The sequence below is a fragment of the Lactuca virosa genome, chromosome 8, assembly GCF_052849685.1.
Source record: "Lactuca virosa cultivar CGN04683 chromosome 8, Lactuca_virosa_CGN04683_v6, whole genome shotgun sequence".
Taxonomy (NCBI): Eukaryota; Viridiplantae; Streptophyta; class Magnoliopsida; order Asterales; family Asteraceae; genus Lactuca; species Lactuca virosa.
This window is the reverse complement of record NC_136433.1, coordinates 189,749,351-189,893,529: the sequence shown is the minus strand read 5'-3', so window position 1 is coordinate 189,893,529 and position 144,179 is coordinate 189,749,351. Positions and strand designations below refer to the sequence as shown.

At 38.7% G+C, this 144,179-nt stretch overlaps 1 pseudogene; it reads right to left on the bottom strand.

The window, feature by feature from the left end:
* Nucleotides 1–69,716: 69,716 nt before the first annotated feature.
* On the bottom strand, nucleotides 69,717–134,912 carry LOC145131146 (UPF0481 protein At3g47200-like; annotated as a pseudogene).
* Nucleotides 134,913–144,179: the final 9,267 nt, after the last annotated feature.

Here is a 144,179-nt window from a genome sequence, read left to right as displayed (position 1 = left end):
TAGTCCAGTGGACTTTGCCAGGGTTCCCCTGATATTTGCTGACCATGCCCAAAGAAAAGGTCACATCAGGGTGAGTACAAGTCATAGCATACATGATCGAGCGAACAGCGGAAGCATATGGTAATCGACTCATATCAGCTATCTCAGCCTCTGTACTCGGACTCTGAGTCTTACTCATTCTGGCATTGTGCTGGATCGGTAAGTCACCTTTCTTGGAATTCTGCATGTTGAACCTTTTCAACACCTTGTCCAAGTAAGTGCTTTGACTAAGTCCAATTAGTCTCTTACTCCTGTCTCTCAATATCCTTATCCCTAGGATATAGGCAGCTTCTCTAAGGTCCTTCATAGCCAAACATTTCCCAAGCCAGGACTTAACCTCCTGCAAGGTTGGAATGTCATTTCCTATGAGTAGTATGTCATCCACATACAGTACGAAAAGGCTAACTATACACCCACTAGCTCTGACATATACACAGGACTCATCCTCGCTTCTCGAAAAACCAAACTCTTTGACTTTCTCATCAGAACAAAGATTCCAACAGCGAGATGCTTGTTTCAATCCATAAATGGATTTCTCAAGCTTACACAATTTATTAGGGTGCTTTGCATTGACAAATCCCTCTAGCTGATTCATGTAGACATCCTCAGCCAACATTCCATTAAGGAAAGCGGTTTTGACATCCATTTGCCATATTTCATAGTCATGAATTGTAGCAATGGCCAACATAACTCTAATAGACTTAATCTTTGCTACTGGCGAGAAGGTTTCATCATAGTCAACTCCCGGAGTTTGAGTGAAGCCCTTCGCGACGAGTCGCGCCTTGTGAGTGTGTACCTTCCCATCCATGTCGGACTTCTTCTTGAAGATCCATTTGCACCCGACTGTCTTACGACCCGGTACATTGTCAACCAAGTTCCAAACTTGATTGTCATACATGGATTGAATCTCGCTGTCCATAGCCTCTTTCCATTTAGCAGAGTCGGAGCCTGCCATGGCTTCCCTATAGTTGTTAGGTTCATCCAGATTTACCAGTGTACTATCATTGATCAATGTATCACCTTCGGCAGTAATATGGAAACCATAATAATGCTCAGGTGGATTCCTAACTCTAGTGGAACGTCTCAGAGGTATGGTCTCGTCAGTTGATTCCACATGAGTTTCCTCCACAGGTTGATTGCTAGTGTTTGAGGTTCCTTCACCGCTTGACTCTTAAAGCTCTTCAAGGTCAATTTACCTCCCACTGTTTCCTTGGCTTATGAATTCTCTCTCATGAAAGACTCCTCTCCTTGACACAAAAACCACATTCTCACTGGGTCTGTAGAAGAGGTAACCAAAGGATTTATGTGGGTAGCCGATGAAAATACATTGCTCACTTCGAGGTTCGAGCATATCGTGAGTCTCGCGCCTCACGAAAGCCTCACAACCCCAAATCTTGATGTGGTCTAAAGTGGGTAATTTCCCAGTCCACATCTCGTGAGGTGTTTTGGCAACCTTCTTGCTAGGGACTATATTAAGGATATGGGCGGCACTCTCTAAGGCATACCCCCAAAATGAGATTGGTAACGAAGCTTGACTCATCATGGAACGAACCATGTCCAACAAGATTCGATTGCGCCTCTCAACCACACCATTCAGCTGTGGTGTCCTGGGAGGTGTCAATTGTGAAACAATTCCTCATTCCTTAAGATAGTCAAGAAACTCTGTGCTAAGATACTCACTACCTCGATCAGATCGAAGCATCTTAATGTTCCTGCACAGCTGATTCTCCACTTCCTGTTTAAACTCTTTGAACTTTTCAAAGGTTTCTGATTTATCCTTGATTACGTAGATATAACCATATCTACTATAATCATAAGTAAAAGTCATATAGAAGCGGTTAGCATCCCTTGTGGCGGTTTTGAAAGGTCCACATACATCTGTGTGTATGAGATCCAACAAACCCTCACCCCTTGCACAAGTACCAGTGAAGGGTGACTTTGCTATTTTTCCAAGTAAACAAGACTCGCAACTATCATCCGACTTTAAGTCAAATGATTCCAAAACTCCAGACTTATGGAGTTGTCCTATGCGCTTCTTGTTGACATATCTAAGACGACAATGCCACAAGGATGCCTTATCCAAACTAGTGGAAGAATCAATATGCAATACATTATTTCCTATGTTATCTACAACATTCACAACTTCATATACACCATTGCAAGGTAATGGTTTAAAATAAAACACATCATTATAAAAAATATTAATATCACCACATTTATTATCAAATGAAAAACTATAACCTTGTTTGTACAAGCCATGAAAAGAAATAATATTTCTCGCCATTTCAGACGAGTAACAACATTTACTCAAATCAAATATTAACCCACTACTTAGCAATAAAGAGTAAACTCCAATCTTGGTGACAGGTGATGCTTTCCTATTCCTCATGATTAAGTTTATCTTCCCGTGCTCCACTTCCTCACTTCTTCTTAGCCCCTGCAAATCAGAACAAATGTGAATTCCACACCCTGTATCAAGGACCCAAGAATTAGTATGTGGTGAGTTATTAGACAATATAGTGTAAATACCTGCAAAGGAGGGCTTGATCTTACCATCCTTTATATTCTGCAAGTACTTGAGGCAGCTTCTCTTCCAGTGCCCCTTTCCTAACAATAGAAGCATTGTGCTTCTTTTGGGTTGGAAGATGGAGTTGCAGAACCACCTTTGGTTCCACTTGAAGAGGAGCCTTCAAGAGACTTTCCCTTGGTACCCTTCGAAGGGGTCTTCCTCTTTTCCCCTTTTCATTGCCCGATTTACAGAACAGGGGCAGTGGTAGGAGTAGAAACAACATTTTTCCCTTTGAGGTTGCTTTCAGCAGTCCTCAAAAGTCCCTGAAGCTTGCTCAAGTTGACCTTCTCCTTATTCATATGATAGGTCATGCGGAACTGATCATAACAGGGAGGTAAGGAGTGCAGTATGATGTCAATAGCTAGCTCGTCATCAAAGTTCACATTCAGTTTGAGCAGACGGTCCACAAATCTTTTCATTTTTTGTAGGTGGCCCGTGATGGACTCTCCATCCTTCATCTTAGTTGTTATCATGGAGGCGATTATTTCATACCTCTCTTAACGTGCACTCTGATGGTACCTTTCCATCAGATCCTGGTGCATCTCAAAAGGATAGAAGTCCTCATAGGACTTTTGGAGTTCAGGTGCCATAGTGGCAAGCATGATGCAAGCTACCTTGGTGGCATCTTTCTCATGTGCCCTAAAATCAGCAACCTTCTGCGGAGTAGCAGATGACTCATCAAGTTCCTTCAGCTCCTTGTAGAGGACATATTCCTTGTCCTTGTAACGTGTGACCATCCTGATGTTCCTGATCCAATCATTAAAGTTTGAACCGTCAAAGATGACTCTCCTACAAAGATTCATGAGAGAGAAGGAGCCGGTAGGGTTTGAGCCCGAAGCATTGTTGGAAGACATCTAAAAGAAGAAAGACAAAGTATAAATTAGATAAAGAATCCTTAACAAGACACGCAAATGTAATATTAAGGCTAGGACCCAACACAATACTTTATAAATTGGAAGAGGGATGCCGTAATCCAAGCTATAAAATATTTGAAGGTAGGTGAATGACGATTCACCAATTTCCACCATGAAAAACAAAATAAGTTATTAAGTTTTAATGAAATTAAATTCCTAGATTCTTTTGAGATTCATTGAAATTTTCAATGACATGTTTAAATCTCGATTGTGCCCTCTCAAGTTTGTGACTGGGATGCCGAGGATCACAAACAAGGTGTGAATAACCATGCAAATTAACTTGGTACCCTTAATTTTATCACCTAATCGATGTGTCGGTTAACCACACGCGCTCCACCAATCTATGATAAACATTAAGTTACCCTTTGCCACGCTTACTAGTCCATGTTACTGTGCCGGTTAACCACACACACTCCACTAACGACTTGGTAAGGTACAAAGTGTAATTTCATGGGCTAGCACCAAATTCACATTTTCCTAAGTAACTAAGATTGGGAATTTATAAAAGGTTTAGTTACTTTATATTTATCATTATACTTTTAATGAGAATTATAGTCATTGTCCCACCCGTTCGGCTAACGACCCTCCACCAGTCAAGGAAGCGGTGGGTGAGAGTGGACACCCATTAAGCTGCCATTTTATAGGCAACAACCTTATACCCCCTTATAGACCGACTTCGTGAATGAGGCCTACTAACGGTGGGATTGACTTGATCTTATATATATATATATATATATATATATATATATATATATATATATATATATATATATATATATATATATATATATATATATATATATATATATATATTAACTTATAATATTATGAAGTATAAGGGTTGAATTTTAAGCTTTTAAAACTCTAGGGTTTGGAATTAAAGTGTGTGTGAGACTTTACAAATTCCAAGACTTTTGGAATTCCATAACTTGGGGACAAGTTATGGAGTCCATTAATTGACATTTATATCAAGAATTACACTAACAAACAATTAGCAAATAATTCCTATGATCTACTATAACTCATAAGCATGAACATTCATATCAACAAATTTCAAGAATCATATAAACATATATAAAACTTGAAACTTTGATAAATATCATTGAAATTGGATTAGCATAATCATTACCACATCAAAAACAGATTTTACAAGTCCAAAACAGTTTAGGGTAATGATTCTAGTCCAATTCCAGCAACAAAACTCGAAAATATGCACACAGGGCCTCCTACTCGTCGGGTGCATGAACCTACTCGACAAGTAGGATGAACTTTCCCTTGGACTCGTCGAGTCCCCCCATGGACTCGGCGAGTCCACTGAACAGTGAGCACAATTTCGACTTTTTCTAGCAATTTGCATCAAGTATAATGAAAACAAGCCTAGGCCCTGATACTACTGATGGGTTTTGAGCATTCTAACACTCCTATGGTGTACATGAAACCCTATAAACCTTGGATCTATGTTTTCTCTAATATACATGCAAATTTTATTTTTTGAAGGTTCACATTCTAACTAGCATATTATGGGGTACTTGTAACATAAAATCTAGTAGAATGACATACCTTTTTCTTGTGGTTGATTGCTTGGAGTTTTGAGAGCCTAGCACCAATAATGTGGTTGCCTCAAGTGGAATCACAAATCACCACACAACTTGGAAAACTTGAGAGAATAGTAATGTACACTAGAAATCAGCCCACCAATAATGTGCCAAAAAACCTCTTTATATAGTATGGTAGATTAGGGTTACATCCATGTAAACCCTAATACCCATGACCTTTCATTTCCATAGGATCCATGGGTTAAAAGCTCCATGGACTATCCATGGACTTCCATGCAAGCTTAGCCCATCCTAAATGAACATTGGCCCATTCTATATATACGAGAGTCCATATCTAATTAGTTTCCTTTTGATCACTAAATTAATTCCAAATTAATTCTTGATCAATACTAATTAAATAATATGATTTCATATTAATATATTATAGCTTATAATATATTAGTAAATCATAAATATACTACTCTCAAAAGACTATCCATACAAATTGTTCTGGTGAAGTGCAACCCAAATGGACCATGCTGGATCGGGTCAAGTACATACCAAATATAGTTATGGACTTAGACACTTTATCCAACAGTTTCAACTGCCGCGATACGTAGGCTATCACCCGTCCTCTCTGCATGAGGACCGCTCCCAGTCCTATGATGGATACATCACAGAATACTACAAAATCCTCAACTACCTCCGGGAGAGTCAATACTGGAGCCTGGCATAGTCGCTGTCTGAGGATCTCAAACGCCCTCTGCTGCTTGGGGCCCTACTGGAAATCCACCTTTTCCTCGTTAGATGAGTGAGGGTTACTAAAATCTTGGAGAAATCCTGTATGAATCTCCGGTAATACCCTGCCAATCCGAAGAAGCTCCTGATATCCGAGGGAGATTTCGGAACCTCCCACTGCATAACCGCCTCGATTTTGGCCGGATCAACCAAAATCCCCTCCTGATCAACCAAAATCCCCTCCTATTTCATATTATTACATTGCAGGTTATTACTTGTGGTAGACTTCTATTATAAACTCCTTAAAGAATACATGTTCAACTAGTGTAAATTAGTTCAAGGGCATTCGACTCATAATCACTAAAGAAGTCTTACCACCATTTTCATCTTTATAGACTTTATAGCTAAAAGATGCCGCCACGTAGATCGAATAGACGTTCAACCAACGATCCACCAATAGTTACAACTCCGCCACCGCCTCCACAATTCGATCATGTAGTTTTCCAAGCTACAGTAAGCGCGACTGTCACATCAGCCCTAACCCAAGTCAACAATAGTGGCACCAGTGGAGGTGGAACTGGTACCAACTCACATCATGAAGATAGCCACAGACACCCTAGGGAGTGTTCCTACAAGGATTTTACCAAATGTAAACCCAATAACTTTAATGGGAGTGGAGGAATCATTTCTCTATTGCAATGGTTCGAGAAAACAGAGTCAATCTTTGAGATCTGCTCCTGCCCTGAAGGGAGCAAAGTGAAATTTCCTGCTTGCACTTTCTCTGATAGGGCCCTCACATAGTGGAATGGCCATGTCAAGTTACTTACACTCATAGTGGCTAACTCATTGGGCTAGGAGAATTTAAAAACACTGATGACAGGGGAGTACTGCCTGAGGGGCGAGGTACAGAAGCTGGAGGAGGAACTTTGGAGCCTTACCATGAAAGGCTCCGACATAGTAGCCTACACTACTAGGTTTAGTGACCTAGCAGCTTTATGTCCCAGAATGGTTCCCACAGAAAGTAAGAAGATTGAGAGGTATATCTAGGGACTGTTACCTCCATTTCAGGGGAATGTATTGTTTTCAAACCCTTCTACATTCGATAGCGCCAAACGCTTGGCTTAGAGACTCATTGACCATGGAGTCCACCAACACGTAACATCCCCTATCCCTGAACAAGCCAAGGCGAATGGCAACAAAAGAAAGTTTTGGAACAGAAAGAAGAACCAAAAGGCACAGAACCCCGACAAGAAATAGCAGATAGTGGCTGTTCATGCTGCAACAACTCCTCCTACCCCTGCCCCAGCAAAGCAATATTCTGGAAACCTGCCGAAGTGCATCAAGTGCAATTTCCATCATCACGGACCCTGCTGGGAGATGAACTGTGTTAACTGCAATAGGAAAGGGCACACTTCCCGTTTCTGTAAAGCACCGGCAAAACCAATCACCCAGGTCCCTGGTATAGGAATGAGCCAGACCTGCTACGGGTGAGGTGAAACTGGTAACTTCAAGAGGAACTACCCAAAGGCAGCCACAAACCTTCGAATCATCTCGTGCGTCCAAGCCCAGAAGTGCTTACGAAAGGAATACCATGCGTTCTTAGCTCACGTGGTAGACATGAGTTGAGAAGTGAAAGACATAAAGAGCATTCATGAAGTCCGTGATTCTCCCGACATCTTTCCCGAAGATGTCCCTGGAGTACCCCCAGAACGCCAAGTCGAGTTCAGAATCGACTTAAACCCTAGAGTTACTCCTGTAGCCAAATCGCCTTATCGTCTAGCACCAGTAGAGATGTAGGAACTATCCAGTCAACTAAACGAACTACTCAGCAAGGGATTCATCAGACCGAGCTTCTCACCCTGGGGAGCACCGGTTTTGTTCGTGAATAAAAATGATGGATCGTTCCGTATGTGCATCGATTATTGCGAGCTAAACAAACTAATCATTAAGAACTGATACCGTGTACCACGTATAGACGAATTGTTCGACCAACTTCAAGGAGCAAGCTACTTTTCAAAGATTGACTTAAGATCCGGGTATCACCAGTAAAGATGTTCCCAAAACAGCCTTCCGAACTCGTTATGGTCACTACGAGTTTGTAGTGATGCCCTTCGGATTAACCAATGCATCCTCAGTGTTTATGGAATTAATGAACAGGGTGTGTCGTCCTTATTTAGACAAATTGGTGATAGTTTTCATAGATGGCATACTTATCTACGCACGCAGTAAGGAGGAACATAGTCAGCACTTACGACAGGTCTTGGAAACATTACGAGCAGAAAAACTGTATGCGAAGTTCTCAAAGTGCGAGTTTTGGATTCGGAGAGTGGAATTTCTCGGGCACGTGGTCAACGAAGAGGGAATTCACGTGGACCTTTCCAAAATCAAAGCAATTGAGAACTGGTTAGCACCAAGAACACCTACGAAAGTCTGTCAATTCTTAGGCCTTGTTGGCTACTATCGCAGGTTCATACAGAACTTCTCTAGGATCGCTAAACCACTTACCACCCTAACTCAAAATGGTGTGATTTACAGCTGGGGAGAGAAAAAAGAAGATGTGTTCCAAACTCTAAAATAATCCCTATGCAGCGCACCGATATTGACTCTTCCTGAAGGGATAGAAGATTCCGTAGTATACTGTGATGCGTCCAATCAAGGGCTAGGGTGTGTTCTTATGCAACAGGGAAAGGTTATCGCCTATGCCTCAAGACAGCTTAAGACACACGAAATCAACTACACTACTCACGATCTTGAGCTTGGAGCGGTAGTATTTTCTCTAAAGATCTGGAGACACTACCTGTATGGTACGAAGAACACTATTTCCACGGACCATAAAATCCTTCAACACATATTCGACCAGAAAGAGATCAACATGAGACAACAATGATGGGTATAACTACTAAACGACTACGAATGCGAAATTTGTTATCATCCCAACAAAGCCAATGTAGTAGCTGATGCCCTTAGTCGAAAAGAGTACTCAGGTCGTAGAGTCAAAGCACTGACCATGACCATCCATTCCCATATTTCTACACAAACTAAAGAGGCTCATCAGGAAGCCTTGAAACCCGAGAATGTGATAGGTGAAGATTTGAGGGGAATGGACAAGAACATAGAATGCATGGGTGACGGAGTTCATTATCTCATGAACCGGATCTGGAAACTGAGGTTTGGTGGATTCAGAGATGTTGTCATGAACGAAGCTCACAAGACACGATACTCCATTCATCCAGGTTCAGAGAAGATGTATCTGGACCTCAAGAAGTTATATTGGTCATCAAAAATGAAAGCAGAGATTGCTACCTTCATGGTCAAGTATCTGACTTGTGCCAAGGTTAAGGTAGAATACCAAAAGGCCTCAGGTTTACTACAACAACCAGGAATACCTGATTGGAAGTGGGAGCGGATTACAATGGATTTCATAACCAAGTTACCCAAGAAAACGGGTGGCCTCAATACCATTTGGGTGATTGTTGAGAGGTTAACCAAATCCGCACACTTCCTACCAATTAAAGAGACTGACAAAATGGAGAAACTGACCAGAACATACATTAGAGAGATTATACGTCTACATGGTATGCCCATATCTATTATCTCTGATAGAGACAGTAGATTCACCCAAAGGTTTTGGAAGTCACTACAAAAATCCCTAAGGACTAGGCTGGACATGAGTACAGCCTACAATCCACAAACCGATGGGGAAAGTGAGAGAACGATTCAAACATTAGAAGATATGTTGAGAGCTTGTGTGATCGACTTTGTTAAGGCATTGGATACCCATTCGCCATTGGTCGAATTCTCATACAACAACAGCTACCATACCAGTATCAAGGTTGCCCCATTCGAAGCCCTCTATGGCCAAAAGTGCAGATCACCTCTGTGTTGGGCTGAAGTGGGTGATACACAACTAGCTAAAGGGCAAGTCCCTAATAGCACACTCACTGGTCCATAAATCATCAGGGAAACGACTGAGAAAATTTTTCAAATTCGAGAACGATTGAAAGCCTCTAGGGACAGACAGAAGAGCTACGCAGACAAAAGACGAAAACCCTTGGAATTCCAGGTTGGTGACCGCGTGCTATTGAAGGTTTCACCCTGGAAGGGCATGATACGCTTCGGAAAGCGTGGAAAACTGAATCCAAGGTACATTAGGCCTTTCGAGATTATCACTAGAATCGGCCCAGTAGCTTACAAACTCAAACCACCACAAGAAACAACATACACCCTACCTTCCACGTATCTAATCTAAAGAAGTGTCTATCCGACGAGACTATTGTGATCCCACTCGATGAAATCGAGATAAACGAGAGCCTCAACTTCGTGGAAGAACCAATAGAAATCCTAGATAGGGAAGTCGAAAGAACCAAACAAAGTCGTATACCCATAGTGAAGGTTCGCTGGAATGCCACGCGGGGACCTGAATTCACTTGGGAGCGGGAATATCAAATGAAACAAAAATACCCACACCTTTTTCCCTAGTCCATGTGTATCACTTTAGACTTAATTTTGGGACAAAATTCCCTTTAACAGGGGGATGATGTGACAACCCGTTATTTTTATGTCTATAAAAGTCAACCAAAGTCAACAAAAGTCAAAACTTGTTAAATAAAAGTCAAACTAGTTGAGTTATTTATTTAATAGAAGCTTATCTAATGTTTTAATATATATAAACCTTTTAAATTGTTCAACTCTGACCTGATGGTACCCAGACCTCAGGTCTATCTTGGAGAACCAAGATGCTCCCTTCAACTGATCGAAAAGATCATCTATCCTCGGGAGTGGATAACGGTTCTTCATCGTTAACTTGTTCAACTCCCGGTAGTAAATGCATACCCGGTGTGATCCATCCTTCTTCCTGACGAAGAGCATTGGCACTCCCCACGGAGAACTGATAGGACGAATGAACTGCTTGCCCAGCAGTTCCTGCAGCTATGATGACAGCTCCTGCATCTCAGGTGGTGCCAATCGGTATGGTGCATTGGCGATAGGGGCTACACCTAGCACTAGATCGATCCTAAACTTGACCTGCCCCTCCGAAGGCACTCCGGGTAATTCTTCTGGAAAAATGTCAGCGAACTCCCCTGACTTGCCCAACAGTTCAGTACAAAAATAACAACTTATAAACTATAATAGGTATAATTTATGAATTAATTCGCACTATTTTCTAGTTCAAAGATACATTACATGAACAATTACATAAGTTTAATTATTTTTCACTACAAGTATACTTCTCATTTACAAAGAACAAGACAACAAACACACTATACCTAAACAAGTTAATAGTAGAATGTAAGCCACTACTTCATGGTACCTACTAGAGTACATGCTATAAGTCCTAATTTTATAACCTGAGTCTCCTGGACGGAGAGCATGAATTTGTGTATAGATCTATACGGGACTGACAATTCCGCACCTCGACTGTTAGCTACAGTTGGACCGAAAGGTCTAGGGGTGACAAATGTCATAACATTCTGACGCCTGAAGAACGTTAGTTCAGTGGTTTTATTTTAAGTAATAAGACTACACATTATTATTTTCCAGTACATGTAAACAACAGTGTTCATACAAGTACAATACATTATTTTTCTAGCAAAGAAAGCATACATTGATGGAAAACATACACTTACACTATTTCAGAGTACAATAACATACAAACATTTTGGTCTTAAGGCCTAAGACTACAATTCATTTATTATAGAAAATATTGGATTTTCTAGAGACACACAATAACATTTTCATGAAACAAAGACAGATTTCTAATACTAAATACTTATGAACTCACCAACTTAAATGTTGATACTCTCTTTTCAAAATAACTTGTATTCTCAGGGAACTAGTAGATAGGTACACTCACACAGGTTTTTGAGAAGACGGAGCATATTGAAGGCTCGTCTTTTATTTTCCTATATATTTTGGTGTCACACAATTAATATTAAAAACACAAATGTAATAACTATATTTTCAATACTATGGATGTTGTTGCTTGTTTTACTATTACTCATTGTTATGATACTGTACATGACGTCATCCGCCCCCGAACGTTTCCACCGTGCAGGTTTGGAGGTGTGACATATTGGTATTAGAGGATTGTTTATAGTGAACTAAGTATATCAACCCATAAAATATATACAACTATAAACACAATGGGATAAAAATACTCTGACCCAGAGTTATACTTTTAGAATATATTAATATTTTTATAAAAGTATACATACATACTACATACTAGATCAGTATTATAACCAAGACAAAACAAAAGTATTATGATTGGTGAATAGTACGAGTAGGCCTTAGCATATATAATTAGGTTTGGGATGAATATAGCATGATCAACTATATCTATTCGAGAGGTGATTAGCATATGCCTATGAATGGTCGTGGTGTTGCAACAAGTCTAAAACTTACCAACTCTATATACAAAGGAGCTCTAGAATCAAACATACAATTAAAATACTATAGGAGTATTTTAGACACTATAAATAACTTATTCGAAAACTAAAAGACTCTTACTGGTAGGTCTATAATTACTAAGTGTATACGTTTAGGTTATATATAATTGATATGTTATAGACTTAGAATTTATGATTTTCGCTCTACTTCCTGTTCCTTGTTTGGTTGTGGTCTTAGAGTAGGATCACTTATTCGAAGGTCTATTCGATCTTAGTTATATATAACTGGTATGCACTACGTAATTATAGAAGGACCCGATAAGGATCACCTCCATAAAAATTTATTTTTAACAGAAATGTGTTATAAATCTCATAGATTTATTAATAGCTCTTACACCCCTATTCTCGCATATATATCATGGCTGGATTTCATCTGTCGGGAGACCCGTACTTTCCCAATTAGGGGAACGGAGGATGGCTCGAAGAGGAACCGAAAGATGACCATGTGACTCCAATAGAAGAAGACTTCGAAGAAGAGGAAGAAGAGGAAAATCAGGAAGAATCTGACTCAGAACCAGAACTCTATGACCCACCTCAAGTTGCCCAAAATCCCAATCCCTAACAGAACTTCCATGGCCCGAAACCTCAGTGGGCTGTAAACTTAGAGAGGTGGAGTCATGAACAAGGTTAACACCTTCCCTATAATGGGGACCGAAGCTTCTACAACCTTGATGAGGGAGGCTCAGCAGACAAAGCCCTTCCAGTAGTAGTACGTCGAGTTGCTCTTAAAGATGAGCAAGCAATAGCAACCATCAACCGAGTCATGGATGCTGGTGTAACTACTGTAGTCAACACAGTTCGCCTCCGCCATCTGTCACACCCCAAAACCGGAACGGCGGAAACGTTCAGGGGTGGAGGACGTCATGTAAAGTATCATAACAGTGCAAAGTAGTAAACAAGCAACAACATCACCCATTGCATTAAAAGTAAAGTTTTAATACATGAGTGTTCTTTCATAGTAATAAGACACCAAAATATGTATTCAAAATAAAAGACGAGTCTTGTCTGTGCTCCGTCTTCTCAAAACCTGGTCATCGTACCTGTCTACTGGTGACCTGAGAATACAAGTTATTTTGAAAAAGAGTAGATCAACATAAAGCTGGTGAATTCATAAGTATTATGGTGTCATTGATTTGAAAAGCTGTTATGAAAGACTTGTAAATATTTGATGAAACATTTAGTATAAGTGTGAAAACCCTAGAAAATCCCATATTTCCTACTAGTATAAAAAGTAGTCTTCTACCAAGACCCGAATGCTTGAAGGTTGCCTTTCTGTATAAATGAAATTTTTTCCCATGTGCGACTATTATTAAAAATATATAGTCTACCTCATCGTTTATGTGAATGTGTCACAAAATAAAAGTAAAAGGGAAATTATATAATCATTTAAGTATTATCATTTGGTACTAGGATAAACACGGCAAAGTAATTGCCGAATAGTATTAACCGTAGACATCCGTCGAAGTGCATTTTCCCTCTGTAGCTAACAGCTGGGTGTAGAATGGTTAGTCCCGTACATATATAATAGTATCTACACATATAATATGTAATAGTATCTCATCATATAGTATCTATGTAACAGAATCCATGTAAAAGTATCCATGTAATGATATCCAGGTAATAGTATCTCTTCATATTGCATGTACTGTATTAGTATAGACTCATGAATGAACTGACTCTTGTGTAATTCCTTGTAATAGGAATAGTAGTTTGTATCCCCTAAACTATACCTATAATAGTTTACTGGAATGTAAATTAAATGTCGAAGTAGGTTTATACACCCTTGCTACACAAGAGTGTTGGAACTGAAGAAAGAATGAAAGCTCTCATATCAATACATATGTATATGAAACATAAGTGTATAGATATGGTTTTTAACAATAAGTTGAAAGAGGTTTTGTAAAGCATTTAAGAGTTTTGAACAATAAATGAATAAGACTTGATGTCATTTTATAAAACATTTCAAAAGTAATTCATTTGATAACAAAGTATAAATTAACTGAAAACCATTGTATTTAACACATTCTGAAGTATGTGAAAATCAGTTGGTTGAAAACACAGTTATAAATCACATGTGATTGATTCTATAACTTCCTGTTTTCTACTTGTATTCCCCCCCCCATGAAAGCATTTAAAATCATTTAAAAGATTGATTAAGGGGTATGAACTCACCTGTAGTGAGTGGTTTGGATGAACGGAGTGTATAGGATGCTAAGTGTCAAGTGAAGACTTGAGCATACACACAGATCCTATTTAACATATAATAACACATATATGTATCCAATTAGTCATTTAACAACTAATTTACCAAGTTAAGACACCCTAGGACATGGAAAACACTTTGATTCAAGTGCTAGAAGTACCAAGGCTTGCACCTAAGGGTTGTATAGCCACTTAAAGGAGTTTTCGGTCAAAATGGTTTTCGGTCCAAATGGTTTTCGGTCCAAAAGGTGACCGAAAACCCATGGTCTGTGATGCATAAGGTGATTTCCAAGGGCCTTCAACAATCAATTAAGTGTTCTAGACTCAATACTAAGTATTAGGAAAGGCTTAAAGTCATTTTGCACCTTTTATAAGGGTTTTCGGTCTAAGGAGATGCACTAGACCGAAAACGCCTTTTGTTCTTGGATAAATGACGTTTTCAAGGCCCTAAATCAAGTATCCTTACTAGATAACAAGTATAGGAGATAGATACTTACAATATGGAAGCAAAGAAGGGTGTTTTCGGCCCAAAACACTAGTGTGTGTTCTTGGTGTTCTTGGTGAAACTTGAAGATCTAACCTTTTGGAATGATTTCACGGATGGAAGTGTGTTAAATCACTAGATTAAGTAATACATCAACTTATTAGGGCTAGAAACACTTAAAAGTTGAAGATCTTGAAGAATTGTTGGATGATACTTGAGAGAAAATTTGATTTTGGATCTTGAAAATGTGAAAAGTGGTAAAATATGACTAAGTGTCATATTTATACCCCCTTTTAGGGTTTACGGCTGTAAACACCTTTGTTTAGGCCGTAAACTCCAAACTCTTGGAGTTTTGGGACATTATTGTTGCACAATAAACCCTAGGGCATCCTCTCTCCTACTATCTCTTGAAGTACTAATCTTAAAATACTCAAACTTATTCCAAAAAGCTTGAAAATTAGCAGAAGCAGTTTTGACTCCTATTGAAGTGAATGGTTGTACAAAATAGAAATTTCGGGTTGTCACACCATCTGAACGAAGACCAGGAGATAACCAGGAATCACATCGAAATCCTGCAGAGGGAACTAACAGCAAACAGCGCCGAGGTTAGATCGAGAATGCCAAGTAACATTAGAAAGGCGTGTGTTTGAAACAGAACGCCAACTGGCTGAATCCAGGGTTGAAACTAGTACGAAGCAGAACCAAACACCTTGTGAGTAGGGCATACTCTACTCACTCTTTCGGATATAGGTTAAGTCTACGTATATACACTATTGTTATTTTTCATGTTTATCGTTCGACCTCGAGATTTCATTTTCGATAGGTCGGTATACTGTCGAAGTTTCTAGTTAAGTTGGTATGTTGTAGACCTACTTCAAGGTCAAATTTTCCGAATTCTATGCATCTAATATACCAATGGAATTGACATGCATATGATTCTCTTTGAAAAATTATTATCATATTTCATATTATTACATTGCAGGTTATTACTTGTGGTAGACTTCTCTTATAAACTCCTTAAAGAATACATGATGAATTAGTGTAAATTAGTTCAAGGGCATTCGACTCATAATCACTAAAGAAGTCTTACCACCATTTTCATCTTTATAAACTTTATAGCTAAAAGATGTCGTCACGTAGATCGAATAGACGTTCCAATAACGATCCACCAATAGTTACAACTCCGCCACCGCCTCCACAATTCGATCATGTAGTTTTCCAAGCTGCAGTAAGTGCGGCTGTGACAGCAGCCCTAACCCAAGTCAACAATAGTGGCACCAGTGGACGTGGAACTGGTATCAACTCGCATCATGGAGATAGCCACAGACACCCTAGGGAGTGTTCCTAAAAGGATTTTACCAAATGTAAACCCAAGAACTTTAGTGGGAGTGGAGGAATCATTTCTCTATTGCAATGGTTCGAGAAAACAGAGTCAATCTTTGAGATCTGCTCCTACCCTGAAGGGAGCAAAGTGAAATTTCCTGCCTGCACTTTCTCTGATAGGGCCCTCACATGGTGGAATGGCCATGTAAAGTAACTTACACTCATAGCGGCTAACTCATTGGGCTGGGAGAATTTAAAAACACTGATGACATGGGAGTACTGCCCGAGGGGCGAGGTACAGAAGCTGGACGAGTGTTGAATCATAAAAGTGACTCTCTTGAACTTCAGTTACCGCAGCCCACAAGGATCCGCAGTCAAGGTTTCATCAGCAGCCTTACCCGAAGTCATCATCAACCGCAGTCACACTTAGTTACTAGATTACTTTACTTTGTCTAATTTTATAGTAATACTATATATTGTCCAGTATGCCTTGCATGGCTACTCTTAGAGACGTAATCTAGTGTGACTCTTGAGACTCTATAAATAGAGCTCATTCTCACTTATTCAATACAACTCTTGATGCTATCATTTCTATCTCTCTATCTGTTTACGCATCTCTCCTTACTCTCCAAATTCAGTAGAACATAACTGAATACAATCTCTCTTCGGAGCAAGTCTCTTGTGACTTAATCACTAAGTCTGATCTCATTCACTAACTTGGTCTGAATGCATTCCTCGTTACGAATCAACTTATGTGTATACTTGATATAACAATTGTTGTCATTTACATTTATTTACTTTTCCGCAACTGACTTTCTAACCTTCTAACTCTAACTTATTAATATTATTGTTGAGCTTTTAGATCCTTCGAGATAAATTATTCCGCAATTATACTTGTTCTAATGTTTGTTCAAGTGTATCTCAAAGTTTTTCTCTCAACAATTGGTATCAGAGCCATAGTGGTTGCTTTTTGAAAAACATAACTCTGATTTTCAAAGGGCCTTCTATACCACTGAAGCTCATTTCTTAAAAAAAACTTTAAAAAAAAACTTTAAACAAAAAACAAGGAAATATGGCACAATCGTTATCTCTGAATGTCTCCAACAGTGTTGGTGGGTCTAATCGAGCCCCAATATTGGTAGCAAATGAATATCATCACTGGTCTCAGAGAATGGAAAGATACTTAAGGAGACTTGGTAGATATGTATGGCGATCAGTAGAAGAAGGACCACATGTCCCAGTTCTTACACCAGTCCAAACTAATGACGCTACTGCCAGACTAGGAGGAGGTCAACCAGTCATGAACCGTCCCACCAAGGATGATCTCGATAAAATGGAAAATGATGTTGTTGCTTTTTATGAAATCTCTTGTGGAGTTGCTCCTGACAATTTTGATATTATCATAAATTGTAAATCAGCAAAAGAGATTTGACAAGTTCTCAAGAATTTGTACAAAGGCACAGAACAAGCACAAGATAAGAAACTTACAACCGCACTCAATGAGTTCAACAATTTCAAAGCTCATACTGGCAAAACTTTGGAAGACTCCTTCAAAAGGTTCAACCTAATAGTCACCAAGTTATCCAATACGGGCACCATCCGTAGTAACCATGAAACAAATCTTCAATTTCTTAATGGTTTGGGAAGACATTGGACTACTGCTAAGATGATAGTCCAAGGAGATAGAAAAATTCATTTATTGTCTCTCTAGAAGCTCTACGGAGAACTGCAAGCACAAGAATCCACCGTACTCAAAGACTATGCTGACTTCGGAGGACCACTTGCTCTCATAGCACAAGCTCCACATAATCAATCCTACTCTCCCTCGTATGACACTCCTCAGCAGTCATACGAAGCTGACTCAGAGTATGATGATGAAGAAGAATTTCAGAAGGCTATTGCTCTAGTTAGCCAACAGTTCAATCAAATACCACCTCCTTCCTTTCGCAAGAATCAGCAGTTCAACAAACCTATATTCAACCGTAACTTCAACCCACAAAATAACCATTCTCGTTATCCCAAAAGTTCTCATCCACCACCGCAATCTCAAAATACTCAACCAAAGGAGGCACCGCAGTCTACTCAAACCACTGACTCCGGTACTCCCTCAGAAGACAAAACTGATGTTGTGATTTGTCACAAATGCAACAAAGAGAATCATTTTGCAAGAGATTATAAGGACAATGTAGTGAAAGACAGAGCATTCTACCTTAGAATGGCTCAAGAGTAGGAAGATAAGGAAAAGGCAAGGACATACGTAGCCCATGTCAAAAAAGACCACCAAGTTTGGTCATCTGGAGATGAAGAAGAAACCATCAGCAGTATCAAAGGAAAGGGCAAAATCTGCATGCTGGCAACTGCGGATGACGATGGGTCTTCAAAGCTGGAAAAGAATTACTGCTACATGGCTAGGGATGGAACTCTAAGCATCGTCGAACAGGTAAAACTCATGATCCAAACTCTAAACTATAACATGCATGACTGTCAACCCTTCATAGATAATCTTAATGACACGTGTGCTGCCGTCCTTACAGATTATAACAAAGCCTTAGATGAGAAGAACATTGCGTCCCAAGAGATGTTCCATGTGAGAGGACGATTGGATAACAAAAGACTCAAAATGGCTATGTTAGAAAAGGACTTAGAGTTAGAAAAATATGCAAGAATGTTGAGTGAAACACAATTAGAGTTAGCTTTGAACAAGAGAGATTTAGCTCAGAGTGAAATTGTACGCTTAAATCTTTTAATCGAAAAATTGTTCAATGAAAGTGAAGCTATTGAAAATTTGGTAAATAATGGAACCGTGGACAATACATACAATTGGGGTTGGTCAAATGGATATCCTACCGCAATGGATTCCTCACCCCGGTTTAACAAAAATCGACTGTATGTCCCTCCGGACCGAGAATTTCATTTCCCAGTCAATGACAAGACTTTTCCCGAAGACATCAGAACACACTTCGGTAGACTTCACAATCTAAGCAATAATTGTGTCATTGAGGAAATTGTGCCTGAGGTTTCGGGTCACACATGTGATCAAATTCCTATCTGTGGCACAATCTACCCAAATTCTCAAACCTCATTCGTAGTTGATGAAGAAATTGTCATTGAAGGCCCCGAAGTCTCGAAAGACTTCCCATCTCTGCCCTCAGACCACAGTGTCTCACACTATAGTCAAAAGTCCCACAAAAGTTCCACTGAAGTCCCAACTCAGACCTACTCTGCGGTAGTCAAATCATCTTTACCACAATCCTCAATAAAAAGTTATGTGACTCTCCCACCAATTCATCATGAATTACCCATAGAGAACTTTGAAGTAGGTCAATGCTCTCAAAACCCTGAATTTTCAAGTTCGGATGACTCAAGCCCTCGTTTTCATAAATTTTCAAAGGTGTCCAGGAAACCGCAGCTGAACACCATTGACTGCGGTTCCCCAAAAACCTTAGCTAAAAAGGCTTTCAAAGAAGAAATTCGATCCCGAGGCACAAATAGACAAAACTTTTCGAAAAACAAAAGGCATATCATATTTCCGCAGTCTAAGAATCCAGAAAAAGTTGTTTTCTCACACTACTTTTCAAAACACTCTCCCATCAAAAAAACATGAAAAAAGGAATGTACAGTTTCATCAGTCATTCCAAACTCTTCTGACACAACCCAAACGAAAGAAAGGTCTTTTCGAAGCAATGGCTTTCAAATCTATTCCTCAGATGATCCAAAATGGAAGGGTATTTTACCCACTCCAACACTTTTAAAATCACATCAGAACTTTACCAAGTGGAAGGGTATTTTACCAAAACCAATAAAAAGGTCGCAAAGATCTACACGTGCTAAACCTTTTCAAAAACAAACTTTTCAGAAGTCCAACAGCACAAATGTCAGATATTACCGACCTCGGACCGGTCACAAGCCCAACTCATCCTTTAGACCGTTGACCAAACAAGGTGTCAGAGCTAAAGACAAAATCTCAACCTGTCAATGTCAGTGTAGTTGCCAAAATGGCTCATCCTATGTCAAATCTAGTTGGATTCACAAACCTCGTAATTTTTCAAAAAGACACAACACTCCAAAATCTCACAAACACCCAGGACTAGGATTAAACATTGACACGAAACCCGTCCCTGCAACCTCGGTTCATGCACCAATCAGAAATTCACCTTTTGTCCTAGGCTCCAAACTAGTTTGGATGCCTAAACTAACCGTGTAATTTTCAGGCCTTGTGCAAGGAGGAACAAGAAGATGAATGGTTAATTGACAGTGCCTGCTCTTTGCACATGACCTGAAGGTTAGAATACCTTATGGATTTCAGGCCAATTTGTAACGGTGGAAATGTTACATTCGGCAACAATGCGAATGGGATAATCCGAGGTTATGGTGTTCTTACAACATGAAACTTCTCTATTCAAAAGGTTGCTTATGTAGAAAGCCTTAAACACAATCTCATCAGTGTTGGCCAACTATGTAAGGCAGGCTATCGAGTTGAATTTGATGATCAATTTTGCTATGTAATGACAAGTGATAGGAACACATGTCTGATCAAGTCCCGATCCGAAGGTACTATGTATCCTCTGGATGTCTCTCTGATCATAGGCAAACTGCAGTTATGCTTCCTATCAAAAGCAGTATCCGAAGTCAGCTGGCTATAGCACCGCAAGCTAGCTCATCTCAACTTCAGATACATCAACAATTTGTTCACTGGAGAACTAGTTAGAGGACTCCCTATTATCAAGTTCAACAATGATACTCTCTGTCCTGCATGTGAATGTGGAAAGCAATCCAAAGCAAGTCACCCCATGGTGATTGACTCTTCAATTTCTGAACCACTGGAGCTCTTGCACATTGATCTTTGCGGTCCATCCACCGTAGCCAGCCTCCATCACAAGAAATACATACTGGTTATAGTAGATGATTACACACGCGTCACATGGGTCTTCTTTCTTAGACTCAAGTCAGAAACACCGCAGATTCTCATTAACTTCATCAAGGAGATAGAACTCCAGATCAAGCTGCCAGTTCGATGCATCTGAAGTGATAATGGAACCAAGTTTACTAATCATCTCCTAAATAGTTTCTCGGTTTCTAAGGGTATCACTCACAACTTCTCCGCTCCCTACACCCGCAACAAAATGGGGTAGTAGAGCGAAGGAACCGCACTCTAGTAGAAGCAGACAGATCCATGCTCAACTTCGCACGCCTTCCTCTCTACTTCTGGGCCGAAGCAGTGGCCACCGCATGCTTTGTGCAGAATCAAATTATTGTATGCAAGCGACTCAGCAAAACACCATATGAGGGCCTTAACAATCGCAAGCCAAATTTCCGCTTCTTTCACATCTTTGGGTGTAGATGTTTTGTGATTAACAACAAAGATCATCTTAACAAGTTTGCACCAAAGTCTGATGAAGGCATCTTCCTTGGCTATTCCACTAACAAAGTTGCTTATGGGGTTCTCATTAGACGGACAAGGCTAATCATTGAAAGCTTCGATGTGAAATTTGATGACTATCACATCCGCAACACCGCTCCATCAACTGAAACCACAACAATCCTAGAAAGTGATATTCCTGCCTCTTCGGGTCCATTAAACCTAGTTGAAGTCAACTATGACGATCTCTTCGACCCGGTCAAAACAACCAAATTATCCAAAGTTCTTGTGTCTCATGAAGCTCAACAGTAGCATGCTGATGTATCTGGTCCATCTCTATCCGAAGTAGCATCTCTCAATACTTCTACCTTGCCGGTTGAGGGGGAAAGCTCTACTCCGGATCAGGCAACAACCATCGAGGTTCCAATACTTAATGAAGTTCAAGTTCCTAACCTCAGAGAATCATTACCATCCAACGTTTCTTCCGACTCTGATGATGAAAACATAGAGAACATTGACACAAGAACAGACTCAAGAATTATCACTCTCCCATCCGCAATCTAGGGGGAATCTTCTAAGGGTTAAGGAGAACTTCCTTCTGCAATCCAGGGGGAACATGCACCATCTGCCCAAGAAAACTTTAATCCCACCTTCCCAGTTCAAGATAATTTAGCAGGATGTTCTCAAGTCCAGGGGGAACTGCCATCTCCAACCGCAGAGTCTTCTGATATCGAAGACATTCCCTCTACCGCAGCTGCTGATTATCTGCCACCCCGTCTACACGTATGGACGAAGGACCACCCACCAGGACAAATCATTGGCAACCCATCCGCAGGTATCCAGACTCGATCTTCCTAGGACTTATCTGATCATTATCATTACACAGCATTTATGTCCTCGGTCGAGCCCCGAACGATCAAAGAAGCATTACTAGAACCCGACTGGAAATCCGCAATGCAAGAAGAGCTAGAAGAATTCAAAAGAAACAAAGTATGGCAGCTCGTCCCGAAGCCGCAAGGTCATACCATTGTTCGTACTAGATGGGTGTTAAAAAACAAACTGGATGAATCTGGTGCGGTAGTCAGAAACAAGGCAAGGCTAATTGCAAAGGGTTATAGTCAACTTGAAGGTATTGACTATGATGAAACGTATGCTCCGGTGGCACGAATGAAAGCCATCCGAATCTTCTTAGCATACGCAGCCCACAAGAACATCAATGTACACCAAATGGATGTAAAGAGTGCCTTTCTCAATGGGGAATTAAAAGAAGAGGTCTATCTTCAGCAACCTCTAGGCTTTGAAAGTATTGAATTCCCAGACCATTGCTATAAACGTGAAAAAGCAGTCTACGGTCTGAAGCAAGCCCCAAGAGCATGGTAAGAGACTCTCTCTGAATTTCTTGTCTCGTCCGGATACAAAAGAGGAGTGATTGAGCCCACTCTATTTAGAAAATCAAATGGTGATCATCTCATGCTTGTACAAATATATGTGGATGATATCATTTTCGGATCAATTGATCAAAAAATAGTGAATGAATTCGCTAAGCTCATGACCAACAAGTTTCAAATAAGCATGAATAGAGAGATCAACTTCTTTCTAGGACTTCAAGTGAAACACGTTCCGCAAGGGATATTCATTCATCAGGAGAAATACACCACTGAACTGTTAAAGAAATATTCTATGGACAACTGCTCTTCGGCGAAGGTCCCCATGGCCTTCGGATGCAAGATATCTGCTGACCCCTTGGGCGAATCAGTGGATCACAAGACTTATAGAGGTATCATTGGTTCAGTGATGTACCTCACCGCAAGCCGACCAGACATTGTTTTTGCAACAGGTGTATGCACATGGTACCAGGCTGACCCAAAAGTGTCACACATGACCGCAGCCAAACAAATCCTACGATACCTGAAAGGAAGCAAGTCTCTTGGATTATGGTACCCCGCAGGCAATGACTTCAGCCTTCAAGCATTCACAGACGCGGATCATGCCGGATGCAGACTAGATCGAAAAAGCACCTCAGGTGGATGTCAATTTCTGGGCGGAAGACTCGTCAGCTGGTCATCTAGAAAACAAAGTTGTGTATCTCTGTCTACCGCAGAAGCTGAATATGTGACCGCAGCCAGCTGTTGTTCACAAGTCCTATGGATGAAAACACAACTTATGGACTACGGATACAGAATGTTGCGGATACCAATTTACTGTGACTCTGAAAGTGCTATAGCTATTTCATACAATCCAATTCAGCACTCCAAGACAAAACATATTGAACTACGGTATCACTTCATCAAAGACCACATCCTGAAAGGTAACATTGAACTCATCTTTGTCCATACTCATGAAGAGATTGTTGATGTGTTCACAAAGGCACTTGACTCTACAAAGCTCAACTATTTCTTACAAATGTTAGGAATGATGAATCCGGACCCACAATTATTTTTGAACTGAAAGGTACCGCAGACCATCCCTGGTCTCTGTTGCGGTCCTAACTGAAGTTACTTATGATAGATGGTTTTGGTATATCCTGTGTACCGCAGTCTATGTACCGCAACCATCTATCATATTTATCTCTCAATGGTCCTTATGTTTGTTATTACTAATTTTTGTTCAAGTGTTCTCATCAGTTCTTCCACTGCAGGCATACAATTGATCCATCCGCAATGACAATTGATCCATCTGCAATGAAGTCTCAATCCGCAATCACATTGATAATTTCTCAACTGTTTCATTAATTCTTGATTCATGTTGTGCTATTTAATGATCCTTCATTAAATAAGAAAATCATTAACAAAAAACATTCTTTGAGTAACTGTCTCATTCTTCTTTTGAAAAAACCTTGTGTCAGACCTATTTTAGGTATGATGACAAAAAGAGCGTTTACCCATAAACTAATCCTTTTAACCTGTCCCTTCATATTTCACCACCACGTCTAATCCGTTACAACTTCTCTTTTGTACAACGGATTAACTCCACCCTCACCACACGATCACAGACGTGATGTTTTACGTCTGACACTTCATTAATTGCAACCCTTTTTTAGTTAATCTCAAAATACTTTAAACCTTTTCATAATCTGTGGCTGAGATTTCATCTTCCAAATCGCAAAAAAAACCCCAAACGTTTTTACCTTATTTACTTTCACCCAGGATAAAAATAATTACCGTTCAAATCCATTCCTATCTCCATATTTCTTACACTCTGTTTCTACAACCTTTCTTATTCTCTTAACAATGGTGAAATCAGGCATCTCGAAGAAAATCTCCAAGGCTTCTGCCTCTGCAAACCCAATTGGGTCTGATTCTGAAACAAGAAATCAAATGCCTTCGATTGCTTCAAGCAATTTTAGGGCTGTGTTCGAAGAGCATTCCTCCTACAATGGTCCGATCAAGATAATGATCAAGTTCTTGACCAATCACCCTCTGTTTGTCCCCTTTGATGCATTCACCGACGTAGTTCCTCTTTCAACCTTGTTCAAGTGTGCATTCTCTGCTTACAGACCACTCGAGAACCCTCAAGAGGTGCATCTGAACTTACTGAACGATTCTTTGGTTATTCTGAACAAAGAAAAGTTTGTCAACGCCATTAATCTGCTGGTTCATCCTTCAACCAAGATTTTCACTCCAAGTATGGCCGACATTCTCTCAGCTCTCTACCAAATGGGTTACCAGAAAAAGATCAAAGGAATTGGCGAATTCAAGAAGAATCAACTGCCTGCGGTGTGGCAATTCGTTTGTCACTTCGTCATCCGCAGCCTGTCAGGCCGGACCACAGGCACTTACAATATGGGTCTCAAGCTTTTGGAATTGGTATGGAGCATTTTCACTGGCTACGACGTCAACTACGGTCAGATCTTGTGGGATGATTTCCTGTAGTACATTCCCAAAGAGAGCCCAAGATAAAAACCCTACCGAACTCACATTTTCAAGGTTCTGGTCTCTGTGCATCTCAGATCTTCATGCGGATGCAGGAATTAGCATGGGCAACGACACCAATCTCTTCATCACCAAAGACCTCAAAAGGTACAATCCCTCCAAAGATCAATCTATCTTCGGACCTATAAGACGACTACCAGTTCACATTCTGACATCATATGGACTTGAAACCCCTGATGTCACAGAACATATAGAGGCTACGGAAGGTATTAGCCCATACCTTTCTACCCCGCCTCTACAAGCCACAACCGCACTTACCATTCCTGGTAATACCGCAGTCCCATCTTCCACTACTCTCTCCAATATTTCACAAAGACGAAAGAAGTTAGCCTTAGCCCATCAAGGCCCCCGCAATTTCTCCAAGTAACAAAGAACCCCAAAGACAGATGCTCCCAAACCAACTGAACCCTCAAGGAAACGCAAAATCACCCATACTGTACCCTCAAATGACGAATCCTCTAAAAGTGATTCTGACGAGGATGCACAACCCATAGCTATCCTTAAGAAAAGGAAAACCGATCTTACTGGCCAAATGCGTGACCAGACTGATACCTCAGCCTCTCAAAAGGCTCTGGTAGTCCTTGGGGTGGCCGCAAACCCATTCAACACCACAATCGAATACCACTCAGACTCAGAAAGTGAGTCTGTTTCACCGCATCGTGGAGACTCACCCCCAGTTCACTCCCAAGAGGATGACCCTGGTTCTCGCCCTAAGGTCTCCAGTGCTTCCCGACTTCATTTTTTTTCTCCTGAGGAGTTGAACTCCATCCTCTTGTCAGTAACCCAAACACTGCAAACACCTTCCCAACCGTAGGGCACTTCTTCCGCCCTTGCCAGAACTGAGCCCAGGCCAGACTTGACTACGAGTCAAGGAGACCGAGGAAGCTTAGGAAATCCTACTCTGCTTACATCTATTCCAGGTGGTTTAGGCACGGTGAGCACTAATGTGCAAGGATCCGTGAACCCGGAGGACACTTCGGTCCGATTCCAAGGATTTGATGGAGATGAATCTAATGATTCATGGTTACATTACACTCATGTGTCTGAGGCCGACATCAAGAAATATGCCGCTTTCCGTAGGGCATTCCAAGCAAGGAAGGATCAGCAAATCAAGCAACTTCAGCAAAAACAACATGAGATCCAATCTGTAGCCAAGTATTGGGCGAACGCAATCAACAATGCCAACACCGTAAGCACCATCCTGAAAGTACAAGATTGGATGACCGAAATGGCTGAGACGATCCGCAAGGCTCAGTCCACTCATGGTGGTGAAGGTACATCCAAGGTCCCTCCAGTTCAAACTCCAACTCCTACTGTCAGAGATTCACAAGAAGACGGAACTGCAATCGAAGTTAGCTCTGCTCCTACCTTCGGATTCGACAATTTTGATCTCAATGAGGTAAATCTACCTCACCCTTCTGATGATGATTTAATGATGTTTGATGAAGAAGAAGAATCTAGTGGCTCTCACCATTCGACCTCCAAGCCCAAAGAGAAAAAGAAGAAGAAGAAGAATGGGGTGACTAGAAAAGAATTTATGAGTCTGCAAGCCAAAGTCGACCAGATCCTAGCTACGGTCAAGCGCACTCAACCGCAACATGAAGACTTGCCAGGACCGCAGTCACTGATTGAGCGAATCGAACGATTGGAAACTCGTGAACGACTGGCTGCTGAGCGCATTTCCCTACAAGTTGAAATGGGAATTCGATCTCTCGCCACAAGTAGACAAGCTGATCACAAGCAGTTCATGGCTGCTGCGGAGCACCTCATCTCTGAGGTATCCGCAATCAAGGCAGACTTACAAACTGCCATTGTGGATCAATCTACTCACTCCCAAAAGCTGATAGCAGAGACCCACACTGCTTATGAGTCCACCATATCAGTCCTCCAATCTACCATCAACAGACTCCAACGCTCTCTCTCTTCAAATTTTCATGGCCCGAATATTCTTCAACTGACAAAGGAGATTCATCGACTACTCTTCAACACTTCCATCCCAGATAAGCAGCAACTGGCTTATGTTTTTAAAGCCCAATTCCAGGAGGTATGTGCCAAAGTTGATGGTCTCAAACAATGGCTTGAGGAAGCCCCGGTGTTGCATTCCTCAAGAGGGGGAAGTGATGAAGACCATCACTCGAACAAAGTCTCTCACCAAAGGAGCCCCCTCCCCCCCCATCATAACCACAGAAATTCCCTCACCGCAACCATCTCCTCATCAAACACCACCGCATCAAACACCACCACATCAGTCTCCACCGTAACACAAAATCACTCAAGAAAGTTCCTCTGAGCGACCTGATACTCCTCCCCACTTCAAAAATCTTGCATCCAATATGTCATCCGAACACTCCAACGACTCTCCCACAACAAAACAGAAGAAAGCAGATTGGAAAGCAGCCAAGTTTGCTGAACTCATCTGGAGAGAGAACAGACTCGACATCACCTTGGATGAATCTTAAATCAACTCTTGGATCAATCCCCAACGAAGACTGTTGTATGATGACTACAAACCTTACCTTACTTATGTTGAACCCCCTTCTGATTGCTACTGGGATGTTCCAATCTCCCCAAATGCTAAATACTTCACTGTATTTGAGCAGTTCGACCGTAGCCTGCCCGATCACAAAAGACTGCCTATGGAATTCGAAAGACTTAACTGTTTTTATCCCAAACATGCTTCTTCCGTAGAGAAAATCTGGTCTAATGATAGACCATCCGCAATCAAGAACTTTAAGCCCCTAAAATTCATGAAATCTGACTTCATTCAGTACACGCTTACTAGAAGGAATCAGGACTATGTCCGCACCCAAGCTGACTTCCCATGTATGAATCCAGAAGAAGTCTTCCTGATAGCAAAGGTGTTCAAAACCAAAAGCAAGAAGTATCCGAAGATGAAGATATCATTTGAAAGGGAAAGCACGTTTCTGAGGGAAACTGTCTGTGACTTTGCAAAAATCGACGCAGACATCTACCCCACAATTGCTAAAAAGTTCGATCTACCACCACTTGATTCTGCACCGATGCCTACCGAAGGTTATCAAGAGAGATCCTTAGGTGCAACAAACTTCCCTGAACTCGGAGTCATTTTCAAAAGGAAGGTCGATAAAATGAAATACTTCATTCCTATGACTGCCATGAATCGCCTCAAAAGGAAGCAACTTGAAATTTGTCGAACCGCAGTTGAAAGATCAAAGCACACGACTGCCGAAGTCAAGTTTGAAATTTTAAGAAGGATCACCTGGTTGGAAAACACCAGGAAATTTTGGTGGATACTGATCAAGTTTCTAAAACTTGACAACTGAAGAAAAATTAAAGAGGTCACTTAGGGGGAAATTGTTGAATCATGAAAAGTGACTCTCTTGAACTTTAGCTACCGCAACCCACAAGGATCCACGGTTATGGTTTCATCAGCAGCCTTACCCGAAGTCATCATCAACCGCAGTCACACTTAGTTACTAGATTACTTTACTTTGTCTACTTTTATAGTAATACTCTCTATTGTCCAGTATCCTTGCATGGCTACTCTTAGAGACATAATCTAGTGTAACTCTTGAGACTCTATAAATAAAGCTCATTCTCACTTATTCAAAACAACTCTTGATGCTATCATTTCTATCTCTCTATCTGTTTACGCATCTCTCCTTACTCTCCAAATTCACTAGAACATAACTGAATACAATCTCTCTTCGGAGCAAGTCTCTTGTGACTTAATCACTAAGTCTAATCTCACTCACTAACTTGGTCTGAATGCATTCCTCGTTATGAATCAACTTATGTGTATACATGATATAACAATTGTTGTCATTTACATTTCTTTACTTTTCCCAACTGACTTTCTAACCTTCTAACTCTAACTTATTAATATTATTGTTGAGCTTTTAGATCCTTCGAGATAAACTATTCCGCAATTATACTTGTTCTAACGTTTGTTTAAGTGTATCTCAAAGTTTTTCTCTCAACAAGGAGGAACTTTGGAGCCTTACCATGACAGGCTCCGACATAGTAGCCTATACTACTAGGTTTAGTGACCTAGCAGCTTTATGTCCCTGAATGGTTCCAACAGAAAGTAAGAAGATTGAGAGGTATATCTAGGGACTGTTACCTCCATTCCAGGGGAATGTATTGTCTTCAAACCCTTCTACATTCGATAACGCCAAACGCTTGGCTCAGAGACTCATTGACCATGGAGTCCACCAACAGGCACAGAACCCCGACAAGAAATAGCAGATAGTGGTTGTTCATGCTGCAACAACTCCTCCTACCCCTGCCCCAGCAAAGCAATATTCTGGAAACCTGCCGAAGTGCAGCAAGTGCAATTTCCATCACCACGGCCCTACCGGGAGATGAACTATGTTAACTGCAATAGGAAAGGGCACACTGCCCGTTTTTGTAAAGGACAGGCAAAACCAATCACCCATGTCCCTGGTATAGGAGTGAGCCAGACCTGCTACGGGTGCGGTGAAACTGGTCACTTCAAGAGGAACTGCCCAAAGGCAGCCACAAACCTTCGAATCATTTCGTGCGTCCAAGCCCAGAAGTGCTTACGAAAGGAATACCATGCGTTCTTAGCTCACATGGTAGACAGGAGTCGAGAAGTGAAAGACATAAAGAGCATTCATGAAGTCCGTGATTCTCCCGACATCTTTCTAGAAGATGTCCCTGGAGTACCCCCACAACGCCAAGTCGAGTTCAGAATCGACTTAAACCCTGGAGTTACTCATGTAGCCAAATCGCCTTATCGTCTAGCACCAGTAGAGATGCATGAACTATCCAGTCAAATAAACGAACTACTCAACAAGGGATTCATCAGACCGAGCTTCTCACCCTGGGGAGCACCGGTTTTGTTCGTGAAGAAAAAGGATGGATTGTTCTGTGTGTGCATCGATTATCGCGAGCTAAACAAACTAACCATTAAGAACCGATACCCTCTTCCACGTATAGACGACTTGTTCGACCAACTTCAAGGAGCAAGCTACTTTTCAAAGATTAACTTAAGATCCGGGTATCACCAGTAAAGATGTTCCCAAAATAGCCTTCCGAACTCGTTATGGTCACTACGAGTTTGTAGTGATGCCCTTCGGATTAACCAATGCATCCTCAGTATTTATGGAATTAGTGAACAAGGTGTGCCGTCCTTATTTAGACAAATTTGTGATAGTATTCATAGATGACATACTTATCTACTCACGCAGTAAGGAGGAACATGGTCAGCACTTACGACAGGTCTTGGAAACATTACGAGCAGAAAAACTGTATGCGAAGTTCTCAAAGTGCGAGTTTTGGATTCGGAGAATAGAATTTATCGGGCACGTGGTCAGCGAAGAGGGAATTCACGTGGACCTTTCCAAAATCAAAGCAATTGAGAACTGGTCAGCACCAAGAACACCTACGAAGATCTGTCAATTGTTAGGCCTTGCTGGCTACTATCGCAGGTTCATACAGAACTTCTCTAGGATCGCTAAACCACTTACCACCCTGACTCAAAAGGGTGTGATTTACAGTTGGGGTGAGAAAAAAGAAGATGTGTTCCAAACGCTAAAACAAGCCCTATGCAGCGCACCGATATTGTCTCTTCCTGAAGGGATAAAAGATTTCGTAGTATACTGCGATGCGTCCAATCAAGGGCTAGGCTGTGTTCTTATGCAACAGGGAAAGGTTATCATCTATGCCCCAAGATAGCTTAAAACACACGAAATCAACTACACTACTCACGATCTTGAGCTTGGAGCGGTAGTATTTTCTCTGAAGATCTAGAGACACTACCTATATGGTACGAAGAGCACTATTTCCACAGACCATAAAATCCTTCAACACATATTCGACCAGAAAGAGATCAACATGAGACAACAATGATGGGTAGAACTACTAAATGACTACGAATGCGAAATTTGTTATCATCCCAGCAAAGCCAATGTAGTAGCCGATGCCCTTAGTTGAAAAGAGTACTCAGGTCGTAGAGTCAAAGCACTGACCATGACCATCCATTCCCATATGTCTACACAAATTAAAGAGGCTCAGAAGGAAGCCTTGAAACCCGAGAATGTGATAGGTGAAGATTTCAGGGGAATGGACAAGAACATAGAATGCATGGGTGACGGAGTTCATTATCTCATGAACCGGATCTGGACACTGAGTTTTGGTGGATTCAGAGATGTTGTCATGAACGAAGCTCACAAGACACGATACTCCGTTCATCCAGGTTCAGAGAAGATATATCTGGACCTCACGAAGTTATATTGGTGGTCAAACATGAAAGCAGAGATTGCTACCTTCGTAGTCAAGTATCTGACTTGTGCCAAGGTTAAGGTAGAATACCAAAAGGCCTCAGGTTTACTACAACAACCAGGAATACCTGATTGGAAGTGGGAGCGGATTACAATGGATTTCATAACCAAGTTACCCAAGAAAACGGGTGGCCTCAATACCATTTGGGTGATCGTTGAGAGGTTAACCAAATGTCACACCCCAAAACCGGAACGACGGAATCGTTCGGGGGTGGAGGACGTCATGTATAGTATCACAACAATACAAAGTAGTAAACAAGCAACAACATCATCCATTGCATTAATAAAATAATATAATACAAGTGTATTCTGTCAAGTTGAATAGACACCAAAAATATGAATCAAAATAAAAGATGAGTCTTGAACGAGCTCCATCTTCTCAAAACTGGCACCGGTACCTGTCTATTGGTGACCTGAGAATACAAGTTATTTTGAAAGAGTTTATCAGCTTTTAAAGCTGGTGAGATCATAAGTATTTTAGTGTCATTGTTTGTATGTAAACGTTTGTAAGTATGAGATGTATAAGTTTGTAAAAGTTTGTAATTGTTTGAACTCTCCTAGAAAACCCTATGTTTCCTACTAAAAGTAGCCTTCTACCAAGGCATCTAGTGTCTGTGTATGTGTCTCTTGTAAGAGTATGTATTTTCCCAAATCTGACTATCATTAACCAAAAATATAGTTTTACATTACTGTTCATTGTATGAAGTTCACAAAGTGAATGCAATGGGAAAATGAAATAGTATTGTAGTGTTTTATTAAGTAACTACTGCTGTACTAACTACCTTAAACCAATTGTTATTTAAAGTACCATGTGATGGGCCTGTACCCTGCTAACGACTATAAACACGACGATGTAAGACATCGGAAGAAATGACGTTTGGCACCCGTAGACTTGCAAGTCCCACTGTAGCGAGCAGCAAGGTGTAGGATAGTCAATCCAGTATAGATCTATACACAAACTCAAACGCTCCCCACTTAAGGAGATTCTGGATACAAAAAGGGCCATGACAGGTGATGTCATGCCCCGTTACGTGGCTCACATAACTGTAGTAATGTTCTAGTATATGTATGTGCTAGCTGTATTGTGTGTTCTCTCCCTATCTAGCATGTATGTATGTTCTCTCTGTATGGTATTGTATGTTATCTTTGTATGGTATTGTATGTTCTCTCTGTATGGTATTGTATGTTCTCTCTGTATGGTATTGTTTGTTTCTCATCATAGTATTCTCTATTTGTATGTTATTGACTCATGTATGAACTGACTCTTTGTATGTTTCACTGTTCTAGTAATAGTATTAGTATCTCCCTAAACTATACCTATTATAGCTTACTAGTAATGTTGTTTGTGTACACACATGTTAGTATACCTTTGCTACCCAAAGGTATTGAATAGAAAGAAGTAACCTTTTATATCTATATACATATACATAATATGTAACTAGGATTCAAACGACCTTCGGACAAATAACGTGGATACCCTAAGTCCACAACCAAACAAGGAACAGGAAGTAAGGTGAGCTATCAGTCCTAAGTCCTTTCAATCCTCCTTATATAACTATATTTATATAGATACACATTTAACATAATATCAGTTTAAAAGGGTTTAATAAAAGTATTTGACATGTAAAAGGGTTTAATAAAATAGTTTGAAGTAGTTTGTTTGATAACACAGTTTGAAAAGTAAGAAATCCACTTGTTTGGTAGTTATTATCCACATGTGATTGATATAATAACTACAATAGTTCAACTTGTATTCCCCCCCATAAAATCATTTAAAATCATTTAAAAGGTTGATTAAGGGGTATGAAGTCACCTGTATTGAGTAACTCGAATGAAAGATCGATATGGGATTGTTGGGTGTCAATTGGAGTCTTGAGCACAAACGAATCCTATTTAACATATAATTTCACATATATGAATATACTTAATGTATATAACCACTAAAGGTGATAGGGACACGCCTTAGGGACATAAAAACACTTAGAATTAAGTGTTACCACCATATATGATTGTATATAAGGGGTATTTGGCTATACAAGGATGTGTATGGTCTAGTATGCACAATATTTGTGTGTGTGCGGCCAGGGTGTGCGGCCAAGGTGTGTGTGCGGCCACACACTCCCTATGGAATGTGCCAAAACGTATTTTAAGGCTTTAGGACTCATCTAGGAAGGTTTCCTACTTCATGCTTTAGCCTTATATGGAGTTCATTGCCATTTTTGGACCTAAAAATGGTGTGTGCGGCTACACTTGGTGTGTGCGGCTACACTTGGTGTGTGCGGCCATAGACATGGTGTGTGCGGCCGTACACACTTGAAGATCATATGAAATGGCGTTTTTCATGCATAAATTCAAGGGTCCTTAGCTTATAACAAGCTATTGCAAGTGTATACCCGATTTAGAGGCTTAAAAGTGTAGTTAAAGCCTCAACATGTAGTGTGTGTTCTTGGTGTTCTAACACCAAATAGGTGTTTTCATGGAACAAATCAAGGAAAAGGCTAGTTAAGGTCATGTATTAGCTACTCAAAGGATGAATCACTCACTTGATTGAAGATTGAAGTGAAACTTTGGATGATACTTGAGAGGATTTCGAGTTCTAGTCTTGAAGAAGTGAAAAAGTGTTCAAAAATGACAAGTGTTGAATATATATGGGAGAGTGTGCGGTTGGGATGGGTGTGTGGACGCACACTCTTATGTGTGGCCGTACACACAAGTGTGTGGCCGCACACTCCATATGTTGGAGTGTTTGGCTCATTTTCAAGGTGATACACTCACAAAACTCATCCCACGACTCATACCTTGATTATACTAGGTTTTAAACACTCTATTTGACGCTAAATAGTGCTAGAAAATAGCAAAAACGAGTCTACCGTTCATTGATTTGAATAAGTGTATAAGATAAAAATTTCGGATTGTCACATCATCCCCCCGTTAGAGAGAATTTCGTCCCGAAATTAGAGTTTAAGCAATTAAGTTATTACAAATAACTAAGTAAAAAGATGAGGATATTTTAGCTTAATCTGATCCTCTCGCTCCCTAGTGAATTCAGGTCCTCGCTGGGCGTTCCAGCGAACCTTCACTATCGGGATACGACTTTGTTTCGTTTGCTTGACCTCTCGGTCCATGATCTCTACAGGTTCTTCCACGAAGTTGAAGCTCTCGTTGATCTCGATCTCGTCGAGTGGGATTACAAGAGTCTCGTCGGACAGACACTTTTTCAAGTTCAAGACGTGAAAAGTAGAATGTACGTTACTGAGTTCGCGTGGTAAGTTAAGTTTGTAAGCTACAGGGCCGATTCTCGCGAGAATCTCTAAAGTCCCTATGTACCTTGGATTTAGCTTTCCACGCGTTCCAAAGCGTATTAAGCCCTTCCAGAGTGAGACCTTCAATAGAACACGGTCGCCCACCTGGAATTCCAACGGTTTCCTTCGTTTATCTGTGTAGCTTTTCTGTCGGTCTCTAGAGGCTTTCAATCGTTCACGAATGTGAACAATCTTCTCTGTCGTTTCCCAAATGATCTCCGGACCAGTGAGAGTGCTATCGGGAACTCATCCTTTAGCTAACTGGGTATCACCCACCTCAGCCCAGCACAGAGGGGATCTGCACTTTCGGCCATAGAGGGCCTCGAATGGAGCAGCCTTTATCCTCGCGTGATAACTGTTGTTGTAGGAAAATTCGACAAGGGGTAAATAAGTATCCCATGCTTTCCCAAAGTCGATGACACAGGCTCGCAACATATCTTGCAAGGTTTGGATAGTCCTCTCACTTTGTCTGTCGGTCTGTGGATGGTAGGCTGTACTCATGTCCAGCCTAGTTCCTAGGGAGCTTTGTAGTGACTGCCAGAACCTCGAAGTGAAGCTACTATCTCTGTCCGAGATAATGGATATGGGAACACCGTGCAGTCGTATAATATCCTGAATGTAGGTTCTTGTAAGCTTCTCCATCTTGTCTGTTTCTTTGATAGGCAGGAAGTGTGCGGACTTGGTCAATCTGTCGACGATGACCCATATGGTATCAAGTCCACCCGTTGTCTTCGGCAACTTGGTTATGAAGTACATCGTGATCCGCTCCCACTTCCATTCAGGTATCTGTGGTTGTTGTAGAAGACCTGCGGGTTTTTGGTATTCGACCTTGACCTTGGCGCAAGTAAGGCATTCACTCACGAAGGTAGCAATCTCTGCTTTCATGTTAGGCCACCAGTATTGCTTTTTAAGATCCAGCTACATCTTATCTGAACCTGGGTGGACGGAATAACGAGTGTTGTGCGCCTCTGTCATGACCAAGTCTCTGAAACCACCGTGTTTCAGTGTCCATATCCGATCCATGAAATATAAGGCTCCGCCACATTTGACTTCTAAGTTCTTATCCATCCCTCTCAGGGATTCACTCGCCACATTTTCAGGTTTCAAAGCGTCAAGATGAGCCTCCTTAATTTACGTGGACAAGTGTGAATGGATAGTCATAGTCAATGATTTGACTCTACGACCACTACGTTGGCTTTACCCGGATGATAACCTTTGTAAGTATGAGATGTATAAGTTTGTAAAAGTTTGTAATTGTTTGAACTCTCCTAGAAAACCCTATGTTTCCTACTAAAAGTAGCCTTCTACCAAGGCATCTAGTGTCTCTGTGTGTGTCTCTTGTAAGAGTTTGTATTTTCCCAAATCTGACTATCATTAACCAAAAATTTAGTTTTTACATTACTGTTCATTGTATGAAGTTCACAAAGTGAATGCAATGGGAAAATGAAATAGTATTGTAGTGTTGTATTAAGTAACTACTGTTGTACTAACTACCTTAAACCAATTGTTATTTAAAGTACCATGTGATCGGCATGTACCCTGGTACCGACTATAAACACGACGATGTAAGACGTTGGAAGAAATGACGTTTGGCACCCGTAGACTTGCAAGTCCCACTGTAGCGAGCAGCAAGATGTAGGATAGTCAATCCAGTATAGATCTATACACAAACTCAAACGCTCCCCACTTAAGGAGATTCTGGATACAAAACGGGCCATGATAGGTGATGTCATGCCCCGTTACGTGGCTCACATAACTGTAGTAATGTTCTAGTATATGTATGTACTAGCTGTATTGTGTGTTCTCTCCCTATCTAGCATGTATGTATGTTCTCTCTGTATGGTATTGTATGTTATCTTTGTATGGTATTGTATGTTCTCTCTGTATGGTATTGTATGTTCTCTCTGTATGGTATTGTTTGTTTCTCATCATAGTATTCTCTATCTGTATGTTATTGACTCATGTATGAACTGACTCTTTGTATGTTTCACTGTTCTAGTAATAGTATTAGTATCTCCCTAAACTATCTGTATGTTAGCTTACTAGTAATGTTGTTTGTGTACGAACATGTTAGTGTACCTTTGCTACCCAAAGGTATTGAATAGAAAGAAGTAACCTTTTATATCTATATACATATACATAATATATAACTCGGATTCAAACGACCTTCGGACAAATAACCTGGATACCCTAAGTCCACAACCAAACAAGGAACGGGAAGTAAGGTGAGCTATCAGTCCTAAGTCCTTTCAATCCTACTTATATAACTATATTTATATATATATATATACACATTTAACATAATATCAGTTTAAAAGGGTTTAATAAAAGTATTTGACATGTAAAAGGGTTTAATAAAACAGTTTGAAGTAGTTTGTTTGATAACACAGTTTGAAAAGTAAGAAATCCACTTGTTTGGTAGTTATTAATCCCATGTGATTGATATAATAATTATAATAGTTCAACTTGTATTCCCCCCCATAAAAGCATTTAAAACCATTTAAAAGGTTGATTAAGGGTATGAACTCACCTGTAGTGAGTAACTCGAATGAAAGATCGATATAGGATTGTTGGGTGTCAATTGGAGTCTTGAGCACAAACGAATCCTATTTAACATATAATTTCACATATATGAATATACTTAATGTATATAACCACTAAAGGTGATAGGGACACGCCTTAGGGACATAAAAACACTTAGAATTAAGTGTTACCACCATATATGATTGTATATAAGGGGTATTTGGCTATACAAGGGAGTGTATGGTCTAGTATGCACAATATTTGTGTCTGTGCGGCCAGGGTGTGCGGACAGGGTGTGTGTGCGGCCGCACACTCCCTATGGAATGTGCCAAAACATATTTTAAGGCTTTAGGACTCATCTAGGAAGGTTTCCTACTTCATGCTTTAGCCTTATATGGAGTTCATTGCCATTTTTGGACCTAAAAATGGTGTGTGCGGCTAGACTTGGTGTGTGCGGCCGTAGACATGGTGTGTGCGGCCGTACACACTTGAAGATCATATGAAATGGCGTTTTTCATGCATAAATTCAAGGGTCCTTAGCTTATAAAAAGCTATTGCAAGTGTATACCCGATTTAGAGGCTTAAAAGTGTAGTTAAAGCCTCAACATGTAGTGTGTGTTCTTGGTGTTCTAACACCAAATAGGTGTTTTCATGGAACAAATCAAGGAAAAGGCTAGTTAAGGTCATGTATTAGCTACTCAAAGGATGAATCACTCACTTGATTGAAGATTGAAGTGAAACTTTGGATGATACTTGAGAGGATTTCGAGTTCTAGTCTTGAAGAAGTGAAAAAGTGTTCAAATATGACAAGTGTTGAATGTGTATGGGAGAGTGTGCGGTTGGGATGGGTGTGTGGCCGCACACTCTTCTGTGTGGCCGTACACACAAGTGTGTGGCCGCACACTCCATATGTTGGAGTGTTTGGCTCATTTTCAAGGTGATACACTCACAAAACTCATCCCACGACTCATACCTTGATTATACTAGGTTTTAAACACTCTATTGGACGCTAAATAGTGCTAGAAAATAGCAAAAACTAGCCTAACCTTCATTGATTTGAATAAGTGTATAAGATAAAAATTTCGGATTGTCACACTAAATCCGCACACTTCCTACCAATTAAAGAGACTGACAAAATGGAGAAACTGACCATAACATACATTAGAGAGATTATACGTCTACATGGTGTGCCCATATCTATTATCTCCGATAGAGGCAATAGATTCAACCAAAGGTTCTAGAAGTCACTAAAAAATACCTAAGGACTAGGCTGGACATGAGTACAGCCTACCATCCACAAATCGATGGGCAAAGTGAGAGAACAATTCAAACATTAGAAGATATGTTGAGAGCTTGTGTAATTGACTTTGTTAAGGCATGGGATACCCATTCTCCATTGGTCGAATTCTCATATAATAACAACTACCATACCAGTATCAAGGTTGCCTCATTCGAAGCCCTCTATGGCCGAAAGTGCAGATCACCTCTGTATTGGGCTAAAGTGGGTGATACGCAACTAGCTAAAGGGCAAGTCCCTGACAACACTCTCACTGGTCCAGAAATCATCAGGGAAACGACTGAGAAAATTGTTCAATTTCGAGAACGTTTGAAAGCCTCTAGGGACAAACAGAAGAGCTACGCAGACAAAAGACGAAAACCCTTGGAATTCCAGGTTGGTGACCGCGTGCTATTGAAGGTCTCACCCTGGAAGGGCATGATACGCTTCGGAAAGTGTGGAAAACTGAATCCAAGGTACATTGGGCCTTTCGAGATTATCGCTAAAATCGGCCTCGTAACTTATAAACTCAAACCACCACAAGAAACAACGTACACCCTACCTTCCACATAACTAATCTAAAGAAGTGTTTATCCGACGAGACTCTTGTGATCCCACTCGATGAAATCGAGATAAACGAGAGCCTCAACTTCGTGGAAGAACCAGTAAAAATCCTAGATAGGGAAGTCAAAAGAACCAAACAAAGTCGTATACCCATAGTGAAGGTTCGCTGGAATGCCACGCGGGGACCTGAATTCACTTGGGAGCGGGAATATCAAATGAAACAAAAATACCCAAACCTTTTTCCCTAGTCCATGTGTATCACTTTAGACTTAATTTCGGGACAAAATTCCCTTTAACAGGGGGATGATGTGGCAACCCGTTTTTTTATGTTTGTAAAAGTCAACCAAATTCAACAAAAGTCAAAACTTGTTAAATAAAAGTAAAACTAGTTGAGTTATTTATTTAATAGAAACTTATCTAATGTTTTAATATATCTAAACCTTTTAAATTGTTCAACTCTGACCTGATGGTACCCAGACCTCAGGTCTATCTTGGAGAACCAAGATGCTACCTTCAACTGATCGAAAAGATCATCTATCCTCGGGAGTGGATAACGGTTCTTCACCGTCAACTTGTTCAACTCCCGGTAGTCAATGCACACCCGGTGTGATCTATCCTTCTTCCTGACGAAGAGCATTGGCGCTCCCCACGGAGAACTGCTAGGATGAATTAACTTCTTGCCCAGCAGTTTCTGCAGCTGTGATGACAGCTCCTGCATCTCTGGTCATGCCAATCGGTACGGTTCCTTGACGATAGGGGCCGCACCTAGCACTAGATCGATCCTAAACTTGACCTGCCTCTCCGGTCGATCCTAAACTTGACCTGCAACTCTGGTCGTGCCAATCAGCGAACTCCCTGGCTACTGGAACCTCTGAAACCGGGGTCTGATCCCTGACCTGCGTATCCACCATATATGCTAGATAACCCGCACACCCGTGCTGAATGTACTGCGGAGCCCTTGTAGCTGAGCAAAACCGTTGACCCTCGCAGTCGATCATGACACCAAAGGGACTAAGCCAGTCCATACCCACATTCACACATACGTCCCCAATGGGAATCATAATCAAGTCTATCGGTAAAGATACCCCGAAGATCTCCAATACATTACCCCGATAGACCAACGAAGCAGAAAGCCCATGTTCGTTGGCGATAGAGACTCGCAACAGACAGTATAGCTCTCCTACTGGCAAACCGAAATCCCTACTAAATGTATGTGAGACAAACGACCGAATCGCCCCTAATTGGAATAACACCAAAGTAGGTAAGGAGTTCACTAAGAATGTACCTAACATGGTACAACATATATAAGAACAAAAGAAATATAGTCAGTAAGATAAAGGATAGAAACATACCAGCAACCACGTCTGGTGTTGCCTTAGCCTCCTCTGCTGTAAGCTAGAAAGCGTGTCCCTAGGCCCTCAGGGCGCTGCTCTACCCTGACCCCCATCAGTGATCCTCAGTGTAGTTGGTGCTGGAACCTGAGCCGGACTGGTAGCGAGCTGTGGACAGTTGGTCTTAACATGACCAACCTGATGATAGTGGTAGTAGATCCTCATATCCTGAACTGGGGCTGTCTGGTGAAAATCCCTCGCAAAATGTCCCTCCTTTCCGCAGTTGCGGCACACACTGCTCGATCTACAAACCCCCTAGTAACCATTCCTGCACTTGCCACGAGTGCAGCCGTGCTGTCGTCCTGACTTGGAATCAGCGGTCTTAGACCGCTTTGGTGCCGGTTGTGACTGCGCCAGGGCCTGCCTCTGCTCTCTTAGATGTAACTCAATCTGAAGCTCCCGCCTAGCGACCTCCTGTAAATCCAGCAACGTATCACAACGTTGGGTAGCAACAATATGAAGGATGTCAGTCTTGAGCATACTCAGATAACGTGTCATCTGAGCCTGCTCGGAAGCAAACTTCGGGCAGAACATCGCCCTCTTAGTGAATATACGGGTGATCTCCATCACCATCTCAGCATCCTGTCTCAACTCCAAGAACTCTTGAGCTAACCGCTCCCGCTCGACCCATGGAATGTAGAGAGTGCGGAACATATCCCTGAACTACTCCCAAGTAACCGCAACTCTCTTATCATCAGTGTAAGACCCAGTCATCAACCTCCACCAGTTCTTTGCCCCGGACCTTAGCAGGTTCAGGGTACATCTGACCTTCTGGTCAGTAGTACATGAATATGTGATTAAACAGCCCTCCATATCAGATATCCACCTCATGGATTTGATGGGGTCCTGAGTCCCATCAAAAGTCAGGGGCTTCGTGTTATCGAAGTCCCGGTACTGGAATGCCCGACTGGCTCCTCCCCCTTCCGTTGTTACAGCTGCTGAAGCTGCTGCGACATCCGTCTTTGTGAGGGCTGCGTAACGCTCATCAAAATACTCCATCATGGCGGTCTTTATAGACCCAAAGATCTCCGAAAACTGAGCCCGGAACATCGCAACAACCTCGTCATGTAGGATCTCCCGAATCATGGTGTCCATCTCGTCTGGCCCCATATAGCCGATAGTCTCGGGCACTGTTGGTGCCTCTTGTCTGCCACCTTCTGATCCCGACCCGGATCCAGTCACAAATCGTCAAGTAACCACCATGCTGAAAATATACCAGGAAGATAACAGATATTCAATATAATAATTCGGGAACCAACTCCCAACAAAACCCTATGGGTTGTGACTTCCTTGCTATGCGTATGGGTCCTATGCTTTCAGTAGTACGGGCCCATACTACCTTCCACACCTACCCATATTTGTCTCAAGTATCATCACAATGCCCTAACACTATATATAAGCATGGCGTGTACTCAATCATCACTCTTAGAGGAAACCTACATATCTCATAACTGGCGGACTGACCCCCAAATAACTCACCCATCCATGAAACTTCCACCAACCCTACAACACTAGTGTATGCTAGCCATACATAACTCTGGATCCTATAGACTTTCGAATACCTGTTCCTACCCTAAGCCCTTCATCAAACAAGAATAGGAAATAAGGCCAAACCAAATATTCTCAGGCTATAAGATCTTAATTATGTACAACCGTGATGCATATGCTAAGCAACTACAGTAATGATGTCAATTGCATATAAGGAAAAACCATAGGCTATCAGGCATCATTTAATATGTAAGGTATTTTGGAGTCTACTTACTGGATCCGGTTGATCGTACACTTGCATCCTCCTTTAGTATTATGAAAACCATTTGAAAAATCATTTTCAAATCTTGTCCTCAGTTTGAGATTGGATACACACGAGTGTTTCCTCCAATTCACTCAAACCAAGGCTCTGATACCAACTTGTAATATCCATAAAATTCAAGCCAATATAAAACTTTTTAAAACATTTAAAACCATTAAGTTATTACAAATTGTTTTCAAAATAGTTAAACATCAGAGTATCCTCAGAATCAAATCATGAAAATAAAAGGAAGTGCACGATCACGCCTTCGCCTAGCCGCGATCATCAGAAGTACTTGAAACATAATCACCAACTGTAAGCCCGAAGCTTAGTGAGTTCCCCCAAAATACCAATGCCATACAGATATAACCATATCATATAAACAATATGCATAATGAGCCATCAGCCTGAATGGACCGCCTCACAGGCCATCAGTCTATCTAGACCGCTTTCCGAGCCATCGGCACGTCTGGACCGCCTCGCGGGCCTTCAGCCTATCCGGACCACTCACCGGGCCTTCGATCTGACTAGTATGCCCTCCCGGGTCTGCAGTCTATCCGGTCCGCCCTGGGTATGTTGGCCTAAGCACAAAGCATGTCCGCCTCAACCCAACCCCCAATCAAGAAACATGTGCACATAAATATCATATGCTAGCTAGCATGTACAGATAGTCATACAGATCTAACAGATCACTAAAATGGCAACAATCCTATAACCATGATACCGATCTAACCGATCACTAACATAGAAACCATCCTATAACAAGGATACCGATCTAACAGATCATTAACATAGCATAATCCTATTACCAGGATACCGATCTAACAGATCACTAACATGTGACAACCCGTTATTTTTATGTCTGTAAAAGTCAACCAAAGTCAACAAAAGTCAGAACATGTTAAATAAAAGTCAAACTTGTTGAGTTATTTATTTAATAGAAGCTTATCTAATGTTTTAATATATCTAAACCTTTTAAATTGATAAGTGTTGTAAAATGATAATCCAAATGCGAGGACGGAAAACCCTTGCATAAGTCCAAAACCTCGCACCGAAAACCCTTTCCGGACGCAAACCTGCGAGACTACTTCTTCGGAACGCAAACGAGTTCTCAGCCATAAACATGCGAAGAGAAAACCTGTTCTCGGCCGAAAACCCTTTTTCTCGGATAGAATTCCTGACCAAAAACCCCTAAATTCTATCCTTTGGCACACATTTCGAAGTGGAATTGCGGTGTTCAATGTAAACATCACATCAGTTTTCATCCCTATTTATAAGTGAAACCAAAAACAATACTTCATTCTTACACTTGTTGGCCGAAAACACTTTTCTTTCCCTCTCAAGAACACAATCGAAAACACCCTCCTCTCTCTCAAGTACCATCCGAAAACACCTTCCAATCTTCATATCTTGGTCCGAAAACACCCATATTTCATTTCTTAGACTCTTTCTTTGTAAGTAATTCTTACATAATTCGTTAGTCTATAGCATATTTACTATTATTTCCATTAATTATATATGTATTATGCGTTAAAAACTATTAGGATACGGGTATTCGTACGGGTTCTAACTCGAAGATCATCACTACTACATCATATCTTCAGTCGAAACGCTCACATAAGGTGAGTTCATACCCCTATGTTTTACCATTTTGAAATGCTTTTAGGGGGAGAATACAAGCCAAACAAAAACTGTTTGTGTTAATACTTAAATACGGTTACAAATCATTTCAAGATATTTAATGTTTTTATAAACTTATCAAACCATTTTAAACTGATTTTTAATTACTTAAACTATCATTTTATCAAAATATATATATATATATATATATATATATATATATATATATATATATATATATATATATATGATTTAACAGGCTTAGTACCAGTGTTTCTGCCTTAAATCTTGTTCCTTGTTTGGTTGTGGGCTTAGGATATGAATGATGGTCTGACGGTCTTTTAAATTAGACTTATACATGCAACATATATATGTATATTAACCGTTTTGTAACATACCTAGCAAAAAGGGTATTTCCTTAATCATTTTCAGTACAAAATTAATAACAACTTATAAACTATATTAGGTATAGTTTATGAATTAATTCTCACTATTTTGTAGTTCAAAGATACATTACATGAACAATTACATAAGTTTAATTAATTTTCACTGCGAGTATACTTTTCATTTACAAAGAACAATAGAACAAACACACACAATATGTAAACAAGTTAATACTAGAATGTGAGCCACTACTTCATGGTACCTACTAGAGTACATGCTATAAGTCCTAATTTTATAACCAGAGTCTCTTGGAGGGAGAGCGTGAATTTGTTTATAAATCTATACGGCACTGACACTCCCGCACCTCGACTGTTAGCTACAGTTGGACGGGCAGGTCTAGGGGTGACAGATATTATAACATTCCGACGCCTGAAGAACGTCGTGTAGGCCACTAGTCAGTTCAGTATGGTTATAATCTCAGTCATATTAAACATTAACTTAACATTTTAGTTTACCGAACAACATCACTTTAGTGGTTTTATTTTAAGTAATAAGACTACACATTATTATTTTCCAGTACATGTAAACAACAGTGTTCATACAAGTACAGTACACTATTTTTCTAGCAAAGAAAGCATACATTGATGGAAAACATACACTTACACTATTTCAGAGTACAATAACATACAACCACTTTGGTCTTAAGGCCTAAGACTACATTTCATTTATTATAGAAAATATTAGATTTTCTGGAGAAACACACTAACATTTTCATGAAACAAAGACAAATTTCTAATACTAAATGCTTATGAACTGACCAACTTAAATGTTGATACTCTCTTTTCAAAAATATCTTGTATTCTCAGGGAACTAGTAGACAGGTGCACTCACACAGGTTTTTGAGAAGACGGAGCATATTCAAGACTCGTCTTTTATTTTGCTATACATTTTGGTGTCACACAATTAAAATTAAGAACACAAATGTAATAACTATATTTTCAATACTATGGATGTTGTTGCTTGTTTTACTATTACTTATTGTTATGACACTGTACATGATGTCATCTACCCCTGAACGTTTCCGCGGTTCAGATTTGGGGGTGTGACATAACATATCAACCATCCTATAACCAAGATACAACTCATAAAGAGCCGGCCTTGGTGCCTTAGACCATGTTCATATAGTGAGAACAACTCACCTCACGATTTAGAACTGTAGTGATAAGATAAAACTCATGAATCACAGTCACAAAGTCAACCGCCTATAACCACCATTGGGCCAAGTCCATCAGAATCCCAAATTACCAAAATACCCTCAAAAGTCAACTGGTCAACCCTTGGTGAAAGTCAGAGTCAACGGTCAAAGTCAATAGTCCATCTTAACCCAACTCGTCGAGTGCAGCTAGCAACTCATCGAGTTGCTTAAGAACTCAGTAAATCATAAAAACCCTAAGTGACTCACCGAGTTTCCAGACAACTCGTCGAGTCCATATAGGGTCCAAATTTTGGAAAACCCTAACCAAATCATCAAGTCTTCTTACTGACTCGCCGAGTTCATGTCGAACCAATACATGCAATCTTCATCCGACTTGTTGAGTCGATCATGCGACTCGTCGAGTCCCTTCAGTCCATTTCTCATCCAAACGTTTTTATGCTACCCCAAAGTTCCATATTGCAGATCTATCCTCCTAGGGCATGGTTTCCACGTAAAGTTGCAAACTTTACGTACATGCATGGTCCTAAATGCCAAAACAAATCTAAAGGAAAGGTTTAACCCAAAGAGAAGGGCCAATGCTTGCTAAATCTGATAACTTTATGACTATAGGGACCCAGAGGGGTGCATATCTGAAGTTACAACTTCAGATCATGCCCAATACCCGAAATGACTCACAAATATGCTAAAAATGGCCCTAAACCTATGCAGGAATAGATCTAGCTAAAGATAAGCCAAAGTAACCACTTGTTACCTTCCAGATGATGCCAAGATGATGTAGATTCAGATCCACAAGCTTCTCTTTGCTCCAAGCTGCTTAAACTTCAAGCCTTCTTCACAACATGTACCAAAAGCACTCTTTAAGTCTCACAAACACTCAAGAACAAGCTTAGACTAATTAGGGTTGCTTATGTCCGTTAAAAAGTGGTAAGGGGGCTGGAGGAAAGGACTTAAGGTCCTTTAAATAGGGTGCAAACCCTAAAAATTAGGGTTTCCATGCACAACCCCTACTCGTCGAGTCGGTGCTCTCCGACTCATCGAGTATGATTCATAAACCATGTGGGCCAACAAGGTTCGACATGACGAGTTGGGGCCTCCAACTCGTCGAGTGCCCTCAGTAAAATGAATATAAAGCTTTTGAACCTAATCACATTAGAATTTGGTAATCATTAATATAATGATCCATTGCACTTGCCATGAAATCAACCATAGGAATAAGTGAATTGAATCTGAACAAAAGTCTCTTTTATCTTATTGAATCTAGTTGATTTTCATTCTCCTTTAGTTGTTAACTGTCTTTTGTTTAAGTGTTTATTGATTGTTTAAGTTTCTAGTCTTGCAAAACTAGAGAAAAACCTCTCTTTATTACTTGTTTTATTTAGATAACATTAGTATTTATTTTAATTGTTTACCGTTCCCTGTGTTCGATACCCTACTTACCTGAAGTAAACTACTAATCGATAGGTACACTGCCTTTTGTGTGTTTGTATTTGTGTTTAAGTTAGTAGGATTAAAACTAGTACATTATACACATATCACCCCTCATCACCAGCAAGATGAAAGACGAAGAGTCTGTCAGCAGCCACGTGCAACGAATGCAACGATACGTGGAATGCTTGTTGAAGCTTTATATGAACTTTGATGAGGAATTGGCTATTGATATAGTCTTCCACTCATTGCCCAGTTGTTATGATCAGTTAATCATGACTTATCATCTAAAAAACAAAAGACCACATTGGCTCAACTTCAGAACCTGCTGCGAACAACCAAAAGTGGACTAAAGGGAAAAATTGTTGCCTCCACTCCTGCTGTTGCTGCTCCTGTCTTGACCATTGGGCAAGGAAAAGGGAAGAAGAGGAAAGGTCCTCCCAAACAGAATTGGAAGGGAAAGTTCCAAGTCGGGTCATCTAGCAATGGACCCAAAGGCAAGTCCAGTTCTGACGCTCCCCCTGAATCTGATCCCAAAGAAGCTGTTTGCTTCTACTACCATGACAAAGGGCATTGGAAATGAAGCTGCCCGAAATACTTGCAAGATATTAAGGATGACAAAGTGAAACCAACGTTGGCAGGTATTTACACTATCTTATATAACAATTCATCACATTCTCATTCTTGGTTCCTTGGTACAAGATGTTGTTTCCACATTTGTTCTTATTTTCAGGGGCTAAGAATAAGTGAGTATGTGGAGCATGGGAGAATGAACTTGATCATGGGCAATAGACGATCGTCACCTGTTACCAAGATTGTAGTTTATAACTTAGTGCTTAGTAGTGGGTTGTGTTTAGATTTGAATAATTGTTGCTACTCATCAGAGATGACACTAAACATCATTTCATTTCATGCTTTATATAGACAAGGTTTTAGATATCTTTTCAAAATGAGAGTGGATCTATTTATGCTTATAAAAATGGTGTATTTTATTTTGAAGCATTACCTTGTGATGGTGTGTATGAAATTGTGATGTTTGTAGAGAATTTAGGTAATAGTGTTTTAAAAAGTTATTCGTCTAATGGTTTAGACAAAGCATGCTTGTGGCATTGTCGACTTGGACATGTCAACAAGAAATGCATCGCCCAACTCCAAAAGGATGGAGTGTTGGAATCGTTTGACTTAAGGTCATATGGTACATGCAAGTCTTGTTTACTTGGAAATATGACAAAATCACATTTCAATGGTTCTTATGAAAGAGGTGAAGGATTGTTGGATCTCATACACACAGATGCGTGTGGGCCCTTAAGATCCACTACAAGGGATGCAAATTCTATTCTATGTGACTTTTACTGATGATTATAGCATATATGGCTACATCTACTTAATCAATCATAAGTCAAAAACCTTTGAAAAATTCAAAGAGTTCAAAAAAGAAGTCGGGAATCTATTAGGGAGGAAGATCAAGATGCTCAGATCCGATAGAGGTGGTGGAGTATCTTAGTATCGAATTCCACGATTACCTCAAGAAATGTGGAATAGTTTCACAATTGATACCTCCTAGGACACCACAACTTAATGGTGTGGCTGAGAGGCGTAATCGAACCTTGTTGGACATGGTTTGTTCCATGATGAGTTGAGCTTCACGTCCAATCTCATTCTGGGGGTATGCCTTAGAAACTGCCACCCATATTCTTAATCTTGTCCCAACAGAGAAGGTTGCCAAAACACCTCACGAGATGTGGACATGGAACATTCCCTCGTTAGCACATATCAAGGTTTGGGTTGTGAAGCTTTCGTTAGACGAAAGGCTAACGACAAGCTTGAACCTCTAAGTGAGAGATGTATTTTCATCGGCTACCCACAAAAGTCCTTTGGATATTTGTTCTACAGACCTAGTGACAACATGGTCTTTGTTGCACAAAGGGGAGTCTTTCGCGAGAGAGAGCTCATATCCAAAGAGGACAGTGGGAGTACAATTGATCTTGAACAAAATCAAGAGTCAAATGATGAAGGAACCTCTAATGCTAGCTCTCAACTTGAGGAAGAAATTCCAGTTGAACCAATTGATGAGTCATTACCTCTCAGGCGTTCCAGCAGAGTTAGAATTACACCTGAGTTTTATGGTTTCCATATAACTACAGATGGTTAATACGTTTATCAGTGATAGTACACTCGTAAATTTGGATGAACCTTCTAACTACAAGGAAGCAATGGCAGGCGCTAAGTCTGCCAAATGGAAAGAGGCGATAGACAACGAGATCAAGTCTATGTATGACAGCCAAGTTTAGAATTTGGTTGAGAATGCACCAGGTCACAAGACAGTTGGGTGCAAATGGATCTTCAAGAAGAAGACCGACATGGATGGAAAGGTGCACACTTTCAAAGCTCGACTGGTTGCGAAGGGCTTTACTTAAACCCCAAGGGTTGAAAATGATGAGATCTTATCACCAGTAGCCAAGATTATTTCTATTAGGGTAATGCTAGCCACAGATGTGTTTCATGACTATTAAATTTGGCAGATGGATGTGAAAACCACTTTCCTTAATGGGAAGTTGGTTGAGGATGTTTACATGAGTTATCCAGAGGGTTTCGTGGATGCTAAGTACCCTAATAGAGTGCATAAGCTTGAGAAATCAATGTAAGGATTGAAACAAGCTTCTCGCAGATGGAATCTTTGATTTGATGAGAAAGTTAAAGAGTTTGGCTTCTCTAGAAGTGAAGATGAATCTTCTGTATATGTCAAAGCTAGTGAGAGTATAGTAACCTTCATGGTATTGTATGTTGATGACATAATTCTTATAGGAAACGACATTCCAACCTTGCAAGAGGTTAAATCTTGGCTTAGAAAGTGTTTCACTATGAAGGATATGGGAGAGGTTGCTTATATTCTGGCAATAAGGATTTTGAGATATAGGAGTAAAAGAAAAATTGGACTTAGTCAAAGTATGTATTTAGATAAGGTGCTAAAGCGTTTTAGCATGGAGAATTCCAAGAAAGGAGAGTTACATATCCAAAGTAATACCAAGCTGAGTAAGACGCAGAGTCCGAGTATTAATGCAGAGATACCAGAAATGATTTGAATTCCTTATGCTTCCGTCGTTGGATCGATCATGTATGCTATGACATGTACTCACCCCGGCTTGGCTTTTGCTTTGAGCATGGTTAGTCAATTTTTAGGGAAATTCGGGTAGAGCTCATTGGATAGCGTTCAAAAACATTCTCAAGTATCTGCGAAGAACCAAGGATTGGGACCTTGTGCTTGGTGGCAGTGATAACTTGAGAGTTACTGGGTATAGTGACGCCAACTTTCAGACAGACCGAGACAACTTCCGTTCTCAATCTGGCTGGGTGTTTACCCTTAATGGAGGAGTCGTGACTTGGAAAAGTTCCAAACAGGAGACCATGGATGATTCTACCTATGAATCAAAATACATAGTTGCAAGCGAAGCATCGAAGGAGGCTACATGGTTTAAGAACTTCATCGGAGACCTTAGAGTTGTGCCATCCATAAAGGACCCAATGGAGATTTTCTGTGATAATGAAGGAGCGGTTGCCTTGACAAAGGAACCAAGAGATCATGGAAGATCAAGACATATTGACAGAAAATACCATTTTATCATATATAGAGTAGAAGAAGGACACATCGTCGTAAAGAGGGTATCACCACAAGAGAATCTCTCATATCCCCTTACAATGGGTCTGAGTAGGATTAAGCACATTCAACATGTAAGGAGCATTATTCTGAAGGATGATATTAGTTTTAGTAATTAGATAGATCTTTCGAAACTTGTAACAAAATAAATGTAATTGACATTTGATGATTAAATAATGGAGATTTATTTATGAGTATTTTTTGTTTTCTTTTTTCAATTGTTTATTATTGTGTTTCATTTGCATGTTTTACTTCCCGAATAATTAGATTATTCAAATATCCACAGTCAATCATACTTTTGGGAGTAAGTAGTGAATTAAGACTATCATGAATTGGACTGTATATTGTCTAAGGGTTTAAACATAGCAATAGTTTGGTGCAGTGTTCATGAGTACTTTTGAAATTGAGATTTAAGTATTGGATTAACCCACGCTCAAAGAATTACTTCATGGAATTTATTACGAGTACTTCTGAGACGATAATATCTTATAATCTTTATGCGGAGATATATGAGTTTCTGTTTACGAGTTGGTTGTGCATTAATGATACGTAAACGCATCAGTAACTTGATGCTATAAAACGTATTGTTATGCGTGATTTGATGAGTAAATAGTACAAGCATATAACCAAAGTTTATATGTTCTTTTTTCCCTAACAGGAAAAGCGATATCTTGGGCCCCTCGATGATTTGGTGTTCACTTATAGTGTCGGGCCCAAGCATGACTAAATTGATGTGTTGTTCGATTAGTAATTCTTTGTCATTCCAAATCAGAAGTCGGGAAACAAACTGCTGGATAATGAGGATGATTTTATTCCATGTCATTTTTCCACATGATATCTTGCAGAACGGAGGATTATATTATCACTTATCTTAGGACACTTAACTAACTAGGTCAGAGTTCGACAGCGGCTTTGAGATATACAATTTGCTAATCAATTTTTGAAGTTATACTTGCAACTATAGTTATTAGATTTATCCAAGTAGGAGACTATTGGATTAGGCGTCTAAGCCCATAACTATAATTGGTATATACTTGAATTGATAGTAACAAAGTCCTTTTGGGTTGCCGTCATAGTAGCAACTAGACATGATGACTTTTGGAGAGAGAGATTGCATTTATTAATTTGATTAATAAATTGAAATAAATGATTTATTAATGTATTATGGAAATAATATATTAATTAGAAATCATATTATTTAATTAATATTTAGTTAGAAATTAAGTGGAATTAATTTCAAGATTAGAAGAATTAATTAAAAGTGTAGGGACTAAAGTGCAATTGTTCAATAGTTGAGAAAGAGGTTCCAGAACCTTCCTAGAAGGCAGAGGACGGTTTTACAAAGGATAATTAGGGTTTATATTGATGGGTTTTGAGCACTACAACAATCTTATGGGCTACATGCAAACCCTAAAGCTTTGGATCTAGTTTGTCTAATGAACATGCAATAATCATCCAAATCTCCTAAACCCTAGATCTAGCATATGATAATCAATATTAACATAAGAATAGGATTTAGATCTTACCTTGATTTTTATGTAGCAATATCAATCTCAAATCCTCTTGTTCTTGACTTCTGAAAGCTTAGTGCCTCAAATGTTGCACCTCTAATGGAGTCACAAACACCATAAGCAACAAGATGAACAAGGAGAGAGGGAGGAGGCACCAAAAACGTGCTAGGATTTATCTTAGAAGGTTGGACACGTTTTTGGGAGCCTTAGGGGTCTTTATATACTTGTGTGGGTTGCTAGGGTTTCAGGTGAAACCCTAATTCTGTGCTTAGGCCTTAAGCAACCCATGGAGTCCCTCTAGAAAGCCCTTGGACGAAAATCATATGGGCTTCCCATAAATTTCGTCCAATTCCCTTTCCATTAGGAATCCATAGCCCAATTTGCAACTATCATATAATTACAATATTAGTCCCCTTTATTTAATTAATATCTTTTTGCCACAAAATTAATTCATAATTAATTCTTGACTAATATTAATTAAACAATATGATTTCTCTTTTAATATATTATTCATATAATATATTAATAAATCATAATTAATCCTCTTTCTTCTTAGTTCATCCTATCAGTTGTTGTGGTCAAGGCAACCCAAAAGGACCATGCTCACAATGGGGTCAAGTACATACCAAAATAGTTATGGGCTTAGACACCTAATCCAACAGTCTCCCACTTGGATAAGTCTAATAACTATTTTGCATATGACTTCAGAACCCGATCAGCAATCGTAGCTTTCAAAAGACGCTTCCAACTCTGATCTTATCAGTAAAGTGTCCTTTAGATAAGGGATCATATATTCCTCCATTCTAGATATCGTATGAACTGAGACATTGATTTTAATCATACTCTCTGTTCATGTGTTGTTTCCCGATTTCCGATTTATGACGACTGACAACAGACTACAATTGAACACATCAACTTAGTCCTGGATTGGCGAAGCGCTTAGGCGTGTCATCACTAAATCATCGAGGGGCCCACAAATATCGCTTTTATCCCACATTGGGTAAAAGGAACGGATAAACTTCGACTCAAATGCTCGCTTGTACTTACTCATCAAATCACATACAACAATATGCTTTATAACACCAAGTTACTGGTGTGTTTACATATTATCAATGTGCAACCGACTTGTAAATTACAACTCACATGTCTCGGTTTTAAGAATATAGGATATTATCGTCTCACTAATCACTTGTGATAAAATCCATGAAGTGATTCAAGTGAGCGTGGGTTTAATCCAATGCTCAAATCTTAATTCATAAGCACTCATGAACATTGTAGCAAACTTTTGCTATGTCTAATACACTTTAGACGGTCTACAAACCAATTCACGACAGTCTAGCTTCAATACCTACTTCCAAAGTATTTATCGACTGTGGATGGCTTAAATAATTATATTATTCGGGAAGTCAAAACATGCAAAGTGAAACACAAGAATAATCGAATCCAATATGGCCTCAAACTTGTGAGTATAAATAAAACACCTTTTGTTTAGTTACCATATTGATTACACATTATTCATTGTATAATGTTTCGGATTAATCAACTTATTAATTGAATTATAACAATTATTGTCCCATGCTCCAAGCATGTACACTATTTTTACCTATGGTTCATACTTTGTGAAATAGATCAACTGAACACATTTCCATCGATACTCATTTCACAACTCCTAATCATTATCATAAGTGTAAGAATACCCAATTCTTCCCACTACTAGAATATGTTAGATTCTAACATTTTATGCAACGATCCATTCGTAATGCTACAACACAAAGTCACCAAAACTCGGCCAATGGAATTACAAAGTGCTCTATTATGAAGTCTCACATTCAAATTACATTCCTTTGAACATCCTTCTTGCATAAAAGTTTCTAATCTAGACATAGATTCTTAACGTCCAACTCCCAATATGGAAACATTTCCATATTTGCCATATGACAACTCATTCTTAATAGAGTCTTATCTATTCATAATAACGTCAATATGTTCCATTCAATACTTTACTTCCAACTGCGCACAAGGGACCAATCCTTAGCGAACCTCATATTGTCCTTGACAGTTGTTTAATCAATTTAGTTAAATCTGGTTCTGATCCTTTTCCTTCTTAATGCCCTAAGCATTTGGAAAATCAGAACGGTCAGATATTATAGCATATGCAATCGATCTTATACCCAAAGCGTATGGGACGCAATTCATAATGTCTTACATAAAGACATGATATTCTACCAGTCTCCTGCTATAATATTTCTATTTGTCATATTCTCATAATTTTGATTATGAAGAGGGGTGTCGTAATCATAACCAAATTTTGAGATAACAATTATCCTTTCCATAAATAGAATTTCCTTACGTTGAACCATTTCAACATAACATTCAAATATATTTGACTAAATTTGACTAAATGAAGTATAATATTCTCTCACTTAATTATAGCAAAACAACCTTTCAACCCCTGCAACTTTGCAAAGTGAAACTTTTGTTTTCTATAATTAATATTGCTAACCTGCAATACTTAGAATAATCATGGTCCCACTAACATGATGATTATTTCCTTAGCAGCATAACACTTATGCTCCCACTAGCTTTGACATGTATTCAGAAAACAGTTGGACTTCTAGAAATCAATACTTATTGACTTTCTTAACCAATGTTCATATTTCCAATATGAAACGCTTCGATAAACTTTTATCTAAGCTTCTCAAACTCATACACCTTTCCTTAGATAGCTCACATGTATGTCTAAGCTAATGCAGAACTTATAGCAATAAGTCCTAAATGTTTAGACTAATTGCCAAATCTCACAATTCGAACCATGAAAAGGGATGCCGTAATCATGATCGGATTTGAGAATGCAACTTTTACAATTGCTATCTCCTTAAAATCTTCCAAGTGAAAGCATTTCCTCACAATCATTTTCATGAATTGGAGAGAAACCTTATGACACTTAGATTTTATAGTGTATGTGTTCCTATCCATGTGAATTTGTCATAACCATAATGATAAGACAATGTTTGTGACAAATCCAAACTCATATGGACTGAAACTTATTAATTTCTTAATTTCTTGCCTCATGGCAGCACGAGTGCCCACCATTGCTTCCAAGTTGTTTAGCAGCTCACCCATACAGATCAATGAACTTTCACTTGATCAAGGTGTTCTGCCTCATACGCAATCAAATGAGAACTCATAGAACTCATATACCTAGTTAACTTAACTGGAATGGCACAAAAACAAAATTGTGTCAACACGATAGGTTACAAACCTCAAGTCGTGTGCTAGTGTCTAATAGGTTTACTCTTGATTAGTTCTTGAACCTTTTCAAGATCATTTAGGCTCCCACTGACTTCTCCAAATATAATATTCTCTTGTCAAGAAACATTTCTTGACAAACAAATATTCAAGAGTTAGTGCAAATTCTTATCAAGACAAACACTACACACATTGGTCTTAGTTGGTCTTTGTCTTATCCATGACATCACAACTTACTAATTTCAAAAGTGCAAGAGTAAGAAGAACAATTTTCTACTCCACATCTTATGAGTGTGTTAAATCTTGTTAAGATGTGTCACTCAAGTCACAATCTTGGAGTATGACTCTAAGACTTGATTTTTGGAACGAAGTATGATTCACCTTTTGATTTAACCACTTCAACAATTCCTGATTCCTCTTCTTAGCCATACTAGTGCACTAAGATTTACTTAGAGGATCATTGTGATTTGGTTTCATAATCAATGAGACGATCATAAAACATGATACTAAAGTACTCTCCCATCTTTTCAGATTAGACAAACTTTTATCTTTCTGCCTAATTGATTCTTCTTATTCCTTCTGCCAAACATTGAAACTTTTCCAATGTTTCAGAATTACACTTAATCTTATAAGCATAACCATATTTACTAAACCTTTAGTAAAACATGACGAATAACTTTCATTTTTATATATGGTGGACCCGACCAGCACACAACACGGTGTACTAGACCCTTTAGTCCTTCACTTGACTCATATACTTATACGAACAAGGAATTAGTCTTAATTTCCTAAGTACCTAGATTTCCATACGTCACACAATACAAGTTGTATGATTCCAAGTTTCTGTCCAATTGAAACTTGGGCGATGGGAATCTTTCCTCTCTTAGAAAATTACGACACTATCATAAATAACATAACTAAGAATCACATCCACTTAATATTGTTCATAATAGAAATACACAAGCATCAATTTTAACAAAAGACATTGAAAGGATATAAATAAGACAAAACTCAAAATTTATTTTATTTATAAAAAGGTGCGGAAAGCTTATCCTTACAACGAAAATTCAAATGAAAACTATGCTATTACATATTCCTAAGCAATCTATCATAACTCTAAGCAACTCAAGAATCCAATATTCGAATCATGCGATCGAAATCCATTTCTTCGTGATCAGACTCAGCTCACTCTTTCTTTAAGCTTCCTCTCTTTTCTTCGATCCTACAAAACATCAAAATGTAATCTTATCACATCATGTATTAAGAACCTAAAATAGAAAACTTAATAAAGTTAGATAGTGGATTTTACCTGAAGTAGAGTCATACATCTTGACTCTCCCATCTCTTAGATCTCTCAGGTAGTCTGGGCAGCTTCGTAACCAATGCCCCTTCTTTTGGCAGTAGAAACATATGGATTCTTCTGGAATGGTACACGAGACTATCTCAGACTCAGCCTTTCTCTTGTGTAGAGAAAACTTTTCTGGACTTCCAATGTTGCCATTGCCCATAGAAGGTTGGGATATTGATTTACCAGACAAATTTGCTTGACCAGTCCGCCAAATCATTTTTGATTCAGCAGCAATAAGCAAATAATTCAAATCAATGAGGGTCATGGCGTGGCCCATCATATTGTACTCTCTAATGAACTCACTATATGATTCAGGAAGTGACTGAAGAACCAAGTCAACAACCAACTTCCTTGAGACATCGACACCCAACATTCCCAATCTATCAATATGTAACTTCATATCCAAGACATGAGCACATACAGACTTTCCTTCTTTGTGTCTTTTTGTCAATAGGGCTTGAGTGACTTTGAACTTGTGGGTCGGGGAGAACTATTGGAGGAGGTGGAGGAAGCGAAACATAATTCTCATTTCCATGATTCAATCGTGGAACGTCATCTTCAAATGGAAAACTTTTTCCAACGGATTCAGGAACACCATAGTTGTCAGACTTTGACATCTACAAAACGGGAGAAATTCAAGTTAGTTGATAAAATCCTCAATATGGCACCCAAATGAAATATTGAGGCTAGAATCCAACACAATATTCTACAACTTGGAAGAGGGATGTCGTAATCCAAATCGCAGAATATTTGAAGGTAGGTAAATGACGATTTACCAATTTCCACCATGAAAAACGAAAATTGAAGTTTAAGTTTTAAGTGAATTGAAACTCCTAGATCTTTTGAGATTCATTGAACTTTTCAATGGCATGTTTTATCTCGATTGTTCCTTTCATGTTTGTGACTGGGATGCCGAGGATCACAAACAAGGTGTGGATAACCATGCAAATATACTTGGTACCCTCAATGTCACTATCACCTAATCAATGTGTCGGTTAACCACACACACTCCATTGATCTATGACAAACATCGAGTCACCCTCTGCCAACCTTGCTAATCCCAAATTAGTGTGTCGGTTAACCACACACGCTCCACTAACGTCTCGGCAAGGTGTAAAGTGTAATTTCATGGGTTAGCACCAATTCCACATTTTTCCTAAAGTAACTAAGATTTGGGAATTTATAAAAACATTTAGTTATTTTGTACTTTATTGTTCTTATAGTGGAAAGTTGCGTCCTATCCTACCCGTTCGGCTAACGACCCTCCACTAGTCAAGAGTGCGGTGGGTAAGAGTGGATACCAAACGACGGTCATTTTACATGCCGCTTCCTTAAACACCCCTTATAGACCAGCTTCATGAATGAGGCCTACTAACGGTATGACTTACTCTTTACTCATACATATATAATATTAGACATTTAATTTCATATATAGTATAAGGGTGTATTTTACACTTTTAAAATACTAAGTGGTTTAAACTTATTAATAAATTAGACTTTTAATTTTATTAATCTTAAACCATATGATTATGATTTATTAATTATCTCTTTTAATTAAACTCTTAATTAAATTAATAAACCATAAGGGTGTAAATTGAACTTTTCAAAACTTTAGGGTTTTAGAATTTAATATTTCAAAATTAATACCTTTTAATTAAAATTTTACGTTCCAAAACTTGAGGACAAATTTTGAATCCCTTCAAAATATTAGGGTTTAACTATTTAAATTTCAAAAACTATAACTTTTAAGTTCAAATTTAAACTATAAAACATATAGGGTGCTATTTGAAACTTTTACAAATTCTAGGTTAAATATTTGACTAATAATAATCCAATATTATTCATATTTAACCAAATCCATCAAATTTGATGAGGATAACCATTCCAAACTTAAAAAATCGGATTTTTGGCAAGAAAAACGAGTTTTGGCAATTATCCTCAACAAAATCTGGCAGAAAAATCGAAAATCCCGGCACCAGAGCCCTGGACTCGTCGAGTCCACAATGGAACTCGTCGAGTCCATTCATGGACTCGGCGAGTCTGCCAGTTAGAATGCAAAATTTTCAATTTTCTTGATCTTTGGTGGTTCACATTATCATCTATTCACTAGAAAATTGACCTAGGCTCTGATACCACTGATGGGTTTTGAGCACTACAACAATCCTATGGTGTACATGCAAACCCTAAAGCTTTAGATCTAGTTTTTCTAATGAACATGCAAGAATCATCCAAAGCTCATAAACCCTAGATCTAGCATATAATAATCGATATTCACATAAGAATAGGGTTTAGATCTTACCTTGATTGTTATATAGCAATAACAATCTCAAATCCTCTTGTTCTTGACTTTTGAAAGCTTAGTGCCTCAAATGTTGCACCTCTAATGGAGTCACAAACACCATAAGCAACAAGAACAAGCAGAGAGGGAGGAGGCACCAAAAACGTCCTAGGGTTTCTCTTAGAAGGTTGGACAGGTTTTTTGGGAGCCTTAGGGGTCTTTATATACTTGTGTGGGCTGCTAGGGTTTCAGGTGAAACCCTAATTCTCTGGTTAGGCCTTAAGCAACCCATCGAGTCCCTCTAGAAAGCCCTTGGACGAAACTCATATGGGCTTCCCATAGATTTCGTCCAATGCCCTTTCCATTAGGAATCCATAGCCCAATTTGTAACTATCATATAATTACAATCTTACTCCCCTTTATTTAATTAATCTCTTATAGCCACAAAATTAATTCTTAATTAATTCTTGACTAATATTAATTAAACAATATGATTTCTCTTTTAATATATTATTCATATAATATATTAATAAATCATAATTAATCCTCTTTCTCCTTACTTCACCCTATCAGTTGCCATGGTGAAGGCAACCCAAAAGGATCATGCTCACAATCGGGTCAAGTACATACCAAAATAGTTATGGGCTTAGACACCTAATCCAACATATATATTATACTAAATAGATAATCAATAAGGTGGATAATTACCAATTTGAATTAATAATATTTTATCCAAATTATGGTTATCCAGTGTATCCTATCTGCATTATAAATAGACCCATATGGCTTGAGATTTTCGGCCATCTGAATCCCAGAAGGGTAACCGAATTTGTAAGAGCTTCTCCTCCTTTCTCCTCTCCCATCATCTTGCTTAGTTTGGGTGTGATCTACTAGAGGCATGACACTTGTGATGCTTGCTCTCGAAGTTCAAGATTACTAGGTTTTCAATTGTTATTGCTATATAACAATCAAGGTAAAGTTTCTTAACCCTATTTTATAGATTTCAAAAATAGTATATACCTTCTAGGGTTTTCTGTTTGATGTTCAAAAGTGGTATTTTCAATTAGAGAAAACATAGATCCAAGAATTAGGGTTGCACACACACACATAGGTTTTTGTTTGTTATGCTCAAACCCCATCATGTGTATGTTGTTAAAAAAATTATATAATTATATTCTTGTGTAACGTACGGGGATTCGCCTAGTAGATATATAGATATCGTGGAAAAATCATCCACCAACACATTGTATTTCATTTGGATTACCTCGATCTCAAGGTTTCTACTTTAGCATCTTTTAACTTATCATCTCCCATATGCATTGTGTGAAGCATTTCACATTCTTTCCTTAGACCGTCGGGTGTTGGCAACGACTTATGTCGTTATTGTGTCATGGCAGGTAATAAAGCTGGTATAACGCCCAAAACACCGCCCTGCTTACGCGTTTACCGACATTATATGGGTGCGTGTTTTCATGGCGATGTGAGGAAACAGATGAAAAATTGGCTTGCAATCGTTGCAAGCGTAAAAAAAAGACCGTCGATGAATGGTTAATAGTAAAAAAAAATTCCAATTTAACTTGCATATAAATACACACATACACTTCATTTTTTTACCTACACAAATCCTCTATTTCTCTCATCTTATTATACAAAAATCAACCACTTTCTAATTCAACCAAATATGGAGCAAAACCGGAACATCCCTCCTCCAAACACAAACACATCCGTTCCGCCAGGTTTTGCGCCATATGGGAGCTATGCGAACCTCCTCAACTCTCAAAACTCATTACAAGTACCATTTTCAGGAAACTTTTTAAATCCCGCCTTATCCCTGATACAATTCCCTACATCACCCCACATGCAACAAAACTCAAACCTTTAACGAAACTTTTTCAACACTTTTGCTTCCATGCCACAAAAAACTACACAACCACCAACCACACAAGATATGATTGCCGAGACGCAAGCGGGAGGTAGTCGAAAACCTAGAGGGAGAGGGAAAAAGAAAGGGAAAGCGGTCGCAGTGGCGGAAAATGAAGAAGAACCTCCAACATGGTGGACACCGGAGGAGGAGCATGCGTTGGCAGCAACGTGGTGAGGGACATCAAAACATCCAACTATGGGAAACAATATGAAGAGAGTTACTTTTTAGGAATTCGTGATCGTCAAATTTCGCATAATTTTGAAGAAACAGGAGACATATCGCAATCACGATATGCTTAGTAGCAACTGGACCGGAGTTAGTAAGAAGTGAACCAAGTTCAATTATATTTATAACAAACTTTCTTCGCACAAGCAAAGTGGTGCAAACGACTTTGATGTGTTTAGAGCCGTGAAGGAGCAATATCACGTCGAAACAGGTCACGTTTTTTAGTACGAAAAAATTTGTGAGATTGTGAGAAAAGACCCAAAATGGCTTAAGACGTAACATCATCAGAGGTACAATCAAAGATGTCTTGTGGTTCGGGTTTGGTTGACATTTCTGACGCACGAATGAACATAGAGCTCAACGCCGACACCGATGAGCTCTCGGACGACATTGAAGAAATCTCCCCGCCACGATAACCAAAAGGGCGCGACAAAGCGAAGCACGCTCAACGACATACGAAAGAAATTGAAAGTAGGCTTCAAGAGCTCGCAAAAATGAAAGAGAAATTCGACGCCCATGCCACAATCACGAATAAAAGATATCAGTTGCAACGTGAGCATTTCGAGTTCCTTCGTCAGCAAGCAGAAGAAGATCGAATAACGAATGATTTGACAATTCTTCAGATTAGCGAGGAAAATATGGGACCAAGACAAGTGCAAATGTTCCGAAAAATGAAGGAAAAGTTCCCGAAGAAATATTTGGACGAGGATTAGTGTATTTTTTTATGTTTTTTAAATTTAGATCTATCGTATTTTTTCCGTTCAATGCTTTTTTTTATAATGTCATTTTTATTTTTTAAATGTTATTTTTAACTTAGGATTTAATTAAATTACATGTGTTATTAATTTATATGTTTTTTATAAATATTATGACATAATTAATAACAAAAAAACCATTTGGAAAAATAGAAATTAAAAAAAACGAAATAAAAATAAAAATGAAATAAAAAATCATGGATATTATAACATGTTATTTGGTGTTGTCCATTTCCACAAATAGTGTTATAACACCATATTTATGATTAAGATAGTGAGGTGACAACTTTTAGATGTGATAGTATGCAATAACATATTGCCCATACCAATAACTTTAAAAAGTGATAAGGGGTTGATAGTAAACTTTCCATTTTGATAATATTTTAAAAAAAGTTAAAAAAATGAATGGCATGCAAACATATATATTAAGACAAGAAAAGTAGCATAATGTTGGAAATGATACACACTACAAGAAGATTGGGCAACAGCGGCGACAGTCGTCGCCGCTAAAGGTTAGGGTGGTCGCCGCTAATACCTTTAGCGGCGACATGTCGCTGCAAATGCGTCGCCGGTAATGCTTCGTCACTAATACGCTTCTCGTCGTCGCTAATACCACGAGTCGCCGCTAATACTTGTCTTCGCCGCTAATACAACACGTCGCCGCTAATAACCTGTCGCCGCTAATAAGCGTATGTCGCCACAAAAGCTGTCGCCGCAAAAACGTTTTTGATTTTTTATTTATTTATTTATTTAACATTAAATTTATAATCAATCCAAATATTAATCCATATAGCATTTATAAAATCTGATAACTTTTTATAGAAATATTAATCCATATACAATCAATCCAAAATATTAATCCATACCACATTCTAAAGTATTCTTCCAAATTACAAAACATTTCAAAAAATCCTAAAGTAACTACTCGTCCTCATCATTTCCTTCATTATTTGGTGGCGGCAATGAGCGAAACCATTCTTCCAATGCTGCAGAACAGGCCGATCCTTTAGTATTGTTTGCAGCATTTCCAACTATAAAGAAAACAAAATATATTAACAACATATCAGAATAGCAATATAACTAATTATACCATTCTACAAAATATCAACATATCAACATATCAAATAGACTTAAACATACATCTACTTTCCATTATAGCATTTACTTTCCAAAATATTACCAAACTACAAAATATCAACATATCAAACCATAACCAACATATCATTATACCATTCTACTTTCCATTATAGCATTGTACTTTCCAAAAATTACCAAACTACAAAATATCAACATATCAAACCATAACCAACATATCATTATACCATTCTACTTTCCATTATAGCATTACTTTCCAAAAATTACCAAACTACAAAATATCAACATATTAAATCATAACCAACATATCATTATAGCATTCTACTTTCCATTATAGCATTTACTAACAATTACCTGTGATTGTGGTTGTTCATGTGTCATTGGTTGTTCCTGATCGTACATCGACACAACGGTAGAGGGTTTGCGCCCAATGCCTCTGATATGTCCGCGTCGAACACCCAATATTCTTTCAAAACAATTTTTTATATCAGTTGGTGCTAAACCGCTTGCTTCAGAAGTAGCTTGGGTTCGTTGGTTGATCTCCTCGAGTAAAGCAATTTGTATTTTTAAAAAATAATAAAAATCATAAAAAATATATTACTAAATACCCTTGACGTTATAAACACTTATATGAAAAACACAAATTAACCACTTACGTATTGTTGCTCGACTACAGGACTATAAAATACCCCTTGGCGATTGGAATTAGCCTTACGAAAAGCTTTGATTCGACTGATATCCTATTTAACATTAAAAATTAGATTACTTATACTTTAAATAAATATTTAAATATATCATAACTTACTTCTTTGAAACATGCATTGCTGTATGAGCTCGACCCCCCTCTGTTTACAACTACTTGTTTTGCACGACATTCTTTGTTTGACGCCGAACGCCTTAAAAATTCTGGCGTTTGAAAATGTTCGACTGCCTTCGCCCAATTTTCATGTGACATACCATTAGGGGGGTTGTTTAATGCGGCTGGGATATCTGCAGGCCCCCCGATTTCCTTAAAATAAGAATGAGCTTTACTTTTTCGGCCTCTGTAAACTTTTGCAAGACTCGAATCAATGCTCCGCAACAACTGAGCACGCTCCGGATCCATGTTAACCTTATCCAAATCAAATTTATTTTGCAAAACACAAAAAATTTATTTAATTAAATAACAATCACAACTAAACTTAAAATTGTATCCAAGTTACCTTTAGATGTACAACTGCTGCGTTCCTTAAAGCGGGGGAAACATTGTCCCAACCAGATACGTTGAAAGGGACATTGTTCCACAAATACCTCCCAATTTCATGTGTGAACCAATTACCACGCTTCCCGACAGGGGAATATGTGATCTCCCTGTCAAAATTCAAATCCACGGGCTTTCCCTTGTTTGCCCGTATCAACTTTCCCAGCTCGATATTTTTTGACATGCCCCTTCTTTTTTTTGGAAGCTCGGCTGAAAAAATACAATTAAAAATATTTGTCACGATAACTTATTATAAAATAATAAAAATAGTTAATAAATATATCATAATAGAACTCACCATCATGTTCGTGTTGACCACGACCAAAGCCTACTGGAGGTGGTGGATCCCAGGCTCCATCACCTCCATCTCCAAGCCCCATAACATCGGCCATCATGGCTAAGAGTATCACCCAAGTAAACCTCATCTGCAGCCTGTAAATTAGAATATGTACAATATAGAAATACAATATGAATAAAAGTTAGTTACCCTGCGAAATTGTAAGATATACAATATAGACAAACAACATAAATAAAAGTTAGACAAACAATATGAATTAAAGGTACATTTCAAATAAAGTTTCTATTACCAAAAAAAATTGATTTTTTAATCAGAATCTTCATCATATACTTCAATGTCTTCTTCATCGGTATCATAATCAGAATCGTCATCATCATAATCAGTCTCTTCATCGGAAACATTATCGATTCTACCCGTTGGCGGAGGTACTTCAGACTCGTCTTCATCGTCATAATCAGCATTGTTTTGAGCTACATCAACATTGTTTTGAAAGTATTGTGAGAAGTCGATAAAAAGTCTAGCTCCAGATGAAGAGTTGTTTTGAACTATGTCAACATTTTCGGCCTCCACATTGTCGACATCTTGGACAGAGTCACTGTAAGCATTTTGGACACGAGCATTGTCGGATGGTAGATCCCAAATATTTCGATGATTAACATGCTCGACGACATAACGAGGGTTGTTGTTTTGGTTTCTTCGATGATTAACAGGCTCACGGATGTAGAACATTTGTTTGGCTTGCGAAGCATATATGAGTTGATCATCTTGGTACGCTTCTTTTTCTGTGTCGATACTTATGAAATTATCATCAGGAATATCTCCCGTATCGAACCACTTGCGCCGAAATATTACAGTCGAATAATCATATGGATACTGCACCTCCATAATCTCTTCTAACTGACCATAATATTTCTCTCCATTCTCACCAACCGCTAGAACCCCATAGTTTTGCGTTTTGCGTTGTGCATCACGACTAAGTACCACAAACCTAACACCGTTGACTATGCACGCGGTGTAAGTATAAACATCCATTTGTGAACCCATTGAAAGGGCGGACAACTCTTTGTGGAATTCTGTCTTTTCGTCACTTTCAGGATGTTCAGATTTGAATTTTCTATATTGATGAATATATATATATATATATATATATATATATATATATATATATATATACATATATATATATATATATATATATATATATATATATATATATATATATATATATATATATATATATATATATATATATATATATATATATATATATATAATTAATGAATGGAAAAAAGTGACAATAAATAATAAAAGATAAATAAAACTAAGAACACTTACTCGATGTATTGTCTGACTTCTTGACAACTATTCAATATAAACCATTCTATATTACGTTTCTCCCTTATATCAAGATGTTTGATTTGCGTTGCGCTCGTCGGTCGACACTTGGACTCAAACATCCAAAACTTTGTTTTTTCAATGACAACATCTACGTTTCTTTCAAGGCGAGTGACATCTCGAAGGTACATCGAACAAAATGACAAAGCTTCTTCAGCAACATAACCTTCAGCTATACAACCTTCTGGCCTCGCCTTATTTCTGAGATAGTTTTTTAGTTTTTTCATATACCTTTCGAACGGATACATCCATCTCATACATACCGGGCCTCCGGCAATCGCTTCATCAGGTAAATGCAAAACTAAATGAATCATAATGTCAAAAAACGTTGGAGGATAAATCAACTCTAACTTGCACAAGATTCTAATAATGTCTTCTTTTTCTTTCCTCATATCCTCCACCTTTAGTGTTCTGGAGCAAATTTGCTTGAAAAACGTACAAAGATCTACAATTGGTGTAGAAGTTTCTTTGTCCAATAATGCTCTAACTCCAATCGGTATCAAACGTTGCATAAGAATGTGATAGTCATGAGATTTCAACCCAATAATGTTAGTATCATTATCTACCACTTTCTTACTGAAAGGAAAGTCGTTTATTGTCCATACCAACATAGCTTTCATCGTGAAGAATGTGTTTGTCGCTGCGTCTTTAATACGTACGCCTGATTGCCACAAAAACTTAAGCTCTTCCACTAACGGCCTAAGAAAAACATCTATGTCCTTTCCAGGCGCTTTAGGGCCGGGAATCAACAACGCCAACATGAATGACGACTCTTTCATACAAAGCCATGGTGGCAAATTGTATGTGGTGAGTACAACCGGCCACGTACTATGCGGATTACAGATGTTACCAAATGGAATAAAGCCATCAGCTGCCAGCCCTAGACGTATGTTGCGAGGTTCGCTCGAGAAGTTAGGGTAATCTACATCAAATTTTTGCCAAGACTCTCCATCAACGGGATGACGCATCACACCATCTTTTGATCTCCCAGTACTATGCCATATTATATTTTTAGAAGTGTACCGTGAACAATACATACGGCGTAGTCTAGGGGTCACTGGAAAGTACCGTAACACCTTATGAGTCACTTTCTTACCCTTGGTGTTTTTATTAATCCACCGACTCTCTTTACAAATGGGACAAACTTGCAATGACATGTGTTCCTTCCAGAAGAGAAAACAATCGTTTTTGCACACATGTATTGACTCGTACCCCAAACCTAACTTCTTCAGTTTTTTTTTGCTAAATAATATGAACGGGGAACCTTGTTGCCTGGTGGAAATGCCGAATGCAACAACTCAAGGAGTTGATCAAATGAACTATCAGTCCATTTGTTGTTGACCTTCATATGCATCAGTTTTGCTAAAAAATCGAGGAAAGAAAACGTACAACCAGGATATAACTTGGTTTCGACTGCCTCTAACAACTCTTCAAAATCATCATCGACACCGCTACCCCCTGTATTCGAGGTTCCTTCATCGAGGTTTGTATCATTTTCTCTCGACTCCCACATAACATCGTCAATAACATCAGCCATCTCGTTGCTTGGCGATACGAAATCTACAACTGGAGGGATTAAAGGTTCATCGTGATATATCCACGTGTTGTATGCTTGACTGAAACCATATATACGAACATGACGTCTCATTGCTTTCGGATCCATGAAATAACGATTATAACATTTCTCACACGGACATCTAGTTTCACCTTTACAATCTAGGTGTAACATGGATCTCTCGACAAAAGAGTCGAGTCCTAGCTGTAACTCGGGAGATTGACGATGTGGATTAGTAGTCCAACTTTTATCAATAGACATGATGCAACTGAAACATAATTTAGTGTTTATGGTTTACTCTACGGAAAACAAAAATCAAGTAGAGTATTCATAAAGTTGATGATTCAAAAAGTATCCCAACATGGGAACACTTGATTTTAAAACTACTTTAATTTGATTTTACAATTAATTTATTATTATTATTTTTTATTTTTTTAAAATTAATTTAATTTTATTCTATAATTAAATTAAAATTACTAGAAGTACGTTGCTATTAATAACCTAATTAAGCTACAGTTGTAATGACCAACATTAAGTCACTAAAAGTTTGTTGGAATATTAAGTTGGTTTTATAATTGATTTAATTTGATTTTATAAAGGTAACTTAATTTGATTCTAAAAGTAAATTAATTTGATTTTCTAATTAAACAAAATCAAACAAATGTATATATACATCCAATTTCAATATCCAATTTCAATTTCATGTCAAATTTCATTTTTAAGCCAATGTGGTATAAACAAAAAATTCAAAAACATACTCAAAATGCATAAAAACTTCCCACAAATCTGAAAAAGGATACAATATTCCAACAAAATGCATACAATCCAACAAAATGCACAAACACTTTTTATCTCAAAGAGAAAGTATGTTGCTATAAATTTAGTTTAATTTTCTAAAAAAATAATTAATCTAAAATAAATCAATATATAAAAAAATACAAATAAATTTATGAAATTTTACATTAAAACTTTGGATTCAATTAAAAAGATTTTTCCATAATAGGGTAAACTTTGAAGATTTTAATTAAAATTTCTTTGTTTAAGACTAGATTTTTAATTATTTTTTAGAGCAAGGGACCAAAACCGTACAAATAAGAAGTTGAGGGGCTGAAAATATATATTTTGTAATGGAGTTTGGTTAAATCAGGAGGTTTGATACCTCCTGATTCCTCCTTCATGGGCATCGTTCTGCATTGCAGAGAAGCAAGAAAAAAAAATTCCAATGGTCTTTTCTATCGGTTATCTAATAACAAATCAATAGGCAATTTCCAACATATATATAGCATCAATTTATACGGGTAATGCACAGATAAGAAGCAAGAAAAAAAATACGAATGGTCTTGTGTTTATCGGTCATATAAAAACAATGCAAGAGACAATTTCAGACATATAGCACCAATTTATCATCCAAAACAGAAAAACAAGTAAGAAATAGGAGCAATTTTACCTTGAATGTGAAGAAATTCGGAATTGAGCTAAGGGTGCCGGTTTGATGAACTTATCCTCCACTCAATCGACTTGTGAGGCGTCACCGCTATTTCCGAATTGACCAATTTATCCTCCACTCAAACTACTTGCGAACTGATGCAGGAAGGAAAGAACAACGAAGAAACGAGCGAGAGGAAAGAAACAGCAGCAGGAGAAAAAGTGGCGAAAAAGGAAACTGGAAAGGGGGTTATCTGCACGAGTATTAGCGGCGACAGGCAATAGCGGCGACGCATGGGTATTAGCGGCGACATAAGAGTAATAGCGGCGACTCATTGGAGGGAAAAGTCAGCGCCTTTTCTACAACCGTTTGATTGAAAACAAATCGGACGGATGGGGGTAAGTTGACGCGGATCGCCATTTGCGAGCATTACCGGCGACGCCTTTAGCGGCGACAAGGGGCAATAGCGGCGACATGTAACGCGTCAATTACATGTCGCCGCCATTGCCCCTTGTCGCCGCTAAAAGCGTCGCCGGTAATGCCAATATTTCTTGTAGTGACAATGAAAATGATACACTGAATATGAAACAAATCAGAACTAATTAACAACCACCACACGATCTTAAAGTAGAAAAAAAAAAAAAAAACAACACCTGACAGTAGGAAATGCTAACCAGCCAAACAGACAACCGTGCTAGAAATAATACAATTAGACAACTAATCTCCTTGAAGACAAGGAATTAACAAGAAAAATTAAACATCAATAGCACTGCAGTACGTAATTAACACCTTCGAAACCCAACCACATTCTACAAAGGTAACAGTAATGCAGCCAATCGGAGGCAACGCTAAGAGAACCAACTATTAGTCAAACTTCAACAGCAACCAGATCAAAATGACCAAAAGTATCCCTAGAAGCAACAACAAAAAACGGAATATGTAACCTCAAAAGAAAATTTCAAAACCCAACAAGTTCAGAGAACTTACTATAGTCAATCTTCAAATTGGTCTCGACATCTCAAACATTTCTAACAGTATAGATAGTTTGAAGTAATGTTAGGGCGAAAAGGATCATAGCAGCAATGACTGTCAACGTTTTCCAGGTAGTACTTCTATAAAGGCGTTTCAGTGCAATTAGAATGCTAGGCCAGCAACGATTGCAATATTCATCCAATCGTTTCCATTCCTCAGTGTAATAAAAATCCCGAAGGACTACACCATTGCAAATATTGTTGAAGAGATTTGTGACATCTTCAATGGCTCCCAGATTGTGGTGAAGGACTTGTGACCTCACAAGCAACGAAACATCATCTTTACTGTCAATGAGCTTGTCCATGAGAAAGGCAAAAGAGGTGACATAATGACGACTTAATGGGTAGCACTGTTCATAGGCAATAAGATTCCTCAAGAACGACGAGGTGGAGTCCTTGATGCACAAAACTGGAATTTTAAAATAAGTTTCTCGAACAAATAGAGTACTCAACCCAGGAACAAGAGGCGATTGTTCAAATTTCACTGCAAGCAGAGAATCTTCATCCGTTTGTGCCTTGAATGCGACTCCAGCACCAGCGATTTCAGTGGCAGAGTAGGAGATATTTGGGACTCGGCCTCGCATGGTAGCTCTAGGACTGTAGCAGCTTTGGAGAAGCCCAAGGATATGACAATGTTTTACTGTTTCGTCAACTGTGGTAAGTTTACGAGTACTTAGAATATTCATATCCTTGAAGAAATAAAAGACAAGGCCAGTTAACGAAGTCCACTCCAAAGTGATCCTAAACAATATTTCAAGAATAAAGAAAGGCATTTGATTTTCTAGAAGCAGCAAATCGTGTTGAATGTCACGCATCACCAGAATATTGTCAAAAATTGGATCACCCTCTCCAATTCCATACTTGAACCTGTAGAGAAGCTCAAGTATGAAACAACCATCAATAACCATCATTTTAGCCAGCTTGAAATCTTCATAGTTTGTAAGACTTGGTGCATAGCAAGCTCTTGCATGTGTTAGATTGCCAAGCACTTCTTGTACACAATCATAAGTTATTTTCTCTATATCCTTCTTTGTGATCTCCTTAGTTCGACGAAATAGTCGCTACATGTAAGTCACTTTGTGCTCCTCCATAGCTTTAAGATGTTGCTCCTCTTTGTGAAGAGGACCAATTGAAACTTTTCGAGGTGTATAGGCAGTTGGGTTGAGATTTCGAAGTGTATCAGGTACCATAAAAATTGTGACATTAGATTGCTCGGATTGATCAAGTCTTACTGATTCACCTTCTATCAGTAATCTGATGGAATCGTGAACTTTTATTCTGTAATCGTCAGCTTCTGTTCCCATATTAATGAATCCGGTAGCTTGTTCGTTGTTGCTAACCGCACACCTCTACACAAATAGATCACAATAAAACTGTTTATAAATTACAAGTTTGCGACAAACGAATAATCAACTTATCATGGTTTACGTTTAGCAATAACCTTGGTGGAAGATGTACGTTCAAGGTGGGTTTGCTATTATTTTTATGGCCCCATATCTATAATTGACATAGTACAGGGTACCAGTTGTGTGTGTTCGCATTCAGACATATACATTCAAATATTAGAGGGGCTTTATCGTGAATCTTGGAAAGTAGACATGCACCTTCAGGCTTTCATATACGGACACAGGCGGCTGTGGTCATCACGCCTCAGCTGTGATGCAGAGATGGTGCTGAAGAGTAGGGTTTTCATGGCAGTTTATTTTAAGGTTTCGCATTTTATTTTAGAAAAACTTTCATTTTATAAAATATACATCGGGTGCATTAATGAAAGGAAAAGGAAACACAGAGAACAACTAGGGTAAACAAAATAAATAGATCGGTAGACCCTTCTAACCCTAAGCTAAATATGGCAATATCCTAAATATATATTCTAGTTAACTGTTGCATAGGAAATATTTTTATACAGGTGAAACTTTTGATCACCAAATTAATTAGAATAAAAAAGAAAGTTGCCGGGAAATCAAATGGACAACTTCATGAATGAGTTACACCATCTCTCAAATATCAAAATTACAACATTGCCCTTAAACTATACACGGGAGCTTATCTTTTAAGTTCACTGTCGAAAGAGCAAATAGTATTGGCTCCTGCAAACTCCTCGGTGCTTCCGAGCTTTTTCCCAAGTTCATTTAATTTAATTTGGGTCATATTTTTTGTTTGGGTTTTACACTTACAAATCTTGCCTGTTTAAATGACACATATAGCCTACGAATTGTTTAGGGTCGACTATTTTAGCCATTCGTGGTTTGCAAATAGAGAAAAACACCAAATCCATCTTCTTTCTAGGTACCATACGAAATTTGTGAAAGAATTTGTTTTATTCTTCCTAAACCCATTCACCACCTTCACCTCCATGTAAGGTTAGTGGTTATAAAAGAAAACTTGCATTCTCATCATTAACACCACCACTACATCCTCGCCCCTGCCATAGACCCACCACCGGTGGCCTTGGTGGTCGGAACTCACAACAACAGCGGTGGCAACAAGCTGTTCGGGCGACGGAGCGACGGGGGGAGCTGGGTTTCGCTGCTCCTGCTTGTCCTTATGCTGATGAAAACGAGAGGATGAAAGGGGTGTTATCAGACGATCAAAGCACAACAGAGCAGCAACGTAGGTTGCGGAGTTTCCTCGATGGGGATTGGTGGCAGATGGCGATCTCCAACAGTAAAACACGATGGAGAGGGAGGAGTTAATGGTAATGGTAGTAGATGGACTCGGGGGGGGGGGGGGGGGGGAATGGGTTTTCTATGATCGACACAAGATAAATAGAAAGGAAGAAAAAGGAACGGTGATGGTGGTCGTTCATGGTGGCTCACAGTCGGTGGTTCAACACCCTCGGTGGTGTGTTTCTCCGGCAGTGGGTTACGAGTTGGTCCAGTATCAGTAGCACATGTGAGTGTGTTTAGCTAGCTCTGATGAGTAGCAGGAGTGAGGAGACACGGTGGTAATGGTGGTTAGGAGGTGGTGATGTGTGGTGGTTAAGGGTGGAGAAAGTGGGAGTATGTTATGGTGGCTCACAGTCGGTGGTTCACCTTTCTGTATTTAATGTGTTGACTTGAGAGAGAGAGAGAGAGAGAGAGAGAGAGAGAGAGAGAGAGAGAGAGAGAGAGAGAGAGAGAGAGAGAGATATATAGAGAGAGATGTGGGTCCAAGAGTATGGGAAAATTCAAAGTCAATATAGGAAAATCGGTCAACAAATGTCAATGTATCAAAGAGATAACAGGTGACCCTTTCACTTTGGCCAAAAGAATGTAATCGACCAGACAAAAACCACTTCGTTCCCTCATAAGGCCACAAAATTTATTTATGGACTAAAAGGATAAACCCTAGAAAGTTTGTAGGGAATTTGTGTCATTTTCTCTAAAGTTTATTAATTAGTAACGGTATTGTTTGCTTGAGAGATTGAGTTATTGAACATATTGCTTGAGATTTCCATGCATGAATCTTATTTTTCAAAAAAAATACTCAATTTGTCGATAAATTTCAAGAGAAATCAAATATCCTTCTATTTTTTTTCTCTTATCACCTTTCTACGCATTTAAGATTGTGACATTTGTCACATTTAATAAAATCAAATAAATTTTTATTACACTTGTGATTATCTAAAAGTGATAAGAGGATGGATAAGAAGAACAAATAAAAGGACATTTAATTTCTCATTTCAAAAAAGTAATTTTTTTGTTTTTGACTACTCATCTATTGTATATTGTATTTAGATAATAATTATGTTTGTTTATGCTAGGAATGCACTACAAGAAAACAACGCATTACCGGCGACACCTTTAGCGGCAACATAAGCTTTTAGCGGCGACACAAACAATTGTTGCCACAAATGGTCTAACAAAATGCGGTATAAATTCCCTCCACTAGTTGTCGTCGCTTTTGGTAGCTGTCTTCGCTATTGATTTTGTAGTCGTCGGTATTAATTGTCGCAAATAAACGATAAAAACTGTCCTCTTTCCGCTTTCAACTTCCATTTTCCTCTTGTTTTTTCTTCCTCATTTCTCCAACGATTCTCACACGATCTATCGGTTCAGGCCAAATGAAGACCATCATGCCACTGGAAACACCAGTGTGACATTCCGACGAAGTGCAAAAGAAGATATCGGTGACTATAGTGCATCTCCGACGATAGTAGTTCATCTCCTTCCTTATTTCACTTTCTCTTTCTTTTGTAACGTCGATTTCCAGTTTATAATCGTGATTAGTTGCAAAAAAATGTTCCTTTCAGTTTTTTTTTCAACTATCATCGGCCAACTGTTGTTGTCACCGAAGACAACTACCACCACCACTACACCATCTGCTGATTTCCGGCCACCACAGGTTCAATTTACTGTGAATTTCGAGATTAATCGAAGATATGTTTATTTGTATATATTATGTGAAATTCGGCATATGTGTGTATATTTGATATATTTGTGTGAATGTATGTATATTTGGTGTATGTATGTGAAAAGTATATGTATTTGGTATAAGTAAGATGCTCTTATGTATTTATATGAAGGTATGTATATTTGGTATAAGTAAGATGCTATTATGTATTTTTTATATGTATGTGAATTTATGTTTATTTGTTATATGTGGTATATGTATGTGAAAGTATGTGTATTTGGTATAAGTAGGACGCTATTGTGTATTTGATATATGTATGTGAATGTATGTGTATTTGGTTTATATATGGTATATGTATGTGAAAGTATGTGTATTTGGTATAAGTAGGATGCAATTATATATATGTACAGTTTATTAAGTATGTATATGTGTATTTGTATGTAATGTGGATTGTATTAGTTTATTATGTATGTATTTATGTATTTATATTGCTATTTTTATTCAGTGTGGTATACGTATGTAAATGTATGTGTAATTGGTATAAGTAGGATGCTATTATTTGACAATGTTATTTAAAGTAAAATTATAATGGAAAAAAAACAAATAAAGTAGGATGCAATTATTGACAATGGTGTTTAAACTAAACTACTATAATGGAAAAAAAAGAATAAAGTGGATGTTATTATTGACAATGGTATTTAAAGTGAACCACTATAATGGAAAAAGAAACAAAAAAAGTAGGATGTTATCGACAATGTTATTATGTAATGTGTATTTGTAATAAAAACTTTATTTGGATTCTTAATTTAGATAGAACCGTTTATTCCTATATAATGTGTATTTTGTAATAGAAATTGTATATGTATATCTTATAGTTTTTAAGGTAATGTCGTCGATTTGGATCTTGTTTCTTTACACCACAACTGTTATGGGTCGTAGACATAGGGGTGATGGAGCTGGGGATCCACCACACACAAACGGTAGAGGTCCTAGGCAACATGATCAGGATGATAAGTCTTATTATGAATCTTTATGTCCCAAGTGCAAGAAATAGCAATGTAGTTTGTTTTTTGTCCCTAGTATAAAAATAACAATATGCTTTGGCATCATTAAATGCATGTTGATTTGGTAATTGTGTTTATGTCACAAGTGCAATGTAATGCTCCAAAATAGTAATAAATTTTTTCCAATTAAAGTAATTGAGAACAATCATTAATTGTTCGAAGCCCGTACAATCATAATATTAAATCATCACAGTACAATTTATTTCAAATGCGGAAACCATGAGAGGAGGTTGTTGTTGTTGGATTTGGTGTCTAAGCCCACAACTATAACTGGGATGTACTTGACCAGATTGTAGCATTGTCCTTTTGGGTTGCCTTCACCAGTGCAATTTTGTCACACCCCCAAACCAGACGGCGGAAATGTCCGGGGGTGGAGGACTTCATTTGTAGTATCACAACACATGCATTATAGTAATCAGAGTACAAACAACCACTGTATTTAAAAAGTATAAGTATTTACATGTGTTTCATCCTTTTATACTGAAACTAAATAGTTGTACAAAAGAAGACGACAAGACATAAATAGCTCCATCTTTTCAAAAGCTCGGGGAGTACCTGTCTACTGGTTCCCTTAGAATACAAGTAATTTGAAAAGAGAGTATCAACATATAGTTGAGTGAGTGCATAAGTATTTATGTTTTGAAAGAATGTTATCTGTTTCTTGAATATGTAAACTGTTCCAGAAAATCCTATATTTTCTTCTGTACATGAATAGTAGTTTTGTTTTCATAAAACTGTTCTATTTGTAAACCAGTGTTCTGTATTTGTAATCCTTTTTTAAACTTGTATCTGAGAGTATGTCTGGTTTCATCAAATGTTATTGTAAACTGTAATGTAATACTGTAAACTGTATCTTGTAAACTAGTACTTTGAAAATGTACTTGAGTTTAGTTAATTATACACTAACGTATTGTTAATATCTTTAATGAGTTATTATAACCATACGGACAAGATGGCCTGACCCAACGTTATGAATGCGCTGTAAGCTGTTGATAACAATTTGTCACTCACATGCGTGTATGCCTGACTATAGCTAGCAGTCCGAGTGCGGGGTTGTCAATCCCAATATAGATCTATACACACATTGTTTCGATCCCCCGCAGGAGATTCTAGTTATAATGTCAGGACTTTAACTATATTGTTTAAAATAAATTAAACAACCTGAACTACTTGTCTCATAAAAACATATAAACGTTACATGTATAATAGTTATGAAAACCCAATCATTCTGAAATAAATTATTGATAGTATGTTCTTGAATTAGTATTCTTAACATGTATCTGAAAGAATGTATACCCTTGAATAGTTTTGAATTAAACCTTTGTTCTTGTAAAAGAATGTACTTTAGTATACTTAAATCGTGAATTAATGTTCTATGAAACATAAATTATACCTATTATAATTTATATGTACTTTCTGATTTGATAACGAGTATTCATGAATGTAACCCCTTGCTCAACATGTTGCAAAGGGTAATTGTACTTAATGAACTAACTTTTATACTTGTATACATATACAAATATATATATATATATATATATATATATATATATATATATATATATATATATATATATAAGTAAAATTTAAATGACACTCGGACAAATAACTGATACTTGTAATCCCACATCCAAACAAGGAAAAGGAACCAAAGTGGGTTATCAGTCCTAAGCCTTTTAAATCTTATTTATATAAACATATATATATACTAGTATGATTTTTGGGAGAAATATAAGTTTATAAAAACATTTTAAAGAAGTTTGATATTTTGAAATGCATTTTGGTGACTTGATGTCGTTTTGAAACAAACATTGAAAACCATTTGATTTGATGATAACTGAAATCCATTTTGATAAGATATTTGAAATCACTTGTTTATAACACAAAAACTTTATGTTAGACTTGTATTCCCCCCCCCCCCCTTAAAACAGTAAAAACTATTAAAATGCGGGGGTATGAACTTACCTTTTGAAGGGTGATTCAAATGATGATTTGGTATAGGATGTTTAGATCCACAAGTGAAATCCCGCAACAAAACAAGTCCTATATAGTTAATTGTATGACATATATGCATCCAATTAGCTAAAATAATCATAGGAATGATTAGAAACCGGACTAATTTGTAAGTATAACTTACAAATTGAAGTGTTTGAAGCTAGATTGGAGGCTGATATGGGTTTACGGCCAGGTGTTCTTAAAGGATGAAGAACACTTGATGATTCTAGACCACATTCTAAGAAGATTCAAAGGTTTTGAGGTGCTTGTTCTTCGTGTTCTTCACGTGTTCTTCGCGTTCTTCATGAAAACTAGTAAAATCAATGGATTTTAGCCTAATAATTGAAGATGTAAGGGTGTTCTTGAAGTGATAACAAGATCAATAATTGATACCTGTTAGATTATGTGATGAACTAGTGTTTAATCACTTGAATAAGATGAACAAGGATGATCTTGGTGTGTTCTTGAGGAGATATGATGTTCTTGGTAGATGATACTTGAGAGAGTTTAAGAGTTCTTGGCTCGAAGATGTGATAAATGAAGGAAAAATGAAGGGAAAATTAAGGAAATCTATATGTATGTGCGAGGGTTCACGGTCTGAGGGTTTACGGCCGTGAACCTCGTTTACGGTCAGAGGTCGGCTAGAGTGTACGACCGTGAACAAGTTCCAATACGATAAGGTTCGGCTTCCGAGAAGATAAGATCCGAAGAGTATACGGCCGAAGCCGTTTACGACCTCGTGTACGGCTGCGAGGGTTTACGGTCCGAGGAGTATACGGCCGTAAACCTTTTGCGGCCCGAAGCGTTTGCGGTCCGAAGTGAAAGAAAAGGATGCGAAGTTTCTCGGTTTTTAAGCCCTTTCCTTCCAAATTCAATTTTAGATATTTTAAGGATTTTAGCAAATAAAGGTTATTATCATAACCTAAAATAAAAACCCAAATAATAAAAAGGACTTTAGTTGTCCTTTGTTTGACTTTGGTTGACTAAAGTTGACTTTACAAACAGAAAATAACGGGATGTTACAAATTTGATAGGATGGACTTTTGAGAATAACGTTATATATGGTTTATTAATATTTACAAGTATAATATTTTAATATGAAATTATTTAATTAGTATTGATCAAGAATTAATTTGAAATTAATTTTGTGGTCAAAAGAGACTAATTAAATATATGGGGATTGATTATGTAAATTAATGATTCTTGTAGTGTGGGCCAATGATCCAAGATTATTTAGATTGGCTAATCCAATGAGATAATCCATGGATAGTCCATGGAGGTTAAATCCATGAAGCATGAGAGTGTGGAAAGTCATGGGTCATTAGGGTTCACAAAGTGTAACCCTAGCATGTGCAACACTATAAATAGAACCCTCATGAACCAAAATCGGTTACACCTTCTTTTTGAGCTAAGTAACATATTCTCTTAAGCCACCTTTTGCATATTGGTGTTTGTGAACCATTAGAGGCATCACACTTAGGGTGCTCAAGCTTTCAAAGGTCAAGAACTACAAGTCCTTCTAAGAGGTAAGTAATCTAACTAGTTGTATTGTTCATTTGACAATTTGTATGCTAGTTAGGAGAATGCTTTGGAAAAATTGAAAATGCATGTATAATTAGAGAAAACTTAGATCCAAAGCATTAGGGTTGTATGTGCACCATAGGGATGTTAGAGTACATAAAACCAAACAGTGGTATCAGAGCATAGGATTGTTTTCTATTATATTTGATGCTTGCAAATTTTTTAAAGTTGAAAAAGTCGATTTTCCTGCACCTGACTGGTGAATTTGCCGAGTACATGAACAGACTCGACGAGTCCACTCAGTAACAGAGCAACTCGGCGAGTCAGTTCATGCACTCGACGAGTTGAAGGCTCTGTTTACAGAATTTTGAGTTTATTGGCTTGGTTTGGATTGGGAACACTACCACAAACTGTTTTGCATCATTGAAAATGTTTTTTATGATATGGTAGTGCTTGTACTCATCCAACCACAAGATAATTGTCAAAGTTTTTGAGAAAATTAGTGTTTTATATGATAAACAAAGTTGCTTGCAAATTGTTGACTTGGAATTATCTTGTTTATGAGTTTGGTTAGATCATCTTTGAATTATGTGATAATTTTTTTTGTTGTTAGAAAGTGTTCTAAATGAATTTAATGACCTCCATAACTTGTCCTCAAGTTATGGAAAATGAAAGGTCTCATACATTAAAATTTAATTAAACTCATAAGTTATTAACGTGAAGAGTTTTGACAAGTTTCAAAACTTCCCCTCAAGTTTTGGAATTTGTAAAGTCACACTAATGAAACTTTAATTCCAAACCCTAGAGTTTTAAAAGTTAAAATTCAACTCTTATACTTTATAATATTATAAGTTTGATAATATATATATATATATATATATATATATATATATATATATATATATATATATATATATATATAAGACAAGTCGGTCTTACCGTTAGTAGGCCTTATTCACGAAGTCGGTCTATAAGGGGGTATAAGGTTACTGCCTATAAAATGGTGGTTTAATGGGTGTCCACTCTCACCCACTGCTTCCTTGACTGGTGGAGGGTCGTTAGCCGAACAGGTAGGATAGGACATTAATTCTCCCTCATTAAAAGTATAATGATAAAAAATAAAGTAACTAAACTTTTATTAAATTCCCAATCTTAGTTACTTTAGGAAAATATGAAAAGGTGTTAATCCATGAAATTACACTTTGCACCTTGTTAAGTCGTTAGTGGAGCGTGTGTGGTTACCCGACACACTAATCTGGGACTGACAATGTGTGGCAAAGGGTAACTTGGTGTTAATCATAGATCAATGGAGCGTGTGTGGTTAACAGGCACATTGATTAGGTGATATGTAACATTGGGGGTACCAAGCTAATTTGCCTGGTTATTCACACCTTGTTTGTGATCCTCGGCATCCCAGTCACAAACTTGAAGGGCACAATCGAGATTTAAACATGCCATTGAAAAGTTGAATGAAACTCAAAGGATCTAGGAATTTCAATCCAATTAAAACTTAATAATCTATTTCGTTTTTCATGGTGGAAATTTGTAAATCGTCATTGACCTTCAAATATTTTACAATTGGATCACAACATCCCTTTTCGCAACTGTAGAATATTGTGTTGGGTCCTAGCCTTAATATTTCATTTAGGTGTAATATTAAGGATTATCATCTAATCTAAACTTTGTTCTTCTTATTTTATAGATGTCTATCCCAAACAATGCTTCCAACCCAATTCCTTCAGGCTCTTTCTCCCTCATGAACCTATGAGGGAGGGTCAATTTCCATGGCTCGAACTTTAATGACTGGATTCGAAACATCAGAATGGCTATTCGTTATGAGGACGAAGAATATGTCCTATATAAAGAGCTTAAGGAGATTGATTTCACCACTGTTACTCCTGAACAAATCACTGAACATACTACTCATGAGAGGGATACGACAAAGGTGTCGTGTCTAATGATTGCTACCATGACTCCTGAGCTGCAGAAGTCCTATGAGGACTACTATCCTTTTGAAATGTATCAAGATTTGATGGAAAGATACCATTAAAGTGCTCGGTAGGAGAGGTATGAGATCATTGCCTCCATGATCACAACCAAAATGAAGGATGGTGAACCCATCACGGCCCACTTGCAAAAGATGCAGAGATTTGTGGACCGCTTGCTTAAATTGATTGTCAATTTTTGATGAAGAGTTGGCCATAGATATAATTCTACACTCTTTACCTTCCTGTTATGATCAATTTCGTATGACTTATCATATGAACAAGGAGGAGGTCACTCTTAGCAAGCTTCAAGGCCTTCTAAGAACTGCAAAAAGCAACTTGAAAGGCAAGTCGGTTGTGTCTTCTCCTAGTACTACTTCTGCCCCTGTTCTGGCAATCAGACATGGGAAGGGAAAGAAGAGGAAGGCTCCCTACAAGAGCCTCAAGGGAAAGTCTCTTGTTGGATCCTCTTCAAGTGGAGAAAAAGTTGGTTCTGTTACACCCTCTTCCAACCCAAAGGAAGCCGAGTGCTTCCATTGTCATGATAAAGGGCACTAGAAGCGAAGCTGCCCCAAGTACTTGCAGGACATAAAGGATGGGAAGATCAAGCCCTCCTTTGCTGTTATTTATGCTATTCTGTCTAATAACTCATCACATGCTAATTTTTGGGTCCTTTATACAGGATGTGGTTTACACATTTGTTCTGATTTGCAGGGTCTAAAAAGAAGTAGGGATGTGGAGCTCGGGAAGATAAACTTAATCATGGGAAATAGGAAAGTGTCGTCTGTGACCAAGATTGGAGTTTATTCTTTATTTATTAGTAATGGTTAAAATTAGATTTTAATAATTGTTGTTACTCGGCCAATATGGCGAGAAATATTATTTCTTTTCACAGTTTGTATAAACAAGGTTTTACCTTTTCTTTTAATAATGAAATTGGTTGTATTAATGCTTATTACAATGATGTATTTTATTTTGAAGAATTACCTTGCAATGGTATATATGAAACTGTGATGGTTGTAGATAACTTAGGAAATAATGTGTTACACATTGATTCTTCCAATGATTTAGATAAAGCATGCTTATGGCATTGTCGCATTGGATATGTTAACAAGAAGCGCATAGACCAACTCCAAAAGGATGGAGTGTTGGAGTCATTTGACTTAAAATCAGATGACACTTGTGAATCTTGTTTACTTGGAAAGATGAAAAAGTCACCCTTCACTGGCACACTTGTGCGAGGGGTGAGGGTCTGTTGGATCTCATACACAAAGATGCGTGTGGACCCTTTAGAACCACCACAAGGGATGCTAATCGCTTCTATGTGACTTTTACTGATGATTATAGTAGATATGGGTATGTCTATTTAATCAAGCATAAGTCAGAAACCTTTGAAAAATTCAAAGAGTTTAAACAAGAAGTGGAGAATCAGCTGGACAGGAAGATAAAGATGCTTCGATACAATCGAGGAGGAGAGTATCTTAGTATCGAGTTCCACGACTATCTTAACGAATCTAGAATTGTTTCACAATTGACGCCGCCTATGACACCACAACTTAATGGTATAGGTGAGAGGCGCAATCGAACCCTACTGGACATGGTTCTTTCTATGATGAGTCGAGCTTCGTTACCTATCTCATTCTGGGGGTATGCCTTAGAGACTGCCGTCCATAATCTTAATCTAGTCCCAACTAAAAAGGTTTTCAAACACCTCACGAGATGTGGACATGGAAAGTTCCCACATTAGACCATATCAAAGTTTGGGGTTGCGAGACTTTTGTGAGAAAAGAAACTCACGACAAGGTCGAACCTCGGAGTGAGCGATGTATTTTCATCGGCTACCCACAATTATCCTTTGGATATCTCTTTTACAGATCGAGTGACAATGTTGTATTCGTTGCGAGGAAAGGAGTCTTACGTGAGAGTGAACTCATAGGCCAAGGAAACAGTGGGAGGCAAATTGACCTTGAAGAGCTTCATGAGTCAAGTGGTGAAGGAACCTCAAACACTAGCAATCAACCTGAGGAGGAAACTCCGGTTGATCCACTTGACGAGTCCTTACCTCTAAGGCGTTCCAGTAGAGTTAGAAATACACCTGATTTTTATGGTTTCCATATTACTATAGAAGGTGTTACATTTATCAGTGATAGCACACTGGTAAATCTGGATGAACCTAACAACTACAAAGAAGCCATGGCAGGCCCCGAGTCTGCAAAGTGGAAAGAGGATATGGACAGCGAGATTCAGTCCATGTATGACAATCAAATTTGGAACATGGTTGACAATGTACCAGACCGTAAGACAGTCGGGTGCAAATGGATCTTCAAGAAGAAGACCAACATGGATGGGAAAGTGCACACATATAAAGCGCGACTGGTTGCGAAGGGCTTTAATCAAACTCCGGGAGTTGACTATGATGAGACCTTCTAACCAGTAGCATAGACTAAATCTAAAAGGGTTATTTTAGCCATAGATGCATTTCATGACTATGACATATGGCAAATGGATGTCAATACCGCTTTCCTTAATGGAAAGTTGGCAGAAGATGTTTACATGATTCAGCCAGAGGGCTTTGTCAATGCAAAATACCCTAATAGAGTGTGTATGCTGGAGAAATCCATTTATGGATTAAAAAAAGCATCTCACAGATGTAATCTTTGTTTTGATGAGAAAGTCAAAGAGTTTGGATTTTCAAGAAGCGAGGATGAGTCATGTGTATATGTCAAAGCTAGTGGGAGTATAGTGAGCTTTCTAATATTGTATGTAGATGACATACTACTCATAGGAAACGACATCCCAACCTTGCAGGAGGTTAAGTCCTGGATTGGGAAGTGTTTCGCTATGAAGGACCTCAGAGAAGCTGCTTATATTATAGGGATAAGGATATTGAGGAACAAGAGTAAAAGACTAATAGGACTTAGTCAAACTACCTACTTGGACAAGGTGTTGAAACGTTTCAGCATGGAGGAGTCCAAGAAAGGTGACTTACCTATCCAAAGCAATACCAAACTGAGTAAGACTCAGAGCCCGAGTACGGAGGCTGAGATAGCAGAGATGATTCGAATACCATATGCTTCTGCAGTTGGCTCGATCATGTATTCTATGACTTGTACTCGCCCTGATGTGGCCTTTGCTTTGAGCATGGTCAGCATATATCAAGGGAATCCTAGTAAAGCTCATTGGACTGCAGTTAAGAACATTCTTAAGTACATGCGGAGGACTAAGGACTGGGTCCTTAGCCTTGGTGGGAGTGAAGACTTAAGAGTGACAGGGTATAGCGACGCCAGCTTTTAGACCGAAAGAGATAATTTCTGCTCTCAATCGGTCTGGATGTTTACCCTGAATGGAGGAACAGTAACATGGAAAAGTTCCAAGTAGGATACTGTAGTTGATTGAACGTGTGAATCAAAGTACATAGCAGCAAGTGAAGCATCGAAAGAGGCGATATGGTTGAAAAACTTCATCGGAGACCTTTGAGTCATTCCATCCATAAAGGAGCCAGTGGAAATTTTCTGCGATAATGAAGGAGCGGTTGCCTTAACTAAGGAACTGAGAGATCATGGTAGATCCAGGCATATTGATAGAAAGTACCACTTCATAAGACATCAAGTAGAAGAAGGACACCTCGTGGTAAAGGGGATATCGTTAGAGGACAACCCAGCAAACCCCTTACAAAGGGACTGACTAGGGTCAAACACTTGCAGCATGCGAGGGGCATTGGGCTAACGAACGATATTAGTTGTAGTAATTAGATAAATTGAAACTTCTAATAGCTAAATTGTAGTTGACATTTGATGATTAAATAAAAGGAGTTTTATTCATAAGTAAAGTTACTGTCTTGTGTCGATTATTTACTATTGTTTCACTTTGCATGTTTTGACTTCCAGAATAATAAAATTATTATTATTATTATTCAAACTATCACAGTCGATCATATGTTGGAAGTAAGTATGAAAGAATACAGTCATGAGTTGGCTTGTAGATTGTCTAAGGAGTTAGACATAGCAAAAGTTTGATGCACCATTCATGAGTGCTCCTGAAATAAGATTTGAGTATTGGATTCAACCCGCGCTCACCTGAATTACTTCATGCAATTTATTACGAGTAATTGTGAGACGATAATATCATATAATCTTCAAACCAATATATGTGATTTGTTGACTACGAGTTGGTTGTGCATTGATGGCATGAAAATGCATCAGTAACTTGATGTTATAAAACATGTCGTTATGCATGATTTGATGAGTAGTTAGTACAAGCATATAATGTCGAAGTTTATTTATTCCTTTTATCCTAAGAATTAAAAGTGATATCTTGGGCCACTCGGTGATTCTGTTTTGACTATGTGTCAGGCCCGGTCAGAACTAAATTGATGTGTTCAGTTATGTTCTATGTCAAACGAATCTGAAATCGGGAAACGAATTGAAGGACAATAAGTATGATATGTTCCATGTATTTGTCCGCATAGATATCTTGAGAACAGAGGAGTATATGATCCCTTATCTGAAGGATGCGTCACTGACTAGGTCAGAGTTCGACATCGGCTTTTGAAAGCTTACTATTGCTAAGTCGGATCCAGAAGTCACATTGGAAACTATAGTTATTAGACTTATCCAAGTGGGAGACTGTTGGATTTGGTGTCTAAGCCCATATCTATAACTGGGATACACTTGACCCGATTGTAGCATGGTCCTTTTGGGTTGCCTTCACCAGTGTAATTTGATAGGATGGACTTTTGAGAATAAGGTTATTTATGGTTTATTAATATATTACAAGTATATGTCACACCCCAAAACCAAGAACGACGGAAACGTTCAGGGGTGGAGGACGTCATGTGCAGTATCATAACAGTGTAAAGTAGTAAACAAGCAACAACATCATCCATTGCAGTAAAAGTAAAGTTTTAATACATGAGTGTTCTTTCATTGTAATAAGACCTCAAAATATGTAATCAAAATAAAAGACGAGTCTTGTCTGTGCTCCGTCTTCTCAAAACCTGGTCATCGTACCTGTCTACTGGTGACCTGAGAATACAAGTTATTTTGAAAGTGTAGATCAGCATAAAGCTGGTGAATTCATAAGTATTTAAGTGTCATTGATTTGGAAAGCTGTTATGAAAAACATGCATTTGATGATGAAACATTTGATATAAGTGTGAAAACCCTAGAAAATCCCATATTTCCTACTAGTATAAAAGTAGTCTTCTACCAAGACCTGACTGTTTTGAAAGATGTAATTCTACTTCAAAGATGGTTTTTCCCTTGTGTGACTATTATTATAAATATATAGTCTACCTCATCGTTTATGTGAATGTGTCACAAAATAAAAGTAATAGGGAAAAATATATAAACATTGATGTATTATCCTTTTGCACTAGGATAAACACGGCGTGGAAACTCGCCGTAAAATAACAACCGTAGACATCCGTCGATGTGCATTTTCCCTACTGTAGCTAACAGTCTTGGGTGTAGAATGGTTAGTCCCGTACGTATATAATAGTATCTACTCATATAATATGTAATAGTATCTCATCATATAGTATCTATGTAACAGTATCCCTGTAAGTGTATCTATGTAAGAGGATCCATGTAAGTGTATCCATGTAAGAGGATCTATGTAAGTGTATCCATGTAAGAGGATCCATGTAAGTGTATCCATGTAAGAGGATCTATGTAAGTGTATCTCTTCATATAGTATTTAGTATAGACTCATGAATGAACTGACTCTGGTGTAATTCCTTGTAATAGGAATAATGTTTTGTATCCCCTAAACTATTCCTATAATAGCTTACTGGAATGTAATTGATGTTCAAGAAGGTTTATACACCCTTGCTACTCAAGAGTGTGGGAACTGAATGAAGGATGAAAGCTCTCATATCGTTACATATATTTAAGAAAGATAAGTGTATAGATATAGTTTTTAACAATGAGACAAAAGAGGTTTTGTAAACATTAAGAGTTTTGAACAATAAGTAATACTGACTTGATGTCATTTCTTAAAACGTTTCAAACGTAAATCATTTGATAACAAAGTATAACAGTCAAAACCATTGTTTTTATCACATTTTGAAGTATGTGAAATCAGTTGGTTGAAAACATAGTTATAAATCACATATGATTGATTCTATAACATGTTGTTTTCTACTTGTATTCCCCCCTATTAAAGCATTTAAAATAATTTAAAAGGTTGGTTAAGGGGTATGAACTCACCTGTAGTTGGTGGTTTGGATGAACGGATGATGTAGGATGCTTAGTGTCAAGTGAGGACTTGTACACACACTATGATCCTAGTTAACATATAATAAAACATATATGTATCTAATTAGTTATATAACAACTAATTAACCAAGTTAAAACACCCTAGGACATGAAAACACTTTGATTCAAGTGTTAAAGTTACCAAAGGGTTGCATCTATAGGTTGTATGGCATGGCATTGGAGTTTATGGCCCAAAGACCACTCCTTATGCAGTTTACGGCCTAAGGTCATTTCCCCCATGAGTTTACAGCCGTAAACTCATGGTACTAAGTGCCATTTGGTGATTTAAGGTCATATAAGTCAAGATTGAACATCCAATGATCAAGTCCAAGCCTTAGGATAGCATTAAGGGCACAATAACACTACCTAGTAGAGTTTACGGCCAAAGGACCCTTTCCTTAGGTGTTTACGGCCGTAAACTCTTATGGGGAGTTGTTTTGATTGTTGGTTAAGGTCTTAAACACTTCTAGGAAGGATCAAGGTTGGCATCCAAGGCATAGGAAGGAACTAAGGTCCAATTTACCACCTTGAAAGGGGTTTACGGCCCAAGATCATCCTCGGCCGTAAACTCCTTTGTTCTATTGTTTCTTGATGATCTTCAAGTGTTATTAAGATCATACTAAGCACACAAGAAGCTAGGGCAAGTGTACTTACAAGATAGAAGCTCGATTGGGTCTTTAAGGTCCAAGAACACTAGTGTGTGTTCTTGGTGTTTTGAAGATCTAGTGAAAATCAACAATTGAATGGATGAAATGATGTACAATGACTAGGAGATAGGTTATAACAACAAATCAAGTTGAGAAACACTTACGTTTTCGGAAGATCGGGTGAAGAACGGGATGATACTTCAGAGAGAATAGGAAGTGTTCTTGAGTTTGGAAGTTAGAAATGAACCATTTGGGGAGTAAACTCATGCCTAAGGCATGAGTTCACGGCCACACAAGAGTTTACGGCCCAAACTGCACAAGTTTGGCCGTGAACTCTTCATTAGGGTGCTAAGTGTGGGTTTGCTACTCCAAAATCCGAGGCAGTACTTCCTTTCATCCGATCGTTACATGAATAATTAATATAAATACTCAAACGGACTTTAAACCGGCTAAAATTTAGCAGAAAAGTATTTAACTTTTAATTGAAGTGTTGGACTATAGGGTTTGTACGAATGAAAATTTCGGGTTGTCACAGTATAATATATTAATAAGAAATTATTTAATTAGTATTAATCAAGAATTAATTTGAAATTAATTTTATGGTCAAAAGAGACTAATTAAATATATGGGGATTGATTATGTAAATCAATGATTCTTGTAGTGTGGGCCAATGATCCATGATTATTTAGATTGGCTAATCCAATGAGATAATCCATGGATAGTCCATGGAGGTTAAATCCATGGAGCATGAGAGTGTGGAAAGTCATGGGTCATTAGGGTTCACAAAGTGTAACCCTAGCATGTGCAACACTATAAATAGAACCCTCATGAACCAAAATCGGTTACACCTTCTTTTTGAGCTAAGTAGCTTATTCTCTTAAGCCACCTTTTGCATATTGGTGTTTGTGAACCATTAGAAGCGTCACACTTGGGGTGCTCAAGCTTTCAAAGGTCAAGAACTACAAGTCCTTCTAAGAGGTAAGTAATATAACTAGTTGTATTGTTCATTTGAGAATTTGTATGCTAGTTAGGAGAATGCTTTGAAAAAATTGAAAATGCATGTATAATTAGAGAAAACTTAGATCGAAAGCATTAGGGTTGTATGTGCACCATAGGGATGTTAGAGTAGATAAAACCCAACAGTTGTTCCATCACGCCAGACTCTTCCCTTTGGAACTGGAAGTACCTGAAACAATAAACATAAACTGTAGGTATAACGCTTAGTGAGTTCCCCAAGTACTACATACCACTCATGAAAGAAGATAAATTCCATGGGCCAAACCATGGTCTTTCCAACCAGTGTCGAGGGCCAAATCTCGGTTTTGCATACAAATGCAAGGGGCTAGATCCTGGTCTTCCATATATCCATCACAAAGCATCCAAAATTCTACACAACAAATAACGGGTCGACATTGGTGCCTTCGACCCTTGGAACTAGTGAGGAAACTCACCTGAACTGCTGAAAATCCCAGATAAACACTCGAGTTGCTAGACTGGAGAAACCCCCGTGCTAACTAAACAATAAATTCCTAATTAATAATTGAGACATAACCCAAAACTAAATCTACAACACTTGCCTAATGTACAAGGTAAAAAGGGTCAAGCTAGTCTTTAAAGCCCAATAAAATCCTAGGCCCAAACTCAAGGATCATCCAAGGTCCAATATGGGCCCATCATCAGAAGTGGCCGAACAACAAGAAAGTCCATGGTCTAGCCCAACAAGAAAACTCAACGATTAAGGGCCAAAAATCACCCCAAGTTGGACAGGGACGTACGCTCGGCGTACCAAATTATATGTGCAGCGTACTCGGCTGAAGCGGGTGGATTGCAACTGGGATGCAGTACGCACGGCGTACAAGGAGTTACGCCCGGCGTACGCAACCCTCATGCAAACCCATGCAAAATTTCTTAATACCTTAAGATCTTATGACCAAAACTTGGATCTGAACCCATTAAGACCCCTGAGGCTATAAAGTTGCAAACTTTATGCCTTTGCATGGCTACAAGAAGCCCAACACTAAAATCCTAACTTATTTCACCCTTTCTATAATTTACCTTTTGGATGGGGAGAAATCAAGGTCCAAGCTTACATTTTTATGACTTGAGATGCCTTAAAACGTCTGAAAGGACACCTTGAAGGCTTAGAAGTACTTCATACTCATCAAGCCCTAAACTTTGGGGACAAAAAGGAAGAAAACAAGGCTAACTAAGATTTAAAGGAACATAAGCCAAGTTTGGAGCTTTATACCTCCAAATGGTACACAATAAATAGGAGATTTTGGATCCAAAGTCATGAGAGCAAAGCTTACTCCTTGAAGATCCTTCTTCACAACCAAGCAAGCACACAATCACTCCAAAAAGCTCAAAATGCTCAAACTGAACTAGGGTTTGCAAAGAGGGTCGATCTTAGGATGGAGGCTCATAAAGGGGAGGGTCTTGGGGCCATAATGGTGCTTAAATAGTGCACAAACCCTAATTATTATGGTTTTTGTCTGAACCACGTACGCCCAACGTACCAGAGTACACGCAGTGTACTGGAACGAGGCATAGTACACTCAGCGTACCAAGGCGTACGCCCCGCGTACTCGAGCAACACAAAAAGTCATGGATTTTGACATCGGGGACCCTTCTCGCAACAAAAAAAACTCAAGGGATCAAAAGCAAACCTAGAAAAATGGATGTTACAACTCTCCCCCAGTTGAACTAGACTTCGTACTCGAAGTCTGATACAGCGAACAAATCAGGGTAGTGCTCTCTCATCTCCGCCTCGAGTTCCCACGTCAGTTCGGAACCCTTTTGATGTTGCCACTGGACCTTGACCAATGACACCTCCTTATTACATAATACCTTCATCTTTCGATCTGAGATCACCACCGGCCTCTCCACAGACTTCATGTGATCATCGTCTTGAATATCATCTAGAGGAACAACTGCAGACTCATCGACTACATACTTCCAAAGCTGCAACACATAGAAGGTGTTATGGATCTGACAGAGCTAATCTGTCAAGTCCAGTTGGTATGCTACTTTGCCCACTCTAGCCGTAATCCTGAAGGGTCCGATAATTATGGGGCCATCTTGCCCCACTTCCGAAAGCGGATAACACATTTCCAAGGCGACACCTTTAGAAGCACCAAGTCTCCTACCTGAAACTCAAGGTTCGAACATCGCCGATCGGCATAACTCTTATGCCAGCTTTGCGCGACTCGCAATCTGCCGCATATCTGCTGAATGAACTCCGTAGTCTCAAGTACAACTTTTCTACTCCCCTTAACTCGGTGCCCGACCTCCCCCCAGTAAATTGGGGTCTTGCACCTTTTTCCATACAACATCTCAAATGACAGTCTATCAATACTGGCATGATAACTGTTGTTGTAGGAGAACTCGGGCAGTGGAAGGTAAGTATCCCAACTTCCTCCAAAATCCAACACACAAGCCCGGAGCATACCCTCGATGAATCACCTGCTCGCTCTGGGCATTGGTCTGAGGGTGGTATGATGTACTAAAATGCAGCTAACTACACAACTCCTCATGAAACTTCCTCCAAAACCTGGAGGTGAAACGAACATCCCGATCTGAGACCACTGAAACTGGAACTCTGTGCCGAACTACCACCTCCCAGACATAAATATCAACTAACTTCTTTTCGGATATGCTCTCGACAAACGGTATGAAATGCGCACGCTTGGTTAGTCTATCCACAACGACCCAGATAGTATCAACACCACGTGCCTTCCTTGGAAATTTTGTGATGAAATCCATGGTGTTCTCCTCCCAATTCCATATGGGAATGGGTCAAGGCTGCATCTTTTCGTGGGGTCTCTGATGCTCGACCTTGACTTTCCTACAAGTCAAGCATCTCTCAACAAACCAAGCTATCTCCCCCTTCATGCATGGCCACCAATAGCTCAATCTCATATCTATGTACATCTTTGTGGCCCCTGGATGAATAAAAAACTTTGATTTATGCATCTCCTCAAGAACCGGCTATCTCACCCCACTTGATCTCAGAACCCAAACCCTACCACACTAAGTCAACAATCCCTGGTTGTCCCTGACAAACAAGGGAATATGTCCCCTGATTCACTCAGCCTTCCAATTCTCTTTTTTCAAACCCTCAAATTGAGCTTATTTGATCAAATTCCTGATAGAAGAACATGCCGCCTTGCAGCTCAAAGCATCAGCCACCACATTGGCCTTCCCAGGGTGGAACAGGATCTCGCAATCATAATCATTTACCATATCCAGCCATCTCCTCTGCCGCATATTCATATTCGGCTGATCCATCAAATACCTCAAACTCTTATGGTCGATGTAGATAGTATACTGGTCCCCATACAGATAGTGACTCCAAATATTGAGGGAAAAAACTACGACCCCTAATTCCAAATCATGTGTGGGGTAGTTTGCCTCATGAGGCTTTAGCTGCCTCAAAGCGTAAGAAATCATGTGACCCCTCTGCATAAGAACAACTCCCAAACCCGAAATAGAGGCATCGCAGTAAACCACAAAATCATCCAAACCCTCAGGGAGCATGAGAATTGGGGACTCACACAATCTTTGCCTCAAAGTCTCAAAAGCCAACTTGTGACAACCGTCAAAATTGAGACAGTTCTAGATTTTAATAAACTTTATTTCACATATAGGCACGAAACATACTAGACTTTGTAACTATAAGCTAAGTTATAACCTACTAGAAACTTGGAAACAAGTAGAATCGAAGGATAGTGTACTTAGATTTCACATTAATATGTGAATTCTACAACTACTTAACTGTAATGACTATCCATATTCGGGTCATTCTTTGACTCGAACATCTTTGCATGAATCATGTAGACACTTCATGCACTTGACCTAGCAGTAGAAATTAGGTCCAAGTCTCATAGGAACTTAAGTCAAAGTTGAAACTATAACTAGTATACCTGGTTCTTCAATTTTACTTGAATCTCGGAACCACTACATAGAAATGCCAATAAACCGACAAAAACGAATTACAAACATTATTTATAACTATAAAAGAGTTATAATACCATAAAATAATTTAAAGTCTCAAAAATTCAATTTATTTTGATATCCAAAGAATTATTAACCCCAAAACCCTAAAAGTCATAAAAACTCAAAATTTTAAGGTTTAACATCCAGAATTATATAAAAATCATTATGAATCTTATAATATCAACTTAATATTGTAACGCCCGGTTTCTGGTACGCATTTAATTATAATTCATTCGTTTTATTAGGGCTAATCGACGAGTGGGAAGCCCCATACTCGTCGAGTAGAAATTACTTTTGGACGCGGGTTTTAAGCTATCTACTCGACGAGTTGAGAACCCTCAACTCGATGAGTAGGTCTGCCAGAATAAAACCCTAATTTCGGGGTTTTGCACCCTAGTTAAGCATTTTAATCCCCACCTTTTGGCCTCATTTCCAGCCTCCAAGTCCCAAGCCCTAATCCTCGAAACCCTAGAGCATTTTGTGAGTGTGTAAGCCATGCTTGAGTGATTTTGTCTGTTCTTGACGCTAGAAGAAGAAGAAGGAGCAAGAAGGTTCAAGGAGAAGATAGTAGATCCAGAGATTTCCTTCATCCTCATCACTTTCTGGTAATCAAGTCTCTAGCTTGACTATTAGTTCATTAGATCTCTTTAGTTCCATTTTTATGAGGGTTTTGGTTCAAGAATCTAGATCTTTGAGACATGGACGTCCCAAGTGGCTTACCTTCCAGATCTGGAATCATTATGGGTTGCTAAGCCATAATTGTGCAAACTTTATGCCATTGCAGCCCCATGCAAGAATTAAGGACGTTATTATGGCCTTCTAAGCCCCAAAAGGCCATGCATGGAAGTAAAGTTCGAGACTTTACGTGTTCATCGGGTGTCTTGGGCCTACATCTTGATTTTCATGCTTTGGGTTGGAGTAATAGGGCTAGTGGACAAAGATCTATGTCTTAATGAACTAGGGTTTTAGCTAAACCCATTAAGGAGGATTATTAGCGGGTAAAGTTCGAAACTGTACCCTTAACGGGGCATTTACAATGTGTAGAGGAAGTATGGACCTTAGATCTGGAGAGTAGAGGCTAAATCTGTTAAGATGGCCAAACGGACAGAGGAACTCGTCGAGTCCATAGAGGAACTCGATGAGTTGGATTGTACTGTCCCGTTTCAGTTTAAGGAAGAACTCGACGAGTCTGTGAAGGGACTCAACGAGTTGATTTGCCAAATTGCGACTGTGAGTAGCCATGAACTCGGCAAGTCAGGGGGTGACTCGACGAGTTAGATCGCAATTTTAGGGTTCTAGTACTCGGCGAGTTGAAGGAGCGACTCGGCGAGTCGGGTCAACCCATAATTTTGACTTTGACCAGAATGTTGACTTTGACTAGGGGTAAAATGGTCATTTTACCCTTAGAAGGATTCTCAGTTATTGACAAAGTGATTACTGTGATAATGATAGTCGGGGAGTCGTTGGAGCATCCATCAGAGATTCCTCACTTGAGATTTCAACAGCCAGTTTGAGAGGTGGATTTTTCTCCTATAGGACGGGTCTAAGGCACCAAGGCTGACCCGTATACGTATGATTAGTAGTGGAGTGTGGGCGAGGCCCGTATCTCCCAGTTAGCCGAGTGTGGGTGGGGCCCGTATCTCATAGCTTAGTAGAGTATGGATATATGACTGATTGATATATGTAGTTATACTTTTTGTCTGTGTGATACTTGTCTGTATGTTCAGTAGCTGAGTGTGGGTGGGGCCCGTATCTCATAGTAGCTGAGTGTGGGCGGGACCTGTATCTCAAAGTAGCTGAGTGTGGGCGGGACCCGTATCTCATAGCCAGCAGAGTGTGGACAGGGCCTGTATGTCCCAGTTAGCGAAGTGTGGGCGGGGCTCGTATCTCCCAGTTAACGAAGTGTGGGCGGGGCCCGTATCTCCATGAGTGTGGGCGAGGCCCGTATCTCCTAGTTGCATGCTATACGTGTATGTTATGTGGTAGTTTGGGGAGACTCACTAAGCTTCGTGCTTACAGTTTTCAGTATTGGTTTTAGGTACTTCCACTAGCAAGGGGAAGAGCTCGGGATGACTGCATGACACACACCATAGTTTATAGCCTGGGATGTTTTAGACTCTGATGTTTTGACATATGGTTTTGATACAGTATTTTGATATGATTATTTGGGAATACATAAGTTGTGATTTTATTATGATGTTGATGGATTATGGTTTTCTTAAATGATTTTAAAACGAAAATTTTGGACTGTATTTTTGGGATGTTTCAAGTTGGTATCAGAGCCTTGGTTTGAGGTATTCGGACACGCTCGCGGGTGTGTCTGAACTCAAACTAAGGAATTGGTATGAAAATTTTCTAAAGAAAATCATTTATAAAAAGAACTTTGAAAAGAAGAAAAGAATTTTGAAAAGAAAAAAAGAAAAGGGTGTGGTGCATGCAATCAGCCGAGCTCAAGTAAGTAGTCCCAAATTACCCATACAAGTTTATGTTATGATATGTTATGAGAACTGCATGCTAGAGTAGGACTAAGGATCTAGGAAGGATGCCTTATGTGCCTGTTACATGTGTATCAACTTTATGAGAACTGCATGCTAGATTAGGGCTAAGGATCTAGGAAGGATGTGTTATATGTTTGTTATATGTATCTAAGCTTTATAAACCGCACCAGCAGATGTCCCGAGGGGGACAATGTTCGACTTGCATCCTGTCTTTTGAAGGACATGGCACGTGATTGGTGGGAGGAGGTCGGACGAGCCATTGGGGATGATGCGGTCTCATATGCGATGACCTGGAGTGATTTTTAGGCTAGGTTCAGGGCCGAGTTTTCACCTATGATTGAGATGCAATAGCTAGCTAGAGAGTTCCAGGATCTTGAGCAGAAGACTGAGACAGTGGTGGAGATTACGACCAGGTTCATGGAGAGAGCCCTTCTCGTTCCGCCGTATGTGGCGGTCGTGGAGATGAAAAAGGCTCTATATCATGAGATGTTGAGGAGTGACATTCGGCAGTTTGTGAGCCGATCCAACTGCAAAACGCTGGAGGATATGATTGCCAGAGAGAGAGAGAGAGAGAGAGAGAGAGAGAGAGAGAGATTGATTTAGAGATGGAGAGGAAGAGGAAACCAGATGCGACATCTGGTATGGAGGGCTCGGGCAAGAAGCCCAAGACAGATTCCCGAGGGAAAGGCCAGCGTGGCCAAGGCCACTGTGACAAATGTGGTATGTCGCACGAGGGGACGTGCAGGGTGGGTAGTTCGGGATGCTTTAATTGCGGATGAACTGGGCATGTTATCAGGGATTGTACTACTGCTTCTACCACCACTATCACCATAGTATCTGACCTGATTTTCTTCCAGTGCAATCAGAGGGGCCACAAGAGGTCCCAGTGTCCGAGTTTGGCAGCAGCAGGGTACGTGGCGGCACCCGCTCCTTCTACACTGAGGATTACCGATGGTCGCCGCGCCAGTGGTGAAGAGCAGAGCCTTCCAGTTGACAGCAAAGGAGGCACGAGCAGCTCCCGACGTGGTGACGGGTGTGTATCTTCCCCTTATCTCTTTATTTGTATTGATTATTACTTATGTTTATGTGTTTGTTATAGGATCGTTCCTTGTGAACGGTATATCTGTCCTGGTATTGTTTGATTCGGGGGCAACCCGATCTTTTGTGTCGCTCCCGCTTAGCAAGCGATTCGTAGGAGCTCCGGGGGACCTGGATTGCCCACTTGATATGGAGATAGCAGATGATAGGACCGTTAGGGTTGCAAGGGATCATAGAGGTTGTACACTACATTTATTCGATGAGCAGTTTTCAGTGGATCTGGTTCCTATTCCCCTGTGAGGGAATAAGGTCATCGTGGGTATGGATTGGCTGAGCCCCAGTAGGGCAGTGATTGACTGCAAGCAGCAACTAGTGATGATTCGGACTCCTAGTGGGGGAGGATTAGTGATTCAGGGCGAGAGGCCGCAAGGTGGATTGACTCTATTCTCAGCTGCGAGAGCGAGGCGCTACCTTCAGTAAGGTTTGTGCGGGTTATGTCGCCTAGGTCATGGATACACGAGATAAGGGTAAGGCGACAGTCGATGACATACCAGTAGTGTGAGAGTACCCGAGCGTATTCCCGGAGGATTTACCTGGGATACCTCCGGATAGACATGCTTAGTTCATAATTGACCTAGTCCCTAGTGTGGCTCCGATAGCCAAGGCGCCATATCGGTTGGCTCCTTCCGAGATGCAGTAGTTGTCTACGCAGCTGCATGAGCTGCTAGAAAATGGATTTATCATGACGAGTAGTTCGCCATGGGGAGCCCCGATCCTGTTTCTGAAGAAGAAGGACGGGTCACATCGTATGTTCATAGACTACCGCGAGCTGAATAAGGTAACGGTGAAGAACCGTTATCCCCTCCCGAGGATTGACGATTTGTTTGACCAGCTATAGGGTGCATTTTGGTTTTCCAAGATTGATCTGCGATATGGTTATCACCAGATGCGAGTCAGGGACGAGGATGTACAGAAAATAACTTTTAGGACTCGTTATGGTCACTATGAGTTTGTGGTGATGCCGTTTGGGCTCACCAATGCTCCAGCCGTGTTCATGGACCTCATGAACCGTGTGTACAGACTGATGTTGGATCGGTCTGTGATAATCTTCATGGATGATATCTTGGTCTATTCCAAGACTCAGGAGAAGCATGAGGAGCACCTGAGGGAGGTGCTGGAGACACTGAGGAGGGAGATAATTTTTGCAAAGTTCTCCAAATGTGAGTTCTGGTTGCGTGAGGTGCAGTTTCTTTGGCACCTTGGCAACTAGAAGGGAATTCTGGTTGATCTGGCCAAGATAGAGACCGTGATGCGGTGGTAGATTCTGAGGTCTCCAACTAAGATTCGGAGTTTCCTTGGTCTAGCGGGTTATTACCAGAGATTTATTTAGGACTTCACCAAGATCGTTGTTCCTTTGACTCGACTGACCAAGAATTCCGTGACCTTCTGATATGTGTATTTTTATATATATTTTTATGCATTATATCTTAATATTTTGGCCTTTATTATTCTCTTTTAGAACTAAAAGGTACTTATATTGCTTTGAATTATGATTTGCAGCAATTAGTTGTCGTTAGAGCGGAAAAGAAAAGACTGAAGTGGAAATCGGGCTTAGAAGCTAAAAGAAAGGAAAAATGCTGGAGGAGCCATTTACGCCCCGCGTAATGAACTTGTACGCCAAGCGTAATGGCTAAATTAGAGTTACGCCCAGCGTAGTTTATGGTTACGCCCAGCGTACTGGGTGTTTATCCAGACTTCCCAATCGCGATACAACTCTTTCTACGCCCAGCGTAAACCAAGTTACGCCCAGCGTACGTAAGTCGGTTCCAAAGGTTATAAATATCGATTATTGGCCAGCCAGGAGGGGAGATTCGACTTCCACCTTAATTTAGTCGATAATTAACTTCTGTTAAGCCGTTTTGAGGGTCTAGAAGGCGGCCGGAAGGCCGTTAAGCTAACGGGAGCGAAGATCGGAAGGATTGGAGAGTGGATACATGTTGGTAATCATATGGGTTGTTAACGTGACCATGTTTAGCATTCCATTGTGTTACTATTATGTGTTTAGTTTCTGATTTAGGTGTAAAAACCTTTTACTTTGCGTTTATGATTGAATGAAGCTTTGATTATTAGACTAATGGCTATATTGAATTGTTTATTTATGTTTAATTTATCTTGCCAAGCTTGTTAAAAGATCCTTACGTGTTAATGATAATTATTTGCTGTTAATTATTAAGTAAATTGAGTTGTATGAACATCTGCTTGATTGCTTGTCTCTTATGATTTTGATGACCATCGAGATTATAAGTCTAGGAATAACGAATGTGAAACTAGGATTAACTTGAGAATAAGTAAGTTAATGTGTAAGCCTTGTCTGATGACCATCAACAAGAGGTTAATTGAACGACCAATTTGATTAACTATATTTACAAGTCTTGCTTGATACGAGCTGAACACTAGGAAGCAGGTTTGTTTAACCAACTGATCACTGTTTGAATTGACTTGTTTGCTAAAGGATTAGTTATAGTGAACGTGAATCTAATCATCTTAGGAATCGGTGAACATGAATAAATGAATTTATGTATGCAATTGTCTATGTTTTTAAGGTGTAATTTATCTAAACCAAAGTACCTGAAGAGATTTGCTTTCCTGTTAGTTTATCGAGAGTTGTTAATTAATTATTCGTTTGAGAATTATTAAATTACTTCTTTATTCTTTTCGTGTGACCTGTAACCTATAATCAAATATTTTAAATTAATTCACCACCGTTCCCTGTGATCGACACCCGACTTACCTAAGCTATACAGTAATCTGACTAGGTATACTGCCTATAAGTGCATAGTTAGTCTAAGTTTGTTAGGTTATAAATATTAAAATTAGTGGGTACTTTTGTGCACATCACCTTCCGTTGGTGGCCTGAGCAGCAGGCAGCTTTCGATACTTTTAGACAGCGGTTATGCGAGGCACCAATCCTGACTTTGCTGAAGGGCGTCGATGATTTCGTGGTTTACTATGACACCTCGATTACGGGAATGGGTGTGGTATTGATGCAGCGGGGACATGTAATAGCTTACGCTACCAGGCAGTTGAAGCCTCACGAGGCTAACTATCTGACGGATGATTTGGAGATGGGGGCTGTAGTGTTCACCCTCAAGATTTGGCGGAATTACCTCTATGGGGTCCGGTGTACCATTTACACATACCACAAGAGTTTGAGTTACCTTATGGATCAGCCGAATTTGAATATAAGGCAGCTTTGGTGGTTAGATGTAGTGAAGGACTACGACTATGAGATCCTTTACCACCCGGGCAAGGCCAATGTGGTGGCCGACGCCCTGAGCTGCAAGGCGGAAGAGGCCCCGATTCGAGACATCTCTCTGAGGATGACAGTGATTACTCCATTGCTGGAGCAGATCTGAGAGGCGCATGTAGAGTGCCTGAAGGAAGAGCACCAGAAGTGCGAGCGGATCGTAGGCCGAGTGGCGTCATTTGATTATGATAGTCGTGGGTTGCTGACCCTGCATGGGAGAATCTGGGTTCCGTACTGCGGCGGAGTACGACAGGTTCTGATGGACGAGGCCCATAAGTCGAGGTTCTCCATCCATCCTGGGGCGACGAAGATGTATAGGGATCTTCGTCATGATTACTGGTGGCCCTGCACGAAGCGGGACGTAGCATGGTATGTAGAGAGGTGCTTGACCTGCAGGAAGGTCAAGGCTGAGCATCATCGACCCCACGGAAAGATGCAGCCATTGGATATTCTCGTATGGAAATGGTAGGATATCACCATGGATTTCATCACCAAGCTTCCCAGGACCGCACGTGGAGTAGATTCGATATGGGTCATCATGGATCGGTTGACCAAGAGTGCTCATTTTATCCCGATCCAGGAGAGTATATCGACCAAGAAGCTGGCCAAGATCTACGTGCGTGAGATAGTGGTACGACATGGAGTGCATGTCTCGGTGGTGTCAAACCGAGATGTCCGTTTCACTTCCAGATTTTGGAAGCGGTTCCACGACGAGATGGGTACTCGTCTCCACTTCGGCACCGCTTTCCACCCTCATACGGACGGACAGAGTGAGAGGACGATACAGAATCTCGAGGACATGCTATGTGCATGTGTTTTGGATTTTGGTGGCATTTGGGATACGTATCTTCCGTTAGCGGAATTTTCGTATAACAATAGTTACCACGCCAGCATAGAACGACCTCCCTTCGAGATACTATATGGGAGGAAGTGTAGGACCCCAATCTGTTTGGGTGAGGTCGGTCAGGGAGTCATGAGGACTACTCAGGTAGTACTCAAGACTACAGAGCAGATCCAGCAGGTCCGAAGCAGGCTCTAGGCTGCTCAGAGTGGGCAGAAGAGCTACGCCGACAAGCGGTGTTCCGACATGGAATTTCATGTGGGCGATATGGTCCTCCTGAAGGTGTCACCATGGAAAGGTGTCATCCGGTTCCAGAAGTGGGTCAAGCTGGGCCCCAGTTACATCGGTCCTTTCAGGGTTATAGGCCGGGTGGGCAAGGTGGCGTACCGATTGGATCTTCCAGCAGAGGTCAGCCAGATCCACAGCACTTTCCATGTTTCTCAGTTACGGAAGTTCCTAGTGGGTGATTCAGCGATTCTGCCCTTAGAGGACATTCAGGTTGACGAAAGCCTAAAATACATAGAGAGGCCGGTGGCGATTTTAGATCGCAAGACGGAAACCTTAAGGAACAAGGTTGTTCATCTAGTGAAGGTGCAGTGGTAGCACCGCAAGGGTTTTGAGTGGACTTACGAGCCCGAGGAGGATATGAGGGAGCACTACCCGGAGTTGTTTCCAGACACAGCAGACTTCGAGGACCAAGTCTAAGACAAGTGGGGGGGGGGGGGGGGGGGAATTGTAACGCCCAGTTCCTGGTACGCATTTAATTATAATTCATTCATTTTATTTGGGCTACTCGACGAGTTGGAAGCCCTAAACTCGTCGAGTAGAAATGAGTTTTGGATGTGGGTTTTAAGCTATCTACTCGACGAGTCGAGAGCCCTCGACTCGGCGAGTAGGTATGCCAGTATAAAACCCTAATTTCGGGGTTTTGCACCCTATTTAAGCATCTTAATCCCCACCTTTTGGCCTCATTTGCAGCCTCCAAGCCCCAAACCCTAATCCTCGAAACCCTAGAGCATTTTGTGAGTGTGTGAGCCATTCTTGAGTGATTTTGTGTGTTCTTAATGCTAGAAGAAGAAGAAGGAGCTAGAAGGTTCAAGGAGAAGATAGTAGATCCAGAGATTTCCTTCCATCCTCATCACTTTCTGGTAATCAAGTCTCTAGCTTGACTATTAGTTCATTAGATCTCTTTAGTTCCATTTTTATGAGGGTTTTGGTTCAAGAATCTAGATCTTTAGCACATGGACGTCCCAAGTGGCTTACCTTCCAAATCTGGAATCATTATGGGTTGTTAAGGTATAAAGGTGCAAACTTTATGCCATTGGAGCGCCATGCAAGCATTCAGGACATTATTATGGCCTTTTAAGCCCCAAAAGGCCATGCATGGAAGTAAAGTTCGAGACTTCACGTGTTCATCGGGTGTCTAGGTCCTAGATCTTGATTTCCATGCTTTAGGTTGGAGTAATAAGGCTAGTGGACAAAGATCTATGTCTTAATGAACTATGGTTTTAGCTAAACCAATTAAGGAGGATCATTAGCGGGTAAAGTTGGAAACTTTACCCTTAAAGGGGCATTTACAATGTGTAGATGAAGTATGGACCTTGGATCTTGAGAGTAGAGCCTTAATTTGTTAAGATGGCCAAACAGACAGAGGAACTCGTCGAGTCCATAGAGGAACTCGACGAGTTGGATTGTGTTGTCCCGTTTCAGTTTAAGGAAGAAATCAACGAGTCCGTGAAGTGACTCGACGAGTTGATTCGCCAAATTGCAACTGTAAGAAGCCATGAACTCGGCGAGTCAGGGGGTGACTCGACGAGTTAGATCGCGATTTTAGGGTTCTAAGACTCGGCAAGTTGATGGAGCGACTCGGCGAGTCGGGTCAACCCAAAATGTTGAATTTGACCAGAATGTTGACTTTGACCAGGGGTAAAATGGTCATTACCCTTAGAAGGATTCCCAGGTTTTAACTAAGTGATTATTGTGATAATAATAGTTGGGGAGTCGTTGGAGCAGCCATCAGATATTCCACACTTGAGATTTCAGCAGCCAGCTTGAGAGGTGAGTTTTCCTCCTGTAGGACGGGTCTAAGGCACCAAGGCCGACCTATATGTGTATGATTAGTAGTCGAGTATGGGCGAGGCCCATATCTCCTAGTTAGCCGAGTGTAGGCGGGGCCCATATCTCATGGCTTAGTTGAGTATGGATATATTACTGATTGAAAGATTTAGTTATACTTGTATGTATGTTCTGTAGCTGAGTGTGGGGGAGGCCGTATCTCATAGTAGCTGAGTGTGGACGGGGCCCGTATCTCAGAGTAGCTGAGTGTGGGCGGGACTCGTATCTCATAGCAGCGGAGTGTGGGCGGGGCCTGTATCTCACAGTTAGCGGAGTGTGTGTGGGGCTCGTATCTCCCAGTTAGTGGAGTGTGGGCGGGGCCAATATCTGTTGGATAAGATGTCTAAGTCCATAACTTATTTGGTATATACTTGACCCGACCCGGCATGGTCCATTTGGGTTGCACTTCACCCAAAGTAGTTATGGATAATTTTATGAGAGTTGTATACTTACGATTTATTAATATATTATAAGTTATAATATATTAATATAAAGTCATGTTACTTAATTAGTTTTAATCTTGAATTAATTATGAATTAATTTAGTGATTAAAAGGAAGACTAATTAAATCATGGGCTATTATATTTATATGGTGTGGGCTAACACTCATTTGGAATGGGCTAAGCTTATATGGAAGTCCATGGATGATCCATGGAGCTTTTACCCATGGATCCTTGGAAGAGGAAAAGACATGGGTTATTAGGGTTTCACCCTAACCATGTACACTATATAAACAAGCTTATGTTGCATGAAAAATACACTAAGTGTGTGTGTAAGTGTGGTGGCAAAAATCAAGAGTTAGAATACTCTCTCATATATTTTCCAAGTTTGGGTGATTTGTGATTTCCATTTGAGGCATTCACATTATTGGTGCTTGGCTCTCAAACTCCAAGGAATCAACAATCAACAAAAGGTATGTAATTCATCTAGTTCCTTTATGGTTAAAAGTACCCCATGCCATGCTAGATAGGTTATAAACCTTGGAAAATAATATTTTGCATGTATCTTAGACAAACATAGATCCAAGGTTTAATAGGGTTGCATGTACACTTAGGAAGTGTTAGAATGCTCAAAACCCTACAGTGGTACCAGAGCCTAGGCTTGTTTGTTTGATACTTGATGCAAAATAGTGAAAAAAGTCGTTTTTTTGCTGTTTGACTGATGAACTCGCCGAGTCCATGGGGGGACTCGCCGAGTTCATGTGTAAACTCATCCTACTCGGCGAGTAGGTTCGTGCACTCGGCGAGTAGGAGCCTCAGAATGCAGATTTTCGACTTTCGCTGCTGGAAATGGACAAGAAACATTACCCTAAACTGTTTTGGTGTTTTAAAACTTGTTTTAGTTGGTGTAATGGTTGTTCTAATCCATTTATAATAGCTTATATCAAAATTTCATGCTTTGTATGTGTTCATATAATTCTTGAAACTTTGATGATCATGTTCATGTTCTTATGAATTTAGAAGATGATAGGAATTATTTGCTGAATTGTTTAGGATTAATTCTTGATCATTTATGTGTTTTAATGGAGTCCATAATTTGTCCTCAGGTTATGGATATCCAAAGGTCACTTCTTTTAAACACACACTTAAAACACATAAGTTACATGGAAATGAAGAGTCTTCATTTTTATGAACCTTTAATTCATAAGTTATGAAATGAAAAGTTTTGAATAGTTTCAAAACTTGTCCTCAAGTTTTGGAATTTGTAAAGTTACACACACTTTAATATACTTTAATTCCAAACCCTTAGAGTTTTAAAAGTTAAAATTCAACCCTTATACTATTTATAACATTAATGGTTAATTATTATATATATGTATAAGATCAAAGTCGTCTTACCGCTAGTACGCCTCATTCACGAAGCCAGTCTATAAGGTGGGTATAAGGTTGTTGCCTATAAAATGGCAACTTAATGGGTGTCCACTCTCACCCACCGCTTGCTTGACTGGTGGAGGGTCGTTAGCCGAACGGGTAGGACAAGGACTTATAAATTCTCATTAAAAGTATGATGAATGTTATAAAGTAACTAAACCTTATATAAATTCCCAATCTTAGTTACTTTAGGAAAATGTGAATATGGTGCTAACCCATGAAATTCACACTTTGTACCTTACCAAGTCGTTGGTGGAGCGTGTGTGGTTAACCGGCACACTAACTTGGACTAGTAAGGATCACGAAGGGTGACTTAATGTTTATCATAGATCGGTGGAGCGTGTGTGGTTAACCGGCACATTGATTAGGTGATAATATTAAGGGTACCAAGTGAATTTGCATGGTTATTCACACCTTGTTTTGTGATCCTCGGCATCCCAGTCACAAAACTTGAAGGGCACAATCGAGATTGAAACATGCCATTGAAAAGTTCAATGAATCTCAAAGGAGTCTAGGAATTTCAAAACCAATTAAACCTAATAATTCATTTCGTTTTCATGGTGGAAATTGGTGAATCGTCATTCACCTACCTTCAAATATATTATAGCTTAGATTACGGCATCCCTCTTCTAAGTTATAATATATTGTGTTGGATCCTAGCCTTAATATTACATTTGGGTGTATTATTAAGGATTCGATATATCTAATCTAAACTTGTTTTCTTCTTTTCAGATGTCTTCCGGCAACAAAGCTTCGGGCTCTAACCCTACTGGCTCTTTTTCCCTCATGAACCTTTGTGTGAGGGTCATCTTTGATGGTTCCAACTTTATGGATTGGATCCGGAACATCAGGATGGTTACTCGCTACGAGGACAAGGAATATGTCCTCGATAAGGAGCTAAAGGAGCTTGATGAGTCCACTGCTACTCCTGAGGAGGTCGCTGAGTATCAGGCACATGAAAGAGATGCCACCAAGGTGGCATGCATCATGATGGCCACTATGACAGCTGAACTCCAAAAGTCCTATGAGGACTATTACCCTTTTGAGATGCATCAGGATCTGATGGAAAGGTACCATCAGAGTGCTCGTCAAGAGCGGTATGAAATAATCTCCTCCATGATCACTACCCGTATGAAGGATAGCGAACCAATCACGAGCCACATGCAGAAAATGCAAAGGTATGTGGACCGTCTAATGAAACTGAATGTGAACTTCCCTGAGGAGTTGGCAATTGATATCATTTTGCACTCCTTGCCATCGTGTTATGATCAATTTCGTATGACATACCACATGAACAAGGAGGAAGTCACACTCAGTAAGCTTCAAGGACTTCTGAAGACTGCCGAAAGTGGTCTTAAGAGTAAGTCGGTTGATACTCCTACTCCTACTACTACCCCTATTTTGGCTATCGGGCAAGGCAAAGGGAAAAAGAGGAAGCACCCTTCGAAGGGTACCAAGGGAAAGTCCCTTGAAGGCTCCTCATCTGGAACCAAAGGTGGTTCTATCACTCCTTCTGCCCTCCCTAAGGATGCTGAATGCTTCTACTGTCAAAATAAGGGGCACTGGAAGCGAAACTGCCCAAAGTACTTGCAAGATGTCAAGGATGGGAAAGTGAAACCATCCCATGCAGGTATTTACACTATATTGTCTAATAACTCACCATATTCTAATTCTTGGGTTCTTGATACAGGTTGTGGTATTCACATCTGTTGTGACTTGCAGGGCCTAAGAAGAAGTGAGGATGTGGAGCACGGAAAGATAAACTTAATCATGGGGAACAAGAAGGTTGCACTTGTTACCAAGATTGGAGTTTATACTTTGTTGCTAGATAGTGGGTTAAAGTTAGATTTGAATAAATGTGTGTACTCGTCTGAAATGGCGAGTAATATTATTTCCTTTCATGCTTTGTACAAACAAGGTTTTACCTTTTCTTTTGATAATGAAGTTGGTAGTATTAATGCTTTCTTAAATAATATTCTTTATTTTAAAGCATTACCTTGTAATGGTGTGTATGAGGCTGTATCGGTTGTAGATAATTTAGGGAATAATGTATTGTGTATTGATTCTTCTACTAGCTTGGATAAAGCATCTTTGTGGCATTGTCGTTTTGGACATGTAAGCAAGAAACGCATAGGCCAGCTCCAAAAGGATGGAGTCTTGGAGTCGTTCGACCTCAAGTCGGATGATAGTTGTGAGTCTTGTCTACTTGGAAAAATGACAAAATCACCCTTCACTGGTACTTGTGCAAGGGGTGAGGGTTTGTTGGACCTTATACATACTGATATATGTGGACCATTCAAAACCGCCACAAGGGACGCTAATCGCTATTATGTGACTTTTATTGATGATTTTAGTAGATATGGTTATGTCTACTTAATCAAACATAAGTCAGAAACTTTTGAAAGATTTAAAGAGTTTAAACAGGAAGTAGAAAATCAATTGGGCAGGAACATTAAGATGCTTCGATCCGATCGAGGTGGTGAGTATCTTAGTACTGAGTTCCTCGACTATCTTAAGGAGTGTGGGATTGTCTCACAATTGACACCTCCCAGGACACCACAGCTGAATGGTGTGGCTGAGAGGCGTAATCGAACTTTGTTGGACATGGTTCGCCCTATGATGAGTCGAGCTTCGCTACCAATCTCTTTTTGGGGGTATGCCTTAGAGACTGCCGCCCACATCCTTAATCTAGTCCCTACAAAGAAGGTTGCCAAAACACCTCATGAAATGTGGACTGGGAAGGTTCCCAATCTAGACCATATCAAGATTTGGGGTTGCGAGGCTTTCGTGAGGCGCGAAACTCATGACAAGCTCGAACCTCGAAGTGAAAGGTGTATTTTCATCGGCTACCCACAAAAATCCTTTGGTTACCTCTTCTACAGACCCAGTGAGAATGTGGTCTTTGTGGCTAGGAGAGGAGTCTTTCGAGAGAGAGAATTTATAAACCAAGGAGACAGTGGGAGGCAAATTGACCTTGAAGAAATTCAAGACTCAATTGGTGAAGGAACCTCAGACACTAGCAATCAACTTGAGGAGGAAATTCCTGTTGATCCAGCTGACGAGTCTATACTTCCGAGGCGTTCCACAAGGGTTAGGAACACACCTGAGTTTTATTATGGATTTCATATTACTACGGAAGGTGATACATTTATCAGTGACAGTACACTGGTAAATCTGGATGAACCTAACAGTGTTAAGGAAGCCATGGCAGGCCCAGAGTCTGCTAAATGGAAGGAGGCTATGGACAGCGAGATACAGTCCATGTATGACAATCAAGTTTGGAACTTGGTTGACAATGTACCAGGTCGTAAGACAGTCGGGTGCAAATGGATTTTCAAGAAGAAGACCGACATGGATGGGAAGGTGCACACTTATAAGGCTCGACTGGTTGCGAAAGGGTTTACTCAGACTCAGGGTATTGATTATGATGAAACCTTTTCACCAGTAGCAAAGATTAAGTCTATTAGGGTTATGCTAGCCATTGCTGCATTTCATGATTATGAAATATGGCAAATGGCTGTCAAAACCGCTTTCCTTAACGGAAAGTTGGCTGAGGATGTTTACATGAATCAGCCAGAAGGTTTTGTCAGTGCAGAGTACCCCAATAGAGTGTGCAAGCTTGAGAAATCCATTTATGGATTAAAACAAGCATCTCGAAGTTGGAATCTTTGTTTCGATGAGAAGGTCAAAGAGTTTGGTTTCTCAAGAAGTGAAGATGAGTCCTGCGTGTATGTCAGAGCTAGTGGGAGTATAGTTAGTTTTTTGGTACTGTATGTAGATGACATACTACTCATAGGAAATGACATCCCAACCTTGCAGGAGGTTAAGTCCTGGCTTGGGAAGTGCTTTGCTATGAAGGACCTTGGAGAAGCTACCTATATCCTAGGGATAAGGATATTAAGAGAAAGGAGTAAAAGACTAATTGGACTTAGTCAGAGTATCTACTTGGATAAGGTGTTGAAAAGGTTCAACATGCAGAATTCCAAGAAAGGAGTATTACCGATCCAAAGCAATGCCAAACTGAGCAAGGCTCAGAGCCCGAGTACAGAAGATGAGATAGCTGAGATGAGTCGATTACCTTATGCTTCCGATGTTGGTTCGATCATGTATGCTATGACTTGTACCCGTCCTGATGTGGCCTTCGCTTTGAGCATGGTCAGCAGATATCAGGGGAACCCTGGCAGGGCTCATTGGACTGCGGTAAAGAATATTCTCAAGTACCTGCAGAGGACTAAGGATTGGATCCTTAACCTTGGTGGGAGTGATGACTTGAGAGTAGTAGGGTATAGTGATGCTAGCTTTCAGACTGATAGGGATAACTTCCGCTCTCAGTCGGGCTGGGTCTTTACCTTAAATGGAGGGGCAATCACTTGGAAGAGTTCCAAACAGGAGACTGTAGCTGATTCGACTTGTGAATCAGAGTACATAGCAGCGAGTGAAGCGGCAAAGGAGGTGATATGGCTGAGGAACTTCATCGGAGACCTTGGAGTTGTACCAGCTATTAAGGAGCCTATGGAGATTTTCTGTGACAGCAATAGTGCGGTTGCCTTAGCCAAGGAACCAAGAGATCATGGTAGATCCCGACACATTGACAGGAAATTTCACTTCATAAGACACAAGATAGAAGAGGGACTCCTCGTGGCAAAGAGGGTATCGTCAGATGAGAACCCTGCAGATCCCCTTACGAAGGGACCGACGAGGGTTAAGCATTTGCAGCATGCGAGGCGCATCGGGCTGAGGGACGATATTAGTTTTACAGATTAGATAGCCTTTTCTGAAACTTGTAAAATGTAATCGACGTTTGATGATGAATAAAATGTGTGATTTATTTATGAGTAAAGTGGTACTATCATTGTCAATTATTTACTATTGTTTCAGTTTTGCATATTTTGACTTCCAGAATAATCAATTTATTCAAACCTCCACAATCGGTCATACGTCGGAAGTAGTTAAGAATTAAGATTGTCATGAATTGGGTTTGTAGATGGCTAAAGGTGTTTAGACATAGCAATGGTTGCTACAACGTTCATGAGTGCTCATAAGTTATGAGTATTGGAATAAACCCACGCTCACTTGTATCACTTCATGGAATTTATCTCGAGTGATCGTGAGACGGTAATATCATATAAGTCTTCAAACCTAGAGATATGAGTTGTTACCTATGAGTTGGTTGTGCATTGATTGCACGTAAACGCATCAGTAACTTGATGTTATAAAACGTGCCTTTGTGTGCAATTCAATAAGTAGTAGAACAAGCATATGAGTCGAAGTTTATCTGTTCCTTCTAGAAATAGAAGCGATATCTGGGCCCCTCGATGATTTTGTGTTGACCCATGTACCGGGCCCGGTCAGAACTAAATTGATGTGTTCAGTTAAGTTCTTTGTCAAACAAATCGGAAATCGAGAAACAACTGCTAGACAATAAGTAAGACATTGTTCCATGTATTTGTCCGGCTGATATCATGAGAGCAGAGGATTATATGATCACTTATCTAAAATGGCGCTTCATAGTTCACAAGAGTTTTCGAGAGCTACGATTGCCGGTTGGTTCCTGAAGTAATATAGGCAAATACAGTTATTAGACTTATCCAAGTGGGAGTCTGTTGGATAAGATGTCTAAGTCCATAACTTATTTGGTATATACTTGACCCGACCCGGCATGGTCCATTTGGGTTGCACTTCACCCAAAGTAGTTATGGATAATTTTATGAGAGTTGTATACTTACGATTTATTAATATATTATAAGTTATAATATATTAATATAAAGTCATGTTACTTAATTAGTTTTAATCTTGAATTAATTATGAATTAATTTAGTGATTAAAAGGAAGACTAATTAAATCATGGGCTATTATATTTATATGGTGTGGGCTAACACTCATTTGGAATGGGCTAAGCTTATATGGAAGTCCATGGATGATCCATGGAGCTTTTACCCATGGATCCTTGGAAGAGGAAAAGACATGGGTTATTAGGGTTTCACCCTAACCATGTACACTATATAAACAAGCTTATGTTGCATGAAAAAGACACTAAGTGTGTGTGTAAGTGTGGTGGCAAAAATCAAGAGTTAGAATACTCTCTCATATATTTTCCAAGTTTGGGTGATTTGTGATTTCCATTTGAGGCATTCACATTATTGGTGCTTGGCTCTCAAACTCCAAGGAATCAACAATCAACAAAAGGTATGTAATTCATCTAGTTCCTTTATGGTTAAAAGTACCCCATGCCATGCTAGATAGGTTATAAACCTTGGAAAATAATATTTTGCATGTATCTTAGACAAACATAGATCCAAGGTTTAATAGGGTTGCATGTACACTTAGGAAGTGTTAGAATGCTCAAAACCCTACAATATCTCCATGAATGTGGGTGGGGCACGTATCTCCTAGTTGAATGTTATACGTGTATGGTATGTGGTAGTTTGGGGAGACTCACTAAGCTTCGTTCTTACAGTTTTCAATTTCTGTTTCAGGTACTTCCACTAGCAAGGGGAAGAGCTCGGGATGACTGCATGACACACACCACAGTTTATAGCCTGGGATGTTTTAGACTCTGATGTTTTGACATATGGTTTTGATATAGTATTTTGATATGATGTTTTAGGAATACATAACTTGTGATTTTATTATGATGTTGATGGATTATGGTTTTCTTAAATGATTTTAAATCGAAAGTTTTGGGATGTTTCAAATATATTTAAAATTAGGAAAATAAAATAGAAGCCATTAACATTTAACCTTATTTTTATAAGTAAAAAATCCAAGAATTTTGAACCAGTTTTTATTACACTGCATAATTTTATAAAAGTGGGGAATTTTTATAAAAATTCAAGGTTTAATGATTTAAAATAATCAAGAGAGATAGAGAGAGAGAGAGAGAACCTTTTTCCTCCTTCAAATTTTCGATCCATTCTCTCCAATACACCATTTCCCCAAACCATGATTCATTTTTCACTTTCCCACACTCCACCTCTCTACTTCTCTTTCTAAAAATTTATCCTTTCTTCTCTCTAGAACTGGCGAAATTTGAAACATAATCAGTGGGAGAGATTTTTCCACTTGATTATTGATGAGAGTACCTACATTTCTTTATTTTGGTGACCGATTGGTGGAGAGAAACCCCAAAGAGATGATGAGAGATATGGGGTATCCAGAGAGCCAAAATCTCTATTTTCTCTATTTTCTTGTCTCTAAAAACCACCTCTATTCATTCCTCTCATTCTCCCTCTAGCGCTTGAAAAATCACAGTCAAGAGCATCCATTTTACACAAAAACGTCATCATCTAGTGGTATTCATCAAGGTAAAAACGATTTCTCCTCCATTTTCCTTTCAAGGTTTCATGATTTTCTTGCATCTCTTTTTCTTCTACATCTTTTTCACTTTAAATTAATGTGCATGTTCATGCACTTCGAGTTCGATGATGACGGTGGTAAAATTTAACCCAAAACATCATGCATGGTGCTTGATGGTGAAATCCAATGACCAAAACATATGTCAAACCCGAAAACTTGAGTTTTTACAAGTTTTGATGTTCATCAACCACATGCATCCGATTTTTCTTCTTAAAAACATCATTTTGAACAAATCAAGTCCATGCATGATCCTTAAACCAACATGCATGTCATGATCTTCAAGCTTATATGCTAGATGATCAAAGTTTGTTGTTAAAAGGTTTCAAAAATGTTTATAAAGGATTTATTCACAAACAAATATCTAAAACTCTTTTTGTGTCTAAACCCAATTTTTTCCAGAAGCTCAGTGGTATAATAAGATGATCTGGATAGTTTCATCTATTAATTCATTTTTCTTTATTTATTGCAATGTTTGCAAGAATATTAAGCCTTAAATCACATAAAATACATCCATAGACCAATAAATTCTAGGAAAATACAGAGAAGACCTACACCATAAACAAACAGCGTTAACGAAATTTGAACAAATTTTATTATAGTTTACTATTATTTTGAATTTTGTTTATGTTGAAATCAAATAAATCATAAAACAAAGTTCCGAGATATAAAAACCACATTTAATAATTTTCGTTGCTTCTAAACTCCATATAATACATATAATAATATTTTAAGAATTTTTAATAACATATTTATATTTTTCCATAATTTATGTGCATTTAATGGACTAAATCAGGGAAAAATAGCTACACTTGTGTATAAACCATGAAACATTACCAGTAAGTCTTATATTATAGTAGAATACCAAATAAAAAGTTTAATGATTTTTATCTACTTTACTATTTTCACGATTTAAATGCGTATTTGATGGAATAAATAAGGAAAAATAGTTAAACCATTCCAAAAATCATATAAGCTTGCCAGAACTCCCTTGATTTTATGATCAATCAAGGAACTAAAATGTTTAAAAATAGCTAGACATATCAAAAATTCAAGAAAACATATTTTGAGGTGCTTGACTTCAGTTAAAACTGAAATAAAAGTTTGAGAAATTTTATACCTGTTTTGGTTGGATTTTGAATATTTAACATTTGAAACACCTCCTAAAATGTTATAATTACATTACAATTAAAATTGCAAGAATTGGAATTTCCATTAAATTTATGGTTAGACAAATTGATTCTTATAAATCTGAAATTTACAGAAAAATGTTTCTAAGTTATACAAAACCTAATTTTGACACATTATTGGCATAATTCTATAGTAAACGTTAAGTAAGTGTTAGATTTCGATTAGAGACTCACTAGTACATACCATTATTTTAGGGCATCGGTAGTAGGTCGTGTAGAATGTAGTTCAAGGCATCGTTAGCATCATTACAAAGCATTGTGAGTATTCACGCCTCCCCTATTTGAAGTTTTTATGTTTTGGGGTGGAAAAGCATGTCCAAAATCTGTTTATTGTTCGTTGTATTTAATTTGACATGTATCAAACTTGGTTGCTATATTTTGTTGTGTATGTGTATGCTATTGTTAATTCATGAGGCCTTATCGTGTTTAAGTCCCTGCAATCAGTTCACACAACTCATTAACTCATTTGAGCCCATGGTCATTATGGATAGCGCTATTAGGTGATAGACAACTCCTCACTCGCACGATTTGCTTGAATGCATTTTACCATATTCAAGAGGGCATTCGGTCTTAGGCTTGGGTTGTGAACTCATGATTTGATCAGTATGCACATACAAACTTTGTTTCTCTTGTTGATAACGAACTTTATTTCTCATGATAACAACAAACTTTATTTCTCTTGATAATAATGAACTTGTTTACTCATTATAGCAACAAACTTCTATTACTGGAACTTTAATACTCCTTTTAGCAACGAACTTATGTTTTGGAAACTTTTATCAATATTCTGATATTCATGATTTAAAACTATGTTATGTTATAAATCTATGAACTCACCAACTATTATGGTAGTTGACTGCTCATTTTACTCCATTTAGCACCTAGAGACACATCACTTGTAGAAGCATTCGCACGTGTTACAATTTTTTGTGTATTGTAACTTAATTAAACGTCGTTCAAACTTATTGTAAATTATAATGCTTTTAATACTATGGTTGGTGTTGTCTTATAACTTATTCTATGAGACCCTTTGTACTATTGCGCCTCGTTTTTCCGCTTTAGCGGGGTGTGACATAAATGGTATCAGAGCTGAAGGTTATAGAGAATAGCAGTTTTCCTTTGGAGAACCACAACTATAGCCAAAAAATTTCAAAACGTTTTTAAAATACTTAACATACTACTGGTATAACTAATTCGAGTATGCATTATTGAACTTTAATTAAGTATAGACTGGCCAACTATGCTTAATTATGGAAAATTAATGTGAGCTGGAAATGGTTATAGTAGAAATATGTTCAAAAAGATTTTCAACTTAAACTTTTGAAAAACAAAATTTTTCAGTGTGCGTATGGGCATTTCATATTATAGGTATTCTGTCACACCCCAAAACCGAGAACGGCGGAAACGTTCTGGGGCGGAGGACGTCATGTAATGTAACATAACAATGTAAAGTAGTAAACAAGCAACAACATCATCCATTGCATTAATAGTATAATTTTAATACAAGTGTGTTCTGACAAGTTTAATAGACACCAAAATATAAATCAAATGAAAGATGAGTCTTGAACGAGCTCCATCTTCTCTAAACCCTGCATCTGTACCTGTCTACTACTGGTGACCTGAAGATACAAGTTATTTGAAAGAGAGTATCAGCTTTATAGCTGGTGAGATCATAAGTATTTTAATGTCATTGATTTGTAAATAAAACTTGTAATAAAAGACTTGTAATTGTTTTGAGGAAAAGTTTGTATAAGTATGAAACCCTAGAAAATCCCATATTTCCTACTAGTATAAAAAGTAGTCTTCTACCAAGACGCGACTGTTTTGAAAGTAGTCTTCTACCAGGACCCGACTGTTTTGAAAGTAGTCTTCTACCAAGACCCGACTATTTTGAAAGGTCGAACCTCTACGTAAGTGAAGGTTTTTCCTTGTACAACTATTATTATTCAAATCTAATCTACCTCATTGATTATGTGAATGTGACACAAAGTAAAGGTAATAAGGAAAATAATATAATAACTGAAATTGTATCCTTTTGTACTAGGATATTCACGTGGTGGAAACTCGCCGAACAGTACAACCGTAGACACCCGTCGATGTGCATTTTCCTTACTGTAGCTAACAGCCTTGGGTGTGGAATGGTAAGTCCCGAAACGTATGTAATAGTATCTATGTAATAGTATCTATGTAAACGTATCTCTGTAATTGTCTCTCTTGTAATTGTATGTCTTCATATAGTATGTAATGTATTAGTATTGTATCTCTTTATATAGTATGTAATGTGTTCGTATTTCTATAATTGTATCTCTTCATATAGTATGTAATGTATTAGTATAGACTCATGAATGAACTGACTCTTGTGTGATTCCTTGTACTTGGAATAGTAAGTAGGATCTCCTAACTATACCTATTATAGTTACTAGTAATGTACGTGTATAACCGAAAGTATGCCTTTGCTACCCAAAGGTACTGAATTGACTGATGGAACTTTTATGTCTATATATGTATACATGATATATAACTAATATTTAGACGACATTCGGACGAATAACTGATACCCTAAGGCCACATCCAAACAAGGAAAAGGAATTAAAGAGAGCTAGCCGTCCTAAGTCCTTTAAACATTGCTTATATAACTATACATATATAGGCATGCATTTGACAATATAAAAGTATAAAAGAAGTTTTGTAAAACCTTTGAAAAGTTTATAACTAAGAAATGATGACTTGATGTCAGTTTCTAAAACGATTTGTAAACAGTTTGTTTGATAAGAACAGTTTTAAGTATAAGAAACCTTTGTTTGAAACACAATTGTAACAGAGTTTGAAAGGAAACATATAGTATGTAAGACAATTTGATAAAGAGTTTTAACATGTAAAAACGTTTTGGTAAAATCCTTTGGAAGTAGTATACTGAGTAAACAGCTAAAAGTGTAGTAATCCATTTGTATGCTAGTTATTAATCACATGTGATTGATGTACTAACTAGCATGATTCAACTTGTATCCCCCCCATAAAGGCATTTATAAACATTTAAAAACATTTAAAAGGTTAATTAAGGGGTATGAACTCACCTGTAGTGAGTGGTTTGGATGAACGGAATGTATAGGATGCTAGGTGTCAAGTGAAGAGTTGAACCCACACAAGGATCCTAGTTAACATATAGTAACACATATATGTATCCAATTAGTCATAAAACAACTAATTAACCAAGTTTATGACATCCTAAGACATGTAAAACATCATATTTAAGTGTTATAAGTGCTAAGGATTGCATCTAAGTGTTGTAGGACATTGCTATTGAGTTTAGGGTTTAAGGGTAAACTCCTTTGGAGTTTACGGTTTTGTGACCATAACTCATTGATTTTACGGTCGTAAACCCATGAGTTTACGGCCGTAAACTCATGGTACTTTTACCATGATGAGTTTTGAAGCTTTACAGGTCCTAAGAAGCATTTCTACTTGAAGTATAAGCCTTTGGAAGAGATTAGGGCACCATTTCACTCCTTTGTGGAGTTTACGGTCCTTGGACCATTTTTCTTTGGGTTTACAGCCGTAAACCTAAATGGTTTATGGTCTTTTGATGTTTTCAAGTACTAAGCACATCAAGGAAGGGGTCTAGGCTAGTTTCCAAGGCTTGTAAGGGTCTAGGGCACACTTTGGCACCCTTTTTAGGATTTACGGTCCAAGGTGTTCTTGGACCGTAAACACCTTTGATCTTGTGATCCTTTGGTGTTTTCTTGATGTTTAGAAGTGTAACAAGCATTATAGCACACTAGGGTAAGAGTACTTACTAGATAGAAGCTTGAAAAGGTGCTAAAAGTCCAAGAACACTAGTGTGTGTTCTTGGTGTTCTTGGTGAAACTTGAAGATCTACACTTTTGGAATGATTTTACGGATGGAATCATGTTAGATCACTAGGTTAAGCAGGATATCAACTTTTTAGGGTAAGAAACACTTACATAGTTGAAGATCAAGAAGAAAGTTTGGATGATACTTGAGAGAGAATTGAGTTTTGGATCTTGAAAATGTGAAAAGTGGTAAAGAATGACTAAGTGTCATATTTATACCCCTTTTAGGGTTTACGGCCGTAAACACCTTTGTTTAGGTCGTAAAATCCAAACTCTTGGAGTTTTGGGACCTTATTGTTGCATAATAAACCCTAGGGCATCCTCTCTCCTGATATCTCTTGAAGTACTAACTTTAAAACACTCATACTGACTCCAGAAAGCTTGAAAGTTAGCAGAAACAATTCTGACTTCTATTTAAGTGAGTGTTTGTACAGAATAGAAATTTCGGGTTGTCACATCATCCCCCCGTTAGAAGGAATTTCGTCCCGAAATTGGAGTTTAAGCAAATAAGTAGTTACAAATAACTAAGTAGAAATATGAGGATATTTGAGTTTCATCTGATCCTCTCGTTCCCAAGTGAATTCAGGTCCTCGCTTGGTGTTCCAGCGAACCTTCACTATCGGGATATGGCTTTGTTTCATTTGCTTGACCTCTCGGTCCATGATCTCTACAGGTTCTTCCACGAAGTTGAGGCTCTCGTTGATCTCGATCTCGTCGAGTGGGATTACAAGAGTCCTGACGGAAAGGTACTTTTTCAAGTTCGAGACGTGGAGGGGTAAAATGTACGTTGCTGAATTTGTGGGGTAAGTTGAGTCTTGGATACTTCTTTGCTCTTTCTTACTACGTGAGTAGATAAGTAAGTCAGTTACAAGGACAATGACGCACTGATCCAAGTAAGGATGGCATACCCTATTCATTAAGTTCATGAATACTACGGGCGCATCGGTCTTATCCGAGGGGTATCACTACGGACTCGTAGCGTCTGCATCGAGTTCGGAAGGTCGTCATCGGGACATTCTTCATTAACACTCGAAACTGGTGATATTCGGATCTCAGGTCTATTTCTGAAAGGTAATTCGTTCCTTGCGGTTGGTCAACCAACTCACCTATGCTAGGCATAGGGTAATGATTTCTAATGGGAATCTCATTGAGGTCTCCGTTAGTCGATGCTCCTACGAAACAATCCGTCTTTCTTCTTGAAGAATAAGACTGAAGCTCTCCAGGGCGAGGAGCTTGGTCTTTCAATTCCATTGCTGAGTAGTTCGTTAAGTTTGACTTGATAGTTCTTGCATCTTTGTAGGCGTTAGACTATCGGACGATCTGGTTACAGGAGTATCCTTCGACTGGATTCTAAGTTTATTTGCATGACGGCAAAATCACTCATAGTCTTGAGTAGTCTCCGTCCTGAAGTTCATATTAGAAGTCATACATGGTTCATCCATCACAGTCTCGTGTATACGAGTCGTATATAATTAAGATTGAAAAGGTAGTCGAATAAATGATTCTTCTTTAAGCTCACATCCAAGCAAGGAAAAGAAGTTAAAGTGGAATCATCAATTCTAAACCTGGAGAACCTTGATTATATACCACCCTTGTGCATACATTCTTCAGCGATAGATCAACCGTAAGGGTCTTTGTATTAAACTTGAGGTACTGTACGAGTGGTACTCCGGGGAGGTTTTCTGAGGTTTCTTCGGAAAGTTTTGAAACATGAGGCACTCTATGCATGAGTACTTCAGAGTTCTGGAATGACGGCTTCGCTAGAAAGGCGATTTCGACAAAGAGATGTGCGCACGAACCTGGTATTGTGCGGATCGAATTAACTCAAGTTGTATGATAATATTGGAATCACTCGGAAATAAAGGCACTAGATTTGATCATAAAGGCGTTACAGATAAACACGAAAGTGCAACTTTTAACAGAGTTACAGTACTTTAGATTACTACAAAAGACAAGTATACGCAGCACGAGGATCCCTTTACTGACAGGATCTCGCAAAAGATACGACTCGAGTTGCACTAGTTTTAAATAGTTTGAAAGCATACAAAATACTGCCGATTGGAAGCGTTCCTACACTATAGTAGGGTCCTTAGCTGTCTTTTGTTGTTCTGGGGTCAGATTCCTCCTGTTCCCCCGTCACCCCTCTCTGTTGGGCAGTCCCTTTTGAAATGTCCCATTACGCCACATAGATGGCATATCCGCGAAATTTCGACATTGGTGGTTGAAGTAATGTGTTGGATCCTTGTCCTGCAGAAGCGGGTAGTGTGTCCGTCTTTGTTGCAGTTATTGCAGTGCAACAGACGACAACTATGTAGATGATGGAAGCTGCACTTGTTGCACTTCGGTAGGTTTCCAGCATACTGTCTGGCTGGGTTAGGAATAACCGGGATACTAGTAGGGATGGTAGTAGGAGTTACAGATGTCGTGGCCGCAAAGGCTGCCACAGGTTGTTGTCTCTTGTTCGTCCCTTGGGGTGATTTGCCTTTAAATCTATCCCAGAATTTTCGTTTATTACTCTTGGGTCTGAGATTCGGAGTGTCGTGGTAGTTTGATACTCGCTGATGTACTTGGTTGTTACTTTGATTGGAATTATTGATAACCATCCCGCTAACATTTGCATTGTTAGCGTTTAGGTGAGTCATGACAGCTGTCACGGCAGCTGAGACTGCAGCTTGAAAGGTAGCTGCATCAATCTGAAGAGTTGGTGTTTGGTTGATGGGTTGTTTACTTTTCTTTGGCGACATGATTCTGTTACATGAAAGAAAAATGAGTTCGTGAGCGATTATGGTTGTACCTAGATGTATTTCGATCGTTCATGAAAAGAGTATAAGTATGTTTTCGAGGGTTTGACCTACATCCCTATGATGTAGTCATAGTACAGGGTAGGAGTAAGTTCATAGAATGGTTACAAGACGTTTGTCGTTCAAACCGGGGTTCCATTGGTTGGTGGATAACATGATCCAACCTACGAAAGAGAATTGGGAATGATCCCTGAGCTAAATTACCCTAGTCCAATAACTTGACTAGAGTGGGTTTCAGATAGACTCCAACGATAGTATGATGAAAGTATTTGAACAAAGTGTGACACAAAAATTAGCCGACTGTCAAAATCATTGATATTCATGATGTAATAAGTTTGGGAAAATTTGACCTTGCAGAAGGTCTTAAATCATATCCAGAGTAGAAAGGTTTTGGCCTCATAAAGGCCTAACTAAAAGTACCTACAGTACAAGATAGTTTCATAGAAAAAATGTCACACAGGACATTGACAGGAAAACGATTCCTTTAAAACAGGGAGAGAAAGTAAAGCATCTACTACTGGCGACGGTCATCCCTCCGGGGAACTCTCAGTTCAGCCAGTTGACGTTCCATATCAAGCATGTGTCTTTCGTACACCCTCTGGCGTATTCGGAGTTCTACGACTTCGGCTCGTGTTTCAGCTAGTGCTTGCAGCAGGGTCTCATGGTCTCTCTCAGATCTCTCACGAGCATGTTCAAGGCGATTGGTGTGAATGGTATGCATTCCTGCATTGGCATCAAACTCTGCGATACGATGGAGAGCTGTCCTGCCCTGAATCTCGTTTCGGACAACTCTACGGACCAGGATTGGCAGAATTCTGTCTGCTGAGCCTCTTCCGCTTATGTTGTAGAAGCTTCGGTCTCCATTGAATGGCATAGGTTGATCTTGCTCTTCGCTCCATGTTTCCAAACATTCCACCCAAGGGGGCGTCGGGCCATGAAAAGTCGGACGAGGGTTAGGAATTGGAATGGGAGCTACCAGGGGTAGGTTCTCAACTTCGGGCTCAGAGTTAGCACCGTCCGAAAGGTCTTCAGCATGGTGATCATTCAAAGGGATTGGATGATCATCCTCGGGTTCTTCTCCAAACCATCCAGCATTGCCTTCGTTCGGAAGGTACGGGTCGCCGTGAGGATAGAGTCCAGCCATGTTATCTATGCGAGAATTGGGGTAAGGAAATAATTATTAGACGAACTATCTAGATAATTATTAGATAACCTTCATTAGTTACTTCACTATTTGTAAAGTGCATACTAGTTATATGTAATTAAAACAGGATAGGCCTTCGAATAAGTGACCTTAACTCCAAATTCCCAAGGAACAGGGGTAAAGCAAAATTTCACAGATTCTAAGTCTATGTCATCCTAGTTACATATAACCTTAGTGTATCCACTTAGCAACTATTGACCTAGTAATGAATATCTTTTTAGTTCTCACGTAAGTAATTATAGTAACACAAAATACTCCTATAGTATCTTAGACTTATGTTCTGTTCGAGAGTTCTCATTGTGGTAGTGTTGGTAAGTTTTAGAATTGTTGCCACATCACAACCATTGTTGGGCATGTGCTAATCACTCCTCGGACCAGCATAGTTGATCAGGCTATGCCACTCCTAGGACTGACCATACATCCCCGAGCTTACTTGTGATATTCAACAATCGTAATACTTTTGTTCTTGTCATTGTGACACTGATTTTAGTATGAATGCAGGTATGTATACTTAGTTAAATATTTTATTATTTAAAAGTATAAACTCTTGGTCAGAGTATTTTAATCCCATTGTATTTATAGTCTGTATATCTTTTATGGGTTGATATACTCAATTCACTATAAACAATGTTCTGATACCAATCTGTCACACCCCAAAACCGAGAACGGTGGAAACGTTCTAGGGCGGAGGACGTCATGTAATGTATCACAACAATGTAAAGTAGTAAACAAGCAACAACATCATCCATTGCATTAATAGTATAATTTTAATACAAGTGTGTTCTGACAAGTTTAATAGACACCAAATTATAAATCGAATGAAAGATGAGTATTGAACGAGCTTCGTCTTCTCTAAACCATGCATCTGTACCTGTCTACTGGTGACCTGAAGATACAAGTTATTTTGAAAGAGAGTATCAGCTTTATAGCTGGTGAGATCATAAGTATTTTAATGTCATTGATTTGTAAATAAAACTTGTAATAAAAGACTTGTAATTGTTTTGAGGAAAAGTTTGTATAAGTATGAACCCTAGAAAATCTCATATTTCCTACTAGTATAAAAAGTAGTCTTCTACCAAGACTCGACTGTTTTGAAAGTAGTCTTCTACCAAGACCCGACTGTTTTGAAAGTAGTCTTCTACCAAGACCCGACTGTTTTGAAAGTAGTCTTCTACCAAGACTCGACTGTTTTGAAAGTAGTCTTCTACCAAGACCCAACTGTTTTGAAAGGTCGAACCTCTATGTAAGTGAAGGTTTTTCCTTGTACAACTATTATTATTCAAATCTAATCTACCTCATCGATTATGTGAATGTGACACAAAGTAAAGGTAATAAGGAAAATAATATAATAACTGAAATTGTATCCTTTTGTACTAGGATATTCACGGCGTGGAAACTCGCCGAACAGTACAACCGTAGACACCCGTCGATGTGCATTTTCCCTACTGTAGCTAAGCCTTGGGAGTGGAATGGTAAGTCCCGAAACGTATGTAATAGTATCTATGTAATAGTATCTATGTAAACGTATCTTTGTAATTGTCTCTCTTGTAATTGTATGTCTTCATATAGTATGTAATGTATTAGTATTGTATCTCTTTATATAGTATGTAATGTGTTCGTATTTCTGTAATTGTATCTCTTCATATAGTATGTAATGTATTAGTATAGACTCATGAATGAACTGACTCTTGTGTGATTCCTTGTACTTGGAATAGTAAGTAGTATCTCCTAACTATACCTATTATAGTTACTAGTAATGTACGTGTATAACCGAAAGTATGCCTTTGCTACCCAAAGGTACTGAACTGACTGATGGAACTTTTATGTCTATATATGTATACATGATATATAACTAATATTTAGACGACATTCGGACAAATAACCGATACCCTAAGGCCACATCCAAACAAGGAAAAGGAATTCAAGAGAGCTAGCCGTCCTAAGTCCTTTAAACATTGCTTATATAACTATACATATATAGGCATGCATTTGACAATATAAAAGTATAAAAGAAGTTTTGTAAAACCTTTGAAAAGTTTAATAACTAAGAAATGATGACTTGATGTCAGTTTCTAAAACGATTTGTAAACAGTTTATTTGATAAGAACAGTTTTAAGTATAAAACACCTTTGTTTGAAACACAATTGTAACAGAGTTTGAAAGGAAACATACAGTATGTAAGATAGTTTGATAAAGAGTTTTAACATGTAAAAACGTTTTGGTAAAATCCTTTGGAAGTAGTATACTGAGTAAACAGCTAAAAGTGTAGTAATCCATTTGTATGCTAGTTATTAATCACATGTGATTGATGTACTAACTAGCATGATTCAACTTGTATCCCCCCCATAAAGGCATTTATAAACATTTAAAAACATTTAAAAGGTTAATTAAGGGGTATGAACTCACCTGTAGTGAGTGGTTTGGATGAACGGAATGTATAGGATGCTAGGTGTCAAGTGAAGACTTGAACACACACAAGGATCCTAGTTAACATATAGTAACACATATATGTGTCCAATTAGTCATAAAACAACTAATTAACCAAGTTTAAGACATCCTAAGACATGTAAAACACCATATTTAAGTGTTATAAGTGCTAAGGATTGCATCTAAGTGTTGTAGGACATTGCTATTGAGTTTAGGGTTCAAGGGTAAACTCCTTTGGAGTTTACGGTTTTGTGACCATAACTCGTTGAGTTTACGGTCGTAAACCCATGAGTTTACGGCCGTAAACTGATGGTACTTTTACCATGATGAGTTTTGAAGCTTTACAAGTCCTAAGAAGCATTTCTACTTGAAGTATAAGCCTTTGGAAGAGATTAGGGCACCATTTCACTCCTTTGTGGAGTTTACGGTCCTTGGACCATTTGTCTTTGGGTTTACAGTCGTAAACCCAAATGGTTTATGGTCTTTTGATGTTTTCAAGTACTAAGCACATCAAGGAAGGGGTCTAGTCTAGTTTCCAAGGCTTGTAAGGGTCTAGGGCACACTTTGGCACCCTTTTTAGGGTTTACGGTCCAAGGTGTTCTTGGACCGTAAACACCTTTGATCTTGTGATCCTTTGGTGTTTTCTTGATGTTTATAAGTTTAACAAGCCTTATAGCACACTAGGGTAAGAGTACTTACTATATAGAAGCTTGAAAAGGTGCTAAAAGTCTTAGAACACTAGTGTGTGTTCTTGGTGAAACTTGAAGATCTACACTTTTGGAATGATTTTACGGATGGAATCATGTTAGATCACTAGGTGAAGCAGGATATCAACTTTTTAGGGTAAGAAACACTTACATAGTTGAAGATCAAGAAGAAAGGTTGGATGATACTTGAGAGAGAATTGAGTTTTGGATCTTGAAAATGTGAAAAGTGGTAAATAATGACTAAGTGTCATATTTATACCCCCTTTTAGGGTTTACGGCCGTAAACACCTTTGTTTAGGCCGTAAACTCCAAACTCTTGGACTTTTAGGACCTTATTGTTGCACAATAAACCCTAGGGCATCCTCTCTCCTGATATCTCTTGAAGTACTAACTTTAAAACACTCAAACTGACTCCAGAAAGCTTGAAAGTTAGCAGAAACAGTTCTGACTTCTATTGAAGTGAGTGGTTGTACAGAATAGAAATTTCGGGTTGTCACATATTCATCTAGGTAAACTTAGAAACTAAGTTCACTTTTACCACAACGCCTTTATTTAGAAATTTTATTATCCCTTATCAAGTACTACGCTAACCAGCTAGATTATATAACTAGCCACTATAGGAGCAATTCACTTAGTACTGAGAATGAGTATTTCTCTGTAGCTATTGACTTTAGACGTAAGGTTCATAGCTAGATAGCCACAAGTAATAATCTTATGTCGAAAACCAGTACCAATTATACCTCAATACCTCTTTATCTCTTTTGTACTAGGGTTATAACTAGGAAAAGCGTTCTGATACCGACATGGATGAGAATTGGATCATCCTGTTAGAAGGTAGACGAGTCACCACAAGTAGTCACTTGGTACCATTGGCGAGCATTCCCGATTCGACTCACGAGGAGACACGAAGGTTTAACCCATTGTTACCAATATGTGAGACCTTCTTTCTACGTTAGGGTTTTAGCTTGCTGTTGTTTCTACCTTGAGATTAAAACTTAACCTAGGGTATCTCTTTGAACCAAAACATTTTCTTTAAGTAGTTCTTACCCTACCATCTTTATTTCGCATATTTGAATTTAAGTACAAACCCTCCCTTCATGACAAAAATTTCAAGTCTTAGTTCAAGACCCCCCAGATGTACAAGTGATATTCTCAAGTACGCCATCATCTTACACTTTGCAAATTACTAACATGTTTCACGCCCAACCTTCAACCATAAATTTTCATGCCAGAGCAAACATCGCACTACCTCGTTGTACGAAAATTTCTTATAATTTCAAAAATTATCCTTCACCCCTTATCGTTTTCAAACATTTGTTTGATTCCTTTTTGACATTACTGACATTCCTATCATTATAAAGGATTACATCCTCTTACGCCGTGAGCAAGACGCCAAACCTATAACTTAACATTTGACCCCTATAAAAGGCCGCTAAACTCCATTGACAACATAAAATATTTTACAAACCATTTTTCATGTCCTCTATTTTGGGGAAAAAGTCACCGGTACTCGTCTCATACTCGCCTTAGTATTTAGGTACGATAAGCTACATTAATATACCCATTCCTTACTTTTTAAGCTTCAATCAAAAACCTATTTCATTTCACTAGTTTTATCTACCATAAGTACAATAATTTGTAACCACTTCATATAACTTACTAGACATTTCCTAATAATGTAAGTTATATTTCTCGCTAAAAACAACCAACTTTATTTTTGACAACTTGCTTTAACATAACACTTTTCTTCAAAACTCAATTTAACCAATATTGGTTATAACCTTGCTATTTCAATTTCATTTCCAATTCATTTTAATGGATAAATGTACTTTTTAAGGGTATATAAACAATTTTAAACATTGGTTACCATTTTGGTACGTTTTCGAAAAACTTAGAAATATTTTCTTTTATGAAAGTTTTTAAACTCTATGCTATAAAACCTAAACATAGGACATTGAACTTCATATTATGTGTAAAAGCTTCATCGGATCTTTGAAACCACTTTTGTTTTGACTCTTTTGACCACTTTCTCATTTAGGCATTGTACTTTACTTAAATGTGTATTCTTGAAACCCAACATGGTAATTTACAACCTTCTACTCCAAACTTCTTTACAAGACATCACTAATTCCTACATTTCAAAACATACCTCATTTGTTTATTTTATTTCAAATTAGTTTTATAATATGTAAAGTTTCCAAAATTTAAAGCATTGCAAAACTTAGTGTTCACTTTTAAATTTCCAGTGACGCACTTTCAACAATGTATAATTATTCTTCTAAATATATTGAGTCCTTAATTTATCCATTTAACTTTTGTTGGACTCCATTCTAAAAAGTTAAAACTATCAGTTTTTCAACTACCAGCTTTGGTGCTTCTTCTCTTTCACAAACAGACTTTATCTGAATAGATAACTCATGAATTTTTAGCAAACACTTTTAAACTTCCACATGTATATTTAATCATCAACATACATCAACGATTGACATTCGAAAAATATCTCAACCTAGTTTTAAGTCTACCTATAAATATTATTCTTAGAATTTTAACAATAGTAATCATTGCTGCTATTACCTTCATTTTCTTTTTCCGATGCTTGAATTCTTGCTCTCTATCTGGTTTGAGATCTCACACACCCATAATAATAACATAATACATAGTCTAACTTGTTTTTGTCTATTTTGCTCCCCTTGGCACCATATTCGTACACATACATACTAGAAGTCTACCTTTTCATTCTGAGCCATTAATGCATATATATTCATGAGGTAAAATTTTTGACTTGGTCAACTCTGATATATTCAACTACACCTCACACATACACACACACATATATATATATATATATATATATATATATATATATATATATATATATATATATATTGTTTTTATTTCTGAAATCAATAATGAATGAGTAATTCTTACTTTCATTCGTCTTTCCTTTTAAATTCAAAAACTTGATAAAAAATGCCATTTTCATTGTATTTCCCTTACAATTAATACACATGATGAATACACTTATGCCTATCATTTTTCTAAGTCCGGAAAATATAGGTGAAGAGTATATTTTCTTATGTTTCTTCTTTTCTTTAAAAACATAAAAAGTTTTAAATGTTACAATTACCTATCATCCTAAAGAATGTTGTCTTAGAATCACTAAATTAAGAATGCATCATTTTCAATGATCGATATTTTACACCTTTCCTAAAATAGAATATACCTTGCAATTTACATTAATTTACTAACTCCTAAACTTGTTTTTGTAAATATTTTGACTCCTTGTAAATTTGTATTGGCTTGGCTTAAACAATTGGGGAATTTTTCAAAAGAGTAAGCTAAATATTCCTTCATAAATTCCCTCATTGACGGCTTAAACGTTTAACCTTAATAAATCTCTTTATTATTTTACTACTTTATTTGGTCGCCACACATGTATATTCATTCTCCTGCAATTATTATATATTTTGATAATAGTGAAGTTACTTACCATTTATAAACACTTATAATACTACCCAGATGATGTGGTTTAAATACCATGAACTTTCATCACCTTCACTAGAAACAATGACTCTCTAACTGTGCTCTTCAGTTATGATTCTATTATAGTAAGAGTAACCATAGTAGAAATTATAGCTTTGGAAATCCTTGGCCATTTCGTAATTTATTTTTTTTAGACGACACTTAAATAGTCCTTACACTTGAGATGTACCAGAACTTCGTTGCCTACCCATAGTAAGTATCTTTAGGAACTTACCCTCGATTGCTTCTCTTTCATTCGTGCTACCCCTTCCTATTTTGGAATATACCTTTTCCAGACTTAATAGCCAACCCGAAAGCGAGCAAATTGTCCCTAATCTCTTCTTTATTAGGCGGCAAATTTACACTTAGTGCTGATTTAGAACGCGACTTAAGAATCGATGCAGACTTAGCACTCGATGCAGTTGGTGCTTCAGAAAAACTTATAACTCTCTTCAATTTAGATGATATCTAACTAGATAATCTTTTTCGACTAGGTCGTCATGGTTGTATCATGATTCCATGATCCTAATTTCCCACAATCTAGAAGGGAAACACTAATTTGATTATAGCTAAAGAGTTGGGCTCTTCCATTGAGGAATTAACCCAAAATAATCAGATAGATCTCCAAGTCACCACCTCTCCATCTTTACAATTGTATTCGACCTAGTTCTAATAGAATTCGTCACGAATTGAATTTCAAGATGAAATTCTTTCAAACGGGGGAGACTGTGACAACCGTCAAAATTGAGATAGTTCTAGATTTGAATAAACTTTGTTGCACATATAGGCACAAAACATACTAGAATTTTTAACTAGAAGCTAAGTTATAACCTACTATAAACTTGGAAACAAGTAGAATCGAAGGATAGTGTACTTAGATTTCACATTGATATGTGAATTCTACAACTACTTAACTGTAATGACTATCCATATTCGAGTCATTCTTTGACCCGAAAATCCTTGCATAAATCATGTAGACACTTCATGCACTTGACCTAGCAATAGAAATTAGGTCCAAGTCTCATAGGAACTTAAGTCAAAGTTGAAACTATGACTAGTATACTTGGTTCTTCAATTTCACTTGAATCTCAGAACCACTACATAGAAATGCTAATAAACCGACAAAACTGAATTACGAACATTATTTATAACTATAAAATAGTTATAATACCATAAAGTAATTTGAAGTCTCAAAAATTCAATTTATTTTGATATCCAAAGAAGGGAAATCTCCAGAAAAGTCCTAAAATTGTAGTCTAAAAAGTCCCGAACTAATTTTTGTTTACAGAAAAGCACAGAATACCGGCTAAAAACTTCGAAAAAACCCCTTTTGGCCGGTTTCGTAGATTTAGCCGGTATTCTATCCTTTTTCGTTAGTTTGCTCAAAATATTAGGACTTTTCTGAAAATTACCCGATAACCAAAATATTGGGATTTTTCGAAAATTACTATGAAATTAATGGATATTATTATTAACAAATCATTTATAAACATAAAAAATATTTTTTATTATAAACAAAGGAAATACATTACTTGCTAATTTTTAGGAATAGAATGGTCGACTATGTACTTCTCTATTGTTTGTTGACCACTTCAAAATCTCTTTGTTCTTCATATGTATCGTTGTGGGTGTCATTGTGAGAAGTACTCTGTTAGACGTGACCAATATAAGAGTTGATAATATTTATTAATACACAATCGATAAGTGTCTACTTGCTATTAGGCATGATGCTATATGATCACATGTTATTAGAAAATATCATTACACGAACATATAAATCTTTCATTATGTTCTTTAACCTAACTACCACCTAACCTCCAAACATTACCCAGTAACAACCATAAAATTACACACATCTATCGAGATTGAAAAGTAAACTTTGAACGACAATTTAAATAGATATTCACCCTTCACTTGTTTCCATATAAATTATCGTTCACGGTTCACTTTTCACATTTTATAGATGTGTGTTAGCCGATGGTTGTTAACATGTGAGGTATGAATGTTGGTTGGTAGTTAGGTTAAACAACATAAGAGGAACACCAACATTAGAGGAATGCTAACTAAGTACATCTCACCATCATACCCACAACAATGCATAGGAATAACATAGAGAGTTTGAGTGGTCAGGAAGCAATAGAGAAGTACTTAGACCACCAATTTATTCCTAGAAATTAGCAACAAATGTATTTCCTTTTTTTATGATAAAAATATTTTTTATGTTTATAAATGATTTTTTAATAATAATATCCTTTAATTTCATGGTAATTTTCAAAAAAGTCTCAATATTTTGGTTATTATTTAATTTTTGGAAAAGTCCCAAAATTTTGGTTATACTAACGAAAAAGGAAAGAATACCGGCAAAATCTGTGAAACCGGCCGAAAAGGGTTTTTTCGAAGTTTTAACCGGTATTCTGTGCTTTTCTTTAAACAAAATTTAGTTTGGGACTTTTTCACAAATTGCCTCCAAAGAATTATTAAACCCCAAAACCCTAAAAGTCATAAAAACTCAAATTTATAAGGTTTAACATCAAGAATGATATAAAAATCATTATGAATCTTATAATATCAACTTAATATATTTAAAATTAGGAAAATATAATTAAAAAAAATAAAATAGAAGCCATTAACATTTAACCTTATTTTTATAAGTCAAAAATCCAAGAATTTTGAACCAATTTTTATTTAAGTGCATAATTTTATAAAAGTGGGGAATTTTTTAAAAAAATCAAGGTTTAATGATTTAAAATAATTCAAGAGAGAGAGAACCTCTTTGCTCCTTCAAATTTTCGGCCCCCACTCTCCAATACACCATTTCCGAAACCATGATTCATTTTTCACTTTCCCACACTCCACCTCTCCACTTCTCTCTCTAAAAACTTCTCCTTTTCTTCTCTCTAGAAATGACGAACTTTGAAACAGAATCAGTGGGAGAGATTTTGCCACTTGATTATTTATAAGAGTACCTACATTTCTGTGTTTTGGTGACCGATTATGGTGGAGAGAAACCGCAAAGAGATGACGAGAGATATTAGGTATCCAGAGAGACAAAATTTCTATTTTCTCGATTTTCTTCTCTTTAAAAACTACCTCTCTTCATTCCTCTCATTCTCCCTCTAGCCCATGAAAATCATAGCCAAGAGCATCCATTTTACACAAAAACTTCATCATCTAGTGGTGTTCATCAAGGTAAAAACGATTTTTCCTCCATTTTCCTTTCAAGATTTCATGATTTTCTTGCATCTCTTTTTCTTCTACATCCTTTTCACTTTATGTTCATGTGCATGTTCATGCACTTCGAGTTCGATGATTATGGTGGTCGGATTTAACCAAAAACATCATGCATGGTGCTTGATGGTGAAATCCAATGACCAAAACCTATGTCAAACCCGGAAACTTGAGATTTTAAAAGTTTTGACGTTCATCAAACACATGCATCTGAGTTTTCTTCTTAAAAACATCATTTTGAACAAATCAAGTCCATGCATGATCCTTAAACGAACATGCATGTAATGATCTTCAAGCTTAGATGCTAGATGATCAAAGTTTGTTGTTAAAAGTTTTCAAATATTTTCACAACGATTTATTCACAAACAAATATCTAAAACTCTTTTTGTGTCTAAAACCGATTTTTCCCAGAAGGTCAGTGGTATAATAAGATGATCTGGAAAGTTTCATGTATTAATTCATTTTTTTATTTATTGCAATTTTTGCAAGAAATTTAGGCCATAAATCACATAAAATACTTCCCTAGGACAATAAATTCTAGTAAAATGCAGAGAAGACCTACACCGCAAAAAAAAAAAAAAAAAAAAAAACAGCTTTCTGGAAGTTTGAACAAAATTTTTTACAGTTTACTATTATTTTGAATTTTATTATGTTGAACTCAAATAAATCATATAACAAAGTTCCGAGATACAAAAACCACATTTAATAATTTTCGCTGCTTTTAAACTCCATATAATACATATGATAATATTTTAAGAATTTTTAATAACATATTTATTTTTTTCCACGATATATGTGCATTTAATGGACTAAATCGGGGAAAAATAGCTACACTTGTGTATAAATCATGAAACGTTAGCAGTAAGTCTTATATTCGCATGTGTTACATTTTCTTGTGTATTGTAACTTAATTAAACGTTGTTCAAACTTATTGTAAATTATAATGCTTTTAATACTATGGTTGGTGTTGTCTTTTAAATTTTGCTATGAGACCCTTTGTATTGTTGTGCCTTGTGTTTCTGCTTTAGCGGTGTGTGACATAACCGTTGATCAGGCCCCTATTGAAAGGTCACATTCTTCTTTGTCAAACGGGTCAAAGGCACAACAATCTTAGAGAAATAATGAATAAATCTCCGATAATACCCTACGAGACCTAAGAAACTACGAATCTCATATGCGGTCCTCGGAACCTCCAATCACATCACAGCTTCGATCTTGGTCGGGTCAATCAAGATTCCCTTCTAATTGATGATGTACCCAAGAAACTACACCTTGCGCAACCAGAACTCGCATTTGGCGAATTTTGCATAAGCCTCTCCCTCCTCAGGTTCTCCAACACCTCTAGCAAACGCTACTCATGCTGCTCCTTGGTCTTGGAGTAGATCAGAATATCATTAATGAATACAATCACAGACCGATCTAGCATTGGCCTACATACCCCGTTCATGAGATCCATGAATGTTGCTGGTGTAATGGTGAGCCCGAATGGCATCACCACAAATACACAATGACATTAACGAGTCCTGAAGGCTGTATTATGCACATCCTCATCCCCGACCCTCATCCGGTGGTACCTTGATAGTACGTCAATCTTGGAAAACTAAGACGCACCCTGAAGCTGATCAAACAAATCGTCAATCCTCAGAAGTGGGTAACGGTTTTTCACCGCTAGCTTATTCAACTCCTGGTCGTCAATGCACATTCTGTGTAAACCGTCCTTCTTCTTCACAAATACGATTGGTGCTCCATACGGAGAACTGCTTGGACGAATAAAACCCTTGTCTAGAAGCTCCTGTAGCTGCGTAGACAACTTCTGCATCTCATGCGGCGCCAGGCGATACGGCGCCTTGGCTATCTGAGCCACACCGGGTACCAAATTAAATCTGAAACTCAACCTGCCTCTCGGGAGGCACTCCTAGTAAATCCTCAGGGAAAACATTAAGGAAATCCCGCATCATGGGTACCTTACTGAACTCCGTCGTTCCCTCAAACCGCTTGTCAGAAACATAAGCTAGGAATCCAAAACAACCTTCCTGTAGATATCTCCTCGCCCTAGCAGCCGAATAGAGAGTTGTCCCATGCGAGGCTCTCTCACCAGAAGTAGCCATTTCTCCCCCACTTGGGGTTCGAACTCTCAATACCTGCCGCTCGCAATGAACCACGACCCCATTGGCGCCCAACCAATCCATTCAGATGATAACCTTCGATCCTCTCAACAGGATCGTCACCACGTCAATAGAGAACCTCTCGCTAAGCATGTTCAAGACACACCCACAGAAAATCCTCGAAGCACTCGTCGTACGGTCATCAGCAGTCTCCACCTCTAGAGGGGAATCCAAGGTCCCCGGAGAATCTCGAAACTTCTTGTTGAGCACAAGAGATACGAAGGATCGGGTAGCCCCTGAATCAAACAGAACATGAGTAGACAAACCATTGACCAAAAAGGTCCCTATGCATGATCACAATAAGCATAAGAATAAACAAAGAAAGCATTAAAATATAGAGATAAAAAAACATACCAGTAACCACATCCGGCGCTGCATGGGCCTCGTCGATGGTCAGTTGAAAAGCCCTTCTCTTCACCACAAGAGCCTCCGCCTTGCCCAGGTCACCGTCAATAATCCTCAAGGTGGCTGGCGCAGGCACCGCCACTGCTCCCCCGGGAAATCTCGGGCAATCGGCCTTTTTATGGCCGTTCTGATTGCAATGATAGCAAATCAGAACCCTCCTGGGGCAATCCCTACTCATGTGGCCCGACTGGCCACAACTAAAACATCCTGAACCTGCTGATCCGCAAGTCGCACTATGCAGATTGCCACACTTGGCGCAACAGACCAGTCCCTACTGGACTATGGAGTGAGCATCGGAGGTATTGGGCCTCTTATCCTAGCTTACTACTGTCTAAAACTGCTCCGACTTCTGATTCAACTGGATTTCCCACTCAATATCCCGCTTGCAGGCCTTCTCGATCATATCATTTAAGGTCTTGCACCCCGAAAAGCTCACAAACTCCATAATATACTCCCTCAACATATCATGATATCTCATTTTCCTCATATCCTCATCCACAACGTACTGTGCGACCAACAATGCCCTCTCCCTGAATTTGGCGGTGATCTCCGCCACAGTCTCTGTAATCTGGCGAAGGTCCTGGAACTCCCTCACCAGTTGTTGTACCTCGATAAATTGTGCAAACTACCTCTGTAACCTCTAAACAAAGTCCTCCCATGTCATCACTGACACCGTTGCCGTCCCTACAGCTCTGGTAAGCTCCTCCCATCAGTCTCGTGCTCTGTCCATCATTAAGCAGGATGTGAATCCCACCTTTTCCCCCTCAAGGCAAAAGCTCATCCGTTGAGCATTCTCCATGTCAACGATCCATTCACAGCTAGCGATGGGGTTCTTAACCTCAAAGAACCCAGGAGCTGCACAAGCCTTGAACTCCCGAAATGAGGGAGCTCGAGCTCCAATCTGACCCGCAAAAATTGCAGATCAAACAGTCTTCAGCCTCTCATCCATCAACTCCATAATCCCCTCCTTGATGGTACCAAACAGTACAGGGGTAGCATCAAAAATACCACGAGTAACCTCAGCCGATATGAACTCGCGCATCCTCTTATCAATTGGTTCAACCCCTAAACCAGAGACTGAGCCAAAACCGAAACCTAAACCTCCTCCGGTAATCATCACTATCCTCAAACAAAAATAAAACATATTAACAATCAGTTATGACTCGAGGGAATTCCCGACACAAGGCCTCCTTAGAGTTGTTAGGTCTGCTCTTGTTTCAGGTACATGTCATGTGCTTCTAGTAGTATGGGCCCAATACTACCTTCCACAACTACTTGTACCTTCATCAACGTCAATCCTGATTCCTTTAAGTTACACAATACAACCACAAACAAATCTACTGCTACATAGCATACATATGATATATTCTCCTAGGAACTCCCAACTCTCACCACTCGCAATACCGAGAACCTCAATCAACACCGCTGGTTGCCTTATGCATGCAAGTTGTACATAAAATAGCATCACATTGACTACCAAATGAGAATTCTACCCTAAGGCCACAACCAAACAAGGAACATGAAATGAGGCAAAATCGATCCTTCTAGGGCTATACAATCCTAATCATATACAACTGTGGAAGCATACAATTACCAATTAACTGAGTCGATATTAATTTCAAAGTATATACATAACATCAAGTTCTACTAGGCTATAAGGAATCACACAAATTAGGAAATTTTATCATATGATTCCTGAAGGTATCCTTAGCCCTAATATAGCATGCAATACTCATATCAAGCACACAAATCATAACACATAAGTAAGGTTAACTTGGGAACCACTTACTTGAGCTCGACTGATCGCACACACCATACCCCTTCTTTTTTTCATAAAACCTTTTTAGAAGTTTAAAATTTTATTTTCTTAAGAAAATTATCATTTGCCCAGTTTGAGTTCTGACACACCCGTAAGTGTGTCGAATCTTTCAAAACAAGGCTCTGATACCAACTTGTAACACCCCAAAATAGTAATAAATTTTTTTCCAATTAATATCATTTAAAACATTCATTAATTGTTCAGAACACACACAATCATAGTATTAAATCATCAGAGTACAAATTATATCAAATGCAGAAACCATGAGGGGAGGATGTTGTGTCATCACGTCGGGCCCTTCCATTTGGAACTGGAAGTACCTGAAACCATAAACATAAACTATAAGCATAACGCTTAGTGAGTTTCCAAAGTACCACATACCACTCATGAAAGAAGATAAATGTCATGGGACAAACCATGGTCTTTCCGTCCAGTGCCGAGGGCCAAATCTGGGTCTTGCATACAAATGTAAGGGATCAGATCTTGGTCTTTCGTATAACTGCCAGGGGCCAGATCATGGTTTTCCATACAAATGCCAGGGGCCAGATCCTGGTCTTCCATATAATCATCACAAAGCATCCAAAATTCTACAGAAGAAACAATGGGCCTGCATTGGTACCTTCGACCCATGGAACTAGAGAGGAAACTCACCTCAATAGCTGAAAATCCCAGATAAATGATCGGGCTGTAAAACTGGAGAAATCCCCATGCTAACTAAATAATAAAGTCCCGATTAATAATTCAGACATAACCCAAAACTAATCCTACAACACTTTCGTAATGTCCAAGGTAAAAAGGGTCGAGCTAGTTGTGACATCCCCAATTTTACGGCCAGAAAAGACCGATTTGTTTATGCTTTAGTTAAAAAAAATCTGAGTATCTTTTTTAAGAATAATATTGTGGAATTTTTTCCCAAAAATATGATAAGTAAATTATCAAAGCATTTCCAAAGAAATGTATTTTCGTTATATTAAAACACTCGGATGTCATTGTTAATATAGTTCATAAGCAGAAATAGAAATAGTACAGGCCTTACAACATCTATTATTCTAATGGCCTATAATCCATAGATCTCTAATCAGATCATCCCTCCTGTGCTTTATTGCCACTACCTGTAATACAAGAAACTGAGTGGGTCAGGCTTGGGAGGCTGGTGAGCATATAAGGTTTTCAACCCATAATAAATAAGTTTATTAATTTTATCAAATCAGTCAACCCGATTACCCGTTCCCGTTATCCTCACTTTATGTCCCTAAAGTATCTAAATTAATGGACCTAGCCTAAGGATTTTCATCGGGATGGACATCACTGAATAGGGAATTCTTTAGCAATATATGTCAAAAAGGCAACCATGATGGGGATGGAGTACACCTGGTGAACACGTAGTTCAAAAACACCTATAGGTTGCGAGCCTGCCAAAGTTCCACTAGACTGTCTAGAATAGTCCGTGGTCGTCATCTATACTCTGCCATATGACTGAATCAGCTTAAACATTGAGGCCTCACATCATTTTATTTCATCATTTATCATCTATTTCATTTACTGTCACAACTAGCATTTTAGCTAGGAAATTCTATTCTCATGTAAACATTCAACTATTGTAAGATATGTACTCCAAGTGATAATCATAGTCTATGCTCAATCAAAACCATCCATTTGAATCCAAACTCTTGATTTAAGTTCATAACCTAATGCAAAACATCTCACATGGATTGAAAACACTAGAAATCCTGGTTCAAGTATTTATGGACTAGGATGCTCTTATTGGGCCTAACGGACCAATAAACTTTCAATTTGACTATTTTGGGCCAAGAAACCCTATTTGGGCTCTAATTGGATCCACATCCATCAGATTTTAGCATTTTGGGCCATGTGAGCCTTGAATAATGCATCTTATCTTTAATGGGCCTTGTTAAGCCATAAATGATTTCATTTTCCCTAATGGGTCGTGAACCCTTTAATTGGGCTTCATTGGGCCGTGAACTCTCATAAGGGCCCAATGGGCCGAAAAGTATTATTGGGCTTCATAAAATTCGAACAAAGCCAAGAATGGGCCAAAAACTATTTCATTCTCATCTCTTTTAGCCCAAACTCTCGGCCCAATAGAAAAAAAAAAGAAGAAGAAATAACTTGCACTTGACACATTATTTTTGCATGGTGGTTCTCCATGCAACCATCACTTCAATCCTCTCTCCTTCTCTCTTCTTCTACTCTCGGCCGAACCCCTCACCCCTCACCCTCTCCACTTTCTTTCAAAACTCTCTCAAGAACTCCTCCTTCCTCCTCTAAGTTTTCGAGATTTGTGAGTATTTTCAAGAGGTTTTTCATTAAGATCATCATCCTTGGTAAGTTCTTACTTGAATCTATGGTTTAACTTCTAGATCTCATCAAAAATCTCTTCTTAACCCATATCATTTCATGATCTATACTCTTGAACATCATAGAGTTCGAAAACCATCTCAAGAAGCTTGCTAGGGCCGAGATCTTCTCTTCATTCTTCATCAAAAACCGAAACTTCAAAGCAAGGTGAGTTCATACCCCTTGATTTTTGGTTTTGCTTTGTTTTGGGGGAGGATACAAGTTGATATGTGCTAGATCTATGTATTTGTGCATGTTTATGTGTGCTTTCTAAGTTATATGTTGTGATTATGTGAAAAACTCCTTAGATCTTGACAATATTTGGAAACTACAATACTTTATACAACTTACCATAAGATAAAATTGCTAAACAAGTTGAGAATGTTGAAAAGCTAAACAAAATCTTGTAAAAGGACCATTTTTGACAAGAAAACAAAAAGATGAAGCCTTTTATGATATACACGGTTTTTTTCAAGGATCAAAAGAGACATTTTTGCATAAAAATGGGTTTTTATGACATTATGGTTTTAAAAAGGGCCAAAAGTGTTAAATTTCGTATTATGGGCCTTCATGATTTCTTTGGGCTTAAATTGTAAATTTATGGTTTTTATGGAATAAATTGTCATTTTACACAAATTTGGGCCAAAAATGAAATTTTACGTTTTTATGGGCTGAAACTGTCACTTTATTTGAATATGGGCCTAAAATGTTACTTTCACAACAAATGGGCCGAAGATGTCATTTTTATCAATAATGGGCCGAAAATGTCAATTTTCATGATATTGGGTCGAAAATATTGTTTTTAACAATAATGGGCTAAAAATATCATTTTATTTCAAATAAGCCCATAAATGTAAACTTTTGGTATTAAGGGACCAAAAAATGTCAATTTTATTAAAAGTATGCCTAAATTGTAAATTTCCGGCGTAATGGGCCAAAACTGTCATCATTTCACAAAGTCGACTTTTTATACTATTCTAGGAAATAATCAAGCTTAAACAAACATTGTAACAACAAATGAAATAAATTCATCGATTGCATTTTTAATTGGGCCTAATACTATTATAATCCATGCTATTGGGCCGCAGTGGTCCATTTACATGCTTATTGGGCTTGGATTATACATTACATGTTTATTGAGCCTCAGTGGCCCATTTACATGCTTATTGGGCCTGGATTATACATTACATGTTTATTGGGTCTCAGTGGCCCATTTATATGCTTATTGGGCTTGGATTATACATTACATGTTGATTAGGCCTTAGTGGCCCAATTACATGCTTCTTGGGCCTAGACTATACATCACATGCTTATTGGACCTTAGTGGTCCTTCTACATGTCTGTTGGGCCTCGTACATTCATATACATACTCATTGGACTTTTCAAACATAGAACGTACTCGGAGACATTATACATATAACATAATACAATATTCGTGTAACTTAGTCAAGGATGCTAGTGAGACATGTCGGTTGACACCTCTAGAGTGTACGATCCTAGCCTGTAGTTATAACCAGAGTCTCCTGCAGGGAGAGCGAGAGTTTGTGTATAGATCTATACGGGGTGACTCCCCACACCTGAGCTGTTCGCTACAGCTAGACTAGGCCAGTCTAGGGCGACAAACCTTATCTTAAATCAAGACGGCGCCTAAAAATGCCACAACATGCGAATTAGTCATAATCAAGTATGGTTAAAATGGCTCACTTAGAGATCCTCTCCAACATAATTTTATGGAACACCTATAAAATCTTGTTGATACAATAACATTCATACACTGATATTCGGTCTTAGGGTTGAGACCACAACACTTTTATAAGCAGAAAATATACGATTTTCTGGGGAGATACACAGCTAAACAATACCTTTTACTTACTACAAAAAATACATGATTTCTATTAGGATTACATTTTATACACATTCCTAAAACAAAAAACACACATGCATTAATACTTTATTTTGGTACATCACTTTCAAACCATTTTTCAGAAAATATCGGATTTTGTGGTGTTTTACGAACAATACAAAACTTTTCATTGAAATATGCTTATGAACTCACCAACATTATATATGTTGACGTTTTCAAAATAATTTGTATTCTCAGGGAATCGTTAAGCAGAAAGGTCAGCAGGAAATGTGGAATTTGTTATATTTTGTTATCATCATACATTAAATATGTTGGACATGTAATTTATGATACCGTACTTGATGTAAACATTGCTGGTTGTATTTTGATATGTATGATGATGGTGTTGTCTTGCTTCAATTATATACATTGTGATGATATTACAAGATGAAGTCATGCGTAAGCCCCCGGACGTTTTCCGCCGTCTGGTTCGGGGGTGTGACAGATTCGTATCAGAGCATTGGTTATAGTGAACTCGCATATCTAATCATACTTGATATGCAACTATAAATACAATGGGACTAAAACACTCTAAATAAAATGATACATAGGCATACGTTAAAACCTTAACACTAAAAGTCTCTGGAGGAAATTGAACACTGTGATTAAACCCGAACAGTTATGTAGTCATATTGGGGATAAATATAGCCTGATCAACTATATTTATTCAAAATACGACCAATATGTGTTCGGGAGTAATCATGGTGGGAAATGGACCTGGAAGCTTACCTCGTATCCAAAACCTATAAGGAACTCAAAATCAAATAATTAAAATACTATAGGAGTATTTTGGAAATATTATATATACATACTCCCTTTACACACTTCTCACTCCCAGTTTCACGCGCAGTCGCCATGGACGAAGCACATCAGGGCGTTCTTTTCTATCAGAACCTAGTAGCCCACGTAATGATTGAGGAAGACCCCGTGGTGGAGGCAGCCCCCGGTGTCGTGCCCGAAGAGTATGTGGAGACGGACTATGAGTTCGGAGAATCCGATGAGATCACAGAGGAGGGTGGAGATACTAATGAAGTTCCTAGTGAACCTCCCACTTCAGAGATAGTACGGGATCACTCCACAGCACCCCGGGATCCCGTAGATAGGACTCGCTCCTTAGAGGAGGAGGTTGCCACTCTTCGGCGACAACTATTAGAAAAAGAGACCCGAGCTGTACAGGCAGAGCATGAGAGGGACGAAGTCATCAGGGAGATGACCGAGATGGCCGATCTTGTAGCACGACATTTCGACATATGATTCCGCCGTCAGACCCGTCTCATCACATCTAGTATCCGTTCACTTACTATCGTCATGATTTTACTTACGTACTACTTTATGTACTATCGACCATATGTTTAAGTGATTACACTACTCATAGGGTCGTCATGCTGCCGGATCATATGTTTTTTTTCCTATGTACTGTATGCCGTTTAGGCAAATTTTCCCAGTATTAAAATGGTTATTACTAGTGGAAATAATATATATATATATATATATATATATATATATATATATATATATATATATTATCGTCATGTTGTGATCTACTATGTGTTCTATTACTTTTATTACATGTTGATTGTATGCATTCACTCACTTATACACAACCAAATCTCTGACACTGTCTTATAACCAAGAAATCGTGAAACTAAATACATTGGATACTCAACATCTTTCCGTTCCATGACAGAAAGATGCCTCAAAGACGAAATCACGGAAACAACGCAACACCGACGCCACGAGAAATAAACTCAGTCGCATTCCAAGCAGCAGTGTCAGCTGCGGTCACTGCACCCTGGCACAAATTCGTAATGGAAACAACAGTGAAGGTAACGGACAGGGAACCGGAAGCACAAATCATGGAACAAACCACGGAACCACAAGAACCTGCACCTACAAGGACTTCACCAACGCCAAGCCTCGAACCTTCAACGGGACGGGAGGCGTACTAACCCTAAAAAGATGGACAGAGAAGGTGGAATCGGTGTTTGAAATCTGCGAATGTCTGAATGAGTGCAAGGTCAAGTTTTCGGCATGCACATTCGTTGATCAAGCTCTATCCTGGTGGAATGGTCACGTAGAGGCCATGACACTCCCGGTGGCGAATGCTATTCGATGGGAGGAGCTTAAGGATATGTTGTTGGTTGAGTACTGTCCAAGGGAAGAAATCCAGAAAATGGAACAAGAGCTGTGGAACCTCACGGTCCAAAACTCTGACATCGAGGCGTACATATCAAGGTTTAGTGAGCTGTCTCTCTTGTGTCTGGGAATGATCACATCTGAAGGAAAGAAGATCGAAAGATTTATCTGGGGATTGACCGCGCCTGTGATAGCAGCAAACCCAACCACGTATGACAGTGCAAAGAGACTAGCCATGAAACTGTACGACCATGGCAACAAAAAGGGTGCTAAAGCAGGGGAAGCGGAAGTTAAGAAAGAAGGTCATAACAAGAAGGGAAAAAACAACAAGAAGAAGGGAAAAAAATTCAGAATCATCAAAGAAACAACAAACTGTGACTGTCCATGTTGCTACTCAAGCTACCACATGCTCCAGCCTCATCCACACCAAATGTTCCCAAGCAATACTCAGGGACCCTACCCAAGTGCAGCAAATGCAATTTCCACCATCATGGAGAATGTAGAGAGATGCACTGCACAAGCTACAACCGAAATGGTCACACAACAAGATACTGCAGAACTTACCCTCAACAGAACCAACAGTCGAACGACAACAACAAAAAAACAACAACAACAACAATCGCAACAACAGCAACAACAACAACAATGTTGGGGCCAGCTACACCTGCTATGGGTGTGGAGGAACCGGTCACTTCATGCGCGACTGCCCTAAAGAAAACAACCAGGGGGCAGGAACATCAGGAAGAGTGTTGGCAATGGGTCAGGGTGAAGAGGTTCAGGACCCAACAGTTGTTACTGGTACGTTCCTACTTAACAACACATACGCATGCATCTTATTCGATAGTGGGGCGGAGCGAAGTTTCGTTACTAATAAATTCAAACACTTACTAAATCAACAACCCCAGAAGCTCAACGAAGCCTTCATGGTGGAAATGGGTAATGGGAAAATAGAAACAACCAAAGATGTCTATGTACGGTGCACATTAACACTAAAAAATCACTCTGTTAAAATAGATTTGATGCGAGTAAATATTAGGAGTTTTGATTTGATAATCGGCATGGACTGGTTAAGCCCCCACCATGCTGATATTATGTGTTGCGAGAAGGCCGTTCGCCTTCATCTTCCCAATCACGAAACCCTAATAATCTACGGAGATAAACCTGGCGCCAATCTTTGTCTTATCTCGTGCATCAAGGCACAAAAGTGTTTACTCAAGAAGAACTAGGCATTCCTCGCTCATGTTGTGGATAAAACCAAAGAAGAAGTAAACATTCAAGATATTCCAGTGGCATGCGACTACCCGGATGTGTTTCTAGAAGATCTTCCGGGAATACCCCCAGAAAGACAGGTCGAATTCCGAATCGACCTAATACCAGGAGCCACACCAATTGCCAAATCACCCTACAGGTTAGCTCCCGCCGAAATGCAGGAGTTATCCAGCCAATTAAGCGAGCTGTTGAACAAAGGGTTCATCCGACCAAGCTTCTCACCCTGGGGAGCTCCGGTCTCGTTTGTCAAGAAAAAGGACGGATCCTTCAGATTATGCATCGATTATAGGGAATTAAACAAGCTCACCATCAAAAATCTATACCCACTTCCTCGAATCAATGATCTATTTGACCAGCTTCAAGGAGCTAGTTATTTCTCAAAAATAGATTTGAGATCCGGTTATCATCTACTCCGATTTCGGGAAGAGGACGTTCCAGATACTGCCTTTCGAACTCGGTACGGTCATTACGAATTCGTCGTGATGCCCTTCGGTCTAACAAATGCCCCTGCTGCATTTATGGACCTCATGAATCGAGTCTGCCGCCCATTCCTTGATAAATTCATGATTGTCTTCATCGAGGACATTCTTATCTATTCTCGGAGCAAAGAAGAGCATGGTCAACATCTCCGTCAAATCTTGGAAACCATAAGAGCTGAAAAACTTTATGCGAAGCTTTCCAAATGCGAATTCTGGATCCGCAGTGTAAAATTTTTGGGACATGTAGTCAGTAAGGAAGAGATTCACGTAGATCCTTCCAAGATCAAGGCCATTGAAAGTTGGGCGATCCCGAGAACCCCAAGAGAAATCCGTCAATTCTTAGGTCTTGCAGGCTACTACCGAAGGTTTCTCCAGAATTTTTCTAAGATAGCCAAAACTATTTCATTCTCATCTCTTTTAGCCCAAATTCTCGGCCCAATAGAAATAAAATAATAATAAAAAAAGAGGAAATAACATGCACTTGACACATCATTTTTGCATGGTTGTTCTCCATGCAACCATCAATTCAATCCTCTCTTCTTCTACTCTCGGCCGAACCCCTCACCCCTCACCCTCTCCACTTTCTTTCA